The 144,179-nt window shown below is 33.0% G+C and overlaps 8 protein-coding genes and 1 long non-coding RNA gene across 9 annotated transcripts; 4 read left to right on the plus strand and 5 right to left on the minus strand.

Annotated features, from left to right (window-relative positions):
* Positions 1-3,782: 3,782 nt before the first annotated feature.
* LOC132737314 (uncharacterized) lies at positions 3,783-12,937 on the minus strand. Its single transcript, XM_060724578.1, has 4 exons — positions 12,837-12,937; positions 8,621-9,857; positions 7,954-8,123; positions 3,783-6,221 (listed from the first exon to the last, which is right to left on the minus strand). The coding sequence occupies exons 2-4, from the start codon at positions 9,852-9,854 to the stop codon at positions 6,036-6,038; spliced, it is 1,590 nt and encodes a 529-aa protein (XP_060580561.1). The 5' UTR covers positions 9,855-9,857; positions 12,837-12,937; the 3' UTR covers positions 3,783-6,035.
* A 4,200-nt stretch (positions 12,938-17,137) lies between these two features.
* Positions 17,138-20,517, minus strand: LOC132737316 (uncharacterized). The gene is made up of 4 exons (XM_060724580.1): positions 20,351-20,517; positions 19,582-19,707; positions 19,251-19,338; positions 17,138-18,962 (listed from the first exon to the last, which is right to left on the minus strand). The coding sequence occupies exons 1-4, from the start codon at positions 20,403-20,405 to the stop codon at positions 17,807-17,809; spliced, it is 1,425 nt and encodes a 474-aa protein (XP_060580563.1). The 5' UTR covers positions 20,406-20,517; the 3' UTR covers positions 17,138-17,806.
* A 237-nt stretch (positions 20,518-20,754) lies between these two features.
* Positions 20,755-39,560, minus strand: LOC132737315 (MAM and LDL-receptor class A domain-containing protein 1-like). Its single transcript, XM_060724579.1, has 9 exons — positions 39,384-39,560; positions 36,887-37,018; positions 36,263-36,495; positions 35,471-35,558; positions 31,792-31,905; positions 30,852-31,087; positions 25,777-25,864; positions 25,201-25,288; positions 20,755-24,309 (listed from the first exon to the last, which is right to left on the minus strand). The coding sequence occupies exons 1-9, from the start codon at positions 39,442-39,444 to the stop codon at positions 23,676-23,678; spliced, it is 1,674 nt and encodes a 557-aa protein (XP_060580562.1). The 5' UTR covers positions 39,445-39,560; the 3' UTR covers positions 20,755-23,675.
* A 1,020-nt stretch (positions 39,561-40,580) lies between these two features.
* On the minus strand, positions 40,581-56,075 carry LOC132737313 (uncharacterized). The gene is made up of 9 exons (XM_060724577.1): positions 56,063-56,075; positions 54,947-55,060; positions 50,181-50,434; positions 49,051-49,132; positions 47,981-48,148; positions 47,553-47,723; positions 47,272-47,442; positions 42,484-42,583; positions 40,581-41,798 (listed from the first exon to the last, which is right to left on the minus strand). Exons 1-9 carry the CDS (start codon positions 56,073-56,075, stop codon positions 40,997-40,999), a joined length of 1,875 nt encoding a protein of 624 aa, XP_060580560.1. The 3' UTR covers positions 40,581-40,996.
* A 5,376-nt stretch (positions 56,076-61,451) lies between these two features.
* On the minus strand, positions 61,452-68,217 carry LOC132737320 (MAM and LDL-receptor class A domain-containing protein 1-like). The gene is made up of 5 exons (XM_060724585.1): positions 67,747-68,217; positions 66,262-66,354; positions 62,415-62,549; positions 61,874-62,130; positions 61,452-61,547 (listed from the first exon to the last, which is right to left on the minus strand). The coding sequence occupies exons 2-5, from the start codon at positions 66,335-66,337 to the stop codon at positions 61,452-61,454; spliced, it is 564 nt and encodes a 187-aa protein (XP_060580568.1). The 5' UTR covers positions 66,338-66,354; positions 67,747-68,217.
* Positions 68,218-70,937: 2,720 nt separating this feature from the next.
* Positions 70,938-74,015, plus strand: LOC132737317 (uncharacterized). The gene is made up of 5 exons (XM_060724583.1): positions 70,938-71,093; positions 71,923-72,037; positions 72,857-72,945; positions 73,543-73,642; positions 73,836-74,015. The coding sequence occupies exons 1-5, from the start codon at positions 70,953-70,955 to the stop codon at positions 73,961-73,963; spliced, it is 573 nt and encodes a 190-aa protein (XP_060580566.1). The 5' UTR covers positions 70,938-70,952; the 3' UTR covers positions 73,964-74,015.
* Positions 74,016-81,539: 7,524 nt separating this feature from the next.
* LOC132737321 (perlucin-like) lies at positions 81,540-87,411 on the plus strand. The gene is made up of 6 exons (XM_060724586.1): positions 81,540-81,690; positions 82,088-82,200; positions 82,672-82,762; positions 83,292-83,389; positions 85,614-85,756; positions 87,316-87,411. Exons 1-6 carry the CDS (start codon positions 81,540-81,542, stop codon positions 87,347-87,349), a joined length of 630 nt encoding a protein of 209 aa, XP_060580569.1. The 3' UTR covers positions 87,350-87,411.
* Positions 87,412-103,540: 16,129 nt separating this feature from the next.
* Positions 103,541-119,739, plus strand: LOC132737318 (uncharacterized). Its single transcript, XM_060724584.1, has 2 exons — positions 103,541-103,636; positions 114,916-119,739. Exons 1-2 carry the CDS (start codon positions 103,627-103,629, stop codon positions 115,518-115,520), a joined length of 615 nt encoding a protein of 204 aa, XP_060580567.1. The 5' UTR covers positions 103,541-103,626; the 3' UTR covers positions 115,521-119,739.
* LOC132737319 (uncharacterized) lies at positions 109,880-114,906 on the plus strand. Its single transcript, XR_009626720.1, has 3 exons — positions 109,880-112,401; positions 112,800-112,983; positions 113,224-114,906. It is a non-coding gene; the product is annotated as an uncharacterized LOC132737319 (long non-coding RNA).
* Positions 119,740-144,179: the final 24,440 nt, after the last annotated feature.

The raw sequence follows: 144,179 nt of genomic DNA on the forward strand, positions 1-144,179 counted from the left end.
ACAAATCAGTAACCACAATAAAGCACATTTAAAAACATATACTCTATCTTATTTATGCAAACTGAAATAGATATACGAGAATAACATGAAGTTGAAATTAACCTTTCTGGAGTAATGGTAGATTAAAGGCACATTACAAAATTTAGCATGTTAAAGGTACAACACTAAATTTATCAGCATTAAAGGTACTGCACCATATTTTCTGAAAAGATAAATACAACATTTTCAGACACAACACAAAATTCAGGTTAAATATCAAAAAGAAATGCATTCAATATAAATTATTACAACAAAGGCATTTTCTTAACATTTCGAAATACAATATACATATTTCATCTACTTGTTTTCTCTCGAAAATCTGAAATGTAAATTGCATACACAGAAATAATGATTTCTGATATATAGATTTCATGTTTAAACTGAAACTTTATTACAATGCTGTAATGTAAAACACAGAAATTAAGTTCAGTATACAAAATACATACATGTATAAATCAAAACTGATATAAAATATCTCAATCATTTATATGTAAATCAAAAGTCATATCTCATATGTGACATTCTCTCCTGATCTGCAAAAGTTGTCACGATTTTGATTATAATCAATATTTGCTGCGATGGGTACCTATCTGGTGGTCTTCTAACCCTTGATAAGCTTCGAACAATACTGGAATTATCAGTAACAAGAGAAAAAATGTTACCATTAGAAACATTTGAATTACTATTTGATAAAATAATAATATTAAGGGAACTATTTGTTTGATTTCTACCTGAAAAAATAGGATTAAAGTTATCAACTGTAAAATTATCTCTAAAATGTGAATTTAGACAAACATGTTGACTCCTTAAATTCCTTGAAAAAAGATGACGTCTCTCCACTAGTAGATAACAACTGATCCTCACCAAACAACACATGAATTGTTGATTGGCTGCACCGGTCTACGGTCTTAGTACACGGGGCTTAGATGCTGGCCTTCTATGTGGAGGGATGTATCTAGAGTGGCACTGTCGGCGTTGCAGTCTGAGTAGGAACCTTGCTCTTGTACAACTCCTATAGTTTGTTGTTCCCTCTTTTCTGGTCTGGCCTTCGGCTTAGAAACCTTCTTTTCACTCTGTGTCTCATTAATTGTAAGTGTACGGTATAGACATCAGAGGAAGAAGGATGTTTCTATGTAGGGTCTTCTCTTTTCCCTTGCCAGTTTCATGCTTCAGTTTGTAAACTGGAATGTCTTTATTGGGATGCCTACTATGATGTAAGGTTCCTTTTTCCACTTGTCGTCTAACTTACCTTTAGGGGTAACATTCCTTTATCTGGACCCTGTCTCCAACATCTATAATAGAGTTTCGAACCTTAGCATCATAGTAGGTCTTGTGTTTCTGTCCTTGTTTGAATTAGGTTTCTTGTGGAGTCTTACAGGCAAACTCAATCCTCTTCTTCAACTTGTCAAACTAAACAAACCGAATAAAAACGCACGTGCACGATGTTTCCGCTTAATTAAAACCATGGAAAGCCACATCTGCCATTAACATATAATTTTAATCTGTGACATACGTATTGTGGCATGAACGTACAATGACATGAAGGATAATACGTTACCTTTGTTAGAAACATTTCATTAGTTTGGAATTGTAAGGCAAACATATAATAGTTCGTAATATGTATATTTCTTATATCTTGATTAACAGGACACTTAAACATAAAAATTGAACTCATCCCAAATTTCACTACATAGCATATCAAAGCATAACATAGCATAGCATAGCATATCATAGCATAGTATAGCTTTATACAGATCTTTTTTAGAATCTGGTTGTATTTTTGTACGGTAAAGGTCAAAGTAATGATTATTGTTACTTTTACATGTACATGTATATAGAAATCTTAGATATTTGATAACCGGCGCATCTGCTTAGAAGAAAAAATAGTTCTTTGTTGTCATTGTAAGAGTTGGGTCGAGTTATTGTTTTACATTTTACATCCTCTACATTTACTATATACTATAATTATATCAATCTTGGATATCCCGAGCTATAATGTGCAATTTATTAAGCGCAAATGTGTTAGGTATTTACAAAAAGTAATGTTTTTTTTTCAGATAGTTTGATGGTTGTCGCGTAAAAACTTAAATGTCAAATTAAGGCCAGGCATCCTAGCTTGTGCGAAATGTTGCGGTTTCATTGCTATTGGCCAGTCAGAACCCGTTACAAAATACCGAACAGCTAATTTACCGTGGCTAAGAAAGCAATCGAAATACAGTGGAAAGGTTTGAACCTCGAATCTTGCGTGTATCAGATGCTTCTGACGACTGTGAGTGATCCCACTTAAAGTCTTTATTGATGATATTCAGTAAATGCATGTGATTTTGACTCGGTTGACAAACACGTATAAGTCTATGTTTACGTTCCGAAACATTGCCGCAATTTTGTTATCCCGGGTAAGTATGTACGTACTAACGGCCTGAACAATTTTTAACCTTGTGCATACGCTAACTTGAGAGGGTTGCGGTGGCCTAGTAGTTAAGGTGTCTGCCTCTCAACCCAGAGATTATGGGTTCGAGCCCTACTTGTGTCACGACCATGTTTCTCCATATGACACCAGTACTGGTTGGTTCCAGGAAGCGGACTCGAAAGTGATAAATATAAGCAAGAACTTGTTTCGCAATCGAGCTTAAATAAATATGTTTAAACCAACTTGAGAGGGAATAAGCACTGGTTTATTTTCTTTGGTATGACCGGTAGATTGATGTTTGAGTCATAGGTCAAAGGTCAAGGTAACCATAATCATTTCATGTAAAATCCTTGTCTGATGTTTAACTTGAGAAGAAGTAAGCCATGGTTTATATAACCTAGTATGTACATTGAACCTGATCAGTAGATGACAAATAATAATTCTAAGGGCATTGGGTCACAAATCAGGGCCACAATAACGATAAATGTAAAATCATTGTCCTATCAATAACTTTCATATATGGCACAATGACAGACAGGTGAAGTAGGGGCAGCATTGTCCTATGGCACATTTCTAGTTATCTAAAAAAATCATATACATTGTGTAAAGTGTAATCGGATTGATAAATTATCTCGTGCGCACGACTAAGTTATCTCATGCGCACGACTTAGTAACTCGTGGTCACGACATAGTATCTCGTGCACACTACTTTGTAACTCGTGCCCACGACACACTATCTCGTGTACACTACTTAATTATCTCGCTCTCGCGGCTTAGTAACTCGTGGCTGGCTACGACAAAGTATCTTGTGTGCACCACTTGTGGCCTTGACATAATACCTCGTGCGCATGAGATAAATAAAAACGCACTTTTGTCACCTCTATGCCACCATACGAATGCGCTCGTTTCCTGAAAAGAAAGGGCCATAGACCTGGTGGAGGCTTAATACAAACGTGAAATAGTGATGAATGTTTTTTTTATTTATCTGGACAATTGTTTTCACTTCCCGCCTTTCTCTCCACTGATAGTATATTTGAAGTGGCCCATATTTCACTGTATATTTTTTAAACATTTAAGATGAACACAGACTTTTTATATCGATCTGGTAATATTTTTTCTTACCAGGTTCGATACTTCTACCTGTGGTAAAAACTAAAATTATTTCATTTTAAGTTGCATGACTCCACATGAGACATGAGGAATATTTCAAAATAATCAATTTTATTAAAGTTTAAAGCAGTAATTCAAGATTCATGTAATAATTTACATGTTGTATGTTGCATTATAATTAATGATAGATTTTAATCTGGACACTAAAAAAACAACGGGAATCGAAATGAAACACATTTAATTTACGAAATGTAGCTATTTCATTTGTATGCAACTTTAATGGAACAACAGTTGTAAACAGTTGACTTAACTCACACAATTCGATACATATTGTATTTTGCTAACACTAGTGCTTAAGATTGTGATAGGATTTTACTTCGCACGACTCTCTGCCTTTTATCTTATAGAGAAGGACCCCAGGCACTTGAGAATCGCCAATCTTCCGTATGCTAGCTGGATAGTTTCCCCACATGAACGAATGTCCCCGGCGCGATTCGAACCCACAGTGGTCTTATACCAACGGTGTTAACCAGTCGGTAAGGAACGCCCATCAGGGAGCTTCACGATGGATTTCAATGGAAAATATTATTACTCCTGAGCCAAAGATATGTAAGCTAGCGTCTTCTTATAACGTAGAATCAAAATATGAAGTTTGAAAGCAATGTTTGGGTCAAATAGTTTCTTTAATGCAATTTCAGCGGAAAATATCAGCCTTTCAACGTATGAAGCGGAAAGTTTTTTTTAAAATCCTTTCAACTGACGAAGCCAAGCATATGCGACATTTGACTTTATACTATCAATCCTACGTAAACATCCTTAATGTTGAAATTAAGGTTGTTACTATACTTAAGTGAAATTTTATATTTGTATATGATTATCTTCTAAAACAATTTTTAAACATCGAAGAATATGTAAAATATGTACAGCAAATATTTGTCCTCATTAAAATACATGCATTCATTTCTTATTGAAAAAATGACTCAGAAAATAAATTTCTAATTACCTCCCTTTATTTACGAGAAATGTAAATTCGGTACTATCTTAACAAATAATGCTATTTAGAACTTACAATATTGATGAATCTTCATTTGAGCATTATATAATTATATGATATAAAACAACAAAAAATTGAGTTACAGGATCTTTAAGTGCCCATTGAAGTTATCATGTATAAACTTCCTTTAAGTTTCTTTTTCCGCTGTTGATTTCTTCTATCAAGTGTTTCACATGTAGTTACTAACTTATAGCAAAACATATTGAAATGTTAATGTTTTAATACATGTATTGATTTAAGCGACTTAAAGATTCTGAATTACGGAACGTCGGTGGTTCTACTCAGGTGCCAATTCGTGCCTGAAATAATGCACGAATAATGCACCTGAGGTCTTCCTCCACCAGTAAAGCTGGAACGTCGCGATATGACCTATACTGTGTCGATGTGACGTAAAACCCAAAAACAAACAAACAAACAATAAAGATTCTGATATGTTTTAAAGCAAAAAAGGTATCATCGGTTTGACTCAGCCTGATCCGAAATATGACGTATACAAGTTCAAGCTCAAATAGTTTAAGTCTCATCAAATGTACGTCACATAAACAACAATCAAAGTGAATAAAACTGTGATGATAGAAGTACATATTCCATTCAATAAGAATTATATGAGACGTGTGAGCAAAGTATATGGATTGTTTAACTGTTAGAATTATTTTCAATTGTTAATGTTTTTGAACTACACTCTTCTTTCATTTGACATATCTGTCATTGAACATATTTGTTTGTTTTAGTTCTAACCATATGTTTCTGTAATTGACTGAATGAAGTTTTGTATTGTATTGTTAAAACATTAATATACGTCAAAGAAGGGTCGGTAAAATTAATAGGCCCTCGGGTCCATTATTTACCTAGTGGATCGGTGATCACCTTCTGGTCGTACTCTGTCTGATTACAACATTTAATATTACATAGGTAATTACTAATTGAATTTAAAATAAATATATGAAATTACGTTCAATATTATCATAAACAAATTATTCATTTACATTCCCTTAACAATAAAATATTTCAGGGTAGCAACATATATAGAATAAAACTGAATTAAGCATTTTCACTTCGAATCTATCCGACTTGACTGTTAATATGAGATTTAAAGGTTTTGTATCCAAACCTTAAGATATCGTTTAAGTATAATTTCCATTGACAATCTACATAATTCTCCGTGCATTCTCAATTCATTCTAAATACCCCCAATACTTCTTTATAAAAATATTATGAAGTGTCTCAATATCGTGACTCTCGTGGAAGACATATACCTCAGGGAGATGCGGGCTCCACTAGTGATACAAAGTATTGCAAACATCATGTATATGTAAATTAATGATGTAAATAAATAAATAAATAAATCTATATAACACTTAATATCATTGCAGAATGTAACACAAACATTTTACTTGTAATCCAAGACTGTTTAGAAAAAAATCAAACATCTTTCTCCCGTTGGTACAATATTTGAGTGGCGCTTCTTTGTTGACTTGAAAGTTCCTCAGGCACATCACCATTTAAATGTTCTTCGTTGACAGAATGTGTGTCAGAGACTAGCATTCCTTGAGTTGCTGAACAGACTTGTTCGGCGTTAAGCTTTTTCTTTTCACGTTCCCTTACGCGCTGTAGTAATATATAATAAAACAATACAATATGTTGACAATTTAGTCATATACATGTAATTCAATTTCGTAAGTAGTTAAAAATGAAACAAGGCAGTCTGAAAGACAACTAAATCCCCTTCCGCAGCAGACATGAATTTGTACTTCTTGACCTTGAAGGCTTTAACCAACCATGACCTTGATGTTGTGCCATGTATATCATTAGAACATCTGCTCATCACAAAAGTGTTACAGCTACTGGCCATTTATCTTCCATATTCAGACAGATACCTTTGTAGATCCTTTTATTTTGTTTTTAGGTCAAGGTCTTGGTAACTATGATGTGTCATATAAGACTTCATATTTTGACAAGTTTCTTACATATTTGGTTGATCATGCTTTAGGCAAAATTGCTGTTCCGTGGGCTTAAGTGATAAGTCCTGTTTAAACTTACTTATCTATTGTGACTTTTATGTATTACATGTTTTTGTTATAGTTTCCATGCTTTACAAATAATTCAGGTGATAATTACAAGACTGCTGGATATGTTATAATCTTGACATTGGATGTAGCCACCTGGTTGTTGCCCCCTTGTAGGTGCCGATGATAATGAAAATTTGTGACAATATAATTTTAAAAAAATCAGTAGTTAAAAGTTATAAAGAGGACACAAAATTGTTGACATTTAACATTTGACCTCTATTATGACATATACCTTGGGGGAATCAACCTGAATATTACGCTGCACACATCATATCATTATTGTGACCATAGGTGTAAAGTCGTTTCAAAAACATTTAAGTAGTTTGAAAGTAAAGCAGCAAACAGGAAAATGTGGACTTTATCATTTGACCTCTTAATGTGATCTTGACCATAGGGGTAGCAAGCTGGATGTACCTTGGGGACATGATGGGAATCATTTGTGCCAAGTAATTTTAAAACCTTTAAATACATAGCTGAAATGAAAAATAGATGTTTTAAAACTGGAGCTTTTAGTGTGACCCTGACCGTGAGGGTAATGCCTTAATTGTTGTGCTCTGCACAGGGTGTCATAATGGTTATAATTTCTGGAAAGCTATCTTAAAAAAAACATTGCAGTGGTTTAAATGTTATGGAGCCGACACAAAATGTAGACTTTTAACACTTGACCTTGAAGTGAGACCTTGACCTTGGGGGTAACAACCCAATTATTGCACAATGCATATCGTCTCATAATGGTGATCACTTGTGCCAAGTTATCTTAAAAAGCGGTTTTAAAGATTTGGAACGGACACGATATATACTTTTTATCCTTGAGTGTGACCTTAACCGTAGGGGTAGCAACTAAATCATTGCGCTCTGCACATCGTCTCATAATGGTGATAACTTGTGCATAGTTATTTCAAAAAAAAATTCAGCGGTTAAAATGTAATTGAGCGGACACGAGTGTGATGATGCGGACGGATAGGCGGACTGACAGACGGAGGCCATTCTTATAGTCCCCGCCTCGCTATGCGGAAGAAGAATAAAAAAAAGATTTATGTTATACTAAGCTATGTACTTGTTTTGCTATCCGTGAAATAAATACCATATCACTCACATTGACTGTTATAGCTTTGCCGATCTTTTGATAAACGGTTTAACTTCATAATTTCATAATTTTGTCATTTTATTAAAAAAAGTTGCTTTTTTTCTCTTAATGGCATATTTCTCAATTGTAGAATAATTGTCTTAAAATGTTTATATAAAGCAATGATTTGTATTACAGAACATACCCTCTGTAGGATACTTATCATAGTATTTTCAGTATGCCAATAATCTTTCATAACTTCCTCCACATCATCAGGATCAAATCCCATAGCAACAATTTTTGAAGCTTTTTCTTTACGCTCGGCATAATAGAGTTCAAAACATTTTCTATCAACTTTTGCCGTTTCCTCCTCAGCTGTCGATAAAGTAAAAATGTCACTGTGTACGATAAGGTGCAAATGAAACGTTTGATAGTATTTCAAATGTGACGAATGAAGAGTATTGTAATCTCATTATACACAAGTAAAGATTACTGTACATAATCGGCACTGGAAAGAAAATCTTAAATAAAAACTCGTTACTTGTATTTATGGGATTTTTGTATTTAGATAATGAATAAGCACTGGATTCATGTAAGAATTAAGAATTTTAAAAAATCACAAAAACATTTGTCCCAAGCTTGTTTTATGAAACAAATCGTAATATACCACAATTGTTTGTCTCGGTTAAACATTTACTTTTTAAAAGGTTTCCTTTTTTGTAATTCTTTATCAACATATTAATAAACTTCAAAGTTTTGAATAAATAGTTGCTCTTTACAGAAACACGGGAACTGCGGTGTTTGGAATTTAATTTAGAAGTATTTGGAAACAAAATACTCTAAAATCATTGATAAATAATAAATTCTCTCACCTTGCACTTTCTTTTGTCGCTCAGCTTCCACAATCTGCCTCATAAATGTTTCAAAGTCATCAACGGTTTCAATTTCTGTAGGTAACTGACACAATTCAGTGAGACATCGAAAAGCATAGTTTCTGCTGTCATTCTTATCATCGCCTTTATACTTGTTAAGGTTAATATGTTTATTTACTATACTTGCAACAAAATATTGCTCTAAATTTAAACAAACATTTAGATCATTCATTACTGATTTTAAACACTCTTTAATGGATCTCTCGTCATTTTCACACTTCACATCATGATGAATACAAACTGTTTTCAGAGTGTATGAAGTTAGTGTGATATAGGATGGATACATTTCTGTAAATAATTTATTGACATATTTGAGAAAAACATAGATGATCTTGTGCTCGGGTTTCATGACAGTCAATATATATTCAACCTCTGCTTCCGTTACAGTCACTTTAAAATCAGATTCATTTTCAGTTCCGACAAACAACAAAGATTTGCGTCGAAGGACAAGTTCAGAAAACTTTGGACCAACGCAGTCATCTACTCTGAAACAATCGTGGATTTTATGATATCTTATTGCTGGTGAAACATCAACCGATACCTCTCTGTTCCCGTATTCAAAGTTTAAGATTACATTAGGTGCTTTAAAAAGAGCTCCTCTGAAATGTAAATACTTATCATACACTTTAGATAAAGGAATATTGCAATCGATGTGAGTTGGTGATGCGAATGAGCGTTCTATTTGTTTCGCGCTTTTGATAAACTTTTTCAAAGCTTGTATAACAACATGTCCAAATCTGTTTTCATTCTTTTTGGGAAAGTTTATTGGCTGAAAACATTGCAGATGGCCGTCTTTACTAAGTCCGCTCCATTTTAACTTTAAATTTTCGTCTTCTACTACGATTTTTACCAAACCTTGATTAATGTCGCTTTCACTTACATCTATCTTAATCACATCCGGTTTAGACAATTCTTCAATAACAGCCAAAAAGTCAAATTCGTCTGCTCGTATTATTTTAGTTCCTTCGGCATAACTTCCAACTGGAATTAATTCTGATACTTTATAAAGGGGGTTAATTTGTTCTACCAGATAAAGCCAGGTCTCAATATAGTATCTTATATCATCACAAAGTCTTTCTGAATTCTTATTTTTTGTCTCTGTCTGAGCTTTATTGACTACACCTTCAACAAAAAGCGAAAATTTCAAGTTGTCTTCAAATTGACTTTCAGCCATTTCCTGCAACATATTTAGGCAAATAATTTGTCATACTCATATGTTAGTAGACATTCGTATTTCTTTTTTATATATTTTTGTCAATATCCAATACGATTCAAATTCAACATGACAGTCAGCTATCATAATGCAAACTTTTCAAATAATAGTTTTCAAAAAGCCTGCTTTTACCAAAAAGTTATAACTTATGGTAATTGTAATTGTTTTATCTCTAAGAAATAAAAGACAAAAACATATATTCTAAGCAAACACTGTATTGTATCGAAAGAAAATGATTCTATATCTATAAGACAGTCACATAAATAAGTAGGTATGTCGTTTAAAAATGTACATTTCATCCGGTAATGTTGTGGTTTCAATGCTTTCGACAACTTAATAAATGTTGCAAATCATTTTACTACAATTTTACAACTGTAGCTGCTTACCTTGTCAGTAAATTACCGAAACCTTTCGGCAATTATTTGTTTTTTTATAATATTCAAAAGAAGGGCAACGTTGTCGCAAAATACGCCGTCACAAAAGCTTTAGACAGAAATGTGGGCATTAAAGATATGTATATAGGAGATATGCTCTGGGCAATATCCGGACTATATCTGGATATTTTATTATCCCTAGTGACCCTGACCTTGCAAACTATTGACCTAAATTACCTTGGTCTCACTTGTAGTCATGATAGTTATCATTTGTGTTACAATCCACCAATAAATGATGACTAGATGGTCCCTGTACACATCTTCTGTTTCATAGTTACTTTTATCTGTCAATGAGACTTTGACTTGACAGCAGGGACTTGGATTATGTACGCAATACTTAGCCTCACAATGGTGAACATTTGTTACAAGTTGCATTAAAATCCCCAAATGAATGTATAAGTTTTGCTCCAAACAAGCATTTTACAATTACCTCTAACTGTGACTTTAACCTTTAACCTATAGACCTGGTTCATGACCGTGACACTGCTTCTCAAAGAATTTCTAAGAAATTAAATTTGAATCCCAACATGCGTGTAGGAGATATTCTCTGGACAAAATGTCTTTTTTATTATCTTAAGTGACATTGACCTTGAATATATTAAATTTAAAGTAGACTTTGTGATAAATAGTAACCAAGATAATAAGTCGAAATCATATTACCATTCAAGGATTCTGTGACCTTGACCTTGCACCTAATGACCCCAAAATCAATAAGGGTCATCTACCACTTATGAACAATCAATATGTGTAATATTAAAATTTTGTGTGTATACTTTTCAAGATAATCAGTGGAAACCATTCTGACATTTAAGGCCTTTGTGACCTTGATCTTTGACCTAGTGATCCCAAAATCAATAGGCGGTATTTACTAGTAATGACTAATTATTATGTGAAATATGAAGACTTTGCGATGAATACTTTTCAAGATTATCAGCTGAAAGCATTTTGACATTTAAAGCCCCTGTGACTTTGACCTAGTGACCCCAAAATCAATAGGGGTCATCTACAAGTTATGATTAATCAATATGTGAAATTATGAAAACTTTGTGATGAATACTCTTCAAGATACTCAGCAGAATCCGTTCTGACATTTAAGACCCCTGGGACCTTGACCTTTGACCTAGTGACCCCAAAATCAATTGGGGTCAGCTATTAGTTATGAGCATTCACTATGTGAAATATGAAGACTTTGCGATGAATACTCTTCAAAATAATCAGCGGAAACCATTTTGACATTTCAGGCCCCTGTGACCTTGACCTTTGACCTAGTGATCCCAAAATCAATAGGGGGTATTTACTAGTAATGACCAATCATTATGTGAAATATGAAGACTTTGCGATGAATACTTTTCAAGATTATCAACGGAAACCATTTGACATTTAAAGCCCCTGTGACATTGACCTTTGACCTAGTGACCCCAAAATCAATAGGGGTCATCTACTAGTTATGACCAATTACTATGTGAAATATGAAGACTTTGTGATAAATGCTTATCAAGATAATCAGCGGAAACCATTTTGACATTTAAGGCCCTTGTGACCTTGACCTTTGACCTAGTAATTCCAAAATCAATAGGGGTCATCTACTAGTTATGACCAATCACTGTGTGAAATATGAAGACTTTGTGATAAATACTTTTGAAGATAATCAGCGACAACTTTGTGGTCTATCGACGGACAGACCGACAGACAGACAGACCGACCGACCGACAGACAGACCGACCGACAGACATTAGCAAAACAATATACCCCCTCTTCTTCGAAGGGGGGGGGGATAAACATCTTTAAGAGCCAATAAAAGTAATCTAGAGGTGTTATCACTTCGAAAGTATTTCAAGGAGTGGTCAGAGTTACTGAAAAAATGTTATACCCCAGAACCGAATCACATCACCAGTTCAATCACCCATAACAAAAGGACAAAAGACAAATATAAACACTTAACACCACAATACTCGTAGATCTTGTCTGGCCTTTAAGATAAATTACTGCAAACATTCTAAATAGAGAACATGGATTATTTAACCTTATCTACACATTAAAGAATAAACCCAAATTTCTATTATAACTGAGTTTCCATTAAAGCTGAATATAGTTGATAACTTGATATGTTGGGACATTCAATGTGTTCTTTTCGGATTAAAGTTTGCAGATTAAAGTCTGCTGTTCCGTTCAATCAATAAATTCTTAATAAAGATTACAAGTAACTAATACATGTATATACTTTCGATATAATAACGTATTTGTTAATCAATTTAAATTTTGGCTCTTACCTTACGTACTTATAAAATTAATAGATATTTAACATCAGTGTTCAAAAGTAATGAAACACATCTGAACAAAATAATGTTACTGTCGTAGAATGTACTATAAACGATCACTGAGATCAATTATATCGCCCGTATTCTTTAAGATAGTCACGAAGTAATGTCATCTGAAACTAATTACTTTTACATTCAAAATCTATGCTAAATTCGACACTACTTTAGAATAAAATTAAATATTACCTTACCTTTTTACATCTTAAAAATTTGTGTTTTCCTTTTTTAAAAAAACTGAAAACCTGCTAAAAGGAAGTGTAAATTTAACATTGTGTCAACAATCTTGAATGTTCAATTGATATGTTGGGTATCATAAATCATGCACTTAAAAATTACAGCTTGGTTACGTTATCTTGATTTTCTGAATGTCATGAGAGGAAATCATAGTAAAAGTATTCATACTTATCCTTTGAGTTTGTTTTATAGGCTGTCTTATATCTTAAACTCAATAGTTTATATTAAAGGCACATTATGCCTTAGAAAAACAAATACATTTTTACTTCTGTAGAAAGGGCAAACATGAAAACTAATAATATTAGAGAGTGATACCTGAAGAAAATAGCGATAAATGTGAAATAATTTGTCAGTTAAGTAACAAAATGTAAACAAAGCATTTTTTAACTTCCATACAAAATACCATTTTTTGTAATTAATTTGTATGGAAAATAATTGTCTCTTTAAAACGTCAAGGACATAGACAATATTACATCCGAACGCAAGCGACGATAAAAGTATAAAGATCCGACTGAAAATTTCGCTGCATTTATACCTCATGCTTAGTTTTGTGTTTAATCTTAAAGCTACTAACAAATTATTGAAAACCGGTTGCGCACTATAAATCTATGAACATAAATCATCTGGCGCTGCTATTTGGTTTGACCTGGCTCATTGCTAACACAGTGGTAAGAGTACAGGTGGTATACCCTATTATACGATTAATGTCTAATTATGTCAAATAATTATCTCTCTTTTAAAAGATTTATAGCTATATATTTTGAGATATTTATATAAAATTTATAAAAGGTAACATTATGTTGTTCCACAAGCTTATTGTCGATTTTCACAGAATTTTCATAAAACGTCTCTGTTATAATACAGATATAATATTGTTAGTTAACAGAATAAAATGTCCCGAAGCAAATATTATTCTGCTATTTAGGATATAACATGCTGATAACTGTCCCTGTCATTTATGTTGTCACCACAAGTATACAGATATTATTATTATCAAACACGTAATAGATGTAAAAATTTGATCATCATTATAAACTGTTTTGCTATTTGTTTTAAATGCATTACTTATCTATCGAGATACAGACTAGCTTTATAATAATTTCCTGAACTTGTTATATTGTAGGATTTCGAGGAAGATTTAGCAAAAGAAGAAACCCACAAACATTACTCTGGATAAGAACGTACGGGTCACAATAAAGATAAGCTGTCATGAGCTGTCAGCATGTCCATATATCCTTTACCTAGTACAATTGTCTAACTTGGCACGGCTGTCTTTGTGATAGTGGATATTGTCAACCCGAGAACAATCATAAACCACGAGGCAAACTGAGTGGTAAATATTCCAGTTTAAGGGTTTGCAATATCCACTATCAACTGACGGTAATTTATTTTATAATAACGGACATTAATATATCTACAATATAAGATATTTAAATATTTACACAGTAAGATGTACTTAAACCCCTTAAGAACAAGTAGAATAATTAGTCCAAGGGAGTTAATTAGTACAACATTAAATTACAGAGGTATGTAGGAGTTATGCACCCCATAGTGATACACCAGGAGGTTGATATTCAATTTTTACACTTTTAATGGTTATGAGAGTTTTAAATTAGCGGATATATTTAGGTATAATAAATATATATATATATATAAATATATATAAATATCATATCTCATCAACGTGAGACAAGTGGTTTCAAATGCGTTAGCTGGTTGTTTGTTTACATGAAGAAATGTTTTTCAAACGACATAATGTTAAGAATATTTATCTTTATACTCGTGTATTGTCATTTTTAGGTTTGCTAAGCTGAACGTTTGTATTGAGTGGAAAACCATTATCTGATATAAATGACTTTTTACTGAATAAGACTTCCGTTGTGTTGTCCTCATTAATGAAAGTTCACAACTACTTCGTTAGCTTATAAAATACAATTAGCATTAAACTTACTTGGCAATACAATGATATTTGTGTGATCAGTATTTCACGAAAAAGAGATCTGGAGAAACAAAGATATCTGAACGTTGCAGATTTGATTTTTTATAACATTGACGCATAATCACAACCTCCATGAACAGGTTCAATCAAACTGAGCCTGCAGCATTGTCTTTGTCGCCGATTAAAAACTTCTTTAGTTTCCATTTTTTATTTCTAAAGTAAAAATGAAATAAAAATGTAACCACAAATATGAAATTTGAGGTGAGCATTTTGTGTGGAATTAACATTTGAAGTTTATAAACACCTGTTTCATCGTCGCTACTTGTAGGCATTTTTAAGTAATTATTTATTTATAAAGCTATTATTAAAGTTAAAATTTCTGTAACATTCTATCGAATGTTTAGAAAAGAAATATAAATAATTTTAAATGAGTTTAATTTGTACCTTAAGAGATACAGATTCGAGTGCTAATTACATGTTTAAACTCAGTATACTTATTATAATAATTTGAATCTATTCGTTTTCTGTGTTAATCGAAATATCCGTAAACTAATTAATTACAAGGATAAGTTGAAACCTAGATAATTCAATCTATTTACCAATGATGGAACAATGGTATATTTCCTGACTCGATTTATCAAAAGTGTTGCAGTCCCGTATACTGAATTAGTAAACATACAACGATAAGAAGTTAATGTATCCAGAGGATACCTATTCATGAATTCCTTTCACAGTACCTGATGTACCAATCCTGTGTCAAATAGTCAATTTAACATGTTAGATAATTTGCATACTGATAACCAAAAAACATAGGATTAATAAACGACTGCATTCAAATGGCAGTTTAAAGCCTTGCCTATGGTTTCATATGGATCATTATTTGAGACATGATACAAATACTGGAGTCTATTTTATGGAACGTTTGGCTGATTTATCCGACTTTAGAGATAATTTCCAGCACACTGCTTTATATGTTATTTGATAGAAATGACCATTCTCATGATATGTACATGAACATTATCTGGTGAACAATCAGGGTTTGATAATTCATGTAATTAGGAAATGTATAAACGAGTTCAATTAAACTTAACAAGAAAATTCATGAAAACTGACATTAAGTTTAAGTCTGTGATATTCAATGAATATTTATATAAAAACAACCAGACTCTTACTGGCAGGTAACGAATAAAACAATTGTTACAGTTCAAATTCATACCAAAATACAAGTAAATAATACTGATTTAATAAAGAAGTTTTAAATAGGATAAATAAAAATTGATGGTAACCGTAAATCACAATTATAAGACCAATCGGAACGTCCTCGGCTATTATCTATAATAACCTCGGAAACAATACGGAGTGAAAGTAGTTCTACCACGTGGTTACAGATGTAAACAGAAAATGTAAAAAGAAATGTATACATTTGATATCCAAAAGGAAAATAAAGTATGTTTCGGTACAATGATGATTGAAAACATTCCTGACAACAGTTTTTAATTATAAAATGCCCACTGATGTACAAATTTAATCAAATCCGACCTAATGTCAACAGGTATGCATTGTGTACTTTCGGTTTCTACAACCATACTAATAAATATGTAAATAATGTATTGTTTGCTTTTGTATCTATGAATTCACATATTTTAGGTGGACCTAAACTTGATATATTGGAAATAAACTTGTCAACAACTTTCAGCATTAAATAACAATTTGTTTACATGTTTTCTTTCTTAGCATAGGTTAGACCGAAAAATCGTATCTGTTCTGTGTATTCCTACTATTGTGTTCGAGGTCCTTATCCGAAGACTGACGAAAAGGGCCGAAAAGTTGCGATTGTGATAAGACACTATATTTTCATGAACCTGGAATTCTGACTCAAATAAGAGCATGAGATGGTAAAATTCGGTCATTAAAACAAGCCTATTTGACCAAAACGGTCTACAATTTACAATAAGCAAAAGCTGCTATTTTAAAATAAACAGTTTTCAATATTGAATATCGCCTTAGCAAGTGATAGGGTGCTTGAAGAATGTTACACTTTTCCATTAATCCCTTATGAACAAACAGATTCTGCAATTTCCACGTACCATTGTTTTTTAGAAACGTTTTTTTTTTGCATTTTGTAATTTGAAAAAAAGATGATGACATGAAATAAAAAAAAGATTCTAAATGATCACATTTTTCGCTTATAAGAATAAGGAAGAAAATATGCGTTAAACATTCGGACACTACAATAAAAAGGCAAATTAATGTGTTTATATTCTATACAACACGTGTTCGCATTCTGTTAGTAATTTATTAACAAATATTATCTACATGACACGAAAATATAAAATAAATTTTATTTACAAAAAGTAGACTTAAATCAAATAGAAATGAGTAGTAAGATATATTATAAATAAAAAAAGTATAAAAAAAACAACAAATATACTGAATAAAATTATCAGGATAAAAACATAGTCTACATTTTTTTAGTTAAGCATTGCTGGTTCTTTATTTCAACAGGACATAAGGTCATATTCATGCTTTGTAATCAAAAACAAAACATACTTGATAACAAGGTAAGATAGAAATGAAATATCTTCCTTTTAACATCAAGTGCAACAGATATGAAGATAATAAAGTTTTTACCGAGTGTAGCATTCACGACCACATTTCTCATTTAAATTTAAATTTTTCTTCCCCCTACAAGCCATCAGACGGTTTTATTAGTAGAATGGTTTGTGATATAAAATTATTCTTAATAACAGTAACAATCTTACGCAATCTAGTATTTACATAGAGTTAGTTTGAATGTGTAAATTTGAATTACTTGTTGAGTTATTTGCAAAATTTGATTTGACATACCTGAAAATATACATACATTAAAAGAATCACATATTTACAGCTCAAATTAGTCAAAGAAGTGTTACTAGAAGATGCAATGTTTTTTACCACTAGCTTACATTCTCATTAATGTTTGATCAGTAAAATGTTTATATTTAAATGTTAACTGTCAGTCACTATAAAAAACTTGTCTGTATTTATTTCAATTCCACTGTAATGGAAATCCTCAACACTTTTGTTTGATTTCTTGATGACTTCACAATAATCATCATCCTTTTTACTGTGTTTTATATTTTGTCCACTTTTTATCTCTGACTGAATTGCATAATTGTCCTCATTTCCAGTGTTTGGCTTAGACTCAGGATTTAAACATTTTCGTTTATTCACAATACTGTAACCGTTTTTATCTACCAGATTTGAACAATCCGGCGATACATCGAAACTGTTGCCACTATCGGAATATTTGTTTGAACACTTTTCTGTCTCAGGTTTTGAAGATTTTGTCAGAGTATTTACATTCAACGTAACTTGTTCATTCACTCCTACAGCTTCATGTTTAATATCAGCTGATCGTGTCTTTTTAACTTTGCTATAGTTATACTGGAGCTTATCACTTTTAGTCGTTTGTTTTCCACTATTCACATAGGTTTTACGGGGATTCTCAGATGAATCCGGCGCCTCTTTTCCTAAGCCCAACTGTGCAGAGGACTTGGTACCCACGTTGTTCTCTTCCACCTCAGATAGACGTAAAAATGGATTTTTCCTTGGAACAACACTACTCAGGCGAGAATAGCTATCCTCAAACGTTTTATAACTTTTATTGACAGCTGAATGAACATATTCCTCATCATTAAAAGTGCTTTTGGTGTGTTGTGTAGCCCTCTGGTCCGTATTTTTCAGTGTCAGTCTATTGTAAACATCTTCTTCATCTCTTAACTGTATGTGATTATAATTTGGATTGCCGGACAAAGTTGAAAACTCTGAAATTGCCGTAGCACGTTTGTAGGTTTTGTTTGCAATTTCGTGATTATTATTATCGTTAGCTCCCCGCGAAAATTTTTCTTCCTCTGACGACGGAACGTCAATTGGTATATCAATATCGACATAAGCTGGGTCTGATCTTTTTATAGCGTGACTTTCATTCAATTCAAAGATGCTTCTTTTTCTAGAGTTATCTTTTGCTGAAAGATGGTCATCAGAATCAATACCTTTGTAAGATTTGTTGAAGAGACCAAACATATGATGCTCTGTTGTTTCGTTGTAATCTTTCCTGGTCAGGTGATCAACATCTTCTGGTTCGTGCACTGCTCTGAAACACCTGCGATAATGTTACGTAATCAATAGTAAGAGAAATTATATTCAAATAGTCAACTTAAGTTGAAGAGTAAAATTTAGAAATGCATGGGTATGATACTCATGCATTTAACAACTAATCGGATTCTTTTTAACGTCTAGGAACAGTCAATATATTAAAATACTACGGAAATATTATAAAAATGAGTAGAACAAATCATATATCTATTTTAATTGTTATCCTTTGAACCAAGAAAATGTTGTAAGTAGAAATCGTTCGAAAATGTTATATGTTACAGTAACAGATAATTACCGTACAATCAAAACCGTTAGTATCACGAAACCAACAAGAGCTAAAATTGCGGCCGGAACCAAAATATATACTAGAAAGTTGTCTCGATCTGGAAAATTATATGAATTCAAAAGTTTTATTCAATACAAATTAATGATGTACATCGATTCTGGTATGTTGTCAATCACTTTATTTCTGAAATATATATTTTACAAAACGTTGTTACATAAACATTTAAACTTTATTCAGAAAGGTTAATGCTTAATTTTATTTACAATTAATTCTTTAATAATCGGAAAAGTATATTAAGAAGACTATTTATTACAACCAGTAACATTCATAATTTACTGACCTTTTGTATTTGTGGTATTCGTTTTCTCTGTGGTTGTGTTATGGACAACTGGTATAACATTAACAGTAGATATCACAACATTGGTGGAAGTTGAACTTGAATTATCCGTAGCTATCACGGTGTTTCCTGAAATATGTTTTCAAATATGATTGAGTAATAACTTTAATATTAATGCGATTGTAATATATAATATAACTATTTTCTAGATTTCAAAGCTGAACTAAAACATGCACATCAACGAAATGTTATGATATACATGTGGTTTTTAAAAATTAGTAAAGTTGTTTAAGCTTTTTGACTATTTAAAGCGGCACGCCTCCATTTTCATGCTAATTTTCATGAAAATTTTGAAAATATGTTTCAAAGTTTTATTTAGTGAAATAACTAAAAGGAAGCAATTTATACAATATCTATGGCACTAACAATCCACGTAAATTACTAAAAAGAGGACAAAATATGCAAAAATAGCCCTTACTGCGTTAGTAACGCAGTAGAAATATAGTTATAAATACAGAAAAATCGGTAATTAATCGCACATAACATGTAAATTATTACTGGAACTTTGAATCTTTACACTTTTCCAAAAATCTACGTACATTTTTCTCAGATTTGGTTTTATTGAAATAGTTTCGCTCATCTGGAGGCGTGCAACTTTTAAACCTTCCCTTACACATTCAAAAATAGGTTTCCATTGAATCTCAACACTTAAAACATAAAATAAAAATCATCCAATTTAATTTCATAATTGAATTTTATATGAATAACTTACCTTGGAGTAGAATAATCATTAGAATAGTAGAATAAATATATAAAAATCCATCCATGATAACCGATGATGTGACTTCCTATATTTTGCAACTTGGATGGTTCATTGTATGAGGAAGAAATGAAGTCTCATTGTTAACGAAAACCGTTTTGTAAAATAAGTTTGTAAAAAGTTATACACGGAAGATAATTTAAAGAAAACTAATACATTCGTTTCGTGATAAAACGAATTCTATTGTCAAGATGTTTTTTGTACATATTTTAAACTATCGTCTTGATTGACATATTTTGAGGAATTAAATGTGCTTAAGTTCAGTAACTCCATCAATATATTTTTCTAACATGTTAGTAACATTTGAATCAATTTGATGTCACATTCTCAGAGAAACCAGCTTGTTGAATAATAAATGTCATTCAAACAATTTATTTTCACTTATACATTAACAATTATACATGCATTTTATTACAATAAAAAGACGACATCGTTGCAGGTAATGTAAATATAAAGTGTTTTCTTTAATACGACTATTGACTTGTGAGCCATTGTATGAGATGCGATATTCCCCGACACACCGTCATATTATTCGGGGTAATACTATATGAATAGCCCAAGATTAAAATAATAACAACAGAAAAACCCTAAAAAAGAGAGCAACTTTCAACTTTCATGCAAGAGCGGGGAAATGAACACACAATAATAAAAGATGACGTCAGACGTTCATCAGCTCCGCTTTTAAGGGTCTTATTTTTTAGAGATTTAATATTGGCAGTATTTTTAAATATAAAGCAGTGTCTGTAAAATAGATGAAGTTTTATCAGAATTTTTTAGGAAACAGAAAATTTTACATGAAACAGTACAAACATGCTGAATAAATTGGTTTACAACATCTTCTTTGTTTAATGATATTAGTTAATTTAAAGCGTAGTTTTTGACGACAACTTCAAATCACTTGCCTTAACCGCTGTCAGTTGGACCCGCCAGAGACCTTTCATGTTGCTAAAGTTACAAGCCTCGTTAATACGTATTGTACTTAATCGATGAATTTGAAATCTTTGAAAAGCCTTAAAAATCAGGAAATGGGTAATCCTTCCAGTAAAATTAAAACAAAAACATATAGTTTAAAGTCTTAGAAGTTTTATTTAGTATAGCCATATGAGATAAACTAATGTATATATCTCCTACATACCTAAGTACAAACTAAGAAGGCATTCAATCTCCGTACTTAACACATTTGGATATTATCTTTCTGAAGTTACATATGAGCCGTGTCATGACAAAACCAACATAATGGGTTTGCGACCAGCATGGATCCAGACAAGCATGCGCATCCGCGCAGTCTGATCAGGATCCATGCTGTTCGCTCTCAGTTGCTCTACTTGTAATAGAGTTTGTAAGCGAACAGAATGGATCCCGATCAGACTGCGCGGATGCGCAGGCTGGTCTGGATCCATGCTGGTCGCAAACCCATCATGTTGGTTTTGTCACGACGCGGCTCAATTATTGTTTCTGTTTATATATTAACATGTATATAGAATCTACTTGCAATATAATATTATTATATCAGTTGGGTAGGAAACACATACATAACAATTAAAACACAAAAATGTCGGATTAAAATTCGAAAATAATATCGAACTTCCACTCAAAAATATGTATAATTTTAGTAATTCCACGGCAATAATTTCCACTAGAAAATTGGCTAAGATAGATTCTGCATACACTTTATAATGATTAAAAATTCATCTAAACATTACCCTGTCCGCTTTTGCGACTAAAAAGGGTATTGCAAAAACACAAGTAACGTGATAGTATGTCCATTCTTGCATGTAGATAGAAATATTTATTACAGGTTTTTCGGTGGTTTATAGAAATATATCAGTGATATAAAACTGATAATTTCACCTTTTCAAACAGTAAAATTATCAATTTGATAATTTCACTGTTTTCAGTTTTAGCCCCTTACCCTGTTTCAGTGAAATACCAGCGTGCACAGTACTGGGAACCAACTTAATGACATGACGTCGTAAGTGACGTCACGTTGTATTATTATTTGGCGCACTTTTCATTCACTATTAGGTTTAATGTCTTTTTAAAACGTTTCTTTGCATATAATAAAAAGAAAATTTGCTTAGTTTAGTGTAAGATCGAAATATATTTCACCTTGTGAGCACCAAAAGTTCATATTTCACTCGTGGCTGTGCCACTCGTGAAATATACCTTTTGGTGCTAACTCGGTGAAATATATTCCGATCTAACACTGAACTAAACAAATATCCTCTATATAATCGATATATTCATTAAGCGGAGACGTTTTTTAACTTATGGCGTCATGTTTGTTGTTTTTCAGTTTTTTTTGGTCTATAAACATTTTTTCCGTTCATTTTGTAATAATGCACCCGATTTTCCATTCTGTTTCATAAAGGAAATAGCGCGATGCATGTAAGAATATTTTTTATAATACTGCACTTTTGTAACGTCGCTTTTTATTGGATAATTGTGACGTTTATATAATTTTATATACACGCCTGTTGTCGATTCATAAATAAATCTTAATTTTTTCTCTAAAAAATGATGCTTGCTGTACTATAAATTCGTTATAAAGATTGCTGAAAGGTTATATGGCCGTATATAAACGCCTGTTTGCAATATAACCCTCGCCTAGCGGCTCGGGTTATATTTACAAACAGCCGTTTATATAGGGCCATATAACCTGTCAACAATCTTTATAACTAATAATATAACTCCCTCTATTTTTATTCCTAGTAGCACTTTTTAGTTTAAATTCTATTTTACATTTTGTTTGCAATGATTAGAGGATATACTTTTTATATATGTCATGACAGTACACGGAAAGATATAAACATTATAGGCTTAATTTCTTTAAATTGGTTAAAACAACAAATAAAAAAAGGAAGAAAAAAAAAAAGAAAAAAAACAAACATATGTATACAGTACTGCAGACGGCTATTCAAATGTTATGGTTTACGTATGTCCTTAAATTGATGTTCATCGAATCATGAAGATTAAAGAGTATATAGAACCTCAATACATTTACAATAGGTGGGAAGAAGCTTATTATATCAAACATTAGTATATAAATACAATGTACATACGATTCAAATTCATACAGTTAGATACAATGTTATTATTTATATATCAAATATAAGATGCAAGGCACACATATAATATATAGATAAATCAAACATATCATTAATTACATGTATATTACATGTATTTATCAACGCCATAAAAGGCATCAAACTAAATAGTTCAGTTAGACTACACATATATATTTTGTTACATAAACATTGTTTAGGTATGAGTTACATTAGTCTTTTTTCAAAATAAAATAGTCATGATGGTTATCGCCGTTTCTTTCTTCTACATCATACTTGTTCTCTGCTATTTGTGATTTGTTTTGGCCTATCGCTGTATGAGGATAATCAATTCTTTCATGTACATCAGGATTGGTTCCAACTGCGTTGATCAAATGCGAATAGTTGTCCGGCTTCATTGGGTCTGAAGTACCAGACTGAGCATGGTCGTAGTCAATGTCAAGATCGTCTTCAATTTCAAAAGGAAACTTTGGTTCCGCAGGTTCGGTTTTCTTATTGTTCTCCATTGATTCTTTTCTACAATTCTGGTTGACATTTTCTTCATTATTTTGTGTAACATGAGAGTAAGATTTATCGACAAAAGGAGCGGTTGATGGTTTTAAACGATCATAACCGAAATCGCGTTCTTGTTTGTCTTTACTCCTTGCATTTAAGACATTATACTCAGCTTTATCAGTATGAAGATGAATGTTACCATCAGCTATCACTGCATAATCACTGTCGGATGAAACTGGTTTCTGCTCACTGTTCAGCTCTGAGTTATGCCCTATGTACGTTTGGTTGCTGAAGGATTGACCTGAATGGCAAATTGTTTCCTGGGGCGTTTTTTTCTTTGTTTGTGCTTTCCTTAAAATTAATATAAAAAAGAGATACAAATTAACTATTATATGATATTTTATAAATGTGTGTGACATAAATAGCAGCATGTGACATCTTTCCATGCAGGTTTGATTATGTATTTATGTTCCTATCGGGCTCGGGTACCGACAGTTTCTCGGGACTTTGCAGAAATTATTACACGGGAAAACGTGCGTTTACCCTATATTATATACATTCTTGTCTTACTCATTCTGTTTACACCTATTATGACATTTATATTCATATAAATAAACATAATGTTTAAATTAATTAAAGGCGAAAATATTGAGTACGACTTAGTCTTTCTGTATTGTTTGTGCTGGCCTCTTCGTTCTTCGCTGATTTGTCTCATGAACATTTTTGTCAGATTCATTGACTCTCGGGAATTGGACCCTATTGAGAGCCCTGTTTACATCAAATCAAAGATAGAACGCACATACGTTGTTTGTTCAATTCATACAGTCCAGTATCATTTTATACGTATTTGAAAGTGTTTATAGCTATTTCTATCAATATAAGTGCCAATATATGCATAGGATTACAAACTTTGTAAAGGCTTATGTAAACAACAAATAATAAACATAATACAAAATACTGAAAAGCAGGGATAAAGATCTTCTGTGAAAAGATTTTCAAGGCTGCGAAATTTCTCTTCAGCATGTGAGCATTTGTGAAATATATTATAATCATTGTAAAGAAGCATTTTGTCATGCATACAAAAACTCAGACATAACTTATATAAGTTACACCAGGTTTTAGCCAAATGTCATTTTTTCGAGATACTTCTTGTTACTAATAAATCCATCGGTAGCAAGATATATTGGTCATTTATGCACCTTAGAAAGGAAGAACGTGACAACAACTTCATGTGTATCATACCTCCATAAAATAAATGCTACAACTCCAATCACTATGATTACGACAATTACAAGTGATACAAGAACATACACCAAGATCGGGGATTCATCTGAAAAGTGTAACAAAAATATAAATAAAATTCAGGCCTTATCAATTGCTGCCAAACAGTAAAATAAGTAAGACTTCATATAAGTAATATATGTGGTCTAAAATTTATAAAATATATGGAACTTTTTCAATGGTGGCAGATGTCATGTTTTTATTTTCATGTTCCATTTTTACTGTTATAGTTATATTTGATTCAACAGTTTTTCTATTTCTACCTCGACACATTTATTCTAGGATGCATGTAATGGAGATGATCAAGATATCCAAATATGTAATACGAATGCTGTTGATGATGAATACCACTTGCCCGTTTATCTATATATAAAGTAATTGTCGCCTCTTTCATTAATAATCATAACATAAAATTTATATGTTGATGACAAGCACTTTAGGGTATATGGACAGTATATGTATTTGTTCTATGCGAAAGTTATAGTGCATTGATAAACACACAGAGAACGGTCACGTTATGAATCAAGGAAAAATTACCTTTAGTACAAACACCTTGCTTTACACTTATATCATCAATGGCTATGTCTCCAGTATTATCATCCCTTATTACACCTTCAACTATCATCTAAGTAAGAATGTTCATAATTAACATATAAGTATTTAGTGTCATGTATATGCTTTTTAATTTGTTCTATAACTTAACAAAATATGTAAAGTTTTTTAATAGGAATAGAATAAACATGTCTGAAAATGCTATTGTTAAGATAGAAAATATAAATGAAAATTCTACATAACAAAATGGTTATACTACTTTATGTATATGGTGATTCCGCTTTGTCAGCCGTGTTTGTTTTAATCTAGTCGGTCCAAAGTGAAAGTAGGCCAAAATTCACAAAAAAGTTCATAATGCAAAATTATGAAAGAACACTTCCAGGTCTATGTTTTAAGGACTATTATAAACAAAAATAAAAGTTTGATGCACATTTCATGAACAGCAAAATTCAGTTTAAAGTCTGTTTTAGTACAGAAAACTGCTATTTCTTTGCAGCAAATACAAACAACTTTAAAAGCTTAATTCCAAATAGAGCAGAATCTCATGTCCTTATAAGCACATGTCCACCCTCCAGTATTATTTGTAAAAAAGTAGTGCAAGAAGACACACACCATCTTTAGCCTTATGAACTACAAGTAACATAAAAACACATTCAAATTTTAAAATTGAACCTTTCTATTGTGTAACAGTTACTTTTTTACACTTTGCTTTTTTCAAGGTCAGTTAAACTACTTTCCCTAGATTTAGGTTATTGCAAAGTTTTTTGTATTTGTTGCAAAAAAAATAACATTTGTCTGCACCAAACTGACTCTAACCTGGATTTTGCCAATCATGAAATGTGAATAAAACTTGACAGCAGATTGTACTTGGTTTAAAGCAATGTAGCTCTTTCTATGAAAAATATCTTATTGTTATCATTTTTATCATTTTTATTATATGATTTGTTTGCTGTATGAATTTTGGTCTGCTTTAACTCTGGACAGATTTATTGAAAACAAACATGGCTGACATAAATCGTGTACCATTGTACATACATCTACAATTGATTTCTGCCTTTTTTGTTTTAATTATGTTGAGTTATCATTTATAGATGACTTGTCATTGATTCGTTCGAAGAATCAATTTAACTGTTTAGTTAGAACAAATTTGATACAATACATTCGAATCGCGGGCTCTTTTTAAAACTCTGAATTTGATCTGATATATAGCACATTGATAGCATATTTCTTATATATTATACATTAATATTAAAATGTACGACTAGATAATAACAGCCATACTAGTGGGGCGGAAAATTGAGAAAATAATGCAAATTGTGATACAAGCATGAAACTTTCAGGAAATCATCTTTAGACCATGTAGATTTCAAAAGTGAAGTGGGCCCAAAAATATCTCTGCTCATTCAAGATGGCCGCCATTTTCAAAATGGCTGCCATATAAATTTGAGTACATTCTAGCTCATTCATTCCAATTTTTTGTACAGACCTTTAACTCACACCAAAAGCATGCATATAATTTCTCCTTTTCAAAAATTTAAATCTCACAAAATTTCTCTTTCATACTTCTTCCAAATCCAAGATGGCGTCCAATATGGCCGTCGATTTTGTGCAAAACTGTTATATCATTTTTATAGTATAATTTGTTGCACAAATTATGTTTATTATGATAAAAAAAGTGTTTAAACATATCAGAGATAATCAAATTATATGTAAATCTCAATAAAAGTAAACATTTAAAAAGTTTTTGTCTAAAAATATCTTTAAAAAAGATCAAGAAAAAATTCCATTTTTTTCATATTTTTCAAATTTGATTTTCTAAAGTAATGTACAAAGTTAAAAAAGTTACTTTATATCTTAAACTGTATTTGACATTCCATTAATATCATGTGTTTATTGTAAAGAATGTAAGAAAAGCATTAAATCTGTAGGTTTTATATTTTGTGAAAGTGGGTGGGGTAATTTTATATGATAATTGTGAAAGAAAAAACAACAGAAAATCTACATAGCTAAGTTCATTCTATTTCTTTGCCTTTTTACTTTTCTATGAATTCTTATGCAAATGTTCCAACTTAAAAAGTACTTTTTATTGGATGAAAGTATTTTTGTCTTCCTTCGGGCCATTTGGTGGGTGAGCAAGAAATGCACATACAAACATGTGTATACATTCAGTTATTAAATTTGGTTGCATGATAATTCTTGTTTCAATATATTTGATATCATATATTAATTGTTAATCGTAAAGACATATAAGAAGACAATAAATCAACTAAACGTGCTTAAAATAGCAAACATGTACTTGAATGTAAGGTATAAAGGTAGTCTATAAACGCATATTTTTGACTCCTCCACAATTTTATATTTATAATATAAACATGGCTTAAAAGCCAACAAAATGTATGTGATGTGAAACATATATATCAATGATATGGCCTGGCCTGCATGTAACTTTTTGAAAAGTTAAGATACAAACTAAATGTACTAGTATTTCCTAAAGTAATCATATCTTTTTTTCTTCTTTCAATAAGAGGGTAATGATGACCCTGGATCACTCACCTAAGATCATTGTTGGAAAAAAAGGTAACAATATCATTTTGGGAGTGTCAATTATGTCATAACACACATGATTTGTGTCATAATTGAATCCGGTTTCTTTTAAAGAAACATGCTCAATATCTGCTTTCATTTTTTTTTATTTCAAACGAGAGAACTTTAATAACCATATCTATATACGAGTCCAAATAAACTTAGTGACCTTTTGTGTTTGGTAAATTTGGACCATATTGTCCATGATATATCATTATTATAACATAATTATGATGATACATGATTAATGTATATGCGTCGGATAGTGTAGGTTAAGAGAAAACAGATTTATTACAGTAGTCTTTGTAAATTAAGTGATACCATTGCAAAACCATTTTAGACTGCAGTAGCATCATACAAATTTATGCATGTTATATCAGTCTACATCCCAAATATCTTATTTCAAGTCAATGAAGTTTAACACTAGATGTTTTTAATGTGTTTTCCTATACAAGTCTGTGAACCCAGGTGGCTCTATGAGCATGATTCATTAAATGTGTTAATAAAGACCCAAGGTGGTGCTACATGCCAGCTTAGTACCAGTGCTCTATGCATTTTGATTTTTGAGAAGATTTTTTTATTGCATGTACACTTAATGATACAAAAGTGTTTTATGTAACTTTTAAAGAGGTCTTCTTTACTTGGCAAGGTTATATTTTGACTATCTAAGCTCTAGGCATTACAGTTTGTTTGTTTGTTGATTTTTTTTAATAACATCAACAACAAAACAACTTCAATGCGATTCCCTACACAAGTCTTTAAAAACTGTGTTCCTCGTGAGGGCCTTTAAATAATGTTCCTGCAGTCCAAAATGGCTTTCCCGTCACTTAGTTTACATTGACTTATATATTAAAATTCTTCTCCGAAACTATGTGCACAGAGAAGAGAAAATATCGTATATCATAACATTGTGATGCTATTTAAAGATTATTAACTATTGGCATAGGGTCAAAGTCACTTAGTTGACATGGACTCTTACTGGAATATAGTTATATGAGTCTTCTTGTAGTTCTGAGAGCCTAGTTATTGGACATGATTCTTTAAATCATGACTGGCGAAAAAAAGATACTCCTTATATGATTTTAGCATTCTTCAGTATAAAAGAATTATAGACCTTTTCCAGCAGTGGGTCTTAGGCGCGTGATCTAGGGTCAACAATGCTCTCTTGTTTTATGGGAAAAATAAAGTAGGAACACATTTAGTTTATATTCCAAAGTATAAGCTATGTTTGTTATGTGAGTCAAGCGGTTTTATTGATACCTATTTTAGCACACCTAGTCATTAGATAATATGATGTATCAGTCGCCTAAATTTTTGTTTCTTTTGAAAATATCATGTCTACATAAGTTATTAGAAATGGACGGTACTTATTCAATTATACTTGGTTACAATGATGTGCAAGTAAATATAACTTTGAATCATTCTGTTACAAGCTTTTAGCAAGACTAAATTGTGCAGGAAATAATTGTATTCATAAATAGACAACATTTCACTAAGGTCCAGGCATGATTTTATCTAACATATGGTTCGTTGATGAATATTCAGTCTTCTTTCTGTACAATTATCAAGTTATATTATGACTATTGAAACAACTTATATCATGCAAACACATTTAATAACTGAATGTATACATATGATTGTATCTGTATTTATTGATATTTTAGTACAGCCTCTAGACCTGAAGGAAAACAAAAATACCTTCATACAATAACATACTTTTACAGTGAATATTTGCATAAGAATTCTTAACAAACGTTATTTTGTACTACAATTGTCTGATAAATTTACCCCACCCACTTTTAATAAGTATAAAACCTTCACATTTTTGTTTGTTTTTGTTACAATTATACAATAAAACATAGTGTTGATTGAATATCAAATACACTTTAAGAAACTATGTAACTTTTGGAATTTTGTACATAGACCTAGAAAACCATGTTAGAGAAAAATGAAAAAAATGGCACTTTTTCTTTGATTTTTTTAAAGATTTTTTTTGTACAAAAAACTAAAAACATGACTAACAATGTGGTTAACCTAAAATTTGATATTTTTTCTAATATATTTCACAATTTTATATGGAAATACGCATACCGTGTGCAAAAAATTATACTACAAAAGAGATATATCAGTTTTCATTAAAATTGGCAGCCATATTGGACGCCATCTTGGATTCTGAAGAAATATGCAAGAGAAATTGCTTAAAGATTTAAATTTTTGAAAAGGGGAAACTATATGCATGCTTTGGTGTAAGTTTCAGGTCTGTACAAAAAATTGGAATGAATGATCTATTATGTACATCAAATTTATATGGCGGCCATCTTGAAAATGGCGGCCATCTTGAATGAGCAGAGATATTTTTGGGCCCACTTCACTTTTGAAATCTACATGGTCTAAAGATAATTTCCTGAAAGTTTCATGCTTGTATCACAATTTGCACTATTTTGACAGCAGAGACCTTATTTCCCGCCCCACTATACCTCATAACCATGTTCTTGAAAAAATTGTGTTTGACTCTTCGTCCATTTATCACTCTGTCCTCCGCGTATAATATTAACACGTCGTTCAGTTTCAGCATGAGTTTTGATGTAGATATTTATAGTGTTATCACCATGCATATAATACCACAGTGTCAAACAAATATCACCGACCCCATCCTGTGCTACCGATATCTGAGCCTTTGTTCCATTTGTGCTGTGTAGTATGTAAAAGCCATCTACAGAGAAATCGACGATATCAATTGTAATGTATTTAACTTAGATGATTTTACAAATTAAAATATTGAAAAATGAACTTCTAAATATTGACGAGCGGAATGTCAGTGCTTGACATGCATATGTGAAATGCGCTTATCATATTATCTAATGAACGCTACTACATTCCATAACATTTTTATAAGCAAAAAGATTATAACAATACTTTTATCAACCCACTTATGTAAACATTTAACGGTCCTATTGTATGTCAATATAGATAATGAACTACATGTATTTCCCTTTGTCTGCGATATTTAAAGGCCTTTCTCTAGAACTGACATAATTATAGAGTTACCTACCTCCTTCAGTAAGGCCATTCCAAGGCCCCTTGAAAGCGTTACCGACCTGCTTTAGTATGATCATTTAAAGGCCCTCTACCTTCTTAAGTATGCTCGTTTAAAGACCCTACTACCGAGTTATCTACCTTTTTCAGTATGACCATTAAAAGGCCCATCTTCTGATCAATCACGAGGTTTCTGTCTTTTGTTTGCAACTTTTACCTGCTTTTACGAAGAGTTACTAACCGCCTTCAGTATGATCATGTTAAGTCAAATTTAAAGCGTTTCCTACCCTCTTTAGTATGATATTATTGAAAGGCCCTTTTAAAGCGTTACCTACATCCTTCAGTATTACCATTTATAGGTTCTACTAAAGAGTTACCTACCTCCATCTGTATGATCATTCAAGGGCCCTAATTTAGGTCCACCATGACGTCTCTGCCATTTGTTTGCACCGTTTACCTGCTCCCACGCACACAGGCCATTGTCAAAGTTACAATCTAAAGAAAAGTTATAAGATTATGAACTTTTCATGTTACGTATAAACATCCAGTAAAACAAATATCAAACAAATATTAACATTTTCTTTACTAATCTCATAAAGCGTAACAATTTTATGTCAAAAAAGAAGCTTTGATTGTTTGAAGAATGATACCGAATACTGATATTATCAAAGAATGTTGTGAACTTGTTTCTTTTAAAAACAGTTTTGCAATCCTTTATTTGAAAAAGTCAGTTCAGATGTTTGATATATAAATGGCTTTAAAAAGAATGAATACACATATTTGGTTACAAATGCGACCTCGTGTTGAATCTTTAAAAGAATTTACTAATACAATCAATCAAAGTGATCATTGTAATTAAGCAATTTGCTGATCTGCTTTGATTAACATGATTTGCTAAGTAAGAAAAAGAACTTGAAAAAAAATGTGTTGTTATATAGGATCGTACAACTACCTGCGTGGCATGTGTATATAGTGTCGTACTATTAATTACCCGCAGAACATGTGTATATAGGGTCGTTCTACTACCTGCATGGCTTGTGTATATAGGGTCGTTCTACTACCTGCATGGCTTGTGTATATAGGGTCGTTCTACTACCTGCATGGCTTGTGTATATAGGGTCGTTCTACTACCTGCATGGCTTGTGTATATAGGGCCGTTCTACTACCTGCATGGCTTGTGTTTATTGGGTCGTTCTACTACCTGCATGGCTTGTGTATATAGGGTTGTATTATTCATTACCTGCATGTCTTGTGTATTTTGGGTCGTACTACTACCCTACCTGCCTGACTTGTGTATATAGGGTCGTTCTACTACCTGCATGGCTTGTGTATATAGGGTTGTATTATTCATTACCTGCATGGCTTGTGTATATAGGGTCGTACTACTACCCTACCTGCATGGCTTGTGTATATAGGGTCGTTCTCCTACCTGCATGGCTTGTGTATATACGGTTGTACTATTAAATACCCGCAGAACATGTGTATATAGGGTCGTATTACTACCTGCATGGCTTGTATATATAGGATCGTTCTACTACCTGCATGGCTTGTGTATATAGGGTCGTACTATTAAATACCTGCAGAACATGTGTATATAGGGTCGCTCTTCAACCTGCATGGCTTGTGTATATAGGGTTGTTCTACTACCTGCATGGCTTGTATATATAGGGTCGTTCTACTACCTGCATGGCTTGTGTATATAGGGTCGTACTATTCATTACCTACATGGCTTGTGTATATAGGGCCGTTCTACTACCTGCATGGCTTGTGTTTATAGGGTCGTTCTACTACCTGCATGGCTTGTGTATATAGGGTTGTTCTACTACCTGCATGGCTTGTGTATATGGGGCACTATTACCTGCAGGGTTTGTGTATATAGGGTCGTTCTCCTACCAGCATGGCTTGTGTATATAGGGTCGTACTATAAAATACCTGCAGAACATGTGTATATAGGGTCGTACTACTACCTGCATGGCTTGTATATATAGGGTCGTTCTACTACCTGCATTGCTTGTATATAGGGTCGTACTATTCATTAACTGCATGGCTTTTGTATATAGGGTCGTTCTACAACCTGCATGGCTTGTGTATATAGGGTCGTACTATTCATTACCTGCATGGCTTGTGTATATAGGGCCGTTCTACTACCTGCATGGCTTGTGTTTATAGGGTCGTTCTACTACCTGCATGGCTTGTGTATATAGGGTTGTTCTACTACCTGCATGGCTTGTGTATATGGGGCACTATTACCTGCAGGGTTTGTGTATATAGGGTCGTTCTACTACCTGCATGGCCTGTGTATATAGGGTCGTACCACTACATGCATGGCTTGCGTATATAGGGTCGTACTACTTCCTGCATGGCTTGTGTATATAGGGTCGTTCTACTACCTGCATGGCTTGTGTATATAAAGTTTTTCTATTACCTGCATTGGCTTGTGTAAATAGGGTCGCACCACTACCTGCATGGCTTGTGTATATAGGGTCGTACTACTTCGTTTATGGCTTGTGTATATAGGGTTGTACTTTTACCTGAAGGGCATTTGTATATAGGGTCGTTCTACTACCTGCATGGCTTGAGTATATAGGGTCGTACTATTACCTGCAGGACTTGTGTATATAGGGTTGTTCTACTACCTACGTGGCTTGTGTATATAGGGTCGTTCTACAATACTGAATAAACTTAGCACAAATGTTGACTGGACCATAGCCTCTGTAACAGCATGCTCAATCGTTAATTTTCTGTTACCATGGCAATGGGGTGACGTCTCAAAATTGCAAAAAATTACTATTTTGCATTGTTTTTTCCCCATCAAAACTGCAACTTCTCAATGTAATTTCTCAAGATAGAATAAAAGGTTTTTCAATGACTGGTTGTCTTTAAAGCGCATTTTCAGCATGTAGTTTGTTTTTGTGACAATTAATATGATCACTGGCATGTTCGAAAACCTGGCCAAAATTCACATGCTGTTGATTATAGATGTCAAGGCCGCCATTTTATGTAAACGTTGCTTTTAAACAACATGCACGGTAAAAACAAGTCATTTTACAGGGGGTACAAACTTTTAGCAGTAGCAAAACATCTACAAGGTCTGAGCACAAGTTTCTTTTTTACATTTTGCATGTATAAGGGGTTGCTAAAGCAGAAACGGTGTTCCTTTAGCTAATATATTTGCAGGTATTTTTGCCAGAGGTACGAAATGTGTTGTTTTGGGTCTAGGACCACTGTAGTTTTTGGGCTTCAACGGAATGAATTGCAACTTTTTTGACTGCCTGCCTATTGCAGATGGGATGATTTCTTTGTAGATTTGCAATCTTATGTCATATGTATTCTCAACAAATGTGTTTTCTCTTTCCAGATTGTGTAGTTTGGTATCAGAATTATTAGACGTATTGCTTGTAGGACATTGACGGCAGGAACTTAAAATTAACTGTGGAGTGCTACCCTGGATTTCGTGGATTTTTTGAAGATAATATTTCAACGGTTACACCGTCAGAAATTACGGACTTGTGCCGAAATATTGGCCAGATGTATAAATTTAAAATTCAAATGTAATTTCGTATTCGTGTAATTGCAGTTCGTATTCGTCTAGGTGTATTCGCATAGATTTTATTTCAGTGTTGCGTAACCCATTTCGTAAGAAAGGACGTTCAAGATCATTAGTTAAAACTAAATTATTCAAATTGAAAAGGAAGAAGTATGCAACATATAAGATCTAATCACGTAGTTTAAACAAGAAGTGAAACAATTGATCCTCACATTCTGCTGTATCAAAATAAAAATGTTTAACTGTCAATTAAAAAGAAATAATTAAACTTGTTTAAATCAATTTAAATTTATGATTATAGATAAGAATTTAATGAATACGAATATAAATTAGTTAAAAAGAAATTGAAAGATAAACAGCGAATAAATATATAGGGCATATAGGGTGCTACAACTACCTGCTTCCTACTACTGCTGCTGCAGATGCTACTGCTACTACTCCTACTTCTACTACTACTACTATTTGCTTCTACTACTACCTGCAGGGCATGTGTATATAGAGTCTTAGTATTACCTGCAGGACACGTTGCTCCAGTAGTTATACGAACATCATCAACAGCTACATACCCATTATTGCCTTTGACAATCCCTTCTATTTCAACCTGGATAATATAATTTGGTTTCTTAACTAGCGGAATAATTAGTTTGCATGCCACCGGCATAAACAAGTCAATAATGATGATAACGTCGACTTTATATGAAATGTAACACACTTAGACAAGCCAAATCTTCCCCATTAACCTCAATACGTTTCCACAACTATAATTAATGCAAAAACAAAAATATCTTTTTCAAAATTATCCCTTATTTCATTTAGATATTTAAGTTATATGTTTCGCTATATCTCCACTGATCATGTCAATTATAATCATTTCTATCTAATTTTCGCTACAAATGATGGTTCTTTCTTTTTTGTAATTAAAATAACGAGCAAAATTCTGTTTATTTCTTAATGAAACTTATTTTATAAGCGTAGGTTTGATAAACTGCAGGCAAATGTCATTTGATCAATTTAACTTAAAATAAGACATCGATGAGAAATCATGTTTATAGTCTTATATGATCATTTTATTACCTCTCACCCTATGAAGCAAACCACTGGAGCACGAGCTTTTTTCCTGATATTGCGAAAACTCTATTATATGTACTAAAACACGTTTACCTGGAGATATTCTTTCCATTCTTTTAATGTTTGTCTCAAACAATCATTTCGGTTGAACTAAATGTTTGAAAAAGGGAGGAGTAAGTAGACAAAAAAGAAGCAGAGAAAGTCAGTAATTAGCGGTTCTAGAAAATGTATACACACTTTGTATAATGTCGTTGGATTAATATTGATGTAAATGTGCATCCACTTATATACCCCTGTGTTTTGCAATCTCTTTATCTGACGGGATTTCGAAGAAATATACACAATTATAGTGTAGTCATCGGTTTTTGATACAGAGTACCATAATCCTATGCATGCTCGTCCGCTGCTTATGTCTGGGCTACTGAATTTAGCACTTTTGGTTTGATTTTTTAATGCAATGTAGAATCCATCTGTTTGAAATAAAACATCTATATCATTTTCAAGATTTTTTCTCTCATAATTGATTTTGCTTCCGCAAAACAGTTTCACATTATTTTGTTTTTAATTGTATGACTTTTCTATCTGTAATAATTGTTTCCATTATATAACACTTGTTACATTCAAAATGTTATATTACATTCATAAACACACATCATATTTATAATTTTATGATAAATATTTTATAAACGGAACATGTGCTTTTTTATATTCAAAGACGTGAGCAATTTAGCTATTATCATGGAGGTCGATATCATCGTGTCAATCATTATACAATTATTGACTAGTGAGCCTTGAATATGATATGGTATTCACAGCTAAATGTTGCTATTTTAGATCATATTATAATAAGCATAATCTTACCACTGTCCGGTCTAGCTGATGGAAGTTTTCTTTCTAAATCAGTGTTGGTGGCATTTATTAGTTCCCAGCTGTCGTTCTCATTTTCCCAGTCACAATAACTTTCATAAAAATTGCATTCATGGCTTGATAATGCTAAATGATAATTTATCAATTAATAAATTAACAAATGTCCAATAATTGTGTTACATGATATGTACTAAAATATATGGATATTTGTTTTATTTAAGACAATCATTTAAGTAACATGGGCAGACGACAATGAGTAAATAGTGTTTACAGTTTAAGTAAACACTTTTGCATTATAAATATGTCTAATTTGAAATCATAAATAAGAAGGTCAGTCTAAAAATAAAATATTCGTAGGTATTATTAGAATATGTTTTATTGCATCCCGATTACTTGAATTTAATTCTTAGTTTTAAACGCGCCTACCGCGCGATTTAACCTTAATGTTTGTTCGTATAATTTACCTAAGGTGAATAATTAATAGAAAGAGCATCTCTGATTTGTAGAAGGGTATGGGGGCAGTTCCTCATTTAATTCTGGGTTTTACTTTTTGACGACAGGGTAAGAGTCATATTCAGAGGCCCGTTCATTGGTTACTTTTTCTGGTGTTTCATATTGTGACAACAACAGAGTACGTGTTTTTATTTTTGACTATGATACAAAAGAGAAATAATATCAAAACACTCGGCAATCTGATATATACCCGCTGGCTAGGGCCCCCTCATACAAATCAGATTTCTATTTCAATGACTTGAGGATGGTTTACAGTGAGGGAGAGAAATTATAATACGAAAATCATATGTGTTGCAGTGTGTTTAAAGTTAATCATCGTCAAATTCTAAATTTCTTGTTAGATGTTAAACAATATTTAGCTTCCTGGTTGATTATTCAACAAATTGTTTGCAATAATTTACATAAGTTAACGTTTTATTTGTTGATTTATCCAAATCGTCAGATGTACATGTAAACAACCCGCTTTATATGTCATTTAATTGCATACATACACGTACAATAGCTATCGGGTTTTCAGCGAATACATATACCGGATATTATTTTAAATATTTCGCTAAATAAAAGTATAGTTTACAATTAATTGTGTAAGCCTATATAGATATGAATCAATTTACATATACTGGTGTATAGACTGTTTTCATTTAGTGTGCAAGTTAACTTCATTTCAATTCACAAAATGAACAACAATATTGCTATTTTACTGACATCTATTGTTTTGATTAAAGACCAATGAATGCTGATAACTGTTCAATAAATAGTTTGAATATGTAAATGCACGGGAAGTAATAAACAAAAGATTTCAATAATACAGAAAGCAAAAGGTATTGTCTGTTATAGTATTGGGGTAAGGTACGGGTCAGGAATTGCAAGAAATCTTTTGCGTGTTGCAGAAAAATTACCAGAGACCTTGTTGGTTTAGATTGAGGTGACAAAAATATAAGGAGCATTATGGTTTAGGGCAACGGGATTAACATGTTTGGTGATTAAGTGAATAAGAATAACTTCTAAAGGGATGTGATGGGTAGAACTATATGTTTTAAGAATACAAGGAAGAATAAATTAGACTAACAGTGACACAAGATGTTTTGAGACATAAGGGATAAGCATCAAGGTGGTAAGGATCACACTGGGTATGTATCACTCATTGCACTTGTATCGCATCTAAAAATCTTCATTTACTTGTTAAATAAGATTTAATTGTAGATATTTTGAAATAGATGTTATTCAGTGTCATAATTAAAGTTGAATTAAAAAGTATTTGACGATGAAGATTATTTTTGATGTTAGTTAAATAATTAACGTTTACAATCACATTAAAAACCATTTTCTGCACAACTGTTTATGGAATAGGTTTGTTAGAAATTCATAACTTTAACTTCTACAGTGGTTTTAAATAGGTTCTGTTTTTAACCACGCAGTCGCAATTATTTTACAAGTTTATGACCATTATATCTACAAATAATGAACATTGTAAAAGGCTTTTAACAATAAGAGAACTTAAAAAAATCAATAAATCAATCAATGTTTCAAAACATAAATTGGATTATCTCACGGTGAATCAATATATTACACGTATTAAAAGAATCAGCTCTGTATATTATAAAACTATAGTTCCAAAATGTATCATTTTTCATATTCTATGTAGCTCTCTTCAATGACTGTTTTTATCTCCCGATATCAACGGTTTATTGATTAAATTTGAGTATTTTGATATGCGATGTTTTCTTTTTGTTTATTTAATTTTAAATATCTGAAGCAAGGCAAAAATAAATAATTTGTACACTTGACTGAATTTTCATAAGTCTTCCTGGAGACATACTACTTTAAGGTTTATTGCTAGCTATATTGTAATACGTATTTATAGAAATGTTTGACCTAAATGTCAAATATATAATAAATAAATATAAAGCGACATTTATTTAAATCACTGATAATCACTCAACAAATAAATCAATGAAATTTTGATTAATATGCTAACCTTTTACTGATAATCCTGAAAATAGGTAACAAAATGTTATCCATTTAAGGTATCCTGCCATATTTGAATTTATATTTCTAACTTGTGTAGAAAAATTTAGATCCTATATGGATATTAAGGAAGTTAAAATACCTATTTACATTAAACATATTAATTTCTCAAAACGTTTGTTGACGACACGCTAGGTACATCCGATATAGGGGAAATTAATTTAAGTGTTTTCAATTTTAAAATTGATGGAAAGATAGTATACACTTTAACAAAGAACGGGCATAATATAATATCAATTTACTAGTTTGATGTAAACATTGCTATTTACATTATTAATGGAGCAATTAATAAAAGATGTCTGCTTTTCAAACAAGGGTGAATCTTTGGCCGAGTGGTTAAGTCCTTTGACTTTACACTACTTCCGCCTCACCGAAATAGGCTCGTTTTCCGCCACTGACTTTGGATTCGTTCATATCAGGAATTTATCCAGCTAAATTACAGAGGGCCGGTGGTTCTACAAGGTGCTCGCTCTTGCCTGAAATAATTAACGGAGGGTCACCTGAAGTCTTTCTTCTCAAGTACAGCTTGAAAGTCGCCATATGACCTTTACAGTGTTGGCGCGACCTTACACCAAACAAAAACAAAATCTCATATCTAAATTTTAAAGCAATGTGTCAGTATGAACATATACTAAAAATTCTTTATCTTTTTATTAACTTGATTCTAATGTAACAGCAGGTTTGTTTCTGTCTCTATCTATCATATATGTATTACAGAAATGATCTTTTTTTAAGCAATATATTTTTTTATTTATACATAGTTCTATATTTACTATTTGTTATTTGTTCTTTCCGATCTATTTCATATAGTGTATATTTCATATTTTCAATCTGTCAACTATTACGATAGGTGTAGAATTATTCACTTTACAAGATAATAACGTTATGAACTTCTCAAAATATGAAAACAACTTAAAACCGAATAACATGCATTGTTCATGATTGTTATCATTATTTAGCCCGAAAAATGTGAACTTTGAACGATTAAAATTGGCATATGAAATGCTCTTTCTGCGTAAAGCTATTGCCACTTTTGAAAACTTGCTTTTTAGTACATGTAAGTCTATGAATATTTTGTTTTTATGATTTATATATATGTATTCGTCATTAAACTTGTAAATATGTACTTCTCTTCGTATTCGGATGTGAAGTTTAATTCTTACTTTGGTAACACGCTGTTCAGGAGAAAAGACTCTTTCAGGAAGGGCAACTTCCCGACCGAAATTCGACATTTCAGATATTGATCATGTTTGGTATGTGAACATGTTTCTTTAGTTTCAATCACATTCTTTTAAGTGTTAAATGTTTTGGCGGCCATCTTAATTAGATAGGAATAATAATATTTGAAGAGGTTGTAATGGTGTTGTTTGTCGACCAAGTTATTTATAAAATGTCATAAATCTGTTAAAATAAACAGCTGTAAGTGAGTCAAAAATATTTTCAGGATTATAAAATTTTTAAGATGCATACAAAAATAACAAAAGTCAAAATAATTTTTTGTTATTAGAAAATAAAAAAAAGAAAAGAAAACACACATAAACAAAACATAAACAAAAACTGTATTTATGTCTTTTCTAGAATAAAGTAATCATGATTTTCAGATTCATTACTTTGATTTTCAGGTTCATTACTTTGATTTTCAGGTTCATTATTTTCGTACATTTCTTTGGTTTGTGCGACATTGTAATAATCTGGTGCTTGATCTTCAAGTTGCTTTATCTTTGGTGTATGCTTTTCGAGTACCTTCTTCTCTTTTATGACTGAATTTTGGTACTCATCATAGTCGTGGTATTCTGTTTCCAAACGTTCTGGGAAATTCGTGCTTGTACCGACTCTATTGATATGCGAGTACTCTGTATTTTTCTCTATGTCCGATTGGGGGAGAAAATGTTGAGTGTGCTGGTATTTCATTTCAAGATCACCCATATGGGAATAGTCATCATGGTTAGTTGCTTCGGTCTTCATTCGTCTGGTACATGTACTGTCGTAGTCCAAGTCATGCTCGTCGCCACCTTTTAAATTCTTATTTAGAGCTTTAGCGCTTAGTACATTATATGTATTGCATTCATTTAAATCAATGCTACAAGCTGATTTATTGTAATCAGTGGATTTTGTTTGATTATCTTCCTTTGAGACACCGGGTTTCTTTTTTCCGGATCTATCAACGGTTGCGTAATAAACGGTACCTAAATTGTTATCGTCAGTTTGTTCTCCGGATATTGTTGCATATTCGTCATCAAGTTGAAGGCTTTCGTTACTATACATTTGGTTTGAATGACTCTCTCCTTGCAGAGAATCTCCAGACGGTACTTCTCGAGCTCTTCTGAAAGCTTTCAATACTTTCATGCAACTCAGATGTCTTCTCCTACAAGCAAATTCATCAATGAGGTAATCTGATTACATATTTAAAATAAAAGCAAAACAATCAAAGAGTAAATGCATTTTTTTGGATATTGACATCTGCAGGCACAGATGACGTATTTAGAGCTCGTGCCCCCGAGGGATAAGATAAATACGAAGACTCCTGCATATGTTAATGCAAGATGATAAAGTAGTATTGGTGCTTTGATTGCATACAGGTATACGTTTGTTTCCGTAACTTCGTTGTCGTCATTTGTTTCGTATAAGAGACCGGTTTTGTACAATCTGACTAAAGCCAAATATTTGTTTATTTTACGTATGATATAGGTCAATGCGTCATAGTAAGCTATTTTCAGTCAATCAATCATATCATCCTTTACAGAGATGCATTAAAATCATAATTATCAATAAAGTCAGACAAGTCAATGATTTTACGTTAGGAAATATATTAAATCGATAATTCAAACGTACTTTTGTGGCACGTTAGATTCTGCTATATTTGGAATCTTACAGCACGTATGACATTTTAAAGTTTACTCTATTGCTAAGAAATTAAATCAAATCTTTATGCATATATCTCACGAAACTTGCTGAAAATCTGTCGAAGATTCATAAATTGTGTGCAGTATGCAATTGACTTGTTAATAAAATCAAACAATAATTCAGGTTAAAGTATGTAAACAATTTACCTCATGTACACGACAGTAAAGGTAGCTGCAATCATGATGAAAACGACAGGAACCAAAACATACACGACGAGTAGAGGACTGCTGCTGTTTGTGTCAACTTCTGAAATTACAAAAGTGTGCTACCTTATCATTTAATTTACGACTAAATTAAAATGCACATATTTTGTGACATAAAAAGATATTTTAGTCATTTATTTTTGTACTAATTTTCTGTATAAACAACAGTTAAGAAATAAATTCAATTTCAATTTTCATATACGTGGCCTATGGGAAATTAACATTACACAAAAAGTGAGGGGTAATAATTATATCTGTTCAATTCACATTTTCACTGTTAAAGTAGTAGACATGCAACGATAGTAGTGTACATTTGTACAAAGTACATAATTTTTAACAGCAATTAGTTTTATATTTTATAACTGAAGATGTTAAACAGATATTTTGGTTTTGTTTTGGTTGTGAAGGAAGATTTAACTTTGGCAATGATATAGCAGTACATTGCCACAGTGTTTCGACATTGCATATTAAGACATATTGTGTATATGATTGATCTAAACGGTTGATTTTAAGGCTGAGTTTGGTGCAGTTTGTTTGTACCCTACACATTTTATCAACACTGGCACACAAATGTATCATGCTGAAAGGCGATCACCCTAGACAGTCAAATATATTCAACCAACCAATTATTGTTAATATTATTCATTATACTGTCACCTAACGCGTTCAGAATAATGTCCTTTCACGCACCATGCTCATCCATGTACTTATTTCGTTATGCATCATGTACAATCTTGTATTTATTGGGTCACACACCATGTTCAATCATGTACTTATTGGGTCACACAGCATGCTCAATTTTGTACTTTTGGTCACACACCATGTTCAATTATGTACTTATTGGGTCACAAATTTAGCATAATCATGTATTTATTGGAATAAATTAGGTCACACACCTTTCTCAGTCAAGTGCTTATTGGTTACACACATTATAGTCCATGATATACTCATTCATTTTGGAACATCTTTACTCTTTTACTGCATAATTATAATTATACAGCAATGCTGGTTTCAAGTATGCTGCACTAAACTTACGCTTCTGTATGAACATGGTGACTATTTGGCCTCACTCACACAGCAAGTTTATTGCAGTAGTATTGTCACAAATAATCTGGGCATTATTTTGAAGTATATTGTTAATTGCTGAAATCTGCTTAAGCTGGTGCAAGGGGGCGTGGACGATAACTTGTACTTTCCTGGGGTGAGTAACCAGAAGCATTCGTTAGAGTTACGATCATCGTTAAGCCTTGGTTAAGCTCTAGTTAGTAATTTACCCTCTAACCCAAAACGTTCGTAATATCAAAAATTGCAACTAAACTGTCGTTAATAACGAATACCTCGGAGTACATGTTAGATCTTCGTTGAAGGAAAAACAACGGATGAAGCTCTTTCAACAAACTTTTTATGAATATACATTATTTCTTATAGCGTATTTTCTTTCAATTTTCCTGATAATAAGTTTTTGATATGGTGTTACAATCTGTATATATCTTAATGTGTAAAGTTATTATTTATTTATTTATTTATTTATTATTATTATTATTATTATTATTATTACTGCATTCATTTTCAAAATAATTACGTTAATGTTAAAGTGACATTATGCCCATCTGCCATCCAAGGGTATGTAGTGTGTGAAAGGATGAAAATCAAAATAAGTTTTCATTTTGTCCTTATTCCTTTTAATTTTATAATTTAGTTCACATTAACAATAAATAACTCACAGATCCAAACGAAATTTCTGTAAATATCCATTAGAATTTACCCTTAACGCTAAGTTTAACAATAGTAATAAATAGCGCATAACGTACTCATTAAACGTGAGTGAGCATTTCTTTCGTAAATGATTTTTAGAATTATTCCAAACATCTTTATACAAGTGATGTTGTTTTTTTCATTCCGCAGACAATGGCCGTCATGCTGCTAGAAAATTTAGATAACTGGCATACTTTGGACTCTCAAATAAATATTTGACTGCTTCTAAGGAGGTTGATTTATTTCATTAATAAACGCCTTAGCTATCTTATGTGATAGTATTTTTTCTTATCTGTGTCATTTCCTCATATTTCCTTATTTCTCTAAACAAGCTAACACTATTTGTATTGCATGTTTAACTACGCATAACATTCTTTCATGTATGGAATCAAATATATAATATTACATTAAAGTTTCAAGTTTTTTATACTTAAAAGACTTATACCTTATACTACTAATTCTATGTACAAAGTGAAATTGAGGAATTCAGCATAAAAACATTCATGTACAATGAAAGAGCGTTACACAGTATATGGATAAATTTTGACGTTTTTGGTTAATACGAAATTATGAAATTATGTATAAGTATATTGATAAAACCTTTATATACGTTTCATATGGTTTAAATTAATGGTTTACCTCTATTTTCATGAAAAGTAAAGATAATTAATCGAAGCTTGCCTTGTTTCCAAATGTAATTTTCAAATTTTCACCAGTGTGTAACAAAGGCTATGTAAAGAACGTTTTACAGAAAAAGTTCATTCATTAAAATAAAAAAAATTACGTTACTATTTAGCGTCAATGTTTTTGAAAGAGTTCTTCGCAAGCATCGATTAAGATATTAGCGAAGATATTATTGATATTGGCCAATAATCATAAAGTTTTAAAATATTTTATTACCTTATTCTTAAAACTTTTTTTCACATTTATTAAAAAATTTGATAATTTTCATTCAAAGACAATGGCCACTTCTGTTCTCTGAGTTCTATAACTATCCTTCTATACGAGTATATGCTTCTTCTTTACTATAATTCTTGAGTGTTCATATCAAAAAGTTGAAACTACTTGTTCAGACTTAAGATCGAGTTTTTTTTTCCTTCCGTACCTTCTTTATATATAATCGCACATTTGTTGTAATTCTCATTTTTTTCGTCGTTTGTTGTATTTTCATTACTTATCTCACTCTTTCTGAGCGTAATTATATAATTATTTCATGTTAGTAACTAGTACACTTACAAGTACGTGTTGTTACATTACAATTTGCTTTATTTTTACAATTTACAGGAAAGAAATCTACATAAATCTTTGACTTCTTTTTCAATCCTGTTTATATAATGTTGTTGTATCATAATTGTATATGTTTGTATTATATGAAATAAATACCGTTTAAACCAAAAATAAATTAATACTTTGCCTTTAAAAGGAAATATAATTAACAATTTCTCTTAAATTGTGTATAAATCTTTATTTATGTACATTTCATCACAAAGAAATATCAAATCATATATTTATATTATTTTTTTAGCAGATAAGAGATTATTTTACTTTTTTCTAGCATTGTATATTTATATATCTCAAAAAGTATCTAAGTGTTATTGTTTTTTTATTTACTTTGCACTCTAAGATTTACTCTTGAATAGTGTACTCCTCTTTTTCATCACACACATATAACCTGTCAAGACCGAAATATTCTGCATCTTAAAGGTGAGATAATGAACTTATATCTAGTCTCTTCTTTTGTATTTTGTTGCAAATCCAAAATGTTCCGTTGTTTCCTGTCTATATATTTTGCTAGAACGTTGTATAATGCTTAACTTTATTGTATTGTATTGTATTGTATTGAAAAATTTAATTAATCTATACATCTGTATTAAAGAACATACAAATTCCATTAATCATTTTTATGTATATTGCAGATATTTTCTGAAGATATATCTGTGATATAAACATGTATATTTAATAACGTTTAATACAGTTTATCATCAACATAATAATATCATTTTTTTTATTTGAAATAACGTTCTAGTATAATTACCCGTGCTCGTACTATAAATGACGTCATTAAAATGTAACGTGACATTGTCTTCAAAGTTTATTTTAATTCATTGAAAATTTGTGTTTAAATTGTATTTTTTAAATTTTTATGCATTTCTATCAATGTATTATCATACTTAGTATGATGATGTACTATGTACATAATTATCAAAATAAAAAAATGTTCTGTTCTGTTCTATTCTGGACTATATACATACATACATGCAGTCAAACAAACAAAAAGATTTATAAAGAGTGTCAACTGTTTCTTTGAAACAGTTGTGCGTTCACAGATATATGGTTGTACATTTGTACAAACATTTTTAAACAATTTATAAAGAATTTATAAACAGTTAAAAAAAAATTATTTGTACGTACAATATAATCTATGCAGGAAAAGCTAATTAACAGGTGGTGCCAAAATGCTGTTTATACCCTTAACGATTACACAACGATTCCGTTAATGAATTTTACTAACGACTGATTAGCGATATGGTAACGATGCTTTCTGGTTATGCAACAAAAACAATCGTAAAAATAACTAACGTGTTCGTTACGCGATCGCTAACGCTTTCGTTAGCGTGATTTTAACGAAAGCTTCTGGTTACTGTACCGTCCATGAACAGGCTCAATCTAGCCGAGTCTGCAACATTTTCAATTATGTCGTGATGGGCTTTCTAAATGGATTCTGTTTTTCTCTATTTCATGAAGGAATAAGCAAAAATGTTTTTTATATATACATGTAACTTGGTTGTAAAGCAAATTTGTTTTAGTTATAGAATATATTTTGCTAGTATCATCATTAAATGTCTCTTATAAATCTATCGAGATTGGTCCAACATGTACATTTGTATTTTAGTATGATTGAATATTGTGATGTATTGTATATATAACATGCTTGGAATGAGACAATAAACTAAACTAAACATTAGAATGTCTTACCAACAAGTCTACAGTTTGCAGAGTTGTTTGACCATCCATCGAGAGTACATCTTACATTTGGTTCCCCATTCAAAATAAACCCAGTGTTACATTTTTTTCTGCCTACTTGTCCGAACGTTGTTCCATTTGGAGTTAAGAGTTTCCCGTTTGGAATTGAAAAGTTTCCGCAATCTGCACATAAAGTGACATAATATAAGTAACTTAAAATCAGATAATGATTAATAGGGACCGGTATAAATGAATTTATTAATGCGACAATAAATATTTGGTAATATTCTTACCCATAAAATTGCAGTATGCCGTTCTGTTTGACCAACCGTTAGCAGTGCATTTGATGTTTGGATCTCCGATCAAAACAAACCCAGTGTTGCACTTTTGTATGCCGCCATGTCCAAACCTTGTTCCATTTGGAGTAAACAGAGTTCCATTAGGAATTGTTAGATCCCCACAATCTATAAAAAGAATGACGAAAGTCTAACTAACAGGATATGAAATGAAAAAAATCAATTTATCCAGGATATCAATTGCATTGATTTAATTTAATTTTCAAGATAAATTGATCTATAAACAATGATAAATAAGTTGATACAAGTTTGCATTACAAACTTTTGATTACAATATGGAAATGCAAACTAGTGTATGTGAGACATACATCGCATACAGATAGACATATTGCATTTCCTTTAAAACATTTTGAACGTTTATATACCATGTGGAATACACGTTGCAGTTCCACTCCAATTTCCCTTCGTCTTACAAACGATCTCTGAATCTCCAACAAGATTGTATCCATTATTACATTGTATCTTTACCACTGATCCGTACCAATGATTTGATGAATTAGTGACGGCATTGGCTATTTCGAGATCCATACAATCTTAAATGCATTTTATCATAAAATGACAAAATGTAGTGACTACATTTACATTATGTTGAACAATATGTTTAAGAACATAATAAGTATCTAAATACAAGTAAAATTATTCTAAAAGCAAGTAAATGTCTTAGGTTGACGGAATGATCAATCATTGAGTGATTTAGTGTTCTTACATACATGAGTTAATGTTAAACTCAAGACTTAGAATTCGAAAAAGGCAAAATGAGAAGGTTTGTGTCGTTTATTATATATAATTTGTAATGAAGCATAATATAGCTGTCTTGATTAAAAACAAATATAATACCAATATACCAACACAGAACGCACACTGCTTTTTTATACAAAATTTAATGACATTTAATAACAAAACTTAAGGTTTAGTCAAATCTCTCCAGAGATTGGCATATAAGAATTAAAAACAACAGGAGTGTACAATTGTTTACTCCTATTTTAGTTTCACTCAAAATTAATACATTATCAGGAAAATATAAATATACAAACATGAAATTTATAATAAATGGCCTGCCAATAAGGCAACGGGAGCAAAAAGTACACAAAGACGATAATAATACATTTTCATATAGAGTCACTCGCCTTCAGTTTGTAAAATAGAATAAAATGAAATAAAAGTAAACTGTAGATACTGGTCAATTTTAATAGGAACTTTATTCAACATCATCACGTTTCACAACGGTGATTGGATTTGGGTTGTTATTCTAAAGAATCACTACTCAAGTAATACTTATCGCGTGTCAATATTGTACCTTCACGTTTTTGTTTGGTTTTAAGTCGGACAAACACTGTAAAGGACATGTTGCGTCTTTCATGACCGATGACTTATAAAAAAGCGATGAACTCTCATTATCTAATAAGTATATACAATCTTAAAAATTTACATTTACCTTGACAGGAAAACAATGTTACGTCATCAATCACTATGCCTCCTGAATACAACCATTTGTTTACTCTCCCCTCGACAGCTATCTTAATTGAAAACCAACAGCAACATATCTAACACATATTTCAATTATGCTGGCACAAGCAATTTACATGTTTATATTTTAAAAATATTTTTCTGTCATCTTCAATTAGGTTTTATTTATAAAAGTTAACATACATATGTATAAATGATATAATAACATTCTTTACAGAAAAGAATAACTAATGCATTGAAACATTCATGCAGTCATGTGTATAATTCTGCCTTTAGAACTTATGGCCGAAGACTCTGAGAACTCTGCATGTACTAAATTATTGTCAATAAATAAATTGCTATTGTAGAACATTTCAATTACTTATAAGGACGAATTTGCTTACTGTACATGTATGTATTATAAAGAAAGAGTATATGTTCTGTCTGAACAGTACCGCATTGAAACCGAGTGTCGTAGGTTCCTAACTTAAAAGGGTAATCCTTTTTTCTTGTTTTTCCTTCTTTTAAGATTATTATTTTATCTTATTGATCTGGTTTCGAAAGAAAAAAAATATTTTATTTTTATTATATCATTTTTAAGTTAATTTTGGCTACATAATGCTAAATTAAATAGGTATTAAACAGAATCGTGTATTGTATTCATGACCGATTTCCGAAAAACAGTTATAACAAAGAAAATGTTTGTTAATTTACATACATACATATTGCACATTTCAAGAAAAAATATTATGCTGCTGTTTCTTTTGTTTTTAATTTCAACTAATAAGCAAGGGTTTCATGCTAGCATCATCCACTTTAAAGGCAGTATAAGGTTATTATTTTATTTCTTAAAATAATCAATAGGAAATATTTTTAAGGATGTAATTACAGATAATTTAGTTTTCTCATTGAAGAAAGCTAGGCTTTAGTTCAGAAAAGTGTCCATTGTAAACCACACGATAAATTGTATCTAAAGTTTGCGTGCATGAGTTTTTTTTTTAATTAATACAACTGAAATATTTTGTCAATTCTTCAATCCCTTATAATGACCATAAAAGGATCATTCCTAAAATAGGTTAGAAAATGTTATAAATAACAATAAAATTAAATCAGCCTCACCTGAAAAACATCTGCTGAATATAAAAAAATCATTTTTTGAAACCAACGTTGGCCCTGGGCTGATTCAAGTGTAAAAATTGTTCGCTTTGAGCCGGTCGTATTCCATATTTGCAGGCGAAGTCTTACAATGTTGGAGCCATGCATGCCATACCAGAATGAGAGACAATATTTCCCAGCGTCCTGCTTGGGACTTAATAATATAGCTGTTTCCTTTCTAGATTTACCGATTGTGGCTATGTAGATATAGTGATCGTCTTTAAAAGAAAGCACAATACATCTATTTGTTTCATAAACAAAAAAAATAAATGTTTTGAAAATGTTTTCATGATCAATGTGGACAAAAATATAACATATTCATATTTGTGTTAGCATCCACATGGGATTAGATACTGCCAGCATAGCACAGTAATGAAAAGATCGGATAAATAATTTAGGGGTCGCCAGTTCAATCCTCGGACGAGCTCTTATTTCTCAGTGACAATTGATCTTGGGCATTGATTCTCATAGCCATTTTTCTCTCACCATTGATTCAGATATCATAAAGAATTTGTAGTCGGTCAACTTCAAAAAAATGGTTATATAACATTTACAAACGTTAATTTATATTACATTTTTCATTATGATTACGGAAGCCACGACAGCCTCGTTCGATTTAGTGCAGTCTTTTACATCCCAAAGATCAGAACCCTAGTTTTTTCACTACTTTCAAACCGAGTGTCCCGCGTCAGATCGTATTAGAAAACCGTAAATATATTCCCGCAAAACAGGCCACGCCCTGATTAAAACGTAATGAAAAGGTTATTGTACAAACCCACATGTCACAAAATCCGTTACAAAAAGAGCACAACGCGAAATACACAAGTCCAATGACGAACAATAAAGTTTCGCAATGTTTGTCATGTTTTATAGAGTTTGTCTCGTTTTAATACGGCTTGTTATGTTTCACATCTGTGGTTGAAATATTTTGATAATTCCTGCTTCCCTATTCCGGATCTTCGCGATTTATCATGCACCACATTTTTTGCCATGATGGTCTGAACCGTGATTGCCTTGGTCGTCGGGATTTTTAGTTTTGACCACTTCTGTGCCGTTTTATCACGGTTATATAGGCTATGGTCAAATGTAATGTTTCAAATATGGTGACGATTTTCTTTTCAATGTTTTATAATAGGTTGAGTTCTACTATGGTCTTACTCGGTTTGGTCGGTCTTGAAAGGTGTCAAAAAGTCTGGTTCCGGCATATAATCTTTAAGATCCATCATCACTTTACACCAGACATGTACAAGAACCAGGATGGCCTCCTAAACGGAGAAACTAATGTATCCATTACTAACCCGACCATAAATACTTATTCTGCAATTACCTCTTTTGACTAACTTTCGTTGACTAACTTTAATCCCGTTCTCTCCATAGCGTTGAAATGGAACATATAAGTTTATAATCAGATTGTGAAGTACAGAAGTGTCTGTGGTCTATTTCTTGTATATATAACTGTACTAAACATATGATATATTGAACACTCAATCATATCACATTGCAAATATTATATATGTTTGACAAGTATACGTTTTATAATTAGTGTAAATAAATAGAGAAATATATAATTTTATGTATAAAATAATTCAATTTTAGTATGCATTACATAGAGGATTTTTTTTTGCATGTAAAATCGAAAATTATTATTAAAATTATCAATACAATTTTGGTGCAATACTGATGAAATAAATTACGTATTTTTATTTTCCTTTTTTCTCTGTACACATAATTTTCACTCCAGTGAAACGTACTTTTTGTATTTTCACTGATGTCTTTCCCCTACTTTATTATTATTTTTATTGGTGTTGGTGATGATGATGATGATGACGATGATGATAATATGTATTGGATAATGCTACTGTTATTTTTATAATCATTATCTTTTTTTATTGTTCTAGATAACTTGTTGGCTAAAAAAGTAATGCTTTCTTGCTAATTCCCAGTGATGTATAGATAAAGTTAATGATATATTTGACATTGGGTATTTGGGTTCTTATCATTTTTTCTCTGCTTATATTGTAGGAAATATTAGTTCTATTTTATACCCGCTTTCTTTTTGATCCATATCTTTTGTTAATTACTTAACATTCACGTATTTTGCGTAAATTGTCGTGACGTTGGCGTCCTTAACGGACGTTGACGCTCAAATACTTTGTACGTTATTTCTGATTGAAGGAAACAGTCGAAACAAAGGTAAGATTAAAGCAACTATGTTTGGCTTTGGTATATTTTAACTGCCCTACTTTCTTCAGCCAGTTCAGTCAATACACTTAATTAAAGGAAACATCTTATTAATCGCAAGGTCAAAATGGTATATAATTAACAGAAAATGCAATTTTTTCAGGATACCACTCGATAAAAATAAATCCTGTATTTATAGAAAAACTTCAATATATTTCCATAGTGAACACCAGATAAATATAACGATCATAAGAGCCTGTGCTCACTAGTAAAATAGATTTTGATCTGATCTTACATAGAAAATAAGCTTTATTTCTTAAGGAAATCATCACCGATTTTTGCCGCTTAACAACATGGGCTCTCATTCAAGATGTCGTCAAATAATGAAGTCACTGTTTTTATTAAAACACTTGCAAATATCATATGTCTCCCAAAACTAGGAATGAAACTTATCACTCGTGAAAAGCTAAACAGGATATTTATATTTATAGCTCCGGTGACCATTTTGTGCAGCGAAGGAAATGTCCGTGCGATAGGCACAACTAGGAGGTACTGGTCACTCCTCTGAAGTTTTATAAAAATCCCAACAGCAGTTTGACCTGGGAAAACAAAACAGGATTTTTCTATTTTAACTTTGGCGACCATTTTGTGCAGTAAAGCAGAGTTGCCCGCGGTATGCACAACTATGGATGGTACTGATCACTCCTGTCAAAATCCCGCCAACAGTTTGACCTGCAAAAGCTGGACAAAATTTAATATTTAAAAGTCTTGTCGCCATTTTTTGTCGCGAAACGTAAAGCGCCGGAAATATGCAAAACTATTTTATGGTACTGATCACTCTTGTGAAGCATCATTGAAATCCCGCCAGCAGTTTGACCTGTGAAAACCAAACAAAATATTTATCTTTTAAGCTCTAGCGGCCATTTTGTTTAGCGGAGCAGAATATGCCGGCAATAGGGATGGTACTGCCACTCCTGTGAAGTTTCATAGAGATCCATTCAGCAGTTTGACCTGTGAAAGCCTAACATGATGTTTCTATCTATTGCTTTGGCGGAAATTTTGTGCAGCGAAGCGGAATGTGCCAGCGATATGCACTCCTGTTAAATTTCATTAAGATGCTGCCAATAGTTTGACCTGTGAAAGCAGGACTATTTGAATGCAGACGGACAGAAGGCGAAAGCAATTTTTAGGAGACACAAATATTCTTTAAAATTTTAAGAAGTTTGTAACATTTTTGTAAACAATATGTGCAAATATTAATGTGCTTATCGTAAAAAAGTATATATAAATCTATATAAGACCCATGAAGGAATGTATTTTTGACGATATTTCACTTATTTCCGATATCAAAATATATAATTTTATTGTCCACGGAAGGTCATGTAATAAATTAATAAATTAATTCAAAAATACAGGACCAGATTAAGATGAGTTCAAAATGGTTTGCACTTCAGAGGCAGTTACATATTTGGTGATATTGATTTTTTTTTGATAAATTGAATAAAATTCAGTACAAGTAATAACTGCTATTGTTAATCGATAGCTGTGCGTTATTGGAGTACGATAATTTACACCAGGATTATTTTGCCTTGTTAAAAGACACGGAATTTGTATTATAAACGAGTATATATCATGTATGTCATAGCCTTGGTGCTGATGATGGTTTTTCTGTTCAAAGTAGAAAGAAGGATGCACACTTCAAAGGAATTATAAGAAATAAATGGGAATTTATATTGGCAGAGGTGAATATGGCATGGTTTAAAAGAGAAAGGGCAGGTCATCAGACAGACAGCGAGGTCTGAACACGAGGTCTTTTAATAAAGTAATTTAATGGGATGTTTTTGCCATATGCGTATTGCTTGGTCGCTGATGCCCAGGATCATGCACTGATGTTTACGGCCAAAAATTTTAAACAGTGAATTTATTTGTATTGATTTGTTTTTAAAGCCCTTTGGGGCGCATATTTTCAGTGCTAAAGTTTACTCATTTAAACATTTTCGAGCAGTCAATTTAATGACATTCACTTTAAGCCCAGTTTCGGGCGTATTTTCAGCCTCAATTTAGACGTATTTTAAGCCCTATTTGGGCGTATTGTTGCATGTGTACAGTTAACGGATTTTTCAAGGTCGCCCCTAACGACTTTTTGTTTGGTTATAACCTAGTGGGGATGATATGATGATTGCGGGATCCATATCCAAATACATCCAGACAGAAGAATATAGGGAATCTGATAATGCTTGTATATTTGTTGAATTAATTTTTGTTGTTAACTTGCATACAGTTTTATGTAATATTTTGGTCGATGGGATGTAGAGCAATGAAAGTGCTTTGATGAAAGCAGGACTTGCAAAAAATGTTTTCATTAGCTACAGCATAAGCGACTGGTCGTCCTCGAATCTCCTAAATAATGGCATCAGATTTTTTTTCCCGAAAGTAACCGTGCTTTGAAAAGTCGTGCTTTTATCCTTATGAAAAACGACATTATTTGTCATTCGTTTTTCTTGAGAAGGTATCTGATATTTGAAAACATATTTTATGTAATTTGTTACCTCCAGATGTGTGATCAGCGTTGGTTTCAATGTTTGGCGTTTTTTGTCTTTTCCAGTCGAAGTTATCACCATCAAATTGCATCCAGTTACAAAAGTCATCATTAAAGTCACAACCTAAAATTGATAAGAGAATTTCTTATCAATATAATTCTTTTGTTATCTGCAAATGAGTTATGCTTAAATAAAAGCAGTATGATATGTGAATTTGCTTAATTTTGATTGGCACTGGAAAAATTTATTCAACAGTTAAAGAGCATTCATTCCGTATTATCAATGATATAAAACTTCTTTTACAATAAGTTCACAATCCTCCTTATTTTAAACAAGTATTGAAACTACAAAATGTGTGATATCACAAATTTGTAACTTATATTTGTATTTTTCATTGAAAAAAAAACACACGTGATAAACCTGGTCTCAACTAATCCAAATATATATGCTGCTTAAGGAAATGTCGTCCATCTAGTTGTTGCACTTGCCCCTCACAGCTCTGGGATCGAATCCCGACTGGGATTTTGGATTCTTTCATGTGAGGAAGCTATTCAGCTAGCTTACAGAACGTCGGTGGTTCTACTCAGGTGCCCGTTCGTGCCTGAAATAATGCATGGAAGGGCACCTGAGGTCTTCCTACACTAGTAAAGCTGGAACGTCGCGATATGACCTATACTGAGTCGATGTGACGTAAAACCCAAAGCAAACAAACAAACCATCCCGTTTTTGGACCTAATGCTTTTGTATACTCCCTTAGTTTCAAATATGTTAACCCGTCTCATCCTCACACACACACACACGCACGCTCTATATAAACGCACCTAATATTCAAGTAAGTGTATTTTGTAAATGATAATTTTAAAATATAAATGATGACTTTACTTTTCAGACATAGGAAATTTATTTAACTCTTATGCTGATGTATTTGTATACTTTCAAAGTGTTGGCTGATAGAGTGATTGATGATTGTTGATTGATAATTGATCGATTAATTGATCGACTTCGGTGGATTTAATTACATGAAGGTAATATTTTATCATTATAAATAAAATCAGTTGAACTGTACACATATTTGTTTGTATAGAAGAGAAAAGAAATACATTTTCATTTCGTAAATAAACTTACCCGACAGTACCATATGGATTCCTTCCGTTAATTTCTCACAATTCGCTAACTATTTACACCGGAAGTAAGCTCTTCAATTAAACCCCTTACTTCCGCCACGTGTTAAAGATGTCAGTTTCCTTTTTTTTCGGCGACCAAATCGGTCGTGTTTTTTAACATTCTTCGCTTCAGTTATGGCTCAACTGTTTGTTGATACAAATAAATTACCAGAGGAAGGTGAAATTCCTCCTTCGGACTCGGAGTCTGGTACTTATACGCCGAAAACTCCACTTAAAAGACGTTCCAGATACGATGTTCTAGAAGAACAATGGAATCAAAAATTCTCAGCTCTGGAGTCGAGTATTTCGGGTAAATTGGATGGATTAGTTGCCAAAATCCAATCTGCTCAATCTCAGTGTAACTCTTCTTCGTCTAAATTTACGGAAAGACACGTGAAGAAAAAGAACAGTGTGCATCGTTCTAAGTTCGAGTCGGGCTCAGATTCTCTGTCGGACAGTGATTCAAATTCTAATCATCCTGGCTTGAACAGTGATATTTTGTCTATTCATGGAGATAATTTTTTTGTCAGATGAAGACAATGTTTCTATTAAGGGGAAAGTCGATGAAAAAGAACTTTCTGATTCAACTAAGAAATGTCTTTTTGACATTTTTGGTGAAGATGCTACAGTGAAGAAGTCCACCAAGAAGGAAGGTATTTCTGTGGACAATTCTCAGAAAGACGTCTTGAATGACAGTCTACATTCAACTTCTCCTAATTTTCTCTCTTCGTTTAATGAAGAAAATTTTGATTTTATATCCGGTAGATGAAGAAACGGAAATTTTTTGCAAGTTCCTACACTTGATCCTTTAATAGAAAAGTTTACTTGTTAACAGACATGGCAGTAAAGCGGCTTTTAAGAACAGTCAGGTTAAATGCTTGTTTTCTCAACCACATAAAACTGTAGAAAAAGTTTTCTTACCGTGGAGTCCAAGCAGCTCGTTTGGGTATTGTTATGCAACTTTATATGCAACAAGCTTTGGGAAATTTGGTTGAATTTGTTTCTTCTGATGACTTTTCAAAAGACAAAACAGTGAAATTTGTTAAAGACATTTTTGCTATGTCCACAAAGTGCCTTGATCAATTGGGTCGCTCCGCAGCTTTTCATCACATTGTACGTCGTACAGTAACTATGGCAGATACAGGCATGTATGATCTTTCCGATTACAAAGATTTTGCTACTTTACCATTAACTGGTGATGGTGTTTTTGGTAATGGACTTGAACCTTTATTTAAGGCAAGGAAGGACAAAAAGAAGCAGTTAGATAATATGTTACCTGAGCTGAAAAAGAGAGACAGGAAAAGAAGGCTCTCACCTGTTCGTTCTTCAAATGACACTAAACGTTTACGTAGGGCCATTCCAGCAACGCAAACAAGCAGTGGCTGGGACAATAATTTTCGTATCCCCAAGATTCCATCAGATAGTCATACAAGGGGCAACATTTCACTGGACAGTACAAGAAAAATTCCAAGCCCGATTTCTTTCCAAAACGTTCATATGAAGGAAAATGGGAAGATCAACTCAACAATGACCATGTTAGTACTCTAGCACGTTTTCCTCAAATTCCGGTAGGTGGTCGAATTTCACTCTTTGTAGAAAATTGGAAGAAAATAACAACAGACAAATGGGTTCTAGATGTAGTTCAGAATGGCTACAAACTAGAATTTCTAAAAATTCCACATTTCTTAGGAATAAAACAGACGAAAGTACCTTTCGATCAAGAAAATTTAATTCAAAAAGAAATAGAAGAACTTTTATTGAAAAACGCTATAGAAATAGTAGTCAAATCTCAGATTCTTACAGGTTTTTTACAGTACGTTGTTCCTAGTTCCAAAGAAAAATGGGGAAAATGAGACCTGTAATAAATTTAAAGCCATTGAACCGGTATTTGAGGAAAACTCACTTCAAAATGGATACTTTGCCAAAAGTTCTAAACCTGGTTCAAAAAGGAGATTATGCAATAAATCTGGACCTGAAAGACGGTTATTTTCATGTAAAAATGTTCAAGGGTCACAGAAAATATCTTCGTTTCTGTTTCAAAGGACAGGTGTACCTATTTCGAGTGCTATGCTTCAGCCCAACATCAGCTCCAAGGGTGTTTTGCAAAATAATGTCCGTCATAGTAGCACATCTCAGACAACAAGGTCTTTTTCTAACATCTTATCTGGACGATTGGTTAGCTGCCAATCGGACATTTTCAAAGATGATGTCAGATCGAAAGATTATTCTAGATCTCCTTTTTCAACTAGGGTTAATAGTAAACAAGAAAAAATCCTCTTTAGTTCCTTCTCAGATTTTCACTTACATAGGCGGCCTATTCGATATGATAAAGGGGTTAGTTTATCCAACACAAGAGAGAATTACAAACCTGAAACATGCAGTTCTAAAATTGTTACGAGGCTCGATTTCAGCAAAACAATATATGATTGTGTTGGGTATGATAGCCTCTTGTCTAGACTTAATTCCAAATGCAAAGTTGTTCATGAGACCCATACAGCTTCATTTGCTCAAGACTTGGAGTCTGGCAAGAATGCCTTTAAGTTTCAATATACCCTTAACTCCTATGCTACGATATCATCTCCATTGGTGGTTACAGGATCAGAACATTCTAAAGGGAAGATCTGTTCAACAGATTTCCTTTCCAGTATCTGTCACCACCGATGCGAGTGGGACTTGGGGCTGGGGCGGTCACATAAAATACTTTACAGTGCAAGGCCGTTGGTCAAAGATGGAAAAATTACTACACATAAACATTTTAGAAATGAAGGCGGTAATTCTGACAGTCCGCCACTTTCTGTCTGCTCTGAAAAACAAGAATGTATTGATACGGTCGGACAACACGTCAGTGTGTCAGTATATAAATCGCCAGGGGGGCACTCGTTGCCCTACACTTTGTCTGTTAACTTGGGAGTTATGGGAACTGGCATTGAATCACAATATTGTGTTGAAAGCAGTTCACATAATGGGGAAATTGCATTTTCTGGCAGATTTTCTGAGCTGACAGGAAGTGAGGGATACAGAATGGAGTCTGAACAAAACAGTGACATCTCAAATTTTCAATATTTGGGGTCAACCTCTGATAGATCTCTTTGCAACTCAAGAGAACAAACAGACAACACTGTTTTGCTCATGGCTTCCACAACCCCAAGCGTTTGCATTGGATGCCCTGTCTATTGCATGGCAGAACATGTATGCATATGCGTTCCCGCCAATACAGCTAATTCCGAAAGTATTGAACCATATGAAATTATTCAAGTGCAGACTGATTTTGATAGCCCCAAATTGGCCAAGACAGCACTGGTTTCCACAGCTGTTGAAATTGTTGATAGCAAAACCAATAAACCTCCCTGTGTCACAGAATCTATTGTCACAATGCAAGGGGAGAATACTTCATCAAAATCCTCAGAGTCTAAAGTTGACTGCATGGCTTCTATCGACAAAGTCTTCAGAGCAAAGGGATTTTCTGAAAGAACAAGAAATTTACTTGTCGCCTCATGGCGAAAAGGTACAAGGAGAGATTATAATTGCAAATTCAGAAAATTCAGTAATTGGTGTTGTAGACAACAGATTGATACGTTTTCAGCTTCTTTGAATGATTGTGCTGAATTTTTGACTTACCTTTATGACCAAGGGTTAAAAATATAAGACTATTACAGGTTATCGGTCTATGCTATCATCAATTTTACCTCCTGTGGAAAAATTTCAGATTGGTCAACACCCCTTTATTATTCGCCTTCTTAGAGGAATTTTTAATGAACGTCCACCTATTAGAAAATTAGTTCCTGAATGGGATTACCTCTTGTTTTAGAATGCCTGAAGAAGCCACCATTTGAACCGATGAAGGACGCATCTTTGAAGTTTATTACATGGAAGGTGTGTTTTTTGATAGCTATTTCCTGTTTTCGTCGTTGTAGTGATCTTCAAGCCTTGTATTTGGGAGAAGGTAACATAAACATTCAGAAGAAAGGAATAACTTTTATACGTTCAGGTTTAGCAAAACAAGATAGACCAAGTCATCATTCAAGAAAGATTTTCATTCCATCTTTTTTCGAGGGAAAATTTTTTAGACCCTAAGAGGGCTTTGACTTATTACTTGAAAAAGACTGAAAGTTTTAGAGTTAAAGACTCTAAAAATGAACTTAAACTTTTCTTAAGTGTTATTAAACCTCATCATCCAGTGACAAGTCAGACTATTTCTAAATGGTTAGTTAATATTATTAAGTATGCTTACAAAAATGAGTAAGAAATCTACTGGAAAAATTAAAGGTCACCAGACTAGAAGTATTGGGCCTCCTGGGCATTGTTCAAAGGTGCGTCATTGGATCAGGTACTGGATGCGGAAGATTGGTATTCAGAGACCACCTTCATTAAACATTATCTCAAAAACGTAGATACAAGTGTTTTGGATTTCAAGCAAATGTTGTTACAGAAGTTATTGTTTTTCACCAAGGTGGGTGTGTACAAAACTCTTTGTTTTTCCGGCGAATTGCGACTGGATGTTTTTGTAAATTTGAGTATTTACGGTTATTCTTGTACAGTTGGGATGAACTTATATATATTGTTGTGCAACTGTAAATAGTGGGTTAGCAGTTATACATGCTCAACTGGTATTGTTTTACTTAACATGGTGTGGAAATATTGGGAAACACTTTAGGTAAGTGTTTAATGTGTCTATTTTCATTGATATTAAAACAAGTTTATGTTTTATTAATGAATGTAATAGATATTTTTGAAAACTTAACTACCCACCTCCTTTCAGAACTGCTTTTTAATCTGGGTTAATCCATATGGTACTGTCGGGTAAGTTTATTTACGAAATGAAAATTGAAAATTTGTTTTCAAATTTAAGTTTTATGAGTAAATAATACTTACCCGACAGTACACTACCCACCCTAACCTACCCCTCTCTGTTTAAGTTTCAGGGCGATTTGGTCGCCTCATTTGAAACTGACATCTTTAACACGTGGCGGAAGTAAGGGGAGTTAATTGAAGAGCTTACTTCCGGTGTAAATAGTTTAGCGAATTGTGAGAAAATTAAAGGAAGGAATCCATATGGTACTGTCGGGTAAGTATTATTTACTCATAAAACTTAAATTTGAAAACAAATTTTCAATTTTGATCCATATATAGACGCAGTCGAGATCTAAGAAATAGAAATAGAACCTTACCAGACTATAATTGTAAACCGAAGTGGCTCCTAGTATATTACTAGCATAGTAATAAACCAATGTGGCTAAAAAAGAAGTGGCCTAAGTATGTTTTACTAGCATTTTAATTGTTTTTAACATGTTATAATTCGAGGAAAAAAATTTTTTTTTTAAGATTACTCAAAATGAAGTAAATATGTAGTATTACCTATGAAACACGTTCCAGATCTTATTTATAGAAATGTCATCTATTGCTATGTCCCCTCTATATCCGTCCCCGATTATTCCTTCAATCACGATCTGAATGTATAGCAACCAATGAAACTAAGTAAAATTGATATATACATCAATATCGACAGGTTTTTTTTATAATTCATTGACGCACAAATACACAAAGTGGCAATCATAAAGAAACATACTTGGTTCAATTTTGGAAATATTTTAAGGGGTACAGGAGATATATACAATATCTTCCGAATTGACAGGTATAAAAATATATTATACAAATTACTAAATTCATTTTAATTACATTGTATGTTTAAAGCATTAGTTTTTATGCTCATTATGAACTAATACACTGGATATGCTCATTTGTATATAATTTAATTTTCAGATATCACACATACTTGATATGAGTCATGAGCATTTATGTTCAAAACTGATTTCCACCAAGCAGGCACGCCTATGTCCTTGTTTTTTGAGAAGATAACGGTTTTGTTTCCGTCTTTCATTTTAATGTAAACGTTGAGGGCACCAATATCTCTACCGTACATACTGTACCAAAATGTTAAACAGTATTGACCTGATGACTGCATTGGACTCATAAGTCTTGCTATTTCACCTTTGTCATTATTGTATGAATCTACGTAGATGTAGTAACCCTCTACAAGAGAGAATTTATGTAAACATGCATGGTTTATACAATTAATTTATAAGATTTACTATTCTAAAATGTTTGAGTACTCTTTTGGTAAACATTCAAAGTTCTTTACCAGTCATAAACAATGCACAATTCTTGTTTATTCTTTATAAGTTTTTCATTTTGTTTTGTTATAACAAATGCAAATATTTAACAGTAGTATTAGTGATTACAAAGGCGATTGAAATATTACTACTGTTATTTTAAAGGTTAAGCATTTCTTCAATTCAAGCTGTAACAAATCTTACCTCCTGTGGTGTGATCATAAGAAGGGCCAGTATGCCAATAACCATTTAAACCTTTTATCCAGTTAAAATCGTCCGTGACATCTTGCTGCCAATCACAGAAGTTCATATCAAAATTACAATCTATGTCTGCAACTACTGTAACAAAGAAAGTATCCATTTTATGTGTGTAATATCAGTAACAAGTATATATCATGTTATAGACGAATCTATTGTAAACATTAACGTCAAGCAATATTTAAATTATATCTGATCAAATGTTACTATATCTACTTCGTTTTAAAGTAAACTTATCTAAATTTCGATGTACATTTAATTTTAAAACATGGCATTTTATTTCATTCACTGACAAAATTTATAATGTAAACTAACGGATAAACATAGCTATTACAATGGCTTATAAGACCCATATTTCCTACCCTTAGATTCCATAATATTTGTACTTTCAAACGGTATTTCATTTATTTGTTTTATTTATATTATATTAAATTATATACAGTTATATTTTAAAGGATTCACAATACATCGTTTTGCTTAAATGTAATCTTATTTAAAATATCTCATCAGTATATGTATATGTTAAAAAGCTTATCTGTTAGTAGATAATTTAGAACAGATGATCTTATAGTGACAGGATGATTTAACTTGCTTGATTTTGTATTTTCTGTTCGAAGGTCAGGAAATACAATGCTGACATTCAATTTCTGACACAGTCACAGAAGTTCTCAAAACAGCTTAAAACAAGCGATGTAAAAGAAAAAAATATTTTTATTTTGTTACAAGTATCCAATAAATTACAACGCATTCAAAGTTTACAAGTAGCGGTGGCTCATAGAATTGTCTATTAATGCACAATCACAAATTACGCGGATGAATATGATTTTATTCAATGAAAATGCTATTTTTAGCGATGTCGATTACCATATACTTCAGAGCGTATTACACAAATAAATCTGACTGTCGAGTAGTGGAATAAATACGTGTCGGACTATTTTGGCGAGAAAATTTTCGCTAAATTATCTTCATCAATGTTAAACAACAGGTTTATCGTGAAAAAATACCGCAAAATAAATAAGGATAACAAACTGTAAATGGAAATTCTAAATTTAGAATTATTTAATTTTATTCAGGCTTTTTCGTGGTGCAGAGGTAACACCCTCGTTTTGGGTGTGAGAGGTCTAGGGTTCAAATCCAACTCGAGGCAGTTGTTTTTTAAGTGTCATTTTTTAGGAAGTAGCCATGATATGCAGAGATGAAGTGTGGCTGTCATAAAAAATAAACATAAATGAATTGTTTTGATGCAGCTCTAGTCATGCAAAATTCCTTATGTATCAAACTCAAACTGTTATAGTAAAAAATCTAAACGCTGTCGCTGCATCTCGGTACATGTGCAAGATGAATTATAATATATAGAAATAAACTTATGCGGGAAAATACATACAGATATACAGAACAATTTAGATTGCAAAGATCAGAAAATACCACAGAGCTTGCAGCCCGTTGATTTTTTTTGTTGCTGCTTTTTTTTAAGATTTGTAAACCTGTTTACAAGAAGTCAGACAAATTTAAATTGCCGGTCCTTGTTTAGTATGACATATTTGGTGTTTTTTCTATTGAACTGTTCCAATATTCCTTACTGAATACTGCTAAACTACCTTTTAAATGTTGCCTGAAATTTAAATGTGTCTAACCTTATGTAGATACCCTGTTTATCTATTCTTTCTCCACAACTTATTTATTCTGCTGTTTCTGGTTGAAATTGCATGAGTTAGGCGATTTACACGGTATACTTATATTGCGATATTTTTCTAAAAATGTAATTTACTACTTTTAATTATTCAAACATTATATTTTGCTTAAGCCAGTGCTAGTGATTGAGATTTACTACTTCTGCTGATGATCAGCTTTAATCAAATTGAGAAGCAGATTCCCTTAAGAAGGCCCAACACGTCAAAATTGAAAATGTTGCAGACTTGGTTGATTGAGCCTGTTCACCGAAATTGAAACATTTCGATTTTGATGTTTAAACCTTATTTAAGTTTTCAATTTCATTTATTCGTGCTTTTTCTATTTTATTTTTTTCTGGATAGTATAGGTTTGTATTTGCCTATTCATGTATAGGAACTAGCTCTTGTAGAATTATTATCTTGCATACATATACACAATTTTGATGAGTTAAAAAACTAACTTGAAAAAACAAGCCTTTCTGAGAAAATGTCATAAATATCATATACTAGTAATAAAAAAGTAGGCATTCATTATATTTTAGGTATTGACAACCTGATCAAAATCAATCAATCAATCAACAGATCAATCAATTCCTAATAGACATGTATTGCTACATTTTTATAAACTGACCTATTTAATAGAAGTTTTTGTGTGACTTTTATTGTTAGGAAGACAAAAAATACATTTATAAAAGGAATAAAGAAATGGCTGGAAAATGGAAAACTCGCACTCTGTTGGATTCAAACGTATGTCCACAATGTACAAGCAGAAATTAATCAAAGTGCAAAATACAGATGGGCTTTATGTTGCTTTCAGCACATTAATTCACGTAAAATTATGTTTTTTATCAGCATGACATCCATGGACATATATGCAGTATGTACCTATTAAAAGAAACATAAGATAAATTCAATTATCCGGATATTTAAACAATAAAAAATCAGATAAATTCCTGTTGCATATAAAGTGAAATATCTTAATATCTAGACATTATCAATTTAGTTTAACACTACAAAGTACTTGTCTTGTGAAGTCGTAAAATGTAACAACTACTAATACAATACAATAGCCAGCCTGTCCAATAGATAAACTCCTCACATCGATAACTTTCCTTATCAGTATTTAGTGGCAAAGTGTAGATAGTTGATGCATATTAGCTGCAGATGTAAGGCCCATTTGGTACAATTTGCAAATGAGTATGTTGACATGAATGAGCTTAGATATTCGACACTACCTGTTTTCCCTCAGGCGGTGAAGAGGCTACTTTTTACCTTTCACTGGTAGACGGACGGCATGGAATACGATATTATCAAAAAAGTAGCTTCGCATTGTCAAGCGTCGTTTGAGATTGTCGCATGTCGTTTGAAATTGTTGCGCGTCAACCCTCAAACAAAACCGCGACAAGCGACATACTAATGTCAATAGAAAAATGCCGCTTCGCATTGTTGAGCGTCGTTTGAGATTGTCGCGTGTCGTTTAATAATGACGCCGTGGCATTTGCAGAATCGACACACGATAACGCGAAGTGACAACGCGACAACACGAAGCGACATAGCGACAATGCGATTTGACACTCGACAACGCGAAGTGACATAGCGATATATCGTGCTTTAATAGGCGATATTTTAAAGTGGATATCGCGACTATGTCGTTTGAGATTCATGCCGTCGTTTGCAATTGTCGGGTGTCACTTTGCAATATCGCTATGTCATTTCGCGTTGTCGTGTGTCGACCATGCAAACGCGACGGCGATATTATGAATGATTCCAACAGGATTCCGTACATGAATGCCTATGAAGAGATCTTGTATGCTTATGCGGTGATCACATATCTTATAATGGTAGGTTAAAGGCATGAAGTCGAGCAATCGAGAAAAACTGATCGTCAGTGTGTACCAGGCTTAAATGTTATTGATATCGATGAGTGCAAAATATATATAAATCTTAGGAAGATTCAATTGTCTGGAAAAAATATTTGATTTGAAAAAAACAACAACTTATGCAAAATGAGCTTGTTATCAAATAAAATCACAATAACGGTGAAAAGACATTTCGCCCAGATTCTATTGGATTTTAACAAATTTTCGTTGGTTTTAGTTTGAGTAAAGAAAATTGTAACTTACCTGTAACCCCTTTGCATATGAAAATATTAAGTATCAAATAAACATGTACACTAAAACTTGTCATCCTTTTCACCATACTGTCGCACTATAAACCTGAAAAAGGAAGTTATTACATTGATATCGATTTCTGTCTACAATCTAATAACTTTAAAAGATTTATTTTTGTGGTGTTTTATTGAGGGTACTTGAACGATGATACTTAAAACCATACAACAAACTCGTAAATATCTTCGTTGAAAAAGATTATCTGCTTAGTTATTTACTTTTTGAATTGCTATGATAGTAAAAAAATGAGAAACATATTTAGTTTAAGCAGCATCTCTAGTTATTTGTGATTTTCTAGTACAATGTGATTTATATTATCGATTCAACGGCAGATGATTCGGTTTTTGATAATTTATTGAGATGTCTTGCACAGGAATTTGAAACAAGTAGCTTCAACATTGTAACAAATTTGCTGACGCTTTACTTTAATATCAGAAATTATCAAAGAACAAATTATGATCGTAAAGATGTTAATAAATTATCTCAAGACGAGCATTACAGTTAATCATAACATAGCATTTAAATATATAAATACATGTATTAAAAGACGAGAATGTCACTCCAGATACTTATAAATACCACATGTCTCCTCTATGATAGTTTATGTTCAAATACAAAAAAGAGACTTGTATGTTTAATATATAAAAGGTGTTTATGTATTCGAACGTAGATAAACTTATATAACCAATTTTTCAAACATAGTTTAACATTGGTTAAATCAAGCGGTAATAGAAAACATGCGATTTGAAAGCGTTTTATTTGTCAAAGACAGAAGTGGATTTAAATTCAGGCAACAGGAATAAATACATAATATTTAAGAGTGAAACTTTTATTGCATTGTAAAAAAAAGATGTATTCTAAATATTGCAATCTAGGTTTGAGTATGTTCATGGTAAATGCAGGTTACAGCCCACGTTCATAGCACTATTCAACATTTACACACAGCAATGGTAAAATTTGGAATTTAGAATCTTAAGCAGATGTGTTTTTACGGCGGTGATCATGGAACGTTACACTTTTGTACCATTACACAAAAAGCGGCATTTGGTCCCGAAACAAACGAATGCGAGAGCCCTTAAAAAGAAAACAATTGGCGGAACAAAAAAAAAACATTGATAGGTCACAAAAGGATGAAGCTTGCATATCTTAAATCAAATTAAAAAAAGCAGACACCATATCTTAAGGGTAATTTTACTATTTTGAATAAGGAATAAAGGGACTACTAAATAAAAGAAAATAAAAAAAACACGTTACGATACCAGAAAATCAACAATATTTTGTGTCGGCAAAAAATAAAGTAGGGGCAGTATGTCAACAACTTTTAAAATAGACTCTTAGCTAGGCGTACAAAAAAGTACGATTTTTGAAAAGATATTTATTATGCATGAGAATATATGTCTTGTCAAGCAATAATACAGAAAATTAAAACAAATCACTAACCTGTTTCTTGCATTGAATAGAAATGATGGTTTAAAAAGATAAACAAACATTTACACGAATATTGTCAGTATCTTTTCTATATCCTCGTAAGTTACAAAAAGGAAGTTATTTTTTTTCTTTATTTACCTTGTGATACATAGTAGTTTTAATGAGCAGCTCTGTTGACAATTTTCATTGGCTCAGTAAGAGGATAACTACGTTTTGTTTTGAAGTACGTACTTTAACGTTCATATTGAAACGTTCATTTTGAAATGTAAGAAAACTGTATATTAGTGATACTAAACGGTCACTTAATTCAACGAGTAATTTAGCGGCATAAATAGAATCAGAAAATCTGTACTTGTTCCTATAGCCACATAAAACCAAAAGTAGGCACAGACGGTTGAGGCTTATTCCCAAATACAAAACACCTTAACATCTTGTTGATGAGAAATAAAAAATTACACATTTATGTACATTCGAAACTGATAGTAAAAAAATGATTTTGCTCAACCCAAAAAGCGAATATGTTTCCCTCGAATCAAAATTTCGAAGTGTATTTACATTAAAATAATATGTTATTACACTGTATGTATCTTCGATCTTATCATTTATCATGTTATATTCAGTGTGTTTGCCGTTTTGGAAGGCTATATCATCTTCATATTCCGTCATTTTCAAATACAACAGCTATTAGATTCGTCTTAATATAGTTCGATGCTATTACAGTAAATCGGAAAGAAACTGATAAGTTATGAATTTCTTGATTTTCGCTTTATAGGAATTTATGACAGTTTAACGAAAAATACTATGTACAGCACCTGTCATAATTGGTTTAAGTGGTGCATATACATGTAGATACTACTCGCTCTATCAAGAATATAAACAGTCTGAAGCAGTTAACTCCCCTGACCAATACAGAGATAGTTCATTCGAATCAATTTCACCATAGCAATGAGTTTTTTAATTGACGGCAACGCAATTCGATCATACGTTATCATGTTCAGACACACTAATTTTAACACCATATCTCTGATGTGATGAAGGTTGTAAGCAGCAATTGATATATACGATATACGTTTCTGAATGATTAAGATAATTACACGTGCGAGTGCGATGCGCTTGAAATAATTAACACATGTTGCAAATAGATGTAATTTCAAAATCTATTTAAGTTAAACATAAACAAAGTTAAATATCGATATAGAAATGATTGGCACTAAATAATCATATCACAGTACATCGTTTACGCAAGAGAAAATAAATCGGGGAAATTATACAACTCAACCCTTTTTATCATGCAAATAACAGCTCTTAAATATTATTTATTTTTATACCAGATACTGAGTACGCTACATACTATTTTTGACATTGAACTACTGCTTGTTAACTTATCTTACCATGTCTTATGAAATAAGGTAACACGTCAAGTACACATACACATAGCTGAATATGTTTTGTAATCAGATACATCAATCTTTCTGAACATATAAACCTTCTTTCTTGTTCTGTCTCTGCAACCACGAGCCAAATGACCTGCAGTTATACATATAAAGTATATTCTTCCATAAACTGTCAATTGGTTACGCTTTGAATTTGGGGAGACTTTAGGCTTAAACATTGATTTTTGAGGTTCGTTTGAAGTGACAGAACCTTGACTGCATTGCTCAGAAAATTGAGATTCATTTCTGTACTTTTTCTATCTTTCTTTTGTAAACAAAGTTTAATCTGATTAGCAAACTTTAAAAACTGTTCTCATTTAAAAATATTAAACGATTATTAAAATCGTCAAAGCATGATTTCATCTATCTCTATGCCCATCTTTTTGTTTATTGTTGTAATGAACTCAAAACCCGTTTTAGTTAACAGTATCCGAACTTCTATTTAAAACTGTTTTGTCAACTGCTAGCGTGTCACTAAAGTTTTAAATGCCTGTGTAAATCGCAAGCGTTTTGCTTGTTGAGAATGATGCGAGACTAACTACCCATAGTTTTGTCTAATCCTGAATGTAGACGAAACGTTTAAAAATGTTCTAAATGTGTATCTATATCATTGTTACTCTCTTCGAAATTCGAAGTTTCTGTCGAAAACTTTTATTATGAGAAACCTGCAGGCCTATATGACAGTAAAGTGCCAGCTTCGATTTTAATTTCAAACTAATCTCTTCAAACATCTTTCTTTTTCCTAACATTTTAACTCAAACAACTGGCTTTCTTTAAGCCCCTTCTGCTACCCGCTCTGTTCGTCCTTTCCATGCTCAAACATTTTACTTTAGTTTTTGTATACTTAACGTGGACAACCTCCACACGAAATCAGAAGAAAAGAGACCAAAGCGTCTTCGAGTTACTGTTGGAACAGGATTTTAGTGATAAAGGGCCCGATTACCTTGATCTTTGCCCCACTTCCACAAAATTAATAAAAGTCATCCACTAGTGATGACGAATCTACATAATTGGAACATCTTGGCTATTTTTCATAATAAACTCGGGCTTCATACGGATTGAAAGTAGTTCTTACACGTGCTTTTAAATGTAAACAAAAAAGAGAGTATAATCTGATAATGTAAAATAAATGTATATATTTGACATCCTAATGTAAATGAAGTATATTTCGGTAAAAAAAGAAATTGGTGATTTAATCTTGAATGCTTATAATAATTATTGTTGGCATCTAAATTTAATAAGAAAATTGTCATGTTAGAACAAAAACGAAATTCCATATGCATTTGATAAAATCATGTATATTTTAAGGCATTCGTGATTATAATTGTTCTTTTAATACAAACGAAACCTTGGTTTGAAATGTCAGTGTAATATTGTGAATGTTTAATGTTAACTTATCTCTGTCACTTGTATTATTAAATGTTTATACGGAAATTAAAACTAATGACGCTCGTGCATAAAATTTCTTAATTTAAAATTATATGATATTTAACTGAATAATATAATTTTCATTTCCTTCTAATAATCAAGTAAGCAACAGTCACTTGCAATGACAATAAAACACTTTAAATATCATTCAACAAGGAAACTACTGTTCAAATAGAACTTTTCAGTAAAATGTAAATGTAACGTTTACAACAAGTTAATTGCAAATGTCAACCAAAAATTATAATTGTTAGAAATAAACATAAACATGAAGCACAAAAGTATTGTTTTATAAGAAAGAAAAAAAAATAAATGAATACTTAATGGGCAAAATCATATCACATATGAAAAAAGTAATGCATGCATTGTTCATCAAGGTTATTTGCTCTATTATGTATATTAGCATTAAAAGTGAAATGTTGTCAGCACTTGTTTAAAACGAAACGTTGCATAGTTTTGTGGATTATTGTGCAGGAACACGCAGGCAGCGAGCAAGTAAATGTAAGTTTCCTTATAACATACTTACAATATTTATATTTCTCGTTTTATTTCTGTTTCATGCATCTACAATGACTACGAAACTTGTCGTTTTGATGAGAATTGATAAACCATTTAGTTCTACGGCCTTCATGGTCAATTCTTGCGCATCAAAACTCCAAACCGTACTTAATACCGCTCATTAAGATCAAAGTTTTTGTTTCTTATTCGGGCTTTTAGTGGTATCGGATTTCCAGAAGGAAAATGGCTTTTAAATTTGCTAATCGCACTCTCCAGAACTTGAATCTCCCCTCCAAAAGCGGGCGTTTCTTTTTTCGGACATTGATACATTTGTAATACACTTTTAGCATAACATACATCTAGCTTATGCAATCATACAACCAACACATTTACAAATCGATAAATAACATATAAGCATTTAGTAAGTGCCCTTTTTAAACACGTTCAAATTAATTTGTCTTACAAAAATATTAAATAAAAGTTGTCCATTTAAACTCATTTTCACTGTATATGGACCATTAATTTTGATAGTTGTTTTCATAAACGAATTTTAAATGTTTCGGCTAACAGGGTACAAAATTTAGATTGAAGAACTTTTCTCTGATAAATGTTGTGTTCTTTCCTGCTTAGAAATTAAAGATTATATTTCTAATTCAGATATTTTAAAATACCAAATGGTGACAATCATCAGCAAAAAAGGGTCTGGTCAGATCATACGTTTCTGAACGATTGTATTTGTTTAAATTTATGACTTTCTGATAATCAAATTTGATTTAATTGTTAACAGTCTTGAAATATGTCTTTATTATATAACATTGACACATTCTTTCAGATGTCAAAACTGTTGTTTGCTGTTTCATTCCTCTTGTCTTTGTCAATGACAACTGTTTCGGCATGCACCTGCGAACCGAGGACCTGGATAGAACAATTTTGCAACGACCCATTAGGTTAGTTGAAATATTTTTTTTATGTACACACAAAGCTAATCGGAATTTTCATTTTCTGTCGTGTGATTGATTTTCTTTTTGTTACAAGCAAATTCATTCTCTGAAGTCACATGATGAATAGAACATGTAACTGTTTACTACATCATATTATAAATATATATTTTTTTAATGCAAATAGGAGTTTAAGTATTTCAAAAACCGATTAAGCTTATGTTTGCTCCACTCCCCTTCCACTTCCCTCTGTAGAAAAGTTATTACTTTGAGCATGATTGAATATCCGTAGATCAGTCGGTTCATAGACAAGACCTAGACGGTACTACAACGTTAAAGCAGGCGTAATATTGTAATATAATAACACGTCAATATGCATGGCATTAGTTTTTGTTTGTATAGCTCAATATGGACAACATTGAACTAATAATCCAGGGATCTCTGTTAGGTCCTAGGTCGAGGTGTAATTTATCTGTGAAAATTGATCTCGGACATGGTGTCTAATGGTCATTTGTCTCTCATTGCTGATTGAAAATGCATGTATAAGTCGTCGGTCGTTTGCGGAGAAATAAGTAAATGCTGGTTAGTTATCGAGGTAAGCTTGTTTGACGGATCAACTGTCGAGATATGACTAAACTTGTGTTACAATCGACGTTAAGACCAGAAGAAACAAACGGGGCATAAAAATTAATGTTAAATAAGTATCTCTTGTCAATTTTTTACATCTTTATTCTTCAATCCCATTGACTTCATTTTATAAAATTAAATAAAACACAAAGTGTACCACTATCATTATATTACTATTATGAAAGTTTAATATCTTTTCAGCTGGGATATTTTACATTAAAGACGATGGTACTGTCACTGGGAACTGGAGAGTGTACGACGTCGACTTTGTAGTCCAATTCAGACCTTTTGTAAGTTTTATGACATCTGAAAAGTACTCATCATACTGAAGCTCACCATTCAAGAATATTATTATTTACAGAAACAAATTTTTGTCTCTTCTTAAACAAGACAAGATGGGATTATATTCTTTTTAAAACGACGTCATTATGCTTTTGTTTCTAAAATTTGATAAGAATCCTAATAAATAATGAAAAAGAATCGTTTTAAACCTTACCGAGCCTGCAATATTTTCGATTTCGTCAAGTTAAGCATTCTCGAAATCTTCTCATTTACCTGTTGAAGTCAACCTAGGATGCATATCTTTTATAATAAAAAACCGGGGATTTTTTCTGGTAAATGCATTTTGTAAATTACATTATATTTTAGCAAACCTGTTGCAATAGATGCAATTAAATATGGGACACATGTTAAAAAACTCACATTTAGTGCTCTATATACTCGGTATACTGGTAGTTAGAACAGCGCAGTGCTTTAATAAAAATGCCGTAAATATTTTGACAAATAGCTTAGGTATTACAAGTTATCATATCCAAATAGAAAATGTCTTGCTAGTTTACATACTCAAAGTGACTGTATATATAAAAGATAATTTTATAATCGCATAGGATATCCCAAAGGACCCAGACTTCAGTAAATTATATACACCAACAGAAAGTGCTGCGTGTGGAGTTTTGCTGAAGAAGAATAAGTATTATGTTATTACAGGTAAATAAAAAAAAAATTAAATTATTCCTTGTATCGAACAAAAATGGAAACAAACCACAATGTACCAATTGTATTTTCGGTATCTATAAACTGTTATATCATTTTTGTATCATTTTATTTTCAATTTTATTTACACCATAAAATATGTAATTCATTTCGCAATACAAAACCATTCGTTTTATTACTACTTTAGGATCCTTCAGCATGGATAGCGGAAAATGCCCTCTGATGACGACAAACTTATGCACTTTACAGAAGCAAATTGCACATCCAGGTGCGTTCACACCTCCCGACTGTTCCTCAATTTACCAAATCGCTTAAATTCTTTCACATTATTGTTAACAAAAGAAGAAATAATAATGCTATAAATTTGTGACTTGGTTTTTTAGTATTCAAATGTAATTTGGAATAAGTGTAATAATTGTTCATAATGAATATGAGTAAAACAAATTTATATTCTTTTAAGAGTCCATATGATAGAATAAAAGAATTTAGCAACAAGGAAGCTCTACAAATATAAGATTGTGACAAGGAAAGATAAGATACAAGTAAACGTACTACTAGGTAATTGTGACTGAATTATAATCAATTTAATAATCAAATGCAAGTAAAAATAATACATTTTATCTTTTCCTAAACAAAAAGTGAAAATGTTGGTAGACTACCTTCATTTGCAATATACTCTTGAAAAAAAAACATTCGTTTGTGAGGTGGTGTTGATCATATTCTTATAACTACATTAACGAATTCTCCATTAAGACGAGTGTTTTAGACCCTTCCCCAAACCCTAAAAACATTGCATTAACAACTACAAAAATTAACTCATGTACAAGTATACCCTACCTTTGTTACACTAACTGTATTACTGCGAGTAATATAATCAAAACACAAAAGGCGCTGAATTTGTTTGGGTCTCAGAATGTCAGAAAGGTGAAGGTTGTGAGATTATAAACCAATTTGTTTGTATAGTGTCACCAATGCTGTTTCCAGTGTTATAACTATAGTAAATTGGCTATAAGACTAATTGCAACACTGATATTCAATAAATGTTTATTTGGCTTAAACAATTTAAAAAAAAAAGAACATGAGATGAGTTTCCTTAATTAATATTTGAACTCCGGACATTTTGCTTCCAAACCGAGCGTGTAAACCCCTCGACCACAGTGAAATTTTAAGAGAGCCTCTGAAGAAAACCATCTAAATTAGAGTTTGTAACCCTAAATAATTTCGATATATTTTGTTCACGGTAAACCTGTTGTTTAAAACTGATGTAAATAATCACGAGGCTTAATATTAGCGTTTATCTATAAGAATACTAGTAACATAACATTAGAAATCTTCGACCAATCGGGAACTATTTTTTCTGCATGAAAATTAATGCGCCTGTCATTTTACAATCTTTATGCAGTGATCTCCCCTTAATTTTTCGGCGTAAGTGTACATATAAAGGGAAGTAACCGCTTCGGGGAGTTTGGACTACTTTCGGCGTTTGCAAATAAGAACATCAGGGTCTGAAATTTCGCTACCATTATTTGTTTGGTCTGACGACCCAAACAAATAAAAAACTGTGTCAAATGTTGAAACAAGGATCTATATTAAAAGCCATGTTAATCTAAACATATCAGCCACTCTGATATATGATTAATTGTGTCAAATACATGGGTTCTCTGTCTTAAAGAAAAGATCAGAGTAGATCGCACAAAACATTTAAAGATGGTAGAACAGACTTAAAATAATTAATTTATACTATCCGTCCTTGAATACGTAATATGAATATGATGCATTTCATGCGTCAAAGGCAGACAAATATAACCTTATCAATGAGGAGGTATTGTTGTAAAGTGAATGATGTATCCTTGACAAGAAAATAGAAAATACATTGTTGATCTCGGGATGGAGGTGGTTTATCCGGTGAGCGAGAAACTGTAACTTGGCGACCTTTAACGATAAACCTTCTCCATCCCGACATCAACCATGGATTTGATTTATCCTGCTTTTTATCGTGTTTTTAGAATAATTGAATGGTTTCATTCTCCTTTATTCCCAATAAAATAGCATATATATGCAGTTTTGTTTTGCTGCTAAACATGTGACGTCATCATGTGACGTAATGACTGGAGATAGATAAGTTTATCCGGCAAGGCTTTATCCAGCTGATGATATAGACAGTAGCGGGATAAAAGCTTTGCATTTGCCGTAATATCTGCTATCATGTCTACCTTAAACACTAGAAGAATGTACGTCCGAAAAAGATAAATAACTTTATTTTTTCCTTTTCTTTCTTTTTTATTTCAAAGAGTTGATCAGCTAAAAAATGTTTAATTAATACCTATGTTACTATATATAGTAACAAAATCTAGGATATTTTAGGGCCGTTATGGCAAGATCTTTTTCATTATGCAATTTTGGCCGCCTTGCTACTCGGCATTGTTTTTCCATAATGGGCGAGTGAATGAGCGCACGTGCAGAATGACGTGATCAACTCTCAATGATTTTCAAAATGGCTGTTGACGTTGAATAAACTGTAGTCACTTGCACACATTTTTTTAAAAGTTTAAATGGCATAATTAATCACAATCAGCAAAGCTTATCATTGAAGATTTATAAACTCAAGACAATACATGACCCTCAGACATTCCAAAAATGACTTTAGATTGATTGTACGAAAAGGTCGTATCGTTTCCATTTAGACCTCTACAGCTCAGAAACCGTTCTTGAAGGCACAAAACTTCATAAAAACTGGCACTAGATCTAAATATAATTCTCACAAAAATGTGAAGAGTCGGATTCTGTATTATCGATAAAAACAACAATAAAACAACATTTTCTTATATTTATTTTGTGTTGTCTTGTTTTTTTTTGTAAGTTAAACTGTACAGTATGACAAATATTTGTTTACATTGACTACTGTCCGTTTCTTAGAAAGGGAACAACCAAGATAAGTGGCGATGTCTAAACGCCGTTTTTCGGACATAGGTTTTAAAGACGGTAATACATGTAACACTTGGTTGCTGCTCGCCATTATGCGATAATGACCCTCGAGTTCATTATGTCCTTTGGGCCTGCGGCAAGTATACACATCTTCGGGCCATTATTGCATAATGGCGAGCAACAACCAAGTATTAACCTCTAATTAATACTTATCAGTAATAAGAAGGCGGAAACTCTGGACTTTTGTTAAAATCAACTATGTAATATAGTTTGAGATATTGTTGAACCAAATGTAGTCTCTCCGGAAATGTCCCATTTTACACATAAGTAGCAAATGTCACTGGAAGTGGCGTGTCGCCTCCCACAAAAGGAATAGGTACCCGATATTTTATTTGTTTCAGAAATCAGAATTTCCAATGTGGGTGTTCTAAACTGACGTTGTTAATCAATCATGGGGTGTCTTGAAGTAGTACTAGAGCCTGATATGAAAACAAAACAAATTTGTGCTTTTTTAACATTATAAGTTTCCAAATTGAATTTAAACTTGTGTAAAAAATTAAAAATGATAAACACATTCTTTTTATAGTTTTACAATCCCTTGAGGGCTCGCCTAAAAGAAAACCACTATGTCTTGCTCTTCCTTCGTCTTGACCGAAACTCTACACTCTCGTAGAAGAAACGTGCAGTGCCTTGAAAGCCGAAAGACAAATACAGAAAATTCTTCAAAAAAAATGTTTTATGTAAATAATAAATCTTCTCTGTCGTCTGACATTACTAAGTAGAGCATCGTCAAATCTGGAGAGTTAGGTGATGTTCATTATATACATGTACTACTCAACTTTTGCTGATAACCATATGTGTGAGTGTGATTTTTGGGGGAATAATTTTATCAACGCTGTTCAAAAGGTTTTAAATGTTGATTTACGGTTTTATCAGGGCGTGGACGGTAACTTGCACTTTCCAGTACCGTCCATGAACAGGCTCAATCAAACCGAGCCTGCAACATTTTCATTTTTGCCGTGTTGGGCTTTCTTTAGGGATTCTGTATTTATCTTTTTTATCAATTCAGCTGAAGAACGAATTTACCCCAATAAATGTGTTTTACACTGATTTTGTGCTAGAGAAGTGGATGAACCACCTCTTTAAAGATTTCAAAACATGCAGCGTGTTTTCCTAATTTGTTAAATTGTTGTTGTTGTGTTTTTTTTGCTTACAGTTTTGCTTAACGTGTCTATCAATGACAGCTTGGCAGCGCCTTCTCATACTCCCTATTATGTTTGTGGTCGTTCTAACGAGAATGGCTGCCCATTCAATGACAAACATGGCTCCAAGCTACTGGATGGTTCTAGGAGACAGCTGACGAGTTGAAATTCTAGCCTGTAGCTCTTTCCATATGTGTTCTATATGATTTAAGTCAGGTGAGCGAGCTGGCTGCGCTCAATACGCGCTCAAGTTGACCTGTACCAACCTGGCCCTATTGGGGCGAGTATTATCGTCCATTAGAATGAACTAATCGCCAACTGCTCCAGCATACAACCGAACCTGATTGTCTAAAATGTCGTTTATGTATCGACGTTCTGTCATTGTACCTCTATTTAGCACAACCAGGTCACCCCGTCCATCCAAGCTGATGCCTTTCCACACCATAACTGACGCACCTCCGGAGCTGTCATGATCAGCAGAACCTAGACTACTCATTGAACAAAATGTGTTTCCAGTGTTGCATGGTTCACCGTGTTTGCTCCATGGTCCATTGCAAACGGGCCTGGCGATGTCAACGTGTCAAGGGGATACGTATGCAAGGTTTCCTCGAAATTACCCTCATGCAGCCTTCTACGTCTGTGTGGAAACACGGGTCCCGCAGCATTAGTAAGGTCACTTTGAAGAGAAGTTGCTGTCGAAAACCTTGCACGACGTGCATGAACGACAACAACCCGATCTTGAGCTGGTGCTGTGACCCTTTGCCTCCTTGTGGGTGTACCATGCAGCCGGTATCTCTTCCAGGCTCTGGTGACGACGGTGTTGTGTCCACCAAGCGCCGCACCAAGGTGGCCCCTGCTACACCATCCCTACAGCCCTCCATTACTGTGCTTCTCTCAAATGTCACCTTATGTTAGTATTCGCCATATCGAAGTTACAGATGTGAGAAATGTAAGCCACTGAATGACAATAAGCTGGTAATGTCGCGGTAGTGTACACACCGTCGAAATCATGAAAATATCGGAGTGTATGCTTTCCATGCTATAAAGACGACTTATTACCAATAAGCCAACACGGAATCATGTCAGGGTACTATTTCAAAACATTGCTGAATCAAAAATTTTAAAAATATGGAAAGAAATCTGCCTTATACTTGTGATTTTTTGAAAATCAACTTATGGTGCTTAGCAAATGTTGAGTAGTATATCGTGTACAAGTCCACTTAACGAAATTGACTTATGTTAAACATTTAGATATAAATATTATATCTGAAGTCAGTCACGTTGTTGAACTTTCGTCGCTCCGAGGTTATAATGAATAATTGTCGAAGTGTTCTGACGGAAGTCATACGACCAAATATAAAATATGTTTGGGTTTTCCGAAAGTTTTGTTGCTGTAAACGTTTTGCACAGACATCTATCAGCTACCATTTACATTATTTACGTAATTGTCTTAGTTCTCGGAAGACGATGTTATGTGTGTTCACAAAAAAGTAACATGCTCATGATTTCACTTTGTAAAGGCATATATTGGATACTAGCACTTGGATTTGTTAAAGTTAACTATGATTTATAATATGTTATGAAAAGGAATGCTGCTATATGGTGACATTTTTTATTTATTATAACTTTATGACATACATGTACATACATTTCACATCCATGTATTTAACATCAATACATAATAATATCAGACCATACCATAATTTGTTTACAGTTCAAATTTTATTTAGTATGTCATAGTTTTTTATATTTCATAAGTCAAAAAATGAATGTTGACAGGTGATAAGAATGCTGTTATATAGTGACATTTATTTTTAATTTATTAATTATAACTTTATGACATACATGTACATAAATTTCACATACATGTAATTTGCATCAATACTTGATAATATCAAATCATATCAGAATTTTATTATAGTGAATGTTTTCTCTAATTTAAATTTTACTTAATATGTCATTGTTTTTTTTAAATCTTACATTAATAAAAAAGACTGTTGAAAGGTGATTTGAATGTTGCTAAATGGTGACATTATTTTAAAATTCATTTATTATAACTTTATGACATAAATATACGTATACATGTATTCATGATAACATACATGTATAATTAATTCTTTACCTTTCTTCCATCTAATCATCTGTAGCCTTTAATCTTGACGTAATAATCAAAATAGTTAAGTTAATGTTGTAATTGTGTATGTAACACTTAAACTTAAAGCCAAAGATAAACATTTTTATTATAAAATAGTTCATAAATCGTACAAATCATGCTTATCTTTCGCATTTTTTCTACTCTGTCAAGATGCCAAGGCAGTTAACAATCAGAAAATACAAACATTTCATCGATTGTGTTGCAATCACATCAACTTCTTGAAAGGCGCATAATGTACTTTATTATAGTGACCCCCCTGAACTTTTCGAGATTCTTCTATTTCGAAACAAAAAACAATCGGAAAATAATTCTTGTCAACTATTGTCAACTAAAACATGATGTTTTACTTCATTTTAACATATTGAATGTGTTCCCACATAAATCTAGTCATTTCATTGAATCTGACCACTACACACGCCTCTCATTGTATAACAATTGGCCACAAACACTTTAAATGATGATTTATTCTTAGGGAATGTCTTCATATCTTCGGTGGTATATCTCATTTCAAAATTTCACCACTTTCATGCTTAAATGCTGAGTGCTACTTAACCCGTTGAAAGGGGGGGGGTGTCTACGGTACCTTGTACTTTTAAGTACCGTTCATGGACAGACTCAATCAAACTGAGCCTGCAACATTTTCAATTTTGCATTTTTTGTTGTTTCTTAGGGATTCTGTTTAGCAGTCGTAGCTAACCAAGCTGCAACAATACATTTTCCTGTATCTTTATTATAAAACTTATTGTTTAAAGACATTGAGTATTTCGTTGTTTGCACTTCGTTTGCGTTAAGAGATAATGCTTTTTGACGTAGGTCTTCTTTTAGGTCATCGCAACACCAATGTGTAATAACGTATTTTATACGGGTCTTTGAAAAACTGGTCTTTTTCTCTGTCTCAATTCATTTTGCAAACTCATGCAGTTCTGGTGTTAGTGAATATGGTATGCAGTCCTAGCTGACGAAAGCTGTTAGTACATGTTATTTGACTACTCTGTATTGTATGTACGATGTAGCCTGTATTTTGGTAACCTGGAATCACTATTGAATAAAACTATTCAGTTGTAATATACACATAAAATAGTAAGCAGAGCGCTAGCTGCGTCCATTCAGTATTATTCAAAACAAATTAGAAATAAAGGATAAGGATGATTTGCAAGAATAGAATTGATAATATTGCCACGGTTCAGAACTGTCACTATTTAAGGGAGAAGATGTGTAAGCGGCCGGAAAGCTCACTCGGTAGAGCCGCGGTACGGTATTCCAGGGGTCCCGGGTTCAAGTCCCGGTCAGGCTGCACATTTTTCTCACCCTGTGACAATATAATTTATTTTCATATTGATAATTTTACATAAAAAGAGGCGAAAACCTGAGCATTTTACATGGGCTGCAAAGCAAAACAATAAGAATATGTTAAAGAAAAAAAACTGGTATCTTATTATTCTAATTTAAGTATATGCAAGTTTGTTTCTAAATAGATCTGTTTGTTTAAAAGGACAGCTGATAAAAAAGACATCTGTTACATTAATAATTCATTATCTTTAAAATGGACTATTTAGTAGATATGGGTTATAGGTCATTTCATCAATAGTTAAGTTTACTTGTCAAGAAAATGGAGGTTTTAGCATTGCTACTTTGTTTCTCCTTAACAATTGCAGCTTCAAAAGGAAACACTTGTAACTGCTCGATTTCAGAAAGTCTTGTTAAATCTCTTGTGCAAAAAGAATTGAAACAATTATTAAGAAAGGAAATTTACCACAAAGGTAATAACACTAGTTTGTCAAATAACATTTTAAATGCGTGTGTTCGTATATTATTTATTTGTCAACTTTATTGTGTTTTCCTGTCCTTTTAGAACTTTTGATGCAAAACTTTTAATTTAGCAATTTGCAAAAATAAGTATGAAAATCCTTATGTTACAGTAACTGTTCAAAATACCAATCAGAACTTAGTCCTTGTTAAGTTAGATATATATATATATATACATATATGCAATTACAAAACTAAAAAGTAACTAGAAATGAAATGAAATGCCAATATACTCAGGAAAAAACATAATTTGGTATGTCTTGTTAAACAAATAAATAAATATCGTATATATAACACTACGAGAAAGCTATGTAAACCTTTATTTATTACATGTTTTCGTTATTTGAATAGGTCGACGCGATATTGATTCTCTAGTGTTTACGAAATGTCCTAATGGTTTTGTTCGTCATGATGACTCGTGCTACATTGCTTCACACGACCTTGCCAATTGGCCGGATGCACTTGTATGTCAGAAGTTCTTAATTAATATTTGTAAAATATTTTTTGTGTCTGAAAAGAATTGTTAGAAATAGACTGCTAATTGGACACTAAACGAGTAAAACGACGCAAGTCATATTACTGTAGTTAAGTCGTTCGTATATAAAACGTATGTAAAATACCACCAGCTATATACAAGTTTCTAACAGGATATACGGGAGAATATAGCCTGCATTAGATAAATGCGACCGAGGACCGAGAAGCTAGCCAGCCTTGTGAAGAATTTATGATAATTTAAAATGTAAACTGTTACTAATGACAAATTCCTATACGACAAAAAGTATTTGTTTCAGCCAATAAAAAATCGAGAAAAATGATATCATAATACGCTTTGTGTAGTATTAATTAAACATCTGATAAAAAGCGATTATCAAGTATGTAATTGATGACAAAATGCAATATTTAACATAATATTTAAATTACTGGCCGGATGACAGGTTTATTGCGAAGCATATGGTTCACATTTGGCCTTCATTGAGACTGAACGTGAGCAAAATTTCTTGGCAAGTTACATCAAATTATTTAAAGGTAAGAAATAAATATTATATATGTATTTCATTCTCTTTTAAATTAAAATACCACAGATCTGAAATTTAATGATGACAATATGAAAATTGCAACAAGTACTAATCATAATTTTGGTAAAAACAACATACGCATGCGCATGCGTCAAATGGGGTGATAAATATTACATGTTTAAATGGGGAATGTCAATTAAACTAGTACTTGTTGATATCGTTTAAATTGAGAATAGGGAATGCTATTGTACTCACCACATTTTGGATAATTTTACTGCAAATTGGTATCTCCAAAACTGCTGAAAGGAATAGGTTGATATTAAAGAGCATAATGTAGGTGTGCATAATAGGTCATTGTCTAAGGCCCATAAAACTAACATAGATTTAAATAATTATGGCCCTTTTTAACATTATCCAGGCTCTTATTTTAATACCAAGCACTGAGAATAGCCGAGCACTCATCGTACTATAAACTCTTGTAAATTCACCTATTTAAACTATTATTTGTTGTTTTTTTATTATTGAAAATATCTGTATAGGAAGTTCCACTGATCACGACTTTTATTACTGGATTGGAGGAACCGATGCCGTGTCGGAAACAGAATGGATCTGGGCTAAAGCTGTTACTCCAGTAAAGGTGGGGGTCAATTTAATATATCTGCAGGACTGCGTTTCATATAAAGTGTGAAGTGTGTCCTAGGACAAAATATCCAACTTTTAGGACTAACGTAAGACCGTTCCAATAAACATTTTTTTCTTCAAGTATTTTCGTCACAGATAATGTAATCATGGCCTGATAATATGCCCTCACCAGATTTTTGAGGGATTCGGCATCTTTTTTAAGATCCCGATTACATATAAAACCATGATTTTAAAAGGATATAACATCAAAAGCTGGAAACTGCCGTTCAGTTAGTAATTTTGTATAGTATTGTACAATACCAACAAATAAAGAGACTTAAGTTATGACATTTTCTTTAAAACGCAAAATTGTCTCAGTTTTTGGTCTTATGACTGATTTCAGACTTAGGAATTTCTATAAAAAGCAGTCCAGCATTCATCATATATGTATTGAGAACACATCTTTTGTACATGTGATCTTCTGGTAGTACATATGAGGGTTAAACATTCAACGCGTATTTTTCGCGATCCTTATAAAAGTGTCCAGTGATATAAGTATACCGACACGGCGACATCACTGTGTTTTAATGACGTATCAAATCCGTTATTCCATTTTATTGTCCGTTTCCCTTGTGGCTGAGGGGTTGCATTTAAGCGCCGAAGGGACCAAAATTACAGTCACTGTTTTTCGCTGCGTTACCGTAATAGGAGACTAAATATGTCCGTATTTCAGGAGACTATGCATCTCTTAGCTACAGCAGGTGAGATGGTTTTGACCCCTGAAGTTGTTTAAGTTTGTAACACACCATTTCCTTCCTCCGTGCTGTTTAAAGAACAATAAATCGTCGATATCGATTTCAACACAAACATTTACACTACTGAGTATTCAAATTAACCGCTTCAAGAATAACTAATAAATGAAATAATGTTGTTTTTTTTTACAATTTCAATAGAAACCTTATTTGCTAAATCAGCAGAAGATGTTATAAATTAAACTATCATTTTGTTCCTTTGAATAATTACATACCAAACCATATTTTTTCAAGTATCTGTTTACATTTTGATTTTTGTGTCGCCTCTACGGAGTAGTGGCGACATATAGGGATCACTTCTCCGTCGTCTGTCTGTCTGTCTGTCCGTCCGTCCGTCACAAAACTTGTCCGGACTACTGCTCTTAAACTACTGGTGCAATTTTATCCAAACTTTAAAGGAATAATCAGTACCAAGTGTAATTGTGCATATTGTCAGCATTTTCCGGTTCAGTGATTTTTGTCAGAGTTATGGCCCTTTAATAATTTTTAATTTTAAATTTTGTCAGGACTACTTATCTTATACCACTAATGCAATTTCAATGAAACTTTACAGGATTGATCTGTAGCTCAAGTCCTTGCGCATATTGCAAGGATTTTACGGTTGAATGATTTTTGGCCAAGTTATGGCCCTTTGACAAAAAGGTGTTTTTTTCTGTGTGTTGCCAGATACACAAAAGCTTGTCCAGACTACTCCTAATAAACTACTGGTGCAATTTCATCCAAACTTTACAGGAATGATCAGTACTAAGCCTAGTTGTGCATAATGTCAGCAGTTTCCGGTTCAATGATTTTTGTCAGAGTTATGGCCCTTTAATAATTTTTATTTTTAAAGTTTGTCCGGACCACCTCTCTTATACCACTAATGCAATTTCAATGAAACTTTACAGGATTGATCTGTAGCTCAAGTCCTTGCGCATATTGCACGGGTTTTCCGGTTGAATGATTTTTGGCGGAGTTATGGCCCTTTGATAAAAAGGTCTTTTTTTCTGTGTGTTGCCAGATACGCAAAAGCTTGTCCAGACTACTCCTCATAAACTACTGGTGCAATTTTATCCAAACTTTACAGGAATGATCAGTACCAAGTCTAGTTGTGCACTGTCCGTCTGTCTGTCACAAAATTTGTCCCAACATGAAATTGGCCATCATGAGGCGACACATGTGATTACTGATCGCTGTTGTTAATTTAAGAAGCAAAGTTGATTTGGTTGTTTATATCTCCTCATTAAACTAGTCAATATGGTCAACAGGTTGTTCTTTCAATAGCTAATGACTTCAGATTATGTCGTTGTTACCATAAGTTTTCGTAAACTCCTTTGAAAAAATAAAAAGTTTCATTAGTCATTATTGGTAAACTTTGTGTAAGAGAATCTGTAGCAATTTTGCTGCTTACTTGTTTATCTTATGTTTGTCTCTTTTCTGTTGTTAAAGTATACACACTGGAGACCAGGGGAGCCAAATAATGATGCTGGACATGCCAGCAAACACCAGGATTGTATGGCCTTTTATGGTAGCACTGGGCTTTGGGATGATGGATGGTGTGAAACGGAACATAACTTCATCTGTGAAATAGAGTTAGAATATAAGACATTTCAGTGTCATTCGTTTTTATATGCCCGAAAGAATTTCGGCATATTATGTTATTCCACTTGGCGTCCGTCCGTCCGTTAGCAATTTGGTTTCCGGAGCTTTACTTAAGTAATAATATTTAAACTTCATAGGATGATTGTCCATATTGGGTTAAAGACCCCTATAGATTTTGGGGTCACAAGGTCAAAGCTCAAGTTCAATATTACCTTAAAACTAAAAACAGTTTCCGAAGCATAACTTAAGTTCCATTTGGCCCACAGTGTTCAAACTTCAAAAGATGATTGTCAATATTTAGTTAAAGAACTCTTTTGATTTTGGAGTCACAAGGTCAAAGGTCAAGGTCACTATTACCTTAAAACTGAAAACAGTTTCTGCTCAATTACTTAAGTATTAATTAATCTACAGCAGTAAAGTTTTATAGGATGAACAGCCAAGTCCAATACATGACCGCTATTGATTTTAGGGTCATTAGGTCAAAGGTCAGGGTTACAATGATCTTTACACTGAAAATTGTGGTTTCTGGAGCATGACTTAAGTTCCATTTGGGTAACAGTGTTCAAACTTCATAGGATGATTGCCTTTATTGAATAAAAGATCCATATCTATATTGTAGTCACAAGGTCATCAAATGACCTTATTATTGTTAACAGTTTTACAACTGTCAAAATTCATAGTATAATCACTTATATTGAGTACATTAGTTATATGCCCTGAATAAATTGCTTGTATTGTGTTATACCCCTGGCGTCTTTCCGTCCATCCGTCGTAGCATTTTTACTTACAAGATAATAACTTGGTGAGGTGCTTTGGAAACAGCAACTGTATATATATGAAGGTTTTTCAGCTATAAAGGAATATTGCTTTTTGAAGGAGATAATACTTTATTTAATTCCAATGTCTTACAAATGCTTCATCCTTACTAAAAAATCACTTTCGGGCATATAATGATCCGTCTAGTGGTGCTCTTGTTTCATCTTGAAAAGAAATATTTAATTATCATTATGAAAAGCTAAGTATTGTAACAATAAGATTCAAAGATTAAATTATCATTAAAAGTTTGTAACAATTCAAAACAGCTAGAGAACGATTTAATAACTAGCGCGGGTATTTAGGCTTAGTTTCGTATGTATAGATACATTAAACATCAGTAAAACATTTACAACTTCAAGTCAACTGGCTTCACAATACTTGGATAAAATTGAAAACTGCAAACCTTAGAAAAAGTCTTAGTAAAAAAACAGCAACATTGAAAATGTTGCAGTGTCGGGATTTTTAGGATGTTCTGGGAAGTAGTGCTAAATTCAAGCTACTTGCTTAAGCAGAAAAAAATAGTAAACATTAAAATAATGAAATACAACCTCAGATAAATCTTTTTACAATGAATCTTTCTTTTAGCCAGAATAATAAGATGGTTTTAAAATTCAAGAAAGTCTTATGACTGACTGAAGTTATTTCGGTTTGACTTGAAAAATATCATTTGAAGCATCAATTGATATTTTTATGTGAATGAAATGACTAATATAACAATATTGTTTAATTGTAGGCTTGATGTGGAACCTAGCCAGATAGTTGGATGATAAGCATTATTATTTGATGTCGATTTATGTACGAAAGCCACAATAAAAGTCACTTTTCAACTAAAGTAGCCTTGTAGTACGTTTATATACATTTCCTTGCATCCTCGTATTATCTAGGTCTTTAAATTTTAACATAATAGTATGTTATATAAATTAAATTAGATTTCATTGTTCTTGATGGATATGACTTAGTTTTCTGAATTTTAAACGATTATTCAAAACCACCTTTAAAAGTTATTTGGTATTCCAACCAGTATTTTGTCTATATTTTCATATAGTCTGTACCCGCGATGGACGATGGGACGATGGTGAAAACGCGATGGTACGATGTTGAAAACAAGATGGTACGATGGTGAAAAAGCGATGGTACTATGGTGGAATCACGATGGTGCGATAGTACGATGGTGAAAACGCAATATTCCATCTCGTTTTCACCATCATACCGTCGCTTTTTTACCATCGTACCATCGCGCCATCGTGTTTCAATCATCGTACCATCGCGCTTTCAACATCGTGCCATCGCGTTTTCACCATAGTACCATTGCGTTTTCACCATCGTGTCATCGCGTTTTCACCATCGTACCTTTGCGTTTTCACCATCGTGTCATCGCGCTTTCATCAAACCAGCGCGCTTTCACTATCGTGCCATCGTGTTTTCACCATCGTACCATCGCGTTTTCACCATCGTACCATCGCGTTTTCACCATCGTAACATCGCACCATCGCGCCATCGTGTTTCGATCATCGTACTATCGCGCTTTCACCATCGTGCTATCGCGTTTTCACCATCGTACCATCATGTTTTCACCATCCTGCCATCGCGTTTTCACAATCGTGTCATCGCGTTTTTACCATCGTACCTTTGCGTTTTAACCATCGTGACATCGCGCTTTCACAATCGTACCATCGCGCTTTCACCATCGTATCATCGCGTTTTCACCATCGTGCCATCGCGTTTTCACCATCGAACTATCGTGCTTTCACCATCGTACCATCGCGTTTTCACCATCGAACCATCGTGTTTTCATCATTGTGCCATCGCGTTTTCACCATCGTACCATCAAGTTTTCACCATCGTACCATCGCGATTTCATCATCGTGTCATCGTCTTCCGGTGGTCATGCGCAATGGTACATCTTTATCAACAATGTATGCATTCTCATTGTTTAACCCCGCAACCATTTTATTTGCGTATCTTTGAGATCTTAGTATTTAAAACATGAAAAATAACAAAAGGCTCAAAAAAAAGAAGAAAAGTTCATCCTTTTGCACAGTACATATGAAGTTTCAATATGATATCTTAAATAGAGTAAAAGAAAAAATGCAAACGTATATCAAGCATATATTAGCATTATATACGTTTGCAATTTTTCTTTTGCTGTAAGCACTCTTTTTATAATCTTTGTAGAATCTTAAAGAAATCTCTTTTTCCTCTCTGAATGTATTGTATGTATGTCAAAGGGTGAGAAAAATGTGCAGCTTGACCGGGACTCGTATCCGGGACACTCGGAATACCGTACCGCGGCTCTACCAACTGAGCTATCCAGCCGCTTACACATCCTCTCACCGAAATAGTGAACAAGTCTGAACCGTGACATACTCCCCTGCTATATTGAAATTCGTCCTCGAATTTCACAGAGTTACAGAGCAATGTAAATTAAACTCTGAGCTATATGCAGTCACGGCCCAACGTTTGGCGCCAAATGTCACCGGGTGAGAAAAATGTGCAGCCTGACCGGGACTCAAACCCGGGACCCTCGGAATACCGTACCGCGGCTCTACCGACTGAGCTATCCGGTCGCTTACACATCATCTCCCCGAAATAGCGAACAGTTCTGAACCTTGACAGAAATCCACTTGTAACACATTCAAACACAGTCGTTTCAAACGCCTATCACTTCTTATGTGCAACAACAACACAAATACAGTCAGTTCAATAGACAGAATTCTATATGACTCCAACTTGTATAACTCAAATTATAAGATTTGAAGTATCTTTTGTTAAACATAAAAAATTTAATTATCGATATTGACAGGGGCTTTTTATTATTACTTCTGTTTCCTGGCTTATATAATTAGGAACAGTCTATTTTGATGATAAGCTTGATGATCTCCCTTTTAAAATTGATTTGCTAATCAAAATGGCTTCTTTACAGTATTGCTAAGGGTGGGGGAGTTTGCATTTTTACTAAAAAATATAATGAATATAGAATGTATCATGTTTATAAGACGCCAATGATGTTGCAAAACTTTGTACATAGGTGAACGCGCGCGCAGATACCCACACACAGTTAAGTTCATTTAAAGCATCAGAATCCACCTCACGCTAGATGTCACTTGATTAAAATGCACATTCAGACCCAAAAATGCTACATTTTCCATGCTCTAAATTCATTATACATAGGCTTATTCTTTCTTCAGAGGAGAAAATATATTCGGCTTTATTTTAGTAAAGTCTCGCCTCAGAAAATCTGTGAAACCCTTCTCCTCTCCCATGCTGTGAGTGGCTATGTGTTGCTGTTCAAATTATATCCCTGTTGTGTGGGACTTATTTAATAATACCGTTCCATGCCTCTTCTCTACAACCATATGCAAAGTGCTTAGATATTTAGTGTGATTGTTTGAATCGGCATCATCGGGCCCTGCTTTCAATTTGCATTGGCTCCTTCAGGAAACGATTTTTTAAGAACCTCACCTCTAATTCTAATATATGGCACATATCAGTGCTTAGATAGCATAATGAATATAACTTATGTACTTTGGTTAAAATGACCCATTGTATTGAAAGCTAACTTTAGAAACTTCTCATCAGAAATTGTGACAACAAGAGATTGGTATATATATATGATCTTATACTTCAATAAGTTTTACAGTATTTGGTTAACATAATATGTACAGACCTTGCCACGATGCTTGTAAAAGAAAGAACATCGAAACACGAGGCTATCTGATTTGTACGAGGGGCGTAATTAATCAAATTGCCGAGTGTTTTGATGTTCTTTCTCTTTTGTATCATAGTCAAACATAAAAACACGTTCCCTGTTGTCATAATATGAAACCCCAGAAAATGTTACCAATGAACGAGCATCTGAATATGATATTAATTTCTATGTATTTTCCCTTTCTCTGTCATCACAATAAGTAAACCAACCAGCAAAAATGAACCAATCAATGGGCATGCTCTGGAGTGCAAGTAACTAATACCTGCACTCCAGTTAACGCACTGTGCATGTATATGTATAAGATTTTACTCTGACAAATTTTCAGCAGAAAGGTCCCCAAACTATGGAACGCCATAGCTGCCTCATGTTGTTACATTTCGTTTTATTTTTCCCTAAAAGCGCCTTATTATGTATAATAGAAGTGTTGGCTTGCCAACGTTTTATGAGAACCTGTCTTAACGAAGTCTTATTAGGTCAAATATTCATTTTCTCTTGTCAAAAGATAGTGCTGACTTGTCTAAACACTGTCTTATTATTTCAAAACGTCATGTTATCATGTGCAAATCCGGTGTTAACATGCCGAATGGAAGTCTTAACATGTCTAACATGCACGCCATCTTTTCGAATTAAGATTTCAATATGTCTGAACACAGACTTGTTTAAATGTGGTGTTGAATTGTCTTGAAATTGTCTTATCATGTGAAACAGTAGTGTTACTTTGTCGGAAGTTGGTGTCATCTTGTCCAAATGTGATCCTGGTATGTTATGACACTATTGTATTATGTTATACTGTCGTTTTGTCTTGTCCAAATGTGGTATTGACTTGTCTAAACACCGTCACATTTTGTCAGACTGCCAAGTCATTGTGTTCAAATTCGGTGTTATCTTGCTTAGAGAATGTCTTTTATGTCAAAATAACATGCTGTCTTGTCCAACTGTGGTGGTAATTTGTCTAGAAATTGTCTTATTATGTGAAACAATAGTGTTATCTTGTCGGAAGTTGGTGTCAACTTGTCAAACTCGTGTCTTATTATGTCGGCTAGCAGTGATATCTTGTTCAACCGTTATATTGACTTGGCTGAGTGCTGTCCTGTTTTGTCAAACTGTTATGTTGCTTTGTATGAGGTGGTGTTATTCTGTCTTATTGTGCCAAAACATCATCCTTTCTTGTCTAAAAATGTAGTTATCCTGTCTATAAAAATACTTATTATGTGAAATACTCATGTTGACTTGCCAATAAATTTTGTTTGTTTGTGTAAACGTTATTTTATTATGTCAAACAGTATTGTTCACTTGTCGAAAGATGGTATTGACATGTCTAAACACTTCCTTATTCTCTGAGATCGCCATGCTATTTTATCCAAACTTTATTTTAACCGGCCTTAACACCGTCTTATTATGTGAAATAATGATGGTATCTTTACAAATTATGGTTATGCACTGTTAAAACGCTATTTTAATTTTTCATGCTATTGTGTCCAAATAAAGATTCATCTCGTCTATATTCGTCTTATTATGTCAAATAGTCATATCATCTTGTCGAAACGTGGTGATGACTTGTCTAAAATTACTATCTTTTTGTCAAAGGGTCATTTTATTTTGTCAAGGTTCGGTGTTAATTTTACTAAACATCGTCCTTTAATGGCGAAGTCTCATTTTTCCTTTTCAAAAGTGTTGTTGAAACACAGTATCATTATGTAGTACACTGGCGTTAACTTGCCAAATTATGACGTTAACATGTCTAAATACCGCCTCATTATGTCAGATAATCGTGTTATTATGTCCAGATGCGATGTTGTCAAAATTTAGTATCACGTGACCAGAGCCCGCGCGGAGCGTGCAAAGATAGAGCAAAAAAGATAACGGGACAGTTTAGCAAAATCCGACAGCGCTTCTCAAGACAGAACTAAATTTGAACAAATTTACACAATTATCAGACGAAATAAGACTTGTTTTACTGTGCTTTACAAGAAAACATAAATTTCGACAATATTAATACTTCTGTTTTACATTTAATAAGAAAAGAATTAAGACAAGTCATTACCCATTTCGACCCAAGATACCACATTTTTTTGACTTTATAAGACTGTGTTTTAACCAGTCAGATCCGTTTTTTGACAAAAAATAGCATACAGTTTTATATAATAAAGCATGATTTAGCCCAGTCAACACCCCATTTCGGCAGATAATTCGAATATTTGATATTAAAAAGAACAACTCAGTAGTTGTACGTTGGCAAACACAGTTGATTTTGACACCAATAAGGACAATGTTAAGCATTTTAAACACCGTATTTTGAAAAATATTCCGATGGCATTTTTGAAAATAAAGATGTGCTTTTACTTAGTCAACACCAAATTACGACGAAGAGAACACTACTGTTTCAAATGATCAGACAGTCTTTTGACAAAACAGCTCCACTATTTGACCAAATAGCGCGGGACCAGTTGACATAAATAGGAAACATTTTCAGAAAAGCCAAAACGACATTTTGACATGATAACACTACTGTTTGAAAAAATTAAACAATGTTAACACAAGTCAACATCACATTTTAAAGGGATAAGACTACTGTTACGCATAATAAGGCAATGTTTAGACAAGTCGACAAATTACAATGGCATTACAACGCTTATATTTGACATAATAAGACGCTTTCTGGGCAAGATAAAAAGAAATGTAATAACATGAGGCAGCTATGGCGTTCCATACCAAACTATGAAACAATAGTAATATAATGAATACAGTACCGCGCATGCTTAGTTAACCGCGCACTCTGCAATGAAACATTTTCGTGTTCATGTCATATCATCTCTCTCGTTAGCATTTTCAATATGAAATCATTAGAGTCAAATACATATGCGCTAAAACTCGAAAACTTAGCGTTGTCAAATATTCATTTTACGAACAAATTATGGAGCTTGTTACAAAAACAGATGTTAAATCCGTCGAAACTGTCGTTAAAATAATAAATTATTTGATGATAAATTAAGACACATTCAGACACAATATATATACAGATCTAACTTGAACTTCATGGTTCAATGGGTGATTTTGTAAATGTATTGTCTAGTAAATGTAAAACGGGTAAAAAGGAATTGTTTCTAGAGTCAAATTTTGTTATATAAGCTTTTAAATTGAAATATGAATTCAGTGTCTATGATTTTAATTGTATATGTAGCTTGCACGTTAAATATATTCAAATGTATGTATTTTACGTGTTAAATTTGCTTTGTATTAATAGTCATATGCAATTGTTTTTGTTGATTTAATTAAGCATTGAACGTTGATACATTTATTTTGAAAAGTCACATAAGCTTAATTTATATCTAGACTATCTATTGCATCATATGAGCTGCGTCATGACAAAACAAACGTAATGCGTTTGCGACACCAGCCTGCGCATCCGCGCAGTCTGATCAGGATCCATGCTGTTCGCTTAGAAACCCTATTACAATAGAGAAACTGATAGCGAACAACATGGATCATGATCAGACTGCGCGGGTGCTGGTCGCGAACGCATTTACGTTGGTTTTGTCGTCACGCGGCTCATATCGTACCTCGTCAACACGGCTATTATCAAGGCTTTCTTTGCACTGGTTACTTCCCTTGTTCAGTACAACGCCATTTACAGTTCAGTATGGATCTGCAAACATTACAAGTAATGTATGATAGATTTCGTGGAACAGTAGATTCTCTTTACATTGAAAGCGCTAATCCATTTCCAAGCAACATCCCATTATCATTTACTAATCTGCCGGGAGTATTTACCATAAGTTCACATGGAGAAGATAGTCTTCCATTGAATCGTTTTCTCAAGAAACGAAAGAAGGCAAGTATACATGTACTAGATGTAGATATAGATCTATTTAGCTTTAAAATATACTGTTGAAGGGGCCAGGGGTGGGTAAGTTGAAAGTGTATAGATCTACAAACGGTATCACAAACATAACCACGTGTTCTTTTGTACAAACAAGGTCAACCAGTGACTATGTATGATTTCGAGACGTTTCGGCCCCAAGACGTATCGGCCCCATACGACCCAACGTTTCGGCCCTTTACCAAATCGGCACCAGAATAAGTACTGTATTTTAAACCGATATATTAATAGCATTTCAATAAAAAAAATAATCAATTAACATATATATTTAATCATTTTGTATAAAAACTAGATTATTATAGTAGTAGGGGGAAAGTATAAATCAATACAAACAGAACAGAACATAAACTTTATTTGAAAAATATAATACACAAACAAACAATTATTAACCTGAATAGATAATATTTTATTTGAATGATTAAGAAGCAAGACACAAAACAATACCGCCAATTAGCATATTAAAAGTATAAACAGTTAATTAGTTACACTTTGAAAAAATTATGTATCTTTGAGTTTAATTAAGATCAAAAGATAATGTTTTCTAAGGAAAAATTGTAAGTAACTTTCTTAAGTGGGTTTTTTTAAAGAAAGTAACCAGCCTTTATTGTTTGTTACACCTTTAAAAACATTAACATATATCTAAATGGTTCAAGAGATCAAAAGATAATAAATAATTATTTAAAGAATTAAAGTGTCATAATTATTTAATTGTAATTAAATTAATTGTTGTAAATCAATCAAGCAATACACTATAGTTGGGCTGAAACGTCTCACGGAAAAGGGCCGAAACGTCCAGGGGCCGATTTTTCGACTGGGGCCGATTTGGTTTGGGGCCGAAACGTCCTGTTTGCCAATGTATTATCTCAGTGTAGCAATTGAATAACAAGTTAGCCAATTTTAAAACATAAAACTGTAAACACTGGAAAGGTCCAGTAAGAAGTGTCCGTCATATCCATGCACCATTTTAAATGTAAGCCAAGCCGGTTGTCCAGGCTACTATGTTGTAACAGTATTTGATTTACATACTAAGTACAGACCTTATTTTTTACCCTATGTATCATTTACACTACTACAAGGCCAACAACGGTCCAATATTTTCGCCAAAAATGTCTGGCCCTTAGAGAAAAAAGCAACATGTGTCGCTGATCGATTAGCAATTTGACACTTAACTGGCCCCTTATGCGGTAATATCCCCAAACCAAATCAGCCCCTGTGCAAAAACCAGCCCCTAGATGTTTCGGCCCTTTTCTGTGGGATGTTCAGCCCTGTTTTGTTACATTTAAAAAGGAATTCTTATACTTAAAATTGTTAAAAAATTGCAGTATATTGATTGATTGATGGCACACAAACAATATTTATTTTATATTTGAATATGTTTCTTTCAAGGTGTAACAAATTTGATTATTAATTTATTTATAGCTTATTGCTAATATGAGCGGTTTAAACTTAGTAATATCAAAGAAAACTTCAAAAGTTTTTAACTTATGATTTGTTGTAATTTCTTGATAATATTTTAAATTATTATTGTAACCTTCTGATTGAAAATCTGTCACTATAATATTATTCATTTAAAAAAAAATGTCAGGAACTCGTAATATACAAACATGACGCTACACAACTTGACACTGTTCATTGACCAGGTACATGATTGTATGGATGGCACCTCTAAATTATGGACTAATATAACATCTTTGTATAAATAAAGTCATAATAATGGGTTATATTTTAAGTACGGGAAGTACTTCTCATTATACAAAGTAATGGGTAATTTTGGTATCTCCTATCAGGCCTCATAACTTATTTTTATCAATAAGTTGCAGAATCTTTAAAAACAATGGCAAAATTGAACAGAAATACAACCCAATACATGTATGACATGTTGATTTCTCCTTCAACTGCCACTAAAAAACAAAAAGGCAAAATTTGATGTCTTGAGTGTTACGGCATCACTTTTTTTCTTGAGTAAATAGACCTGTGCATAATGGAAAATTGCAACATCAAAGATGCAACATACAGTCTTACTGTATGTCTACCATTTTGTATAGTGCCTGTAACATGTTCTAAGTAGCATTTCAATGATGTTAATTTGTAGTATATTTCGCAACATGATTGAAATGGAAACTGGCACTTCACAAAACAGTCATTTATGCTAAAATCTACTAAAGCTAGTCCAGAAAAATATAAATGTTTTTATGGCCCGCCATGATATTGGGCAAAATTGTTCAATAATAAAAAAAACCCTGTCCATCCATCCATCCCTGCATGCGTCCTAAAATTCATGTCATGCATCATTCAGTTGCCAAAAGTGTTTAGCATAATGAGACAGTGTGTCATGCACAATACCTAGACCTCTAGATGCTAGGTTGAGTTCCCATTAACTAAACATTAAGCATGAATCACATAAATAAATAAAGATGCACATAGAAAATATATACATATTGCATGATGTGCAAATATAAAATAGGGCGTTCTCGACTATTCTCAGTGCTTGATAGTATAATTGGGCATAATATTGTAAAAAAAGCTTGGTACAGTGACCTCCTGTACACAAGTTGAGTTTATGATGGTGAACAAGTGTGCAAAGTTTCAAAGCCGTATGTTGATAGATTACCAGTCCTGAGGTGGTACAAAAAACTTTAAGTAAAACAGTTAGTGAAAAAAGGGGCATAATTCTGTCAAAATGCTTGATAGAGTTATCTTCTTTTTCCGGTTTTATGCTCCAGCACAGATGAAACTGAGAAATTTGTACTCTGCCACTCTAAGATTAATAAGACCTTGTGAATATTAAAAGGCTGTTTTGATCCTCAGCCATCTGTCCTGTTACTTTAAAAGGTCTTTTATTGTGAAAACGTTATGAAATATCAACTATGCTGTCCTGTAATAATATCTATATTTATATAAATCATATTATCCAGTGTCCAGTGAGTAACATAATTATATGGTGGCGAAATCTGTGTTGTTAGACACATTTCTAGTTTCCCTTTATCATTAGGTATAACTGAATGGTTAAGTTAAATTTACTGTTATTTTTTGTACCTTGTTTATGGGTCCAGAAGGTCAAAGGTTAAGATCACTTCCAGGTCGAAAAAAAAAAAATCTACCAATCTTTAATTTTACATACTTTTTAAAGTGATTAAGTCTAAAAGTGTATTACATTTAATGATTGTCCTCTTTTTCTTATTCAGGGATCACACATCAAGAAATTAAAGACAGAAGATGCTGATGAAGAGGTATGTTAATGTTATATAATTTAATTTAAAACTGGAAATGAAAAAAAAACACACATAGGGATTCAGGGTTAGTCATTAACTTTTTTTAACCACTGGACCAATGGCCCCAGTAGCCAAAAGAGTTTACTAGACCTGACATGATTTTAACTGAACCAAAATTTTGTTGTACCTCAATTTTTAGCTCACCTGTCACAAAGTGACAGGGTGAGCTTTTGTGATCGCTTTTCGTCCGGCGTCCGTCCATCGTCCGTCCGTAAACTTTTACTTTTAATGACATCTCCTCATAAACCACTTAGCCAATTTCATCCAAACTTCACAGGAATGTTCCTTTGGTGGTCACCTTTAAAAATTGTTCAAAGAATTTAATTCCATGCAGAACTCTGGTTGCCATGGCAACCGAAAGAAAAAACTTTAAATATCTTCTTTTAAAAAACCCTAAGAGCTAGAGCTTAGATATTTGGCATGAAACATCTTCTAGTGAGTATTTACCAAGTTTGTTCAAATAAAAGCCCTGGGGTCAAAATTGGCCCCGCCCCAGGGGGTCTTTTATTTTCCCTATATGCATATAGTAAAAGCTTAAAATATCTTCTTTTAAAGAACCCAAAGAGCTTGAGCTTAGATATTTGGCATGAATCATCTTCTAGTGAGTGTCTACCAAGTTTGTTCAAATAAAAGCCCTTGGGTCAAAATTGGCCCCGCCCCAGGGGGTCATTGATTTTCGCTATATGCATATAGTAAAAACTTAAAAAATCTTCTTTTAAAGAACTCAAAGAGCTTGAGCTAAGATCTTTAGCATGAAACATGTTTTAATGGGTGTCTACCAAGTTTGTTGAAATAAAAGCCCTGGGGTCAAAATTGGCCCCGCCCCGGGGTCATTGATTTTCCTTATATGTGTATAGCAAAAACTTAAAAAATCTTCTTTGAAAAAGCCCAAATAGCTAGAGTTTAGATATCTTCTAGTGAGTGTCTACCAAGTTTGTTCAAATAAAAGCCTTGGAGTCAAAATTGGCCCTGCCCCAGGTGTTGTTGATTTTCCTTATATTTGTATAGCAAAAACTTAAAAATCTTCTTTGAAAAAACCCAAATAGCTAGAGTTTAGATATTAAGCATAAAACATCTTCTAGTAATTGTCTACTAAGTTTGTTCAAATAAAAGCCCTGAGGTCAAAATTGGCCCCGCCCCAGGGTGTCATTGGTTTTAACTATATGTGTATAGTAAAAAAACTTAAAAAAACCTTCTTTTGAAAAAACCCAAAGAGCTAGAGCTTAGATGTTTAGCATGAAACATCTTCAAGATTATGGGTGTTCTACCAAGTTTGTTCAAATATAAGCCCTTGGGTTAAAATTTGCCCTGCCCGGAGGGGGGGGGGTAGTGGAAGGAGGGGGTAGATCATTTTTTTTCATTATATGTGTGTAGTAAAAACTTAACATCGTGAAACATCTTCTAATGGGTGTCTTCCAAGTTTGTTCAAATAAAAGCCCTGGGGTTTAAACTGGCCCCGCTCCGGGTGCCTTTATACAGGTGAGCGACCTCAGGGCCATCATGGCCCTCTTGTTTATATTACTACTGTTTAAACCTTTTATTTGTTTGCTTTTAGAAAAAGTTTTAAAAAAGCCAACCGTTATCATAACCTGTCAGTGGCTCTTGTTGTAACTAATATTTACAAAATTTACTTAAAAGTGACATAATTCACATTTTGCTGTCAAGTTAATTTGAGCATTATATATATTATATACTATTATAAAATTTGTGATTGACCAATAATTGATCATGAAATATGTGTGTAATACAATAAAATATCTACTTAAATAATAAAATGACTGCCTCAGTCTCTTTATAAGAATTGAATGTTACCTAAAAGTTACCTACCATAAATAATAAACAGAGTGCCTCAATCCTTTTAAGAATTGAATCTTACCTATACAAGTTTAACAAAATTATTTATCTTTTCCCTGAAGGTCATAGACCCCAGTGGTACAATATGCAAAATTTATAATAACATCATAGGGGCGTCCGTGGCCGAGTGGTTAAGGTTGTTGACTTCAAACCACTTGCTCCTCACCGCTGTGGGTTTGAATCCCGACAGGGACTTTGGATTCTTTCATGTGAGGAGCTATCCAGCTAGCTTACAGAACGTCGGTGGTTCTACTCAGGTGCCTGAAATAATGCACGGAGGTGCACCTGAGGTCTTCCTCCACCAGTAAAGCTGGAATGTCGCGATATGACCTATACTGTGTGGATGTGACGTAAAACCCAAAACAAACAAACAATAATAATATCATGCAGACGTGCATCAATATTAAATTGACATGATCACATACATGCATTATAGTATCACATTTTACATAGGAAATGGAAACATATATTCACCTATTTCATGATGTACATGTAAATTGTAATAATTCACATTTTCGTTGTGTTAAAAGTATATATATGCAACATAAGATTCTGTACTGACTTTACATATTAACGGCCTGAGTTACACAGATGGTTGGTCCCCAATCGGTCATTTAATTTTAAATTTACTCGCTGTTATGATCGGTTGTCATGCGTGATTTTATTTCTGGTTTTCTGTGTAAACGGCCAACGGTGACAGAAAGCAAACTCAAACGGAGTTAGATCGGTAATAAAAATGCTGAAATACTATCGGTTTTTATCGTTTGTAAATCGGAGCTTAATCGAGCGTAACACTAATTAATCAGTGTTTGATAGATAGTCATCAGTGGTTAAACACTTCTCGTCAGATATCTTTGTCTGATCGGAGATATCGGTGGTTAACAGCTTGCATATCTTGGATATAGGTTGCTGTCGGTTATTTGTAGAATATATTCACCGGTCTAGAATTTTAAACATGTTTAAAAATCCCAATCGGTAATTTTTCACCGATAAAACTTATCTTTCTCCAATAGCAGTTGATAGGTGGAAAACAGGTGACCAATAGGTGATATCGGTATTAAATACATTGTCATCGGTTCACTCCATAATTTGGCTAAAAAAAACTATCGATCAATCACCGATGGGTCTGTGTAACTGGGGTGTAAGACTAGATCTATCACTAGTGAAATAGATGATTTGACAGATTAAAATCTTTCTCAATTGTATATTGAATTTAAATCATGTTGATAAGGATAATCACATTTCAGGCAAAACTCAGGTCAAATGAAAAACTTTGTTAAACCAAAAATTCTTTTAAATTGAAATATAAAATTTCTCTAAAACTGTGTTTGCTAAAAGTGAAGTTTATTGGCGACGCCGGTGAGCGGCGTCGTCTATTATGGAACGCTTTTTATTTTTGCCTATGGAAGGAGCTGTTATTATTAGCAGTTAATTTCATGTTGTGTTTAATTAGTTTTATTTTGATTCGTTAAAAAAATCAAGTAAACAAAGGTTTATTATATTTGTTTAATAACTTTTTATAAAAAAAAGCATGTGCATTGTTGATATATTTTCACGAAATTTTTCAGGTTAGTTTAACAGGCTGGGGGGTCCCTTTAGTTTTTTAATGCACAAATTACAAACCCCGGATTTCGAATAATCGTTTGGTCTAGAATTGAGGCCGTATCAGTTCATTCATTCATTTATACATTTTTCAAAAATTTTCCTACAAGAAGGAAAGTATCACCTGCAATTGAGTATAAGGATAAGGTAATGGAAACTGTTGTAAACGTATTATCCTATTGATTTTATCCTATTACCATTTTCTGTTGCGCAGATGGTTTGTTTTACAAAGTGTAACCAGTATTCCGGATGTTGAAAGCTATCCGATTTTCTGCAAATTACTTGCTGGACAAACATGGCCAATCTATTTTTATGAAACATTACATTAATTTGCATGCTTGATAAAACTGAAAACCTGCCAGGGCATTTCATTAATTTTGGCTGTTTAAGGGTGTTCTTTTTGGGGTTCCAGGTTTTCTTTATTTAAGGGAAGAACTCATGTTTACTAAATTATTTGTTCTTTTCTGTTCTCATCTTAGGTATTACTATTAAATACTATTTTTGTTATATATAATTTCACACAAGTTGTAAGGGTCATCAAAAGCATGTTTTTTAGGATCTTCATATTTATTTAATATAAACTGGGAATTATTATGTTATGTGCATACATGTATATCTTAGACCAGTTAGATATGATATTATATGTAGACTTATATTTTCTGCATTTTAAAGAGAATACAGTTATGTCATTATTATAAAGGGATGAGACTTTTCATTTATAGTTATAAATGATAAAACTTGTATTGATTGAAAAATGTCCTTAAAACTTGGATCAAGCAATGTAATTAATAAAGTCTCAAAAATCATATTCTGAATAGTTATTTCTTTTTTTTCTAACATGTGCATTAGTTTGAAAAAAACAGCTTCGGTCTTATCTATTTGTAATGAAGAGACACCGGTCTCAACCTCCAGGTCTCCTGAGTCAACCGACAACAGACTGTACATAGAGTAGATTGTTACTTGCCTTTGAATAAATTTGTGCACTAATTTTATAGTGGGTGAATTTGTTTGCCACATGAAAACCAACATAGTATAAAAAGTAACTGGGCGCCAGATGAAAACATTGAAAATACAATCTACCACAAAGTGGTTTGTTTTGTTGCATTTTCATGTTTTTGCCCGGTGCCCTTGATTGCAAAATACAAATTCAGCCTTCGTAAAATTCATTATTGTTGGTCACAGTTTGAGTTCTGGTCAAGCTCAAAGTTTTTTCTCATCCTGTGACTGATATAAGCATGAGTTCAATTTCCTATGCTCTGTAACATAAAGGAAATTCACGAACACAAATCGATATAGTGGGGAAATATGTTGTGGTTTAGAACTGTATTTTATTATTACAAGAAAATGGTGTAGCAGGCCCGTATAGCTCATTGGTCTTCTGAAAGTCATGGGTTTCGAGTCATGGTCCAGGCAGTTCAGTCAGGGTTTAGAAGTGGTTTTTAACTGACACATGTTTGATTTCATTTAAGAACAGATTGCTAATTATTTTGAAAAAAATGGACAAAGGCAGTATTGCATGATACTTTTAGATCTACAAAAGGGCATTTGATACAGTTGAACACACTATAACTGCACATCTGGGATGAAGAAGTTGTTTTTCTTCTTCTTCATGAAACTTCAAGCATCTGCCATATATAATGACATTCTTACATGGTTTAAGTCTTATCTCTGATAGTAGCTGGTTGATGTGGCTGTACTCATTCACTACTTGCTCTGGGAGTTACCTATGGCTGTTCCCCTGAATGTTCATTTTAGGTCCTCTTTATGTCTAATATATGTCAATTTACATGTCTTCAACCCTAAGCAATTAAGCTTTTATTATAATGCACAGGCACGAGTATCAGACCTTGGAAGAAAAATATGGCCAGATTGATAAAAAACCTGTGTTCATCTTAAAAGTGTCAACAACCAAAAATAAATGTAAATAATGACCCCCTTTAAAAATAAACTTCAAGTTGATAGTATATTTTTTAAAGGGGATCATTATTTACATTTTTTGTTTTTGGTTTTTTATAAACACAGTTTTTTTATCAATCTGGGTCATCTTGGTCATATCTTTTTCTTCCCAGGTCCGATACTCGTGCCAGTGATTATATGCTGATGACTCAGGAAATCCTTGTGTCTCATAAATAAATCTGAAGAAATTCTTTCTTATAGCATAAGTCTTATAAGATTGCTTAATTGACTATTAAATTGTCTTTGCATCTTGGCAAAGAACAGAGTCTTATTCTTCTTTGGTTTAAGTTTCAACTTAAACTGGCCCTTAGCCTCCAAGGTCACATGTAATGGTTACTGCTATAAATACAACATTTTTGTTTAAAGTAATTTAGGTGCAAAATCTGGATCAAATTCTCTTTGGCGTCGCCCTTTGATGCTTTGCATCAATGATTTTTCTTGTTGTAATATGGAATGGTTAATACACAATAATTTTCTTTAACTGGGAATTGCAATATTTTAAAGTTTTATCTTTTTTCTTGTTTCAGATTGATTTTGATTGCCCGCATTACAAAGACCATTTAAGCTTTTGTTGGAAATGTTAGAAGAAGACAACTTAAAGAAATTAGACACAATTGGAAACATGAAACAAAATATCTGAAAAAAACAGCTGTTGGTGGGAGTTGGTGTGCACCTTATTAAAAAACTTTACAGGTGAAGCCTAAACTACAGAGGATAGAGCTTGTGAAGTATGGCCCTGGGTTGTTGGTTGGTAAACTGGACACAACAGCAATGTGTATAGGTAAGCTGGTACATGCATAATATGTATTTACAAATGTAGCTTATAAAACAGAAACGCTCAGGTAAGCTTTTTGGGGGTTCAGTATCAATCTGTAGTTATTGAATTTTTTCCTTGTTGATATAATAAAGGACACCAAATTTGCCAAATCTTCATTTAAAGTTATTTTGATTGTTTATCTTAATTGAAATTCTTTTCTTAACCTTTTACCCCATGAGCATATTGCGAAAAATGGCCGTTTTCATTGAAAAGCCTCCTGTAACAAGTTCAAAAACTGCTATGAAAAACTATGAGAAATGCTTCAATACTGATGAAACTTGGCACAAATGTTGACTACATCATAGCCTCTGTAACAGCATGCTCAATCGTAAATTTCCTGTTACCATGGCAACGGGGGGACGTCTCAAAATTGCCAAAAATCACTATTTTGCATTTTTTTTCCATCAAAACTGATTTCAAAGTGCTGCAACTTCTCAATGAATTGAGATAGAGTACAAGGCTTTTCAGCGTCGGTTACTAGTTACCTTAAGATCGACCTGAGGCCATTTTTAGCCTGTCACATGTCCAAAATTTTCTTGGCGATGAGGGGGACTCCGCCCCCTTAAAACCCCCCAAACAGAAGGGGGCACATCCCCCTTCTGGCAACCCCCTGATGTAACATTTGGATGGGGGACGGCGCAGAAATAGTGGTCACTTTTTTTAACAACATTTCTCAAACGAAAACCAGTGTTGGGGGCCTAAATAGGGCATTTTTTCACTGTTTGAGGCCTCAAAAAAAGGGGAGGGGGCAAAAAGCCGTCGAAACACGCTTATATGAGGGAAAAGGTTAATTTCCTATTCAACTTTTTATATGCCCGTTTGAAAAAACTGGTTGTATCATAGTTTCCCCTCTGGCAGGCAGGTGGGTGGCGTCAAGTTCTTGTCCTGAGCATATCTCTTACAAGCATGGAGAAATTTAAATAAAATTTCATAGAAATTTTCACCACTAAGAGAAGCCTTGTCATGCATGAACCGGATCTCTAGGTCAAAGGTCAAGGTCACACTTCGAGATCAATGAAAAACACTTGTCTGGAGCAAAACTTGTAAATGCATACAGGGATTACATATAACTTGGCAAAAATGTTTAGCATTGTGAGGCAGAGTGTTGCGCGCAAAATTTAGGTCCCTGTGACCAAGGTCAAGGTCACAAATAGGGGTCGATTTACTCAAAAATCAGATGAAAATATGTATTTTAACCATTTAGTATTTATTTTTTGAGGGATTGAAACACAAATGGTCATTATCATAACTACTGGTGTGAAATTTAGGTTAATATATGCAAGTTTAAGGTCACTAAAATTGATAAAATATAGAAATTTTATCCAGAGCATATCTCCTCCACAGACAGTGGGATTCTAATGAAACTTCATAGAAATGTATAAGAAGCAGTGTCACATGGTTAAAAGTTAAGGTCACACTTAGAGGTCATTGAAAAAAGTTTGTTTGGAGCCAAACTTCTACATTCATTGGGGAATTGTAATGTAACTTGGCACAAATGTTCACCAGTGGGAAGCTTAATGTGCACATATTTTATATCAAGGTCCCTGCTATCAAAGTCAATGTCACAAAGAAAGGTCAAAGTTTGTGTACAGGGACCATTTAGTCATCATTTATTGATGGATTGTAACACAAATGATAACTATCATGACAACAAGTGTGACACATTTAATTTAGGTTAATATTTGCAAGGTCAAGGTCACTAGAGGTGATAAAACATCCAGATATTTTCTGGATATTGCCCAGAGCATATCCCCTATATGCATATCTATAATATCCACATCTCTGTCAAAAGCTTTTGTGATGGGCATATTTTGCAACAATGTTGCCCTTGTTTATGGCATTTTATTCCCTGTCAAAGACACAGTGGTAGAAGACATTGAGGCGAAGTTCAGTGTCAAAGAACCATAACTCTATTTTGTCATGATTTTTAATTATCTCCGCTTTTACAAAAACATGTCTGTGACATCACTCTAAAACTATAAGAGATATCAACATGAAACTTTGTAGGTGAATAGATATCAATCTTCAGTGCACAAGAACCATAACTCTGCCATACCTGATTTTGGAGTTATTGCCATTTGTTCATTTTACACTTTGAACTTTGTCCGGAACATAGTTCTAAAATTATAAGAGATGTCAACATGAAACTTTGTAGGTAGATAGATCTTATTTGGTGGAAGTGCAGTCCAAAAGAACCATTACTCAGCCCTGTTTTTGAATTATCTCCCCTTTTAGACAAAATCTTGTCTGTCAGGGACATAACTCTAAAATTATAGAGATATTAACATCAACTTTGTAGGTAGATAAATCTCAATGGGTGGCTATGCAGTGCACAAGAACCGTAACTCTGCCATGCCTAATTTTGGAGATATTGCCCTTTGTTCATTTTTACACTTTGAACTTTGTCCAAACATAACTCTAAAATTATTAGAGATGTCAACATGAAACTTTGTAGGTAGATAGATCTCATTGGGTAGAAGTGCACTATAAAAGAACTATAACTCTGCTCAGCCTTGTTTTTGAATTATCTCCCCTTTTAGAAAAATTTTGTCTGAGACATAACTAGATAATTATAAGAGATATCAACCTGAAACTTTGTAGGTAGATAAATCTAAATAGGTAGATGTGCAGTGCATAAGAAACGTAACTCTACCTTGCCTTATTTTTTAGTTAATGCCCTTGTTCATTTTTACATTTTATACTTTGTCAGGGACATAACTAGGAAACTCTAACATGTACTAACAGGAAACTTTGTAAGAAGATTATAGAGATCTCAATAATTTGAAGTTCAGTGAAAAGAACAGTTACTCTGCTGTGTTATTCTGGAGTTATTTCATTTTGAACTTTGTCCAGGGACATAACTCTTAAACTACAAGAGGTGTACTTTCCTGTACTGTGTCAAAAACCTATTCGGGGAGCATCACCTGGTTCAAACCAACTCTTGTTTCATACTTGATTTTAGTCTATGGAGTATCTCAAAAAGTATTGAAAATATCAATTTAAAATTTCACTACTGTATTTATCTCATAATTGATGGAAGGAATATAGATTTGGCATTGTCTGTCTTGCAGTTCCTTTGTACATTTGTCCTATCCTTCTCAGTGGGGTACCTACTGATACGCCAATACGCGCGGGCGTATAAAAAGAAAAGAGTTTCGAAAAAATAAAATATCAAAAATGAAATCAATAATTTGGGCGTAGATTGATCAACATATTTGTAGCTGCTAATTGATTCTATAGGTATACTAAGGATGGTACCTTATTCTAATGTGCGTTAACAATCAAGAACTCAATTATAAGAAAAGGGAGAAAGCACATATGAGCAAATTAAAATAAAACAATTGCTTGTGTATATCAACAGGAAGCCATGTTGAAGAGAATTATTCTATTGTTGTGTCAGTCTCGAATCCGAGAAATCAGTGTTTTAATGAGGTATGGTTTGAATGATTTTTAAAATTTCAGTTTATACCACTCTATGCGAAAGACGAGACTTTTAAACTCAGAAAACAAAATATTCGGCCTTTCAACAGAAAGAGGGAGTGACGTACACAATGTAAAAATATGATATAAACAATTTCTTTGAAATGTTCTCTTTTTTCAGATTTCAATTCAATTGTGTAGAATTGTTTGGGCCCTATGAATCAGATCTTTGCAGCGAACCATTGTCAGCATCTATAATTACAAACCGAACTCAACTTATGTTTATGAGACCGTAAAATGAATACACGTGTTTACAAAATATATCACTGCAGAAAGATGTTTCTACTGCATTTTTTAATTGTGTATAGAAATAAGTTGTATACTTCTGAAAACAATGACATATATATATTCTTTACGTAGTCTCATCTATACATATTTAAAACATAGACAAATATACAACAAGAACAATGTATAGCCATATAAGACACGTCATGTACGTCCCAATTCTTTTATTTTGACCAACTTTAGATAACGAGTTGGCCAGCATCCTTTAATTTGCGTGAGGCATTTAACTTCGTTATGAAATAGCTTAAATATTTCGAATGGAAACTGAAAGAGTAGAGTTGAGAATAAAAACTGTTAAAGACAATATTTAGTGTTTTCAACATTGACTTAACACGCATTTAAAAATATTTTTAGGGACATAAATGATCGTGCGATACTACATCTTAGCTGATAAATACGATAACATTTTGTTACACTAAAACATTAAAGCTGTTGTGTTTGTATTAAAGTCATACAGATCATTTTAAAGCAAAATTTTCCTTGATTGTATCTCATGTTAAGTTATGATGAAACAAAAGGACAATAACAAAGACAAAACTTGTTATACAATAGAATAGAGAGACACCTGGCTATTGTTTGTTTTTCTAATAGTAAATAACTTTTGAACTTTTTAAAACATTGTCAATGTCAGACCTTATATTCAAAACATGTACATGATGTTATTTTCATAACTATAGATAAAGACAATAGAAATGCAATTAGCTTAGATGTCCCCTTAATCCCTTTTTTTGCACATCTTGCTATATATTATATATATTTCTAGCGACCCTTCGGCCAAAGGCCTGCACTCGGCATACACTCAAAATTGGCCGAAGTACGCCCCTGTTTCTGTTCATTTGTTTGTCAGGCATCTATCATGAAATTGTCTGTTGCAGAGTTGAATGGAGCATCCAGTTGGAACATAAAGCTTTGTATCATTAAGAATAATTCCTGTGACAAAGAATTATAAGTCTCTTTGCAGGTTTTTTTTAGTTATAGCTGTTTGAAATTTTTGTGCACCAACTATGGGGGATGGCATTTAGATTTACCCTTGTCTGTCGGTCAGTTCTCATGTTGTGTGGCATGTAGCTCAAAAAGTATTTGGCCTTCAGTCATGACACTTCTGAGGAATATTGGTCAACATTTGTAGTTCTGCACCTGGGTGTTTTTATCTGTATTTGTAGAGTTATTGCCCTTGACATGAATTTTCAACTTGTGTGGAAAGCAGCTCAAAAAGTATTTGACCTAGGGTCATGAAACTTTACAGGAATGTTGTTCAGAATGTGAAGATGTGAACCTAGGGTTTCTCTTACGGATTTATTCTGTTTTGAGTTATGGGCCTTGACTAAGTAAAAATTTACAATTTTCAACTTGTGTCATAGGTAGCTCAAAAAATATTTGACCTAGAGTCGTGAAACTTAACAGGAATGTTGATAAGCATGTGAAGTTGTGCAACTGGGTTTTTGCCCTTGACTTAGTAAAAGACTTTCAGTTTTTAATTTGTGTCTTGTGTAGCCCAAAAATATTTGACGCAGAGTCTGTAGATTGACAGAACAGTAGAGTGTTGGGCACATGTGTCCTACGGACACATTTCTAGTTCATGATTTTTATTTGTTTGGGTCTCAGACCAAACAAATAATGGTAGATAAATTTCAGACTCTGATGTTCTTACTTTCAAATACCGAAAGTAGTCCAAACTCCTCGAAGCGGTTACTTCCCTTCATTTGTACATTAAGGCCAAAAAATTAAGGGAAGATCACTGCATAAAGATTGTCAAGTGTTACTGGCGCATTAATTTTCTTAACGAAAAAATAATTCCCGACTGGTCGAAGATTTCTAAAATTGTGTTATTCTTATAGATATACATGCTTATATTCAGCTCCATGATTATTTAATATGGTATTCTTCAGGCTGTTATCTCATAACTCCCCATGGTCGAGGGGTTTACATGCTCACTTTGGAAGCGAGAGGTCTGGAGTTCAAATCTCAGTTTTCTTTTTAATTGATTAAGCCAAATAAACATTGAATTGAATATCAGTGTTGCAATTGCCCGTCCCTAGATTTGCCACTACTTGCCAGCTATTTCCACTGAAAAGGGTGGCATTAAGTGTAAAAAGGGTGAAATTAACTGGAAAATGACAAAATTCCACTCTTTTTCCACTGTAGTGGCAAAATTACCACCAAACGCCACTATCCTTTGGTGGCATTTAGGTGGCATTGAGTGGAAATTTGAACATAGTCTTTTTTCATGGTGGCAAAAAGGTGGAAACTGGTGAAAAATGAAACTTAGTTTATTTTGAAGGTGGAAAATGAGTGGCTTTTAGTGGAAAAGCAAAACTCTAACTATTTTCTGGGTGGCAAATTAGTGGAAAAAAACTTAGAAAATTTTGTGAATAACTTTTAGTCGAAAAGGGAAAGGGAAAACTGAGAAATGATTGTGCATTGCAGGGTTTAAAAGATTTATTTAAGTTAAAGCTCCAAACTGAAATAAATCTGTTTCTAGGTTTTATCAAAGCATCAAGTGAACTTTTTATCAAAAATAGAATAAATTAAAGTTGAAAAATTTGAAAATTTATCAGAAACTTGTATTTCTAAAAAATCTTTTATATGCAATACATGTACAAGAATGCCATGAACACAATTCTGATACAAAGTCACTGCCCATAATAGTATGATAATTCCAGCTGTAAAATAGCAGGAAAAGACACTGAAATTGGACGTAAAATCACTTTTCCAGGCGTAAAATACACATAATTAATTAAGAGCAAGAAAAATTAGAAAAGTATGGGGTTACTTTATTTTCCATTTTTTCTTTCTTTTTTTTCAGTACTTTTTTTAGGGATGTAAAGTTTGACTTAAAGTCAAAAATGTCTATGTTCCATTCTATGCTTGTAAAATGAAATTACGGCTGTAAAAGTGTACTTAGCTCTTTTAGTTGCAATCTGTACATTAAATAGTTGAACTGTTATTCAATGCCCAGAAAATGCATATTTCTGCATAAAGTTTGTTGTTAAAATCTGCTATGATATTTAATGTCAATCTTGAATAAAGTTTGACTTTGGTCTTTTCTTTTAATTGGTCTCTTTAATATTATTTTAAACTGATATCTGGTGTCAGTACTAACACTTTTCATGTAATGCTTACAATAATTAAAGTGAAAAATTTAAAGGGAAATAACTCCAAAAGTATGCAAAAGAGTTATGGTTCTTAAACACAGCACATTACTCGCAAAGATCTATATTTGTGAAGTTTCAAATTAATATCTCCAATACTTTTTAAGCTTAATAATCAGAACAAAAATTAAGCATGGAGAAGTACAAAATGGCAATAAACCCCAAATCATGCAATAAAGAGTTATGATTCCTAGGCCTTGTACTTCTCATCAATGAGATTTAGTTATATGTGGAGTTTAAAATTATTGTATCAAACATTTTTTGTACTATGCTTTGCAGATTAAAACTTACAAAGGGCAAAAACTCCATAACTTTGCAGGAGAGAGTTATGTATTTTAAAGAAGAAAAAAAACATGAATCAAACTTGTTAACAATAATATTTAAATGCTATTTAATAAATATACATAAAAATAGATCAGCCTTCAAGATAATGAAGCACTGTGCTTGCTTATTATACATACACAATATACCGGGGGGTAGTATGCCTTTCAGAGGCTTTAAATCTATAGTAAAAATAATTGTGTGAAAAGTAAATAGCAAATAGTTCCTGATACTTTCTTATAATCAGGATAAGTAAATACTAGCTTGTAAATACTGCATCCTCTAAGATTTAACAACAAGGCATACAACACAGATCTGATAAAACTACTGCCCTCTTATCTAGTAATCTCTGCATGGGTAAAATAGTTTACTCAAGCTGACCAGACTGTTCCATTTGATTATTTTGGGAGAGGCAACATTATACATGTTATATGTAGAATCTGTGTTAAAATAGCATGCTAAATTATCTTTCAAAAACTTATTTCTACTCAATCTATTTAGATATTAGACATAGTTTATACATTCAAATGAATGTAAAAAATAACATGATGGGCGCTATGGTTTTTTAATAATCCCTCACAGTTGAAAATTATAATGGAACTTTCCAGTTGTACGGTTGTAAAGTTTGAATTCAAAGGAATTAAGGTCAGTTAAAGATTGCATACACAAAGGAAATGATTGGTATTGTAGCAATTCTGGAGATATTATCTTGTTTAAAATGTAAGGGTGCATATTTTTGATTTCTCAAAGAATACATTAAAAGTCTTATTAGTGTGGCAAATAGAAATGAGAAGTTTTAACTGAAGTGTGAATGTGTAGATTATAACATTAGACAAGAAGATAAACAGCAGAGTCATTCCAAGTCAAAGTTTCAGGTAAGCAACTTTTACATATAACATTTATTATTATTTTTGCAGAAACTATTAAGTTTTTTTTACAGTAAAATTATGTAGTGGTATTGTATAAATTTATGTTTTAAATTTGTTATGTTTGTAACTTGACTAAAAAAAGAAAGCTGATATTACATATAAAGAATAAAGGAATGTAAAGAATATAGGAAGAGCTTCATCATTTCATAAATACAGTATGTTAGAAATTTTAAGTTTGAGAAATAATTATAGAAATTAATCAGTAAGTACAATATCAGTAATATGTACAATATTACATCAATCAAACTATAGATAACCAGGTAGTGAGGTACTTTTTACTACAACTTTCATGCTATAAACATATTTCCTTGTGTGTCACATGTGAATCAGATCAACAGTAACTGTTTTAATGGTAAGCTTCATTCCTTCATGCATTGTTGTAATTCAGCTTTCATGGTGCAGTAGATATATAACCATAACTAGACAGTCTAGAGTAACAAGCTGTTAGGAGAATGACAGTTCATAACAGAAACAGCATTAAATAAGAATTATTCTTTTGCAGACACAAAGCAATGAGGACCAGCCTGGAGCAACACACTTGTTCTTCAGTGGCTTTACAAAGGTATCTTGTTAATTCAAAGTTATTTCAGAATTGATAGGAAAGAAGTGTCACAGTACCCAATAAGACACTTTTCAGTTCTTAATAAATATAGCTATTATGCACTATTTACAAACCTACTTTTATTCAAACTCTTTATGACACTTTAATTTGCATTTACATTTAGTTTTACAAATTTTAGAGTTTTTGTACACCTAAGTTTGAAAATTTTGTCAAATATTTATCCTGATGAAGGTTCGTTAAGAACTGAAACTGGAAGATTATTAAATTACTTAACCTGCACTGATGTTGACGTGTTGTATTTCTGAATTTCTTTCTTATTTTAAAATTTTAGGGTTGTATACATATACCATGTTTCATTTTCTGTCTTTACTTATTGGATATTGATAATTATATTTTAGGACCAAGTGATGGCAGAACTGAGGCACTATGCAGCAAATGAGAAAGGTACAACAAGGCTCTTCAGAATGCTATTCAGTATAGCGGAGATTACAGGCGGCTCGTTGTTTGGTATGAGAAAATGGAACAGAGAGTCTGACGCCAGACCTGCTTGTGCAGACAAGGCAAAACTTAAGTTCTTGAAAGGTAACTAATGAACTGAATGAAAATATCATTTATGATTCTGCATATATTTCCTGCCTAATGGAGTATTAATGAATAAGAAAAGTTTGATTTTTCCATGTCTGCAATGCTGTTTTGTTAAGGTTTTAATCATATCTATGCACTCAAATTTAATATAGAAATATCCAATAGTCATGTAATAAACTAATGTAAGCTAATGTTTTCCATTATTGTAACAATTATTCATAATATTTTTTGTTTCAGATTGTGCGCTGGAAAAGTGGCTGACAACCTAAAGGACTGAAATCCATAGGATGATTCTGCACCTCCTCAAACCGTCCAGGAATAAAAAGATAAACTGAAGATAATAATGGACTAATGTGTTGCTATTTTTTGAGACAATTATTTCATATGGAGACATTAAAAAAGATTATTTTTAAAATTGGTTTGTTTCTCTTTTAGGGTACAGGGTGACTTTTAAGCAGTTTCCAGCTATTGCCACCCACAAGGTGGAAAATTTCTGAAAGGGTGAAAATAGGTGGCATTTAGTGGAAACTGAATTTGCCACTTTGTGGTGGAAAAATGGTGGAAAAGTGTCTAAATACTCCACCAACTTGCCACCCTAATGGTGGCAAAAGGTGAAAATAAGTGGCATTTGGTGGAAAATGAGTTTGCCACTCAATGGTGGCATAATGGTGGAAATTCGTCTAAATACTCCACCATTTTTCCACCATGATGGTGGCAATTAGTGGAAACAAGTGGCATTTGGTGGAAAATGAGTTTGCCACCCTAAGGTGGCATAATGGTGAAAGTTTGTCTAAATACTCCACCAACTTTCCACTCATTGGTGGCATTAAGTGTAAAAAAGGTGGAATTTACTGAAAATTATATACCATCAGTCCTGCTCAAATTTTTCACCATTTTCATGATTTGGGTGGCGTTTTGGTGGCATTTTGGTGGCATTATTGGTGGAAAATTGTCTAAATACTCCAGCATTGAAAAGGGTGGCATTTAAGTGGCAAATCGAGGGACGGGTAGAGTCTAATAGCCAATTTACTATAGTTATAACACTGGAAACAGCATTGGTGACAATATACAAACAAATTGGTTTACAATCTCACAACCTTCACCTTTCTGACATTCTGAGATCCAAACAAATTCAGCGCCTTCTGTGCTTTGATTTAAGTTGGTTATCACTAGAGAAGTATAGCACTTATTCACTTGAAATTAATATTTATAAACTGAAAGATCACATATAGGCAAAGGACAGTGTATTAGAATCATAACTCTCTTTTGAATAATTTTGGAGTAATTGCCCTTTCCATTTTACATACTGAATTTTAGTAACTATAAAGTGACTCATAAAGTTTTGGATATACAATTTATAACAATTTGAAATTTCACATGTGTATTTATTTCATTAATGAGAAGCACACCATTTTAGAACTATAACTATTATAATCTTTTAATCATTTTACAGGGAATATCGTTGTAATGAATTTGCTTGTTCAATTTTGGCTTATTTTTGCCTTATTTATTGATTTATTATATAAATGTTATCCTTGATCTAAAAGTAGTACATCTAAGTGTAATTTTATGTCAGGAATTGAGATACTGATGCAGTTCAGTTGTTTTACTTTTCCATCATGAATTCAATCTTATTTACTTTATCTAAAGTAGAGAGTAAATCAGTTATTCTCAAACTTCTAATAACTTGTTTGTTCATTTGTATGATTTTGGATCAGGTGCTCTTCAGTGTACTTTTTTTCTGGCATGAGCCTGCTTCTGATTTATACCACCTACCTTCTGTAAGCTAGGAGGGTAAGCTATTCGCATAAAATAAACCAAAGTCCCTGACAGGATGCAAACCTATGTGCTGATTTCTCTGATAGCTCTTGATCATAGTACAGAACATTTAAAAATACATTCAATACTTGACTTTTTATATTTTCACAGGTAATAATGAAATATGGCATGGTGAGTTGGACCTTCTTGCGGGCAATGAGTCGGCTGCTATTCAAGTGAACACAGCAAACAATGATGAGGAAGAAGAAAGTGTAGATCAAGAACTTATAGACACACCTGGTTATCGGCCAAATATGGATATGAAAAATGACTGTATATACAGAGGGCAAGACCTTTGTCAGATAGTTGGCCAAGCAATAGTTTTTGCATGGACAGAATACAATAGACATCCAGAGAAGAGTCCCTTAATCCCAACTATATTGATCAGGCATGAGGACTTCACTTTTTTTATATATAATCCCAAAACAGATGAGTTGTATTCACCGCGAGAACTGACTAAGTTGAGACCTGATGAAAATTCACCTGATAAATATGCAGGCATTGTCCTGATGTGGATTTTGCTAAACCATCATTTGTTTTTTCGACACAAACTGACCGTCAACAAAGTCATTGCGTCTGGATTTTCCAAATCAAACATTTCAAAGTACAGTTTGATAAATGAATTTGTTAAAAAAATTAAACCAATCAGAAATCCTTATGAATTTGTTATATCAGCTGGAAGAAGAGGACTATTGCAAAGAGATAATCTTGAATAGGAATTTTGCAGGGTTTGGTGGATCAAAGTGAAGCTTATCTGTTCTATGTAATACAATATTGTAATATAGAGGAACACTCAATTTATCCAAAACTGTTTGACTGATAAAACTTAAACTTAGTGTTTGCATAGCTGGACATGTGAAAAATTATTTGTGTTATTTTTTATTAGCTCGACTTTTTTTTAAAGTAAAAAATAGAAGCATTGTTGCAGTCATGGTGCAGTTCCTGTAGCTGTCCACAAACTTTAACCTTGATCATATAAGTTGTTGTTGTAGTTGGCTTCATTCATACTTGGCCACAACAACTCTTGGGACAAGACCTTTAAGTAGACCAAACTAATCTTGTCCATCATTCATAAATGACCTAGCTATAGACCTTCAAGGTCAAATGTCTAAATTTTGCTTGATTTTTGCTGATTTATGCTATTTGTGGCTAAAACTTTGGTATTTGTTTATTGATTGTCTTCAGATACCTTCAGGCTTACACACAAAATCTTTTAGAACAGACCTTCAAGTTAACCAGACAAGACTTTGACCGTCATTCATAAATGACCCTTGAAGTCAAATTATTGAAATTTTCTCCTTTTTTGCTGGACAAGACCTTTAAGATTTAACAGATTTTGACCTTAAGCTTTAAATGACCTTGACTATCAGTGTCAAATCATTGAATTTTGGTCACATGGTCATAATTTTGTGCAGATTTGATGTATTCATAGATGAAACTTGACTTGCTACCAAACAAATATATTGAATAATATTAAATTGTTAAACCTTGACCTTTAATTTACCTTGACTGTCAGGGTCAAATTAATAAAATTCTCTTGTTTTTAGCTCACCTGTCATCACTTTTCGTCTGTTGTCCGTTATCGGATCCTTGCCAGTCCGTAAACTTTTACTTTAAATATAACTGATTTCTCTACATAAACTGCGAAGCCAATTTCATCCAAACTTAACAGGATGTGCCTTTGGTGGTCACCTTAAAATGTTCAAAGAATTTAATTCCATGCAGAACTCTGGTTGCCATGGCAACCAAAAGAAAAAAACTTAAAATATCTTCTTTTGAAAAAAGAGCTAAGATATTTGGCATGAAACATCTTCTAGTGAGTGTCTATCAAGTTTGTTCAATTTAAAGCCCTGGGTCAAATTGGCCCCGCCTTAAAGGGGTCATTGCTTTTCCTTATATGACTTAAAAAATCTACTTTTAAAAAATCCAAAGAGCTGGAGCTTAAATATTGAGCATGAAACATCTTCTGATGAGTGTCTACAAAGTTTGTTTAAATTAAAGCTCTGGGATCAAAATTGGTCCTGTCCTGGGGGTACTTGTCTATAGTGAAAACTTTAAAAATTTTCTTTTAAATAACCCATAGAGGTAGAGCTTAGATATTAAGTATGAAACATCTTCTAGTGAGTTTCTACCAAATTTGTTCAAATATAAGCCTCAGGGTTAAATTGGCCCCGTGCCAGGGGTCTGATTTTCCTTACATGTCCATATAGTAAAACTTAAAAATCTGTTTTAAAAAACCCAAAGAGCAAGGGCTAAGATATTATAAGCATGAAACATCTTCAAATGGGTGTCAACAAAGTTTGTTCAAATAAAAGCCCTAGGGTCAAAATTAGCCCCGCTCCAGGGGATCATTGATTTTCCTTATATATACATGTTTATAGTTAAAACTTAAGAAGTCTTCTTGTGAAAATCCAAAAAAGCCAGAGCTTAGATATTGTGCATTAAACATCTTCTAGTGGATGTCCAGCAAGTTTATTCAAATGAAAGCCCCTATGTCAAAATTGGCCCGGCCCCCATGGTCATTGATTTTCCTTATATGTACTGTAAATCCTTTTTTTTTCGCGATGTTTTAATTTTTGCTATTTCTTCTGGGGGTGAAAGGGGTTCCACTTAAACCTTTTGTCCTCTTTCTCAGTTGAGCGATCCAGGATCCTCTGGGCCCTCTTGTTCCTTTAACTGGCTATAACTTTGTTGGATTAACTTCATATTTAGACACAACATTTACTATACTAGCATAGACAGTCAAGGTCAGATAATTTAATTTTGCTTATATTTTCTTAACTTTATCATTTATATGTTGAAATGTTCATACTTGGACAGAATAAAAATGTGACAGACCTATCAAAATAAAAAATAACTATGTTTTATGTATTTGTTTAAACAGTTTATTTGTTTGCTTTTAAAAAAAGTCGAGTGTTGCCCCGCAGTTACTTTGTTATATTCCTTTAGTCAGTATAAATCCTGTTGCTGTGGTAATTGAAATAGTCAAAGTCAGTCTTTTGAACAATTTTTGGGATAACTTAAACCACGGATTTATATTACATGTAATGTAAATCCGTGCTAAAACACAGTATATGCTATTGTTATATAGGTGGCTGCATTAAAATAGTGCACCTTTTTAGCTGACCTGTCACAAAGTGATCACATTTTGTCTGCCGTCCGTCCGTACACTTTTACTGTAAACAACTTTTACCTTAAACGACATCTCCTCATAAACCAATTTCATCCAAACTTCACAGGGATATTCCTTTGGTGGTCACCTTTAAAATTGTTCAAAAAATTTAATTCCATGCAGAACTCTGATTTCCATTGCAACCGAAAGAAAAGCTTAATACATCTTCTTTTAAATGAAACATTTTCACGTGAGTGTTTACCAAGTTTGACCAATAAAAGCCCTGTGGTCAAAATTGGCCCCGCCCCGGGGGTCATTGATTTTTCCTTTTATGTATATAGGAAAAACTTGAAATCTTCTTCTAAAAAATCTAAATAGCTATAGCACAGATTTTAAGCATGAATTATCTTCTAGTGAGTGTCTACCAAAATTGTTCAAATAAAAGCCCTGGGGTCAAAATTTGCCCTATCTGTGGGGGTTTTTGGTTTTCCTTATATGTATATAGTAAAAAATCATTAAAAAACCACACAAATAACTAGAGCTTAGATATTAAGCATGAAACATCTTCTAGTAGATGTCTACCAAGTTGTTCAAACGAAGGCCTTGGGTCAAAATTGGCCCTGTTTTGGTCGGTCATTGATTTCCTTATATGTTTATTCTGATCTTGATCCTGATCCGTAAATCTTTGTGAACATGGGGCCTTGCAACTTTCCCCAATCTTGATTCTTTTCGCACGGTCTCATTTATTACATAATATTGTGTAAAAGCCACGCTAACTGATGCATGCATCGGCGTCACATGATCCGAGCTCTGTTATTAGTATGATAAGAATGATGTACCATGCGTTTCCAGGCGCGAGGTAATAATGTTCAAGTGCGTTACAGATCAAGTTTTCTTTGTCCAAAAATAATAAAATTTGTCTTGAATGAGTTAGAAAAGATTGATTTCTTGAAAATCTGCGAAAAAAGTAAAATGTCAAATATTGACCACTATTTGGAAATGTCATGTCACGGATCGTATATATATGAATTTAAGTAAGTGCAGACAAAAGAGCTATATCGGAAATTCATTAATATTGTAGACCACATACCAATAGGACATACAGTAAAACGCAGACAATACAGTCTATTTAGTACTAACAATAAACACAGACAATAGAAACATACAGTGTTATGCAGACATTTATCTATTTTTATAATAAAAGTTCTTTTATAATCTTTATTCATTGTCATAAAAACGCGGACAAATAAGGAATGTTAGTTATCTGTAGAAAAGGACATTTAATGATTTCTTTCTCTCAACATCATGTTTTATGGGGGTCATTTAACACGTAGCTGCAATTAGCCAATTTAGTCAGAATCTCTCAATTTTATTCAGTTTTACCTGATCATCATCAATTTCCAGTTTCTCTCAACAACTTAAGCTGTCATATTCTCACAGCCACTTGTAACCAAAACTGGCATTTTCAATAAACGAGTTGAACAGCAATAATTATTATAAAACCAGACAAAATTATTTCGATTTATTTTTGTTCCTTTAATTTTATATAAAGCAGGACGGGATTTCATTAGCTTCGAGTGTCTTACACACAACCACTAACTACTTAATTATATTATTATTTTGTGTCCGGGAAATTAAACATTGAAACCAACGTGAAGTAATATCTTCCTTATTCTACATGTATTTACATTAAAGTGTCGTTTTTTATTTATATAAAATATATCAGTCCCTACATGTTACATTATATATACATGTATATGGATAAAGAGAAATACTTGGAAAACATCTTGAAACTGGAAATAAAATAACAATAAATGTGATAAGTGTTTAGTTACTGAAAGTGAGCAAGCCCTGAAAGTGTTCCCTGTTGCAAGGACAATATATCAAGTGTCGTTTGAACTGATGAAATTAGTTTTGTCAACTCATAAATTTCCTTGAAATTTTCTTTCTTATTGTGCTTAAAATACGATCGATCGAGTGTCTGCAACCGGTTGAAGGTTACCCGAAAAGGTTTATCAGCGCAGTTGTTACTTACAAAATGAGTTATACTGCGGAATAACTGAAAAAAATATTACTTTAGTGCAGTTGTCTTTAATTAATTGTCATTGAATCGAGAAATATGCCCTGAAGTACAAGATACACTATACATTTAACAGGAATTTTACGGAATCATAAATTAACACGTAGGCCACAAAAATCGGCAAAGCTATGTTAGCAACACTATAATTTATGAGTGATATACTCTGAGTAATACGGGATTTCTAAATAGAAACCCAGACTTTTATTCTCTTACAACGATTTGACAGAGTATTTCTTGCATATTAACGGTGTTTCCGTTAATATTACTCATCTGTCATGGGGTGCCAGATAAGTCGTGTGCTGTACAATGCTTAGAATGGCGTTATTTCGCGTTAATGAATGAAGTTGAAATTTCATACGCTGCTGTACGAGTGTAATGTCATTCATTTCCATGGAAAATTGTTTTAAGGTCAAGAATTTAAAATATGGTAGAATATGCAAGAAAAAATATACATCATAATTATGTTTGCGTTTCGGATTAGAATATCCGTCGCTAGGGAACCTGGTAACCACTTATACGGTATATGAGATTGTGAAAAAGCAAAAATAGTTCGATACAATCAAACCTGAGAAATATGTACTAAGATTTAAGGGAAAGTATAAAGATACAAAATTCTAGTAACAATGTACATGTTTTGTGCGATCAATGACCTCTTTTCAATATATATAATTATATTTCTACTGCGTTACTAACGCAGTAAGGGCTATTTTTGCATATTTTGACCTGTTTATGGTAATTTACATGGGTTGTAAGTGCTATTGATAATGTGTTAATTGCATTCTTTTGGTAACTTAACAATATTATATTGTTTAAATACATTTTCAAATTTTCATGAAAATAAGCATGAATCTGGAGGTGTGCTGCTTTAACCTGCCAACATTACATTTACGTTTAGTGACGCTTAGTACAGGAAATTTGTTAGTAATTTTGAACTAGATGCAAAGGGCAAAAACTGTTGGTGCACACATGACACTAATCCAACACAGTTCTCTTTTCTTATAAGAAAAAGATAAAGGATGTAAAGAAAACGGCAAATTTTTACAGGTTTGACATGACACAAGAGTGATAAATGTAATTTACAATCATGTACGCTCTCTTCTGCAATCTTAAACTGAACTTGATATAAAAAGGGTGAAATAATACAATGGCGATCATTGACCCGGTTAAGCCGGTGGTCACGATTTGATATTTTTTGGCTTGGTTTTACCCCGGTCACATATTCACGGAATACGCCCACGGAAGAGCCACGGATTAATTCCGGCATCGTCCGTAGCTACCCGTACTGGTCAGTAGCTCTCCGTATTGTAACCGTAATCAATCGTAGTAGTCCTGGTATATCCGTAGCGATCCTTGACAATTTTTGAACATGCACAAAAATTTGCTACGGAAAAATCAACCGTAGCGTATCCCTGCTAGTCCGTATTAAAACGTACCGATACTTACTGGTCCGTACGAAAACCGTACTAGTCCGTACTGATTCGTAGCCCACCAACTTGTCAAGGATTTCCACGGTTTGGTACGGATAACCTACGTTTAAGCTACGGTTTTAATACGGATTAATACGGAAAGCCACGATCGTAATACGTTGTACTACGGAGAAGCAGGGATTAGCACGGTCTTATACGGTTTATTGCGTTGCAACACGGACTTGTACGGTCCACCACTGTTTAGAACGGATGAATTAAGTATCATGTACTTTCCAAGGGTACTACCTTCTTGTTAAAAACAGACATATTTGCGGGAACATTCAATAAATGATAATTGCCATTTACTGGCTGCAATTTTATATTGAAATGGCTCAGAATGCGCAGGCAGTGGTCGAGCTGCTAGATGACATGCATAGAGGTAAAATATATTAATATCGTACTACAATTCTTAAGTAATAGAGTAATAACATTTAATGTTACACATTTTACAAACATTGGATCGTAAAATTTGAGTAATTATGTACATAAAACGTCTCATAAGCCTTGGACACTGACCCTTGAGTTATAAGAAGATTAATTAACAAGCTTTTTACATATTTTTAAAACATAAACATTCACGATAAAAAATATTATTGTAAAAAAACGGCACATTTTAAAATTAAAAGAGAAGCAGTTTTGATCAACACTTTTTTAAATGATTACTAGTCCATATCTAATAAGGTAAGAGAGGACAGGCAAGATGGTGGACTGGAGATGGGCTTTTACGAAGACCCCTTCATGTTTAGTATGAGGCTCTCATGGCCGGACTTGTTGAGGACCCAGCATCCTTCAAGAAATTCACTTTTATAGGACCTGATGTGTCTCGGGGGTCAGACGCGATCAGGCCGAATCCTCTCCGCCGAAATCATTAAACTCTGCAATTTGTTTTCCAGGTGTTCTTTTCTTGTGGGGCATTTATGCAAGAGGTTGTGGACGGATGTATAAGGTCCGTATAGATCCGTGGCAATTCGTTCTTCTCCGTATCAATTCGTTCTTCTCCGTATCAGACCGTACTTATTCGTACTAACCCGTGCTTATACCGTAGCAGACCGTAGTGTATCCGTAGTGCGTCCGTCCTAATTCGTGTCGCTCCGCATCGAACCGTGTCGGTCCGTAACAATCCGTGTCTCTCCGGGGGATTTTGGTGGTAAATCCGTCGGACTCCGTACTTATACCGTTGTGTGTCCGTACTGGAACCGTAGCGGACTACGGAATTTCACATTTCCGTAGTAATCCGTGAACGATTAGACCGTAGCTCTTCCGTGGCATTATCCGTGAATATGTGACCGGGGCTTTTGGTATAACGTCACACTAACACATAGATCATATGTCGATTATATGTCATGTGCTTTACTGATGGAGGAAGACCCCTATACTTGCATTATTTCAGATGTGAACGTGCACCTCAGTAGAACCACCGACTTTCCGTAAGCTGGCTCATCCAGGATAGCTTTCTCACATGAAAGAATCAAATGAATCGGAAGTCCCTGCCTTGATTTGAACCCTTTTTCTCAGGCTTGTACAACGTGTTTATCAGGCATTCATAATCCAGTGCATTTATCTAAGGTCTGTATAAGGGGCTTGTAGGAAATGGAACAAACATCAACATGTGAATATTTCTTAGGTCTTTATCAAACAGGAATATATCAGACAGTTGCATTCATCTCAGGTCTGAACACGGGTTACATCAGTCATACATTAACTTGCACATATTTCGCTGGTCTTTGAAGAGGTTTGTTTTGCAATCCCCTGTCATTTCTGGTCTTTCAAAGGAGCTGATAGGTCATACATCACATATGTGCATAGTTGTAGTCAGTGCAAGAACTCAATCTGAACTCAATAAACATGAGACATGTGCTATTTCTAAGGTTTAAAAATTGGGCTCATCTTGTATTCATTATACACGTGCTATTTTTCAGGTCTACAAATGGGGCTCATCTTGTAAACACTATACATGTGCTACTTCCCAAGTATAAAATTGGGGCTCATCTTGCATACATTATACATATGATATTTCTAAGGTCTAAATATGCTGCTCATCTTGCATACATTATACATGTGTTATTTCTCAGGTCTAAAATTGGGCTTATCTTGCATGCATTATACATGTGCTATTTCTCAGGTCTAAAATGGTCAGGCCAAAAAATGATCTCATCTTGCAAACATTATATATGTGTGCTATTTCTCAGGTCTAAATTTTTTTCCCATCTTGCAAACATAATGCATGTGCTATTTCTTAGGTCTAAAACGAGGCTCATCTTGCATACATTATACATATGCTATTTCTAAGGTCTAAAACTGCTGCTTATCTTGCATACTTTATACATGTGCTATTTCTCAGGTCTAAAAATTGGTCTCATCTTACAAACATAATACATGTGCTATTTCTCAGGTCTAAAATTGGGCTTATCTTGAATGTGCTATTTCTCAGGTCAAAAAAATGGTCTCATCTTGCATACATTATATGTGTGCTATTTCTAAGGTCTAAAATTTGTTCCCATCTTGCAAACATAATAATGTGCTATTTCTCAGGTCAAAAAATGCTGTTCATCTTGCATACATTATACATGTGCTATTTCTCAGGTCTATAATGGGGCTCATCTAGCATACATTATACATGTGCTATTTCTCAGGTCTCAAAATGGGGCTCATCTTGCATACATTATACATGTGCTATTTCTCAGGTCTAAAAATTGGTCTCATCTTGCATACATTATAGACCCCCTCCGTGGTCGAGGGGTTAGAGTCGATGACTTCTAATCCAGTTACCTCTCTGGCGTGAGTTTGATCCCCGGGCGATGCTTTGGTAGTTTAGCCCGGAGGAAGGTAGTCTAGACTAAGTACTGGTGTAACTCTCCAGGAACGATGGTTAGGAAACTACCCGCCTATATGACTGAAATACTGTTGGGAAAAGGCGTAAAATGAAACAAACAAACAAACAAAGCATACATTATATATGTGCTATTTCCCAGGTCTAAAACTGCTGCTCATTTTGTATACATTATACATGTGCTATTTCTCAGGTCTAAAAAGTTGTCTCATCTTGCATAAATTATACACATGCTATTTCCCAGGTCTAAAATGGGGCTATTCTTGTATACATTATGCATGTGCTATTTTTCAGGGCTAAAATGGGGCTAATCTTGCATACATTATGCATGTTCTATATCTCAGGTCTCAAAATTGGTCTCGTCTTGCATACATTACATATGTGCTATTTCTTAGGTCTAAACATGGGGCTCATCTTGCATACATTATATGTGTGATATTTCTAAGGTCTAAAATGGGGCTTATCTTTTCTATATTATACATGTGCTCTTTTTCAGGACTAAAAATGCTGCTCGTTTTGCATACATAATACATGTGCTATTTCTCAGTATTTCTAAGTATTGTGTGAATGACAAGGCTTAGACATGCTTTTTTTAGCTCTGACAAATATCTGACATTTATGGAATTTAAAGCATAGTTTCTGGATGAAATTTATATGGTATTAATCTATTACCTTTTGCCTAGTGTTGTTACAATAAACTTTTGAAAATTTGGATTTAAAAGGACATATAATTTGGTGTAAAACAGTTTAAACCTTATACATTATCATATATACATTGGTCAGTGAGTGTACTGTATACACATAGGAACAGGTATAGAAGCATTGTACCGTGTCGTAGTGACCACTGCTACAGGTGTACAGTTATATATTTATAAAGTTGACTATTTCTGTGTTTGGATAGTATAGTAGTGTTATTACAGCTGATTACAATGATATATACACAGTATTACACAACATTGGACCACAGTATGATCAATGGGGAATACTATACACAGAGGCGTCTTATGCTATCTGCTGACATTGAGCTGAATCCAGGGCCAGAAGTAACCTTACAAACACTCTTAAATGCTATAGAGGATCTAAAATTTAAAACATCAACTGATTTAAATTTAGTTGTTAAAGAAGGTATTCATTTAGTTCAATCAGAAATGTCTAGCCTTAAAAAAGACTTGAACCAAATAAAGTCTCGAATTTCCAAGATTGAGTCAAAACAAACAGAATTGACCAATGAGTTTGAAAACATTGTCTATGAAAAAGATGTTATACAGACAGATGTAAATGACCTTGCATTTACTTGCGAACAGAAGTTTGAGGTTTTAGATCACCTAGAGGCTACGGTAGAACGGATAGAATCTGATAGGATTAAAGATTCCTTACGTATTTTTGGTTTACCTGAAGAGGAATCTGATGACTGGCATACTAACTTGAAAACGGTAAAGGAAAAAGTGATACAGATTGCTTGTCCAGATGAAAACCCTGATAATTTTGAGCTTGAAAGTGCTAGAAGAATTGGGGAACTGAATGCTGATAACCCGCGCATGATGCTAGTAAGGTTCAGAAATTATAAAGACAAATTTAAACTGTTTGAAGGGCGAGAACGTCTAAGATCCCTTGGTATCCGAATAGCAAATGATTTGACTTACACACAGAGACAGGAATTAAGAAAACTTAAGAATCAGGGTATATTTGCTTATTACAAAAATGGCAAGCTGTATAAACAACCTCATAAAACTCCTTCTTCCGATAACCAAAGTTCAAGGACATTCGTAAGAGCTTCAAGAAGGGTTAAGTTTGATGAATCATCTATGGATTTTCCAAGTCTCAATAATGATCAGCCACATACCAGGAAATAGGAAATTGGCCAAAGCCATACAGTTAACGATATTTCTATACTTACTTGGAATGTTGGTGGTTTAAAAGGTCGAAATGCATTATTACTAGAATATGTTATAAACTATGATATTATTGGTCTAATTGAATCATGGGTAACTGATATTTCGGATTATGACAACTTATTGGATGGATATAAATGTTTTTATTGTCAGGCAAAAAAATCTGTACATGGAGGTAAAAACATGGGCGGAGTAATTGTCTATGTGCGTGATCATTTAGTTAACTATGTGAAAGCCATTGATTTTAAATTTAACTATGGGGTAGTTTTGATGTTTAATGAGGTATTGTTTAATACTGAGCTTCCAGTGATGTATATATGTTTATATCTACCACCACAAGGTTCACCATTTTATAATGACATTGATACAGATGCATTTGAAGATCTTTAAAGTTTTTTTAGACAAATGTTTTACTATATATAACAATACTGACTACCTTATCTGTGGAGATCTCAATGCTAGAACTGCTTCTCTTAAGGATTATATTTCAAAGACTACAAATATTCCGCAGTTTAATGAATATGATGATTTATTGAATGACATAAATGTGCCAGATCGTGCAAATATAGACACTTATAGGAACAGATTTGGGAAACTGTTAGTTGACTTTTGTATTATAAACTCATTACTTATTGTGAATGGCAGACTTGGTACAGATAAAGGAATAGGTGACTGTACATATGTTTCATCAAATGGTTGTAGTACTATCGATTATTATATTGTTTCAAGAGCATTATTTGACAATGTAAAATATTTTAGAATTAATAATAATGGTTTATATGATCATTTGCTAATTATATTGTTTTTTGAAAACTGTATTATAAATAATGCATATAATGAACAATGTAAGGAGTTTGTTTATAAATGTGACTTAAATGCATAGAAACCACAGGTAATGTTGACACTGTACTGGAGATTTTTGAAAACATTTTACTCCAATCAAGTAGACCTTTTACAAAGCGTATGCTGACTAAAAATTCTTTTAATAAATTTTAAAGTAAATCTAAATGGTTTGACCATGAATGTAAACGTCTTAAACAATGTAAAAATAGAAAATTATGACTGTTTAGAAATAGTAGAAAACAGGATGACCTTAAAGCTTATTTAGATGTTAAACAGGAATTTGTTAAAGTATGCAAAAGTAAACAAATCTCATATAATAGAAGTACACTAAAATCAATTGAGGATTCAATTCATAACTAGAGAAATTTTTGGTCTAAAGTAAAATGTCAAAACCATAAAAATGTTAAACACTTTAACGACCAATTTCTGGTTTGATCATTTTAAGTCTTTGTTTGCTACAGAAGTTAATTCAGTAGATACTGATGTTAGGACAGATGTAATGCCAATTCAAGGAGATATTGAGTTATCTATTTTTGACTCATTAATAACAGATGAAGAGGTATCAGATGCCATTAAATCCCTTAAGGTAAATAAGGCTTGTTCTGGTAATCTGACCCCAAGACATTTTACAACATGCCTAGAAAATCTTCTCCCTATTATAAGGAAATTCTTTAATCTTATGTTTACATCAGGTGATTTTCCATTAAAATTGACGCAGATTGAACTTGTCCCAATATATAAAAAAGGTCAAATTAACGTAACTGATAACTATAGGGGTATTGCATTATTGGATGTTTTCAGGAAATTATATATTCACATTCTGAATAAACGTCTTCCTTTTTATGTTAATGCATTTGATAGGATTTCTGAATCACAGGGAGGTTTTCGCTCTGGTTATTCCACAATTGACAATGCTTTTGTTTTGTTTGCATTAATAAATAGATATCTCTCTATGAAAAGAAGAAAATTATATGTGGCCTTTGTAGACTTCCGTAAAGCTTTCGACTCGGTTAAGAGATCACTTTTGTATAAATCCTTGGTAAATATAGGTGTTAAAGGTAGATTATTTCATGCAATACAAAGCATGTATCATATAGTTAATGCAAAAGTTTCGAGTGCCCTATAGATTTACGTCAGGGGTGTAGTTTAAGCCCTATCTTATTTTCAATATTTGTTAACCAGTTAGAATTTTTTCTCAAAGAAAAAGGTGTACGTGGATCCAGTTAACTCCAGATATAGTTGAAATTATAATATTAATGTTTGCTGGTGATATAGCCTTAATTGCAGATACAGTTCAGGGTCTACAAAGTAAACTTAATTTTCTACATGAATTTTGCAATATTTGGGGACTAAATGTCAATATTAATAAAACTCAAGTAATGGTGATTAAAAATGGTGGAGTTATTGCAGGAGCTGAAAGATGGTTCTACAATGATTGCCCCCTTGCTGTCGTAGATGGTTTTAGTTATGTTGGATTATACTTTTCATGTAGGTTGTCGCTACATAAAATGGCAGAGAACATCTGTTAAAGCAAAGCGAGTACTAATATCTCTATTAAAATCAGTATATCATCTATTTCCTTGTTGTGGATCAATGTTTTTTTTAAATTATTTGATAGTAAAATAGCACCAATATTATTGTATGGGGCTGAAATTTGGAGACTTGAAAAACAGGATTCAGTTGAGCGGGTACATTTATATGCATGCAAGCGTTTTATGAATGCTTCAATCAAGACATGTAATGCAGCAGTCCTTGGTGACTGTGGACGCCATAGCATGTACTGTGATACTGCCAAAAAGGCTGTAAATTATTGGTTCCGAATATTACTTATGCCAAATTATCGTTTTGTCAAAAAATCTTACCAGATGCTTGTATTATTTGATTCTAATGGTTATAAAAACTGGGCTACGAAGATTAGATTACATCTATACCAACTTGGGTTTGGTTACGTTTGGGATGCCCAAGGTGTTGGTTATATTAATCTTTTTTTGTTTGTTTATTCTCAACGCTTAACGGATATGGATCGTCAAAACTGGTCGAGTAAATGCAAGGATTCAAGTAAACTTTATTTTTATCATACATTTAAACAAAATTTTGGCTTTGAACCGTATTTAGATTACATTGATAAATATAAATTCAGAAAGACCTTAGTTGCTTTTAGAACATCTTCACATGAACTTATGATTGAAAAGGGGCGGCATCTGAAATTATCACGAGAAGAGAGAACTTGTATATATTGTCAAAATTTAGTAGAAACGGAGTACCATTTCCTCATTATTTGCCCACTTTATACTAGTTTACGTTTAAAGTATTTTAATGAAAAGTTCTATGTAGCTCCTACTTTACATCAAGCAATAATATGTCAGTTGTAAGAAATCTAGCTATGTATATATATTATGCTCTTGAAACACGAAAACATTGTATTAATACATTTACTTTTTAACAACTTGAACATGACATGATAAATTGTTAACGCAAAATGTTGATTGAACTATAGAACTTGTCTTGTCATTCACAATTTGTATAATTATTTCAATGTATATTATGTATATGTGTATTGGCTGGTGGCCATATATCGCAAATAAAAGTATAAGCTTTCTCAGGTCGCAAAATTGGACACATCTTGCATACATTTTATGTGTGCTATTTCTCAGGTCTAAAATACTGCACATCTTGCATACATTATAAATGTGGTATTTCTCATTGCTAAAATGGGGCTTATCTTGCATACATTATACATGTGCTATTTTTCAGGTCTATAATGGGGCTTATCTTGCATACATTATACATGTGCCATTTCTCAGATCTAAAATAGGGCTCATCTTGCATACATTAAACATGTGCCTTTTCCTAGGTCTAAAAATTGGTCTCATCTTGCATACATTATATGTGTGCTATTTCTCAGGTCTATATGCTGCTCATCTTGCATACATTATATATGTGCTATTTCCTAGGTCTAAAATATGCGCTCATCTTGCATACATTATACACATGCTATTTATCAGGTCTAAATATGGGACTCATCCGGCATACATTATACATATTCTATTTCTCAGGTCTAAAAATTGGGCTCATCATGCATACATTACACATGTGCTATTTCTAAGGTCTAAAGTGCTGCTCATCTTGCATACACAATACATATGCTATTTCTCAGGTCTAAAAATGCTGCTCATCTTGCATACATTATACATGTGTTATTTTCCAGGTCTAAAAATGTGTCTCTTCTTGCATACATTACACATGCCCTATTTCTTAGGTCTAAAATTGGGGCTCATCTTGCATACATTATACATATGCTATTTCTCAGGTCTAAAAATTGGTCTCATCTTGCATACATTATAGACCACCTCCGTGGTCGAGGGGTTAGAGTCGATGACATCTAATCCAGTTACCTCTCTGGCTTGGGTTTGATCCCCGGGAGATGCTTTGGTAGTTTAGCGCAGAGGACGGTAGTCTAGTACTGATGTAACTCTCCAGGAACGATGGTTAGGAAACTACCCGCCTATATGACTGAAATACTGTTGGGAAAAGGCGTAAAATGAAACAAACAAACAAAAGAATATTAAACACAAGTTTGTGCTGACATCCATCCAAGTGTATATAAAAATGTTTTTTCAGTGGACTTTCATTACCTGCTCGCCAGTTTGTTCCTTTAAGTTCTTCAGATGTCCATTTTATTTCAACAAATTGTCAAACAGTTAACAGCCTTTTATATGTTTCTAACATGGCAATAAAAGGTTTAGCTAGATGGTTCAATAAAACATTTTGAAACAATATCCGTGAATTTAATTGTGTATATACAGTCCTTCTCCCCGATGTATTCAACAGTAAGCTCATCAATATCTTCATTGAAAGAAATCACTTTAGCACTATACCAGCCTTTGAAACATACAGTCTAAAATTAACACATTGAATAAGTATTTTACAACATTCATTTTTGTGTAATATATATTACTCTATATTATGAACCGCAAGATTCTGATTAAAACAGTTCTTATTGCATGAATAATATGACAAAATATGATTCTGATACAACTTTTCATAGATCACATGAACTGCTCTCAGTTAGTTAAATTTCTCTGGTATATTGCTTTAATCATTACTTAAAATGTCAATTATTAATGGTGGAAGACACTTTGTCTGAAAATTGTATTTTCCTTCAAAACTAGTTTTGGTCTAGACATCTGTATTATTGTTTGTTTCTTTGGTTAGAATTGATATGTTTTTTTTCAATTTTTGAACAGCACATTTGACTCTTTTGAAGAACTTTATTCACAATGACTTTTTAGTGAATTAATTGGCCAATAATGAATGTGACTGTCATATCATTAGAGCTCTCATTGATTCAAGTGCAAAGCATATTGACGATATCGGATGACACATATCTGCTATACGATAAATACTCATAATTTCTTGCATATTATTCATTTTTTTATTTCATATTTTTTCTGACAATTTTTGTCATCACTGCTATGAAATGTTTCAATAACATGGTGTTAGACATGGTCTCCTGATTATGTGTGTTGAGTGAATTTTCATAATGTAAAGACATTTAAATGATGAATCAAACTTATCGATTTTTGATTTTTTCAAATGTGTATCAATTTTTAATCAACAGAAAAATATCTACAATATCACTGACAGCTTTAAATACCGTGAACGATTATGTTGAATGTGTTGTGTGTCTAACATGACAACAAACCACAAACTAATTATATATGGATGTTTTTAATGTGTGAGTTAACTTTGTTGTGATTAATGCTTCTAAGGGATCACTTTGTTTCCAGATTTTTATGCTTCACAACAGCAGGTGTCAAGTGCTGTGTGGCAGCTGTAGAAAGTTACCCCGTACTTCACTTTAGTGTTGTTATAATTATTTTCTGGTCCTTCGGGATCATTGATGCCGGCACTATTTAGTGTTGAGAATTGAGTACCGCTCATCCCGGTGCTAGGGGTCTTGAGTGATGTTGCACTTATTCATTATCCCTCATGTACCGACGCAATCATACCGAGTCTGCAACTCTTATGTAATTTTGTTGCGATTAATGCTTCCGTGAGATCACTTTGTTCCCAGATGTTTAGGATAATTATTTAGTGACGCGGCGGTCAAGTCTTCTTTAACGGTGTAAAACAGTGTCAAGCAGACTTGTGATAAGAATTAAATCATTGACTGTCAGCTTAACGCAGTAGATAAGGTTGTTTGTTAATCTTCTAGTTGAAATATCAAGATTGGTTCGGATTGTTTTTATTTGTTTGGGTCGTCAGACCAAACAAATAATGGTAGCGAAATTTCAGACTCTGATGTTGTTAATTGCAAATGCCGAAAGTAGTCCGCTTTTTTGAAGCGATTACTTCCCTTTATATGTACACTAACGCCGGAAAATTCAGAGGAGATCACTGCGTAAAGATTGTTAAATGACAGGCGTATTAATTTTCAAGCAAAATAGTTCCCTTCCCGAATGTACGAAGATTTCTAAAATTGTTTTATTCTTTATAGATATACATGCTTATATTAAGCTCCATGATTATTTACATCTTTGTTTAGCGTCAAAATAATAAGAGTTACACACCCTAATTTAGAAAAATATGGTTTTCTTCAGGCCATTTACACATAACTTCACCGTGGCCGAGAGGTTTGCACGTTCGCTTGGGAATCGAGAGGCATGGTGTTCAAATCCCAGTTAAGGCAACTCATTCTTTTTGTGTCGCCTTGAAAAGGTGACATATAGGGGTTACTTTTGTCGGCGGTGTCGGCGGCGTCTGTGTCGGCGTCTGTGTCGTTGTCGGCGTCGTTGTCGGCGTCCCCTAAAGCTTGTCCGGAGCATAACTTAGTCACTATAAGTCTGATTGACTTCAAACTTGGTATGCATGCTTCTTTCAATAACGCGAAGTGCAGTGCACAAGGACCGGTACCCTGCAGTTCTTATTTTTTGAGTTATTGCCCTTTGCGAATTTTCATACTTTAATTTTGTCCGGGCCATTTCTCTTTAACTAAAAAAGCTATGGACTTGAAACTTCATGGGATGATAGATCTCATTATCAAGAAGTGCAGTGCACAAGAATCGGTACTCTGCATTTCTTATTTTTTGAGTTATTGCCCTTTGTTTATTTACATACTTTAATTTTGTCCGGGCCATTTCTACTTAAGTATAAAAGCTATGGATTTTAAACTTCATAGGATGATAGATCTCAATATTAAGAAGTGCAGTGCACAAGAATCGGTACTCTGCATTTCTTAATTTTTGAGTTATGGGCCTTTGTTAATTTTCATACTTAATTTTTGTCCAGGCCATTTCTCCGAAAGTATAAAAGTTATGGACTTGAAACTTGATAGGATGATAGATCTCATTAAAAAGAAGTGCAGTGCATAAGAACTGATACTCTGAATTTCTTATTTTTGAGTTATTGCCCTTTGTTGATTTTCTTACTTTATTTTTGTCCTGGTCATTTCTCCTCAAGTATGAAAGCTATGGACTTGATACATCATAGAATAATAGATCTTATTGAAAAGAAGTGCAGTGTACAGAAACTGCTGCTCTGCACTTATTATTTTTTTTAGTTATTGATCTTTGTTAATTTTCATATTTCATTTTTGTTTTGGCCATTTCCCCTAAACTACATTGTTCACAAGGCGACACATCCGACTCGCGGAGTTCTAGTTATTTGTTTAATTCAAATAAATATTTAGATGAATATCAGTGTTGCAATAAGTGTTGTAACCAATTTACTACAGTTAAAACACTGGAAAGCATTGGTGGCACTATACAAAACAAATTGGTTTATAATCTCACAACCTTCACCTTTCTGACAATCTGAGACCCAAACAAATTCAGCGTCAGCTGTGCTTTTTTTTTGGAAATTAACAACTTAATATGATTATGTTATATTTTTTCTTGTCGTAAAGGAGTGTTAAGTGTTGTGTTAATTTATATTAACTTCTCATTATGATTTCACATTTTTTATGTTTCATAAGTAATATCTAGCAAGTTGAACAACCTTATACTGAATACTTTAAGGAATGAATACATGTAGACAATTGTAGACAATTGTTTCAACTATAGTTCAGTTGGCACGAAATACTCGTGCACTTAGCAAGATCTATGACTATTGCATATTAAACACTACACAGGATAACAATATTATTACCGATTAAATCAAATTATGAGATATTATTATATAACTATCTTTATATTCACTATTCATTAGAAACTTTGTATTATGCAAACTGAGACAAAGTTTCCTTTTGTACTACCAAAATTCTCAGAGTTTTCTGAAAATTTTGAAAAGCTATAAGTACCTGGCTGCCAGCCTGTGCCAGAGACCTCTTCTCTCAACCACTTGACCTTTATGGTATTTTCTGGTGTTTTCATATTCATGAGGGATTTGGTAGCTATATAGTTGTGTCTTTTTGTTTATCTATCTCAAGTACATATTCATTCCGAGGGTTAAAAAGATCTGATAGGTTATTTTCTTGACTATGAACAGGCAGTTGAAATGTTCGACTTGAAACGGGGTTGTCTAAGACTTTCTCTAGTCGTTGACACTTGATTTGAAGGAAATTTCTTTCATGGTCTAATGCCACTAGCTGCTTTTGCACTTGAATTTTAATGAAATGTTCACATGTTCTTTTATAAGGTCTAAAAGACCTTCCCTTCCCGTTGAGAAATTAAATCTGGCTGGTGCTTTAACAAAAGTAAGCATAGAACCAGTTCTTCTTTTGACCCGACTATTTTTATCCTATGATGAAAAAGAATACTTCTAATTGTTGACACAGTATGAAGATATACCTGATAATGTATTTGGCACTGTTTGAAGATCTGCAGAATATAATATTTCTTCATTAATAGCATCCTCTTGTGTCAAGGAGAGGCTCTTTATCTAATCTTCTTTTGTGACCTCATGCTTAACATCATTCTGCTTACATATGTTGATTAATTCCTTGTTTTTAAGCTTAAACAGGGAATTGCCCTTCCACTTCACAAACTGTTTGACTTTCTCTGCTATTTTTTCTTCCTCCTCTTTCTGCTTCAGATACTTTTCCACACCATCGGGGGAAATCCATGATAGCATTGAAATTTGCTCTTTAATGTACTGGATGGGTTGTCAAAACTCAAGAAGGCCATATATAAAACATTTGATGGTAGAAAAAAGTCTGTTTCATTCTTCACCTCATTGTAATCACTAATTTGGAAAATTTGTTTTGTATTCTCATAATCACAGTAATGGAACTCTGTGGTTCTTTGGAACTTTATATAATCTTGAATATGCTGCAGATGACCTTCTTCAATTTCACATTCCCTAAAAGTATACTTATGTGATTTTGCATTTGCACATATTTCATACAGGTCATCTGCATACTTTCTCTCGAATATCATGTCAACATCCCAAATTACATGAAGTTCTTGAGTAGTTTTATAATTCTTCACTATGTAGGTTGATTTATTTTACTCTTTCATATCACCAGGAAGTGTCAAAAAACTCTTCAATCTTTTCTCATCTGAAAATACTTTAGTATCCTCTTGCTTGCGTTCAACATACCGTAATAAGGCTCCCATTGTTGTAAGTAACACTTCTAAACATAAAAATACATAATGTAGCATGTTTTCCATTACAATTTTATGTTCATTTAAACCAACTTTTATGAACTTTTCAATCTTAAATGGTCCATGTCTTGACAATGCTTTGTTTTCTTCGGCATGACCCCTATTCACAGGGTTTCTTTTGCTATTACTTTCGGCATAAAACACCTGGCAAAAACTGTGTAATTTCAAAAAATGAAACAGTTGAAAGAGACACATTTTCACTAAACATGTGTAATTATATATTGGAGCAGGTGATGGTCCATTGTCCACAACAAAAATAATTTATATTTCTTTAATTTACCACTATCAGGAAATGTGACGTTTCGGAATTAATCATCATGATGTAAATTTCATTCAAAGTTTTGAAAGCAGTTTCTGACCTGAAATATGATATGTTTAAACTAGAATTGCCCCTTCCTGTTCGTTTTCTTCAATATGACAGTTACACCTGAAGTAATTTGGACCTGTTTTTTTGACTGCAGAATTAAATGAGTCATTGTAGTGATGGCGAATGTTTTGCTTTGATCCCAGTCATAGTCTAGATAACATAGATAAAAACAGAATCCCTAAAGAAAGCCCAACACGGCAAAATTGAAAATGTTGCAGGCTCGGTTTGATTGAGCCTGTTCATGGACGGTACTGGAAAGTGCAAGTTACCGTCCACGCCCCCTAGCACCGGCTTAAGCAGAATTCAACATTTAAACGTGAAATAGTAAAATTTTGAATTTAGAAACATCCGTAGATGTGTTCCAACCGCGGTTATCATGAAACCTTCAATGTGACACTTCCGTGCCATTCCATGAAAAGCGGCGTATGGTCCCCAAGTAATAAAAAGCGTGTGCCCGAAACGAGAAGACAATGGGCGGAACTAAATAAAATGGAAATTTGAAAGGGGATCAGAGGTTATGAAGCCTGCGTATCACAGATAAGACGTCAAAAGACAAATTTAAAAAGCAGGCAACATATCCTAAGGGTGATTCAACATTATTCAAGTAGGAATATTGGAACCACCCAACTTGAAAAGGCCGAAAAGTTGAAACTAAAAATACCACAAGCACAACAATAATGTCGTGCTGAACGATCTTCAAAGATCGAAAATAAAACATCATTGATTAAATGTGCGGGGAGACTTTTTACAGCCGCCACACGGCACAAATAACACGGATGTGATCATAACATAGATAAAAACAGAATCCCTAAAGAAATATGAAAAACAAGATCAACAAGGAAAGGCGGCGTTCAATGAACGCAACCCCTATATGACCCAGCAACAAGAACCAAAGCCCAACACGGCAAAATTGAAAATGTTGCAGGCTCGGTTTGATTGAGCCTGTTCATAATCCTTTTTTTTCCCATGTTTTACCAGATTTTTGGACAGAGGCAACATTCGTTAAACAATTGCCTTAGCTTTATCAAAACCCACAAAGGTTAAGTGTGGCCTTTCATAGGTCATGTCAAGAATAAGGTTAGTACTTGCAGAGGAACAATGTTAATTGAAAACCAGTTGGGGAACTCCAGTTCTTTGTGGTGCATTCAAGGCAATCTTTGCATTTACATTTTTCCGGCATGGTGCTGAATAGCTTGACGATAATTTTCTTTATTTTCTTTTAGTTATAACATGAAGACATGGCTTTGTAGTTATAACATGAAGACAGGGAAATCCGAAAACCTTCTTTGGCAACTGCCATTATTATTTCCCTTACCTGCTTCATTGTTTCACTATTATTTCAACTTCTGTACAGAATGCCATATTTCAAACGTAGATGGCTTTCCAAACCAGCGTTTTCATTTCGAGGGTTATATTCACTAAAGCAGAACTCGAGCACAGCAAGATCAGGGTTCTGTTCACACTTTAACATCCTACACCTTTCGTCAAACACAGTCTTCAATGCTTTTATCTTTCTTCTTGTTATAATCCGTTTATAGATTGTTGCTTGTTGCTGATTTGTCATTATTCCTCACTGAAAGACATATCTGTTCAATATTTTTGTATTCCTTTACTCTAATTCTGGAAACAAAGTGATCCCTCGGAAGCATTAACCCCAACAAAATTACATAAGAATTGCAGACTCGGTTTGATTGAGTCTGTACATGAGAGATAATGAATAAGTGCAACATCCCTCACGCCCCCTAGCACCGGCTTGAGCGGTACTCAATTCTCAACACTTAATAGTGCTGGCATCAATGATCCCGAAGTTCTAAGTGTATCCCAACTATTTATAAATTCTGGTGTGTTAATGTAAACCATCAAGCCTTTCAACATTTGTTTGCCATTAGGGTCTTTTAAAGATTTGATTGCACTGTATGTGCATTTTTTATTCTGTTCTTAATCAGATGTTTAACATTCTCCTGGTCTTTGCTTCAGCTCATCATTTCTAATTGTTTAAACATGTTGATTTTCACCAGTTATAATGTAGCCAGTTCCATTCACATATATCTGTTTTATCTCTGAATATTTTCCGATTTTTTCCTATGAATTCACTTGACAATGCTTTGGCATTAGACTTAATTAATGTTTGATAATAGCTACAAACATGTTGTGTTTTTATCTCAGGGCCATTATTCTTGATAAAGTCTAGGATCTTACTTACTAAATCTTTTTTTGAAGCCTTTCTTCATGTTGTAAATTTTTTTCAAAACAATAGTTTTACCATCTTCTTCTAGTAAGGGACATTCATTTCTTTTATCATTTTCTTTGGCGTTTTATCCTTTGTTCCCCCCATTGTTGAACTAAAAACGTTTAGAAAGACCTTTGTCAATCCAAATGTATAGACATGATCTGGAAATGTTTTCAAGTTTGAGTCGGTACTTGATATTTGTGCTTGTTCTTTATCTGACTGTCTTTCAAAAAGCGACTGGATTGTTTGCTCTTTAATTTTTTTTTCACTTTTTCCTATTTTTTGTTTATGCTTGCTTTTTCGTCTTTTTAAACATCCTGATATATTTTTTTCCTCTTAACTTAACATTTCTGTCACTTTATTTATTACCATACTGCTGTTTAGGTGTTGCTCTGTCCCACTCAAACTCACGATCATCCTATTGATCCCAGGACAGATATCCCTTGGACGCATTATGGAAGGCATTTTTGCTTTAAAAGACCCCAAGGGCAGTTCTTTCCATAACTCCATGGACACCCTATTTTCCTGAAATTGATCCCTACACATCCCAGGACGAAAAACGAAAAACCCCTTGACACATTATGGAAGGCATTTTTGCTTAAAAAGACGCCCCAGGATAAACAATTTCAAATACTCTCCCAAGATGGGTACCCTCGGACAAAATAATCCCTCTATGAAAATCATATCCTCACCCAGCCAAAAATTTGCCTTCCACGGCCACGGGAGATGGGGGGGGGCGGACATTTTCTGGAATAGCCCAATGTTTTTAAATGTTAACACAACTGCCCACACTCATTATATTACTTATATGTTTGCAGTTCTTTTTTTAAATTGAATTTATTTTATTGATGTATGAGTTTGTGTCCTTTTCCAATACCGTATTTTTAATTGAAAGACTAATATTTGTTGAAGAGCTGAATCGTGTAAAGTGGTTGTACCTGTCTTATCATACATTAAAACAAAATATATTCTCATTGGAAGAAAAACAAATATAAGAAGTTTAGCCTATGTCTACCACTGCATTTTGAATAACTGAATTTTTAATGCTTAAATCAGAGAAGGTAAAAAACACATTTTAATATGCAAAAAAAATATTTTATCAAGGTTACAGCTTAGATATTTTTCATGAAGCATCCCATGTTGACATCAACAAAATTTATATAAATCATGCTCCTGGGGTCAATATTGGCCCTGCCCCAAGGGTTGCATAAATAGAAAAACTTACTTTCATATATATTTTCTAATGCAAAGTGTTACAAATCCAAGATCTGAGTTATTTGGCATGTATTATTACATAGAAGAACCCTGCAATTGTTCCAAAAATCATTTTACTGATGTTCCTAGTGGCGGTTGGGTAGGTCTAGCACAGTTCACGTTTACACAGATTTATTTAGTATACATGTTTTAAAAGTCTTTTCCCCCAACATACAACTTGCAGAGCATATACATGTATTTTAGCATCACTTTGTAAAAGTAGAAATATCAGTTTTTGTGATGAATGTGTTTATGTGATAAATAAAAAAGGAGGTAATAAAAAAGAATATTATTAAGCATAGCATTTTTGATTTCTTTTAGGCTTTTAAATTTCTGGTATGTTTCTTCAATTTTTCATCAGTAAAAAACAGCACTGTTGTTTTTTCAGTCACTTTATATATACTCTGTGACAACTTAATAGAGATTAATAATCGCCATTATGTCTTTCAAATTTAACTTTTTAAGGGCACGACAGGAGACATGTCTGTGGTGGTTTGTTCTAAGTATTTATGTGACAAGAGTATAGCTATTTGGCATGTATCAATATAAATCCTAATGATGATAATTGAAATAAAACACGTCATGGATAACTGTTATAAATGGGTACCTCCTCTATTTAAAAATGATTTTTGACTACACCAAATTTTATTTACTTAAAACAAATTTGCATTCGGGTGTATATTGCCACGCCTATGCGTTGCTCTTGTTTTGTAAATATCAGCGAGGCTTGAATGGTGTCGATTTATTTAGATTGAGATTATCACAAACAGTTTAAATAATGTAAAATATGGATCATAATAGATACATACAATATTTCTGGTATTATCCGATTTGTTATAAAGACATTTTTATTTGGTTCATCAAAAAAAAACTGAATCCCTAAATTGTAAATTTGTTGAGTCTGTTCATGGACGGTAGTGATAAGTTCAAGCTACTGTCCGATTTCTTTTCACCAGTTTAATCAGAATTTCAACTTTAAACATAGTTATGGTCAAATGAAATTTCATGAAAAGCTTTGCACGGTAACCAAGTTAGAGAATGTCTTGAGGACTTAATAATAATTCTTCTATCCAGAAAAATAAAATAATGGAATGTCCTATAGCAAGCATAGGACAAGTGACCTTTTTGTATTTATCTTTATCTACATTATTGCTTCAATGGCAGACAAATCAAATAGGAAATTACTTGATTTCCTGCAAAGTGTTTATGTCACAGTCATTCTATCTATCATATATCAGGAAATGTGCCAATTCCAGACAACTATAATTACAATATTGACCATTACATAAAACAACGGAATATTTTATAATTACGGCCTTTACAAATAGCTATGAAAACGCTTATTTACGAGACACAATATTTATTTATAACAATACATGTACAACATTACTACCATGGAGATTGTTGCAAATGGACTATAGAGTTTTGTTTTTTAAAATTGCTTGGATTTGATTACATTTCAGAAAACGAAATGATACACGGTTGCAAAAAGAGCTACAAAGTCAACTACCATGACATTGTTTTACAATTTAAGAAGATAATATAAGCTTAACCATATAATAATTGTATAATGTGATGACAGTTACCTGATAATACCTACAATGTAGCTAGAAAGGTTAGTAAGGTTATAATACTTTCCTAGTCCTGCGGGATAATTATTTAAAGCACATTAAGTGTTTTTAATAACGAATAATGAAATTGACATCATTCGAGCCTCACTGATATTTAAAAAAAACAACAAATGATTATCTGATAAACAAAACATACCGCCTAAGCCGGTGCTAGGGAGCATGAGACATTTTTCATTATCCCTCATGAACAGAATAATCAATTTCCAAGTATTTTTTTGTTTTCAAAAATTTGGAAGGATCCATTTTTCCAGATTTTACCGTTTCATTAACACCTTTCATTTTACTTATTGCATAATTCTTTATTGTAACAGGCAAAACCACGAAATACAGCTTGTAGCACTATTTAGTTTTTTTCTTGTATTTCCGATTAAAATGAAACAGAAAAGTGGACACCTTGAAGAACGGGCAAAACAAAACAGCAACATTGAAAATGTTCATGGCTAGGATTGAACCTGATTATTTAAACTTAAGTTTGTTTACTTTTTGTCACTGTTTCATTCAAGACACTGAATTCCAGTTGGTAGTATCAAAATATAGAAAATACTTCTGGTGGTTCCGATCCAATGTAAAATAATGATCACAGAAATACATTGTTTACTCAAAACAAAATGAGATCAAATGAAGTGCATTAACATTTTTTAAAACTTAAATGAATCTTCCTACATATTGTCAGAGAAATGTGTTTCGTTTACGTAAGAAAAGGAACATAAATGGACAATTCCGTGTATACATCAAGTAAATGTGGCCTTTATTCTCTTTAAAAGGGCTGAATTATTCAAGACAAATGAACATGGATATAATTGTGCGCCTGCTCGAATATCAGGAGACTAGTCTTTTTACAAACATTTTTTACAGAATGAGTAATACAAACAATTTGCCATAAAGAAAGTTGTGAGAGAAAGTGCATATAATCCTAATAGTTCTTGATATTTTAATTCATTAGTAGTTGAATAATTAACAGTTTGTATATACTAGTATCCAGGCCAATTTGCTAGTGTCAGTTCTAACTAATAATGCTGCTATGATAAAAAATACGTTCGTTTACATTAGAGTTTTACAAAAATATTTAACGAAAAAATGATATCGAACGTGTTAGACGTATGCAGGAGTTATTGATCCCTCTTTCATGGTTAACAAGGACTTCAATTAATTGTGACAAAATTATCCGGTAATGATAGAATACAATTGATTCCGAGCTATCTCTTGCCGTCGAAAAGTCTCTGTAAGCAGCGTCATTTAAACAATCAGTTTGATGGTGTTTTAAGCAGTCTTCGTCTTTTTATTTGTTTAATTGTCAAGTTATTACCCGGAAATAAACACACGCTTCATCTTTAATGCATATGGCAATTTTTATGTCAATATAGTACGTAAATGAAAATCGTTATAGACATTTCATTAAGATTTTGCATATATATTTCAATCAAATGTTTTCCGTTTCCATCTTTGAAATGTGTGTTCATTAAGTAGTTTAAATATTCCGTGATGGATGAGGACCGAAAACAACGATATCGGTTTACACTCCAATGATAAATGTTGATTTCATTCCTGTTCCCTGCTTTGTTACTCGATACATTTGAATTTGTATTTCCCTCTATTATCTCATTAAATAACAATAATCTTGTGTTTTGCACGAGGCACTCTCGTAAATAAAGTTAATTTATTTTCTTAAGACATATATTTCTAATGGATTCCAAATGAAAAGTATTTACTTTTCCTGTATTACAATCAAGTTATTTCAAAGACAAACTGAATTAAAGTTTAAATCTAGTACTCATCTTGTGTTTTTTTTATCATACATATACAAACTTTTGTTATACATATAATGTATTTCTATAAACATTGCTTAATTTGAGTAAATATTTGAGACTGGAAAATCCCTAGAGTTCATTGTCGGTCGGAAACCTCAGAGAACATCTAACACATAATGCCAGTATTGTCTACTTTTAGTGAGGAGGCGTTAGGTTTAATGCTGTTGTTGTAGATAACGTAAAGGTTATCAGTTAAAGTAATTAAACTTCACCAACGAGAACTATAATTGGATTGAATCCTACACATTAATTGGATAACGTGAGAGAATTTCTCAGAATGATTATTAAGTGCAAAAGTTCATTCTTTATAAGAACATTAGTGTAATAAATTGAATATATCTTTCTCATGCAATGCTAATACTTTTGCCGTTTCATCTTTGAGAAAAAAAAATGCTATTCCGACAGGCATATACTTTTTCTGAAGGATCATATTAAAAGCAATAAAAGTAAACAGTCTACTTTTCTGAAATCCGTTGATTATTTTGTTATTTTTTAAAGTCATATTTGTAAATAAATACAAATATACATACATGTAAGCAAAGAATTGTATTGGTAAAACTCAAGCAACACTTCGTACAATTGATCAATTGTTTCACAGACAATCGATCTTGATCTTTAAAATATATAAAACATATAATACTGTTAATTCTAGACGTTACTTAGCAAGTGCATGGCTAAAATGATAAAATTTTGCCACAAGGACACTTTTTTCAGGTGGTACAACAATTTTAACACGGCGAATACAAAATCTCTAACAGGAAAGTGTGAGGATGAAAGCGGAAAATTGACGGACGTTAGTAACGTCAATTGCAAACGCGCTGTAAATGGATCGACGGCAAACGGAACGCGGACTGTCCAGAACTTATCAGTCTAATTATTCAGTTCTCACGAAAGGGTTTTATATAAGACGTTTCTATCAAACACTATTTTATTGTATCTCATTAGATATACTGGATTTTAATAAATTAATATAATAATGATTAACAGTAATAATTAGTATTATTTTCCCCAATTTTTGTTCCATTAAATGATAATTTTCAATTGATAAATATTGTTTATTTTACTTTATACAATCATATTTTTTTTAAAAACTTACGATGACATATATGTGAAAATCAATAATATAAATCGCTTTTGCAAGTCCATGCTTGTTGAGTTCCCAGTTTACTCAAAATATTCGAGAAAAGAAGAGAATGGCTGGCTATCGGGCATTTTTCTTGGATAGTTTAAAGGAACTCCACTGAGGTTCATAAGCC

The sequence above is a fragment of the Ruditapes philippinarum genome, unplaced genomic scaffold, assembly GCF_026571515.1.
Source record: "Ruditapes philippinarum isolate M1 unplaced genomic scaffold, ASM2657151v2 ctg5413_1_1_1_1, whole genome shotgun sequence".
Classification (NCBI taxonomy): domain Eukaryota; kingdom Metazoa; phylum Mollusca; class Bivalvia; order Venerida; family Veneridae; genus Ruditapes; species Ruditapes philippinarum.

What these genes read in the sequence shown, in the direction of transcription:
- LOC132737314 (XM_060724578.1), bottom strand. Translation starts at nt 9,854, where the DNA reads ATGGCTGAAAGTCAATTTGAAGACAACTTGAAATTTTCGCTTTTTGTT. An exon ending in GCGACAAAAGAAAGTGCAAG is followed by an intron (nt 8,124 to 8,620) that starts GTGAGAGAATTT and finishes CTTTATCGACAG; the next exon opens with CTGAGGAGGAAACGGCAAAA. An exon ending in TGATAAGTATCCTACAGAGG is followed by an intron (nt 6,222 to 7,953) that starts GTATGTTCTGTA and finishes ATATTACTACAG; the next exon opens with CGCGTAAGGGAACGTGAAAA.
- LOC132737316 (XM_060724580.1), bottom strand. Translation starts at nt 20,405, where the DNA reads ATGGATGGATTTTTATATATTTATTCTACTATTCTAATGATTATTCTA. An exon ending in GAATACCACAAATACAAAAG is followed by an intron (nt 19,339 to 19,581) that starts GTCAGTAAATTA and finishes ATAATTTTCCAG; the next exon opens with ATCGAGACAACTTTCTAGTA. An exon ending in CTAACGGTTTTGATTGTACG is followed by an intron (nt 18,963 to 19,250) that starts GTAATTATCTGT and finishes ACATTATCGCAG; the next exon opens with GTGTTTCAGAGCAGTGCACG.
- LOC132737315 (XM_060724579.1), bottom strand. Translation starts at nt 39,444, where the DNA reads ATGGCAGGATACCTTAAATGGATAACATTTTGTTACCTATTTTCAGGA. An exon ending in TTCAGGATTATCAGTAAAAG is followed by an intron (nt 37,019 to 39,383) that starts GTTAGCATATTA and finishes ATTATCATTTAG; the next exon opens with CATTATCAAGCCATGAATGC. An exon ending in TGGAGCAACGTGTCCTGCAG is followed by an intron (nt 31,906 to 35,470) that starts GTAATACTAAGA and finishes ACTTTTCTTTAG; the next exon opens with ATTGTAACTTTGACAATGGC.
- LOC132737313 (XM_060724577.1), bottom strand. An exon ending in CGCTGATCACACATCTGGAG is followed by an intron (nt 50,435 to 54,946) that starts GTAACAAATTAC and finishes TTTCTTTTAAAG; the next exon opens with ACGATCACTATATCTACATA. An exon ending in TTTACTGTCGTGTACATGAG is followed by an intron (nt 41,799 to 42,483) that starts GTAAATTGTTTA and finishes ATTTGCTTGTAG; the next exon opens with GAGAAGACATCTGAGTTGCA.
- LOC132737320 (XM_060724585.1), bottom strand. Translation starts at nt 66,337, where the DNA reads ATGGTGAAAAGGATGACAAGTTTTAGTGTACATGTTTATTTGATACTT. An exon ending in CATATGCAAAGGGGTTACAG is followed by an intron (nt 62,550 to 66,261) that starts GTAAGTTACAAT and finishes TCTTTGTTACAG; the next exon opens with TAGTTGCAGACATAGATTGT. An exon ending in ATGCTCATGACTCATATCAA is followed by an intron (nt 61,548 to 61,873) that starts GTATGTGTGATA and finishes CTATACATTCAG; the next exon opens with ATCGTGATTGAAGGAATAAT.
- LOC132737317 (XM_060724583.1), top strand. Translation starts at nt 70,953, where the DNA reads ATGCATTGTTCATCAAGGTTATTTGCTCTATTATGTATATTAGCATTA. An exon ending in CAGGCAGCGAGCAAGTAAAT is followed by an intron (nt 71,094 to 71,922) that starts GTAAGTTTCCTT and finishes ACATTCTTTCAG; the next exon opens with ATGTCAAAACTGTTGTTTGC. An exon ending in TAAGTATTATGTTATTACAG is followed by an intron (nt 73,643 to 73,835) that starts GTAAATAAAAAA and finishes TTACTACTTTAG; the next exon opens with GATCCTTCAGCATGGATAGC.
- LOC132737321 (XM_060724586.1), top strand. Translation starts at nt 81,540, where the DNA reads ATGGAGGTTTTAGCATTGCTACTTTGTTTCTCCTTAACAATTGCAGCT. An exon ending in AAAGGAAATTTACCACAAAG is followed by an intron (nt 81,691 to 82,087) that starts GTAATAACACTA and finishes TTATTTGAATAG; the next exon opens with GTCGACGCGATATTGATTCT. An exon ending in AAGCTGTTACTCCAGTAAAG is followed by an intron (nt 83,390 to 85,613) that starts GTGGGGGTCAAT and finishes CTGTTGTTAAAG; the next exon opens with TATACACACTGGAGACCAGG.